Source organism: Watersipora subatra, chromosome 10 (genome assembly GCF_963576615.1).
Source record: "Watersipora subatra chromosome 10, tzWatSuba1.1, whole genome shotgun sequence".
Lineage (NCBI taxonomy): Eukaryota > Metazoa > Bryozoa > Gymnolaemata > Cheilostomatida > Watersiporidae > Watersipora > Watersipora subatra.
Genome location: NC_088717.1, coordinates 51,989,851 through 52,111,746, shown reverse-complemented (window position 1 = coordinate 52,111,746; position 121,896 = coordinate 51,989,851). Strand labels below are relative to the sequence as shown.

Genomic DNA, 121,896 nt, shown 5'->3' with positions numbered 1-121,896 from the left:
AAGATGGAAGGAAAATCTATGAAACTTTTCCAATTGGAAACTCAGAACAAATAGTGATAAACTTTAGTTTCTAGTATGATAGTAGTAATCTACTTACTGTAGGTGAAAGATTGCAAGGATGTCTTCCAAAACAAAATTTCTCACTCATGACATTATATGTTCTTTATGATATGGAAGCAAACAACCTTAATACAATAATTGTTTTTAAAATACTGGATGGTTCATAGTGCCTCTATGACAATGATGTAGTGTTCCTGTTACCACTAGTATGTTTATGACAAATTCACATCATTTTAACTAAGAAACTGTTTGCCTCTTTAAACTTTTTCAGTCTTCAAATTTTATGGCGTGTAATACTTTTGTTATACAATATGGAGATATTAAATTTATCGCTAACTTTGTTTTTATATCATTGCGGAACTACAGCACTCAGCCGTACAAAAAACTTTTTATTATCTCTTTTGGTGACAACTTCAGACTTCAAATTCTAGCACATTTGGCAATGCTATTTTTTAATAATTTTTTAATTAGAGGATTGCGACATAAATTTACATGTAGATCTTGCATAATTTTTGTTTAAATACAGTCGGACTTATTCCTTACCTCGGTGGTATCAAAACTATATTGTTTTATTCATTGTAAATTACCTTTAAAGGTCTATATTTGTTAACAACATTTATCAAATGAGATTTGTTCCGATAAAATTTAAGTATGTTAGCAAAAAAGATGATACAGCTATTTTTATAAGAAGCAAATGTAGTTAGCAATTGAGTGAGCCCAAGTGAAATACCTCAAATTGTGTGGATGCACATAAGGGAGCTACAAAAGTCTCTAGCTATATTTATGAACCTTTTTTAGGTGATAAACCACTTTTGATTTTTGAAAAGAAACATATCCGTTTTGGATTTTAATACATATATATTATATATATAATTGTTATATATGATTTATGGTATGGAGTTTTGATTTGCATCAAAACTTTATACCATAACCAGAAATTTAGAGAGGTCATTAAATTTTTTCTCGCACCAACTCTTGTCATGTGTAAAATAATCAATTGATGTCTTTTAGCTTTGCTGAGTAAATGTCAGATATTTCCAGTGATTTGGTTCACTCAATTTATGTTGCTAGTATTCTTGTATTCATAGATAAATATCATTAAGCGCAGCCTTACAGTTTTTCAAATTTTTTATCAAACAGCCTGCAGCCAGCTTAGCTTTTAAATGCAAATTGCTAGACTGCTTCCACAGTAACAAGCGATGAACACGTTCTTTGAGAGCAAATGTTCTTAATGCAAATGAAAATGCATTTTTGAGTTTTTAATCGAATGGGTGTTTAAGAAGCTGGTTCTCAGAAACCAGACGGAATTTATATGCAAAACATTTTTGATGACTAGTTAAAAGGCGTGTAAGGTTGGAGCAAAATTGACAAAAAAATGTAGAATAGCATAGATTAACAGATATACAAACTAGACATGCATACATACACGGACTCACACAGGCACACACAGGCCCATATGCATGCAGGCACGTGCACACACGCACGCATGCACGCACGCGCTCGCACAAAAACACAAATTAAACTTAACAGAGCACTCTAACAAACACTTCTTTCATAAATCTATACAATGAACTACATGCTTTAAGCAAAGTTCCTAAGGCTTTAATCCACTCTTTAAGAGATTCATGTTTGCAAGATACAAAAGATCGCTGCAGCATTTTTTCATGGGATGTCACTAAATCACTGGCCACCAGAGAACTGAGATTTTTAACTCTGCATTTCTTTATTGAGGGAAAATACAAAGTCCCCAATGATAAAATGTTGCACTTTTAGCTTTTAAAACCTTTATATTTCAACAAAATATTGTTCTCAATCTTTATACAACATTTTGTACTTAATCTCTATACAAGTTGTACTTAATCTCTATACAAGTTGTACTTAACCTCTATACATGTTGTACTTAATCTCTATACAAGTTGTACTTAACCTCTATACATGTTGTACTTAATCTCTATACAAGTTGTACTTAATCTCTATACATGTTGTACTTAATCTCTATACATGTTGTACTTAATCTCTATACAAGTTGTACTTAATCTCTATACAAGTTGCGCTTAATCTCTATACAAGTTGTACTTAATCTCTATACAAGTTGTACTTAATTTTTATACAAGTTGTACTTAATCTCCATACAAGTTGTACTTAATCTCTATACAAGTTGTACTTAATCTCTATACAAGTTGTACTTAATTTCTCTAGAACAAGTCCTGTAACAGCTCTTATTTAACAGAAGTTTGATTACTCATATTATCGGTTATCAAAGTAAACTGTAAGTGCAAACATGCACGCACACATGTGCACACACATGCACGCATGCACACACACATGAGCACGCACACATGCACACACATACTTGCGGGCACGCATGCAGGTATGCATACATGCACCAAAATTAAAACCAGCTGGCCAATTAACAAACATTTTTTTGTAAGTCTACACAATAAGGGTGCATCTTAGGTTGGTACAACGCGCATACAACGCATGCGCAACAAACATACAAGGCACGTGCAATGCACAAACATTGTGGATACAACGCCGACACAAGTAATTACCAACGCATGCACCACAACGTGACACTGTTAACACATTAATATTATTAATAATATTAATGTGTAATAATAATAATAGTAGTAATAATATTATATTATTATTCAATATTCTATTTATAGTCTGTTAATAAAACAGGTCTAAAATGTTACACAAAGTATTCTATTTATTTTCTATTGACCGTTGTATGTGTGTTTGATGATAGTGTATGCGCATTGTATCCACAATGTTTGTGAGCTGCAAGTGCCTTGTATGTTCATTACGCATGCGTTGTAGGCATGCTGCACCAACCTAAGATGCACCTTTACCGTCTATACAAGGAACTGCATACTTTGAGCAGAGCTCTTACGTTTGGTATTTTTGTAAACATATTAAATTCGGAGAATATCACAACTAAACAAAACTTGGTGTAACTTAAACATTCAAAAGAACTGCATTTAGGCCTTTACATACAGATGAAAGTTTAATTTGTAACTAAATACAGTTTATTTAACTTAATGACAAAACTAAAGCTTGTTGAAAATAGTGCTGCTGAGTAGTTTTGTAACAAAAATCGTCAGTTTTATACTGTTCACAACGTGAAAGTCTTTTTATGCTGAATGTAAGGCTAGATTCAAATTTTAAAAATTCAATTATTTTTATTATGCAAAGATTATTCAATATTCAAAAATATAATTTAAATTTTTTGAAATTTGCACTTCGTAATCTGCTCGCAGTGAAAAAAGTTTCTGGCGTTCTTGCAGAACATACATGTAGTTAAATGCTTGGCCTTGCATGGGTAGTCAAAGGTTTTTGCACAAAAAATTATTTTTCTCTCAATATATGAAACATTTACTATTTTAGCTTTTAAACTAAGGTGTTTATTTATTTTTGTGTACTGTTTTTATTTTTGCATAATTCATACTGTACCATCTGCAGTGCCTGCTACAAATCTAAACTAATTGCGATAGCTTGTTGACAATTTATTGCTCAAAGTAATTTTCTTAACTTATGGGCACCCATTTTACTTCTGATATGGCTTCACATATGCATGTGTAACAAATATGTGCCCAATTCATTTTATGGTATAGCCAGTTGAACAGTTTAGTGTACTAAATAATTACCTGTCTGCAAAACAAGAGGTTCTGAGTTCAAATCCACTTCACAGCAGATTATCCATTCCTAAAACTTTACCATTATAATTAGACACATAGACAAATGTGCAGACAGGCATCTCTTTCTACATATTCTATGCACACATACGTGTTTATGTGTAAAATGTGCGTGTGTAAAATAATGTGTGTGCATGTGCAAACGTACCCATACGCGTATCCCTATGCGCACACTTGCACGTGCACATGCGCATGTACGCACACGCATGCACTTTTTTCTTTAAGGGATTCATCTTTGTAAAAAACAAATTATCACAGCAGCGTTTTTTCATGAAATCTCACTAAATCACTGGCTACCATAGAATTGGGAACATTTTCGATACTGTATTTCCTTAAGCGAGGGAAACTACAGCCTCCCCAATAATGAAAACCGCATATTCAATGAGCCGTGTCAATTCACATTCAGTCACGCGTGGTGTATGTAGGTGCTCACTCGCATTTACTTGGTACTACAGTTTGAATCCCTTTACAACCTAGAGGTTATAAAAGCAAGCAAAAAAGGTACGTACTTTTTGTGCATATACAAGATTTAACAGTTATAATTAAAAATGGCTTAAATTGACTAAATCATGTAGTTTTTTGCTATTACATCAAAATATTGTATCGCCAGTTTACAAGAACACCATTATTGTATTAAAAGTTTTTTGAGTACATTATGCTGAATATGCTCTGTCGCTTTATAAAACCAGTTGGCTATATACTCTTTTATACATACGGCTTTTTCCCCAACTTCAAACCTAAAAACAAGGGCAGTCAGTTTGTGACAACTCCCATTTGACTGATTTGAAGCTTTGTTTCTAATTGGGTGAGTTTAACAGAAATATCATTTTTACATTAGCTTAGTAATACAAAACTCATTTACTAACATTTCCTTATGTTATCAACTTGACTACAAACAATCTACTTCTTGTTTTCAGACATTGCCCTTTTGGCTGCTAGAAAAATGCAACTATTCCTTGGTGAAACGAACCATTATGGCCGGAGCAGATAGACAAATCCAGACCGGAGCAGATAGACAAATCCATCTCGAGTTACTATGGCAGGTTTATACAAATGTGAGTAACTACCTGAATATACAACAAAAGTTGAAGTAGGAAAAACATTGCCTCATCTTTTTATACAAGCATGACGAGACTTATTCAAGCTACAATCATGGCCACAGTAATGACAGAGAGCTTTTAGCATTCTTTTTAGAGTAAGTATTTGGAAATGTTGAAAACTGAGTGAAACAGATTTTCCGCTCTTTGATTACATTAAGACACCTAGTGAGTGTAACCTGAAAATGTGCATTAATATACCTATGTACATGTATGATTCACGCGAGCGTGACATCACCCTCCTTCATGCTTGAAATTCTTGTACACTTATGAATTGATGTTGATCTATCAATTAAATGTATCTACCCTGAGTTTGTAGCTGATTGACTATTTTAATTGCTATTTGTAATTAGCAATTGCTATTTGTAATTTGCAAGTGCTATTTTTAATTAGCAATTGCTATTTGTAATTAGCAATTGCTATTTGTAATTAGCATTTGCTAATTGTAATTAGCAATTGCTTTTTTCAATTACCAATTGCTATGTGTAATTAGCAATAGCTATTTGTAGTTAGCAATTGCTAATTGTAATTAGCAATTGATATTTTTAATTAGCAATTGCTATTTGTAATTAGCAATTGCTATTTGTAATTAGCAATTGCTATTTGTAATTAGCAATTGCTGTTTGTAATTAGCAATTGCTGTTTTTAATTAGCAATTGCTATTTGTAATTTGCAAGTGCTATTTTTAATTAGCAATTGCTATTTGTAATTAGCATTTGCTAATTGTAATTAGCACTTGCTGGTTTAGGCCTCTCTGCTCTTCTTGTGGCATGCATATAAGATACAAGCTGGATAAATCGCTAACACAGAATTTATCCAACTAGCAGATGACTTATATTTAAACCTTCTCAAAAATATGTAACGTAACACAAAGCTAAGGAGTAATGTTTATCTTTGTTTTTGGTAAGATAATAAACAGATATAATTATATCTGTTTATTATCTTTGTTTAATGGTATTAAATTTTTGCATGTGAATGAGCAAGTTTTATGAGCACATACGTATTCGCTACATGTAACTACTATAAAAGAAAAACATTGTTGTTGAGGTGTTTCATAGACCCTTAAGTTCCTGTTGGGTTGATCTTAAAAAGTTGCATTAGATTAGTTTAATTTCTTGCTGACTCCTTTTAAGAAAATTAGCAGGCTAGTTTAATGTATTGGAGAAATTGCTTCAAAGATTACAGTTCAATACTTTGATGAGCATCTATAAAGAGAACATAACACGCTATCTAAAGTGTGATTGGCTACTTTTAAAGAGAACGCTATGCACAAGTTGAGTTTTACCTTCAAAACATGCATAGGGCACTACTTCACTGTTTTGTTGAATGTGTATAAAAATGGTGGAGCTCACTAGTCAAATGTTTCACAAAATAGTACATAACTACTGTTTGACTTTGTAAAAACTGTCCAAAGTTTGCATTAGATTAGAGTTGGTCGTCTAGGCAAAACAAAGCTTCTTACCTGGTAGACTCTGCCACCACCTGCTTTAAATGAGAACCAGATGTGATACAAGTAGCCAAATTCACTAACTGTTTTATATCAACTGAATACATTAAGTGGTACTACTGCAGCGACTAGTGATATTACCAAGGGATGTTGCAACACCCGGAAATATTAGCAGTCATTGCTACCACAACTCACTGCACTATAACACTGTGTGTGCACATGCATGATCCCTCAGACATTGTGTGTTATGTCTGCTTACACTACTGTAAGAAGAGGCTGTTGGTGTGTGCTTTTAAAACATTGTTGCACAAGCAACAGTTGCGATCCTTGCTGGACATGTCTGAGTTTAGGGCAAAAAAACTTCAAGGGCCAACGACATACCCGGTTGAGAAAAGTAATTTAATGTTGGTTATCAGCCTTTCTTCACCTATGGCTTTTTTTAGGAACTGAATCCTGACCTGTTGTTTGCAGGTCAGGTTTTTCAGACCACTAGGCCACACCTGCTACAAAATAGCACTACAATAAATGGAACCATAACAGAGTTTTGTAACAGCACCTGTGTTACATTGACAAGCTGTTTGCTTAACAGCTGAAAACACTAGTTGATGCTAAAAATACTGACTTTTGGCAATCTTTCATGAAATGTGTTTTTTCTGTAATAAACAACAAAAGACAAGACTGATAAATATTTATGCAAATATTATAAGTTGTAAGAGAGGTCTTTGTGATAGCCTGGGCTGATTTGCGTACCTTTGTACAAGTACTGTAATTTAGGATTGTTTTCCTAGTGCTTGAAAAATGGCATCAGCTACATGAAATAATACCGCTGTGTACACACAAACAGGAAACAGAAGTAATGCTTCTAAATTCTTCTTTAAGTAAAGCAATAAAAAACCTCATAATATTCCTACATGGCTAAAATATCGAGGAGACAAATCATTCATTTGAAATTACATTGCTGGTCTATTCTGAAAAGCATTATTTTAATTTGTAGTCATTAATTCTAATTTATGTTGCCAAATCAAATATGTAGTGCTTACCTGCCACCTGCTTTGCAAAACTTGTTTACTAATGCTAAGTGTGATAAAATTTATGCACAAACTAAATAGGCAGATCAGCTTACAACTCTTTCAATCTCCAACAACAAGTTGTTTTAGTCTCTGAACAACATGTTGTACTTAATCTCTCTACAGCAATTTGTACTTAATCTCTCTACAGCAATTTGTACTTAAATTCTCTACAACAAGTTGCACTTAATATCCACGTCAAATTGTACCTAATCTTTCTACAGCAAGTTGTACTTGCTGTAGAGAGAACAAGTACTAGGTTAGAAAACTGAGAGAAATTATTACAGTGTAAACGAAACTGCCGGTTCCCTTCACTCTTCCTAAGAATAAATACACTGTGTGTATCACTGCCTGTATTTAGGTAATAAATATTTTTGTACAGGTGGATATTTATATAAGTTCTTGCTACGCAATTGTATCACTTAACTATTTTGCTTTTGGCTTTTATACCCCCATCATCAGCTTATCTAACTCTGTATAACAGCATATTACTGGTGTATGAAATTCATTTTAGACATTGTAGCTGAGGAGTGTGATACTTATTGTACCACATGAAACTATTAGTAATAAAATGTTCAACTTATAGAGTTAAGCTCCACTTTGACATATTTTATATACATGCATACATATATATATATATACATATATATATATACATATATATATACATATATATATACAAACATGGATAACTTGAACTTCACGGGACCGAGCGAAAGTGTTCGAGTTATCAGAGCGTTCAAGTTATTAGAGCACTCTCACAAGTCCATGTATTTATTTATTTATTAGTAGATACATGTACATATACAAACTATAATATAAATCAAAAGCATAAATGGCTTGTTTCAAATTAAATGCTTCTAATGTAAAGTTTAAAACTTTTTTATCAAATAGTATAGGAGATTTTTATCTCACTTGAGATTGGTTTGTTGTTTGAGGTTATGTTATTGCCAGGACGTTTTTTAGATTAAAATTAGCTAAGCTTGATTGTGGTTGAAATGCTCAGAAGGAAAGACATATTTTTCTTTTGAGCGTTTTAACCAAGATCAATTTTGCTGATTTTTTTTGAAGTTCATGCGAAGGTCACCTCACTTTTCCATGCTTCTGAAAGATGATTGCTAAGCGGATGTTTGATAAAAATCAAATTTCAGCAAACCCTTAGAAAAGTCGTTGACAAAAATATTTTGCCGATGGTGATAATAACGACGCTTATGAGTTACGAAAAGTTGAGGTTTACCTCTATGACTTGTAATAAAGTTATTTTCTAAAACGATAAAAATCGTCTCGGTGGCCGTTGGGCCAAAAACTGTTCGAGTTAACAGAGTTGAGGTTGAGTTATCTAAAGCAATTTATCATTACTTGGGAACGGACCAAAGAAACCATTCGAGTAAACCATGTGTTTGAGCTATCCGAGGGCGAGTTATTCATGTTTGACTGATATATATATCAAAAAAAAAAAAATTTCTTCCTCACCCCGAATACCCCGTATGGGTGGTAAATTCTGCTCTAACTCGGGTCTCCTACCAGAAACCTGGGAGTTTGAGCACTCGCCTCAAGATCTTAGCTGTTCCCAATAGCGCACTTTTCTGCAACTCACCTGAGTTGATTGTTGTTGGTATTTGGGCAAGCCACATTTTATGCGCTGGTGCTATTGCGCCTAGTGGCCCAATGACTACTGGAATTACAGTTGTTCTTACATTCCAGTATTTTTCAATTTCTTCTCCAAGAGGGAGATATTTCTCTACCTTTTTTTTTCTTTGCTGGCTATATTGTAGTCATTGGGTATTGCTATATCTATTATAGTAGCTCTCTTGTTCTCCTTGTCTACCACCACTATATCTGGTTGGTTTGCTAGGACATGCTTTTCAGTTTGGATGTAGAAGTCCCAGAGGATCTTAGCGCGGTCATTTTCATTGACTTTACCAGGAGCTTCCCACCAGTGTTGTGGTTTATTAAGGCCATACTCATCACATAGACTTCTATACACAACACCTGCGACATGATTATGTCGCTCAGTGTATGCGTTCCCTGCTAGCTGCTTGCATCCACTGACGATGTGTTGGATGGTCTCAGGTGCATCTTTGCACAGCCTGCACCTAGGATCGTCTCTAGTGTGATAGATTTTCATTTGGAGTTGCCTTGTTGGGAGCACTTGCTCCTGGGCTGCCATGATTAGGGACTCTGTATTGGCCGTTAGGTTTCCTTTGTTCAGCCACATATATGTCTGGTGAAGATCGCCAACCTTAGATATTTGTTGGTGGTAAGCACCATGAAGAGGTTTCGTGTGCCAGTCAATTTCCTCATCATCAGGGCGTAGGTCCATTGTAAGAGCAGCCGATTGAAATTCAGATACATATATTCAAATATATATTCAATATATATCAATTCAAATATATATATATATATATATATATATATATATATATATATATATATATATATATATATATATACAGTCAAACATGGATAACTCGACCTCGGATAGCTCGAACACACTCAGATATAGATATCCAGTCAATGTGTGTGCATAAAGGAAGCTACATGTAGAGAGATTGTTGCTATCTCTGCTTGGCTCTTCTCTTCGGGCTACTTATATGGCTGTTTAGGCATGTAGGCTCCACCCTCTTTCTTAAGCTTGGGTGACTGGTTCTTCGTTTACCGAGTTCGGCATGCCAAGCTGACCTATCAAACACTTAGTCTCTTGTTGAGTTCTTTCTGGTGAGTTCCTCTGAGTTTTCAAGTTCTTGATGTTTATTAAACTTGGCATAGTGAGCTGGCTCATCGAGAGCCGAGTTCTCTGCTGAAATGAGACTCGGTCCGGTTGTGATGTCGATCTGACTCGGCAGTCGACCGAGTCAGTCGTGCCAAAGTCCAGGCCGTGCCACAATCCAGGCCGTGCCACAATCCAGGCCGTGCCACAATCCAGGCCGTGCCACAGTCCAGGCCGTGCCACAGTCCAGGCCGTGCCACAGTCCAGGCCGTGCCATAGTCCAGGCCGTGCCACAGTCCAGGCCGTGCCACAGTCTAGGCCCTGCCACAGTCCAGGCTGTGCCACAGTCCAGGCCGTGCCACAGTTCAGGCCGTGCCACAGTCCAGGCCGTGCCACAGTCCAGGCCATGCCACAGTTGGTCTCAGCTTTCTGCTATTACACAGAGCCATTAGTAAGGCTGGAGTTCGCTCAAAACACTTGACTACATCTAACTCATAATTTGTCATGGAATCCCCTTTTGATGCAATCTTCACTCAAGCCTAAATCCATTAGACCATCACCGTTTACATCATTGAGTTTTAATCTATGGCCTTTCTTCCACACTCTATTATTCCATCAAAATTTTCAACATGTGAGACTGCATGCATTTGATGAGCGAGCTTTTAATTTCACATAGCAATCTCTAGCCTTTCTGCCACTCACATCATCTACCAAGTTACCAAACAACAAATATTGGTCAAGATTCTAATATCTACATTAGTTAGAATTAGGACAGAAATCCAATGTCAAACATATTTTTGTGTAAATAGTGTACAAGAACTAACACAAATTAGCTTAAAATAACGCATCAATTTTAAAATATATATTAGAGTAATTTTTGTCGACAGTTACTAGAGAAGACAACGTCATCAATTTTACGTTAACAGGCTTGATTGATGGTAAGCTGTTACTGTTTAACTTGCCTAGATCATCCACGTCATCATATGGACAATCTATTTGTAACAAAGAGTTGGTTTTTCACTGTTACCAAACACAACTAAATACTTTACAAACAATAAACAGGCATTCTTACATGTTCCAAAACAGGTACAACCAAAGCTGTTACTACTGTAAGCTTGCTATTGAAAGGATTTTGCATCTACATTAAAACTCTAATTAGGAAATGAGTAAGAGCTGCAAAACTTTCATGTTTTCTTCCGAGTGCTCACATAGCCAATGTTTTCTCTTGTAGGTAAATTCTCAACATTCAGTGTTTGATTGCATCGTAATTGATTAATTGAAAATCTTTAATAAAACTGTGACATCTAGTTGGTAGAATGGTTTCAGAAGTATCTTTTGATATTTGCTTTTTTATGCACATTGCCGTATGAATCAAATGTGTTGTTTCTCTCTGAGCAACTTTACCTAGACTGTTATGAGACACGAAAGCTTATAATAATACTTAAGACTATAGTTGGCGTTACAGTTAATCATTCTAGTGCCAACTACGCAAGTCTGTAGAATAATAAATGGCAAACCTGAATTCCTAAAGGAATATATCATGGTATCACCATTTCATCCATCAATTGTCATCTAAACATTCTATTGACAACTTTCAGGGTAGCTACTACAATTTTCAGAATAGGTTCACTAGTTATTTTCTGTTTTATCAAGTTTTGTGCAAATCTTCTTAAATTGTAATATTTGATAGATTAACTGCACAATAGTTGCCCCATTTTTTATACGAGAAGCTTTTTAACGGTTAAAACAATAGGCTGCTTTGAAATGCGCATACCTTTTCTTTTAATGAATATTAGTTTACAATATATTACTGATTTTTAGATAATGTACATTTAGACAGATCTAACTTTATGCCAATATACCCATACCAACTTTGATTAACATAAAAGCTTACTTTTTGTGGATATCACCCTCTATAATTATTTTTGTTGAACTCTATTGAGCATCAGCTTTTACCTCCTCAGCTTTTACCTCTATCAGCTTTTACCTCCTCAGCTTTTACTTCCTCAGCTTTTACCTCTATCAGCTTTTACCTCTATCAGCTTTTACCTCTATCAGCTTTTACCTCTATCAGCTTTTACCGCAGTTCTTGACAGAATATCACCTTCAGCTAGCATTAGTTTTGCTGATAATCCCATGACGGTAAGCAGTCATGACAACATCCGTTACTCCTGTCTGGCAGCAGCCATAGAAACCTTTATTAAACAGTTTCTTACATCAAATTTTCATTTTATATTTTGTATCTGTTGTAATTTCTTGAATAGACAGCTGCAAATATCTTTTACACGGTCTCATATTCTAAGGCTATTTTTGCGATAGCTAATTTAGGTGCAGTGCTTCTTCATTTATTCACTCAGCCATTCAAATCCAAATTACAGAACCTAGAAATCCTTTTGGATTGATTGCCATGATTTTATTGATATATCGATCCTGCCTTGTGACCTTAGGGTTACTACTTGTGACCTCAGGGTTACTACTTGCAAGCTGATTTAAAAGTGAAGCAAACTAGTAAATTTATGAAGTTCCTTGTGTTAGCATTCTAGGTCAAATAGTTTTGCAATAGCGGTAACTATGGTAACATAATATTTTGTAAGCTGATGATCTGCTGTAGTCGGTAAATATTTGGTACTGGTTAACGTAACTATGCATAGCACTTGCTCATATAGCTACTACCATTGGTATGTGATGAGTAGGCAAAATTGTGTTCTGCTGTAACTTGTACTAACCCACTATCATTCAATGCATTCTTTCCAGTTAATTCTGTAAAGCTGTTTAGAATCCTATACAATACGAAGGTTGTGTAGGCATACACAGACATTTTCTCTTATGTAGAGAAACGTAGAATGTTTATGCTATGCTGAAAATAAGACTCACAGAAACTGAGATACAGTGTGTACACTGTGCTCATGTTTGTATTCCACTCCATGGATAGCTTTTCATACATCCATTTTTTAAACATTCGGCTAAATGACAAATGCGCTTACTTTTGCTTTTCTCATGTAGCAACAGTTTATTTTGTTCCCTCTTAGTTGCAAGCTAACTAGATTAACTAACAATCTGTGACCACTTTACACATGACAGCCTTCAGCTACAAAAATAACTTGGGTGCTAGTGAGAGGCTGTACTGTAACTGCTAGCCCTTAGCTTTGATTAATGCGCTGGTAAAGCAACTGTGTGTCCAAACCTTGTAGTTGTGTCACATTAATCAACTTACTTTAGTTGCACCAATTGCATTATGAAACTTTCTGCTGCTGTAAAACGCAGCTGTTTAAGAATGATTAAATTAGTGATATGCATTCATGAAAATTTTACAGCTAACATGTGCAACTATTTAAAAAAGGTCTATTAGCGATAGGGTCCTTAACTACTACATGTGTTCATAGCATGAAATCTATGATTGTTCATATGAAAGGATGTACTCATGCAATCATACATATACATATTTGCCTAAGTCTATTGCTGGTTTCATAAGTTTTACATAAAGAGATTTATGACATATTAAAGTTGTACTTGTTTCAATTCTTCCTTCTGAACACACAAACATGCTTTGGTATTGATTAATCAAGCAGAATATTATGTTTGTTGCACATGCTACTTGCTTATTTTCTATATTATAACACTATATAGTGTACTATAAAACTGTATATACATGTATTATATATAAAACTATTTGTGCTAACCGGCGTTGCCTGGTAATAAAAAAGGCTTTGGTCAAAAAATTGATTGGTATTTAACATATAACATTTACCATTCTAACTTTCAAACTACATATTATGAGAAAAATGTTTTGTGTAATTGAAATAAATTAAGAGAAAAAATAAAAACTGTAAAGGTTTTCAAACTTTATCCAACAACTTTTAAACTTCATATCATTAGGAAAATATTTCTTGCAGGTCAAATAGTTGAAAAAAAATAAAACGATTATGAAAAAGTGATTTACATGATGCACTATAAAACTGTATATATTATATAATAAACATTATAAAATCATATACGACTTGCATCCCTGTAGTCCCGTGTCTTGTTAGAGGTCTTCGACTGTATAACTAACAGCATAAATATTTCAAATTGCACAAAACAAGTTGAGTGGTGTAGGTGATAGAGTGTCGAGCTACCAAACTCAAAGTTCAAATCTTGTTGCAAGCAATGTTTTTTTCATAATTTGTAAGTGTGTTTTCACACAGATGAACAGAGATGGCCTTCATTATAGTAATAGTGAAGATTTTATATATATAAAAAATAAAGCATTACATTATTTTATTATGTAATATATGTATAACATAAAATTAAATTATACACATTAAAGAGGTTTGTTATTATGAGTTAGTCTAAAACTTTAGCATGGTAACATGTGCTCAGTGCCAACATTACTCTTACAAAGCAAAAAACCTATGCTCTCTGCGTTCTACAGCAATCATGCCACACATAGTAAGAGTATACCACGGTGAGACAGCAGGTTTCTCTTTTTTGCAAAATAGAATGATCCTAAGCAAGTAAAAGTTTTAATCAAAACAGACAATACTTTACTTTTGTACTTCTTTGTGCTGGCGAGTAATAATATTGGTCACCCTTATCAGTTATCATATCTGTAAATGTAACCCATTAATTAATTGTTTTAGGAAAAGAATGATACAAATTTTGATGCAATTGTGCAGCACTTCTTGGAACCGCATTTAGAACACTTGGAGTTGTCTGACCTCAAAGAATTTCCAAAAGAGATAGTTAAACGGTTGTTAATTTTCAAAAGATGCAGACACAGTGGGTTGCAAGAAAGCCATAGCAGAAGGGTGCTTAATCTCACGAAATGTCTTTCTACCTTGGCCAGGTAAGCTGCACTCCAAGCTTTAACAGTCAATGTTGTGTTTCTATGTGCCACTTGAAAGCAGGCAGGTAGATATGAACTTCCATAAAGATTTAGTAAATTTTATCAGAATTTTTTGACAATTTTCTATTACTTGCTGTTGTTTTATTTTTGAGGTGATCTTACTGCCAGGTTTTTCAAGACTAAAATAAAAACAACTTGATCTGGACTCAAACGCCCAAAACGATAGCAAGTGCCAAAATGGGGTCACTAATTGCTATCGTTGTTATAGTTGATATCGGCTATTGCATTCAAATAGCAGCATTATGCGTCTCTTTTCTTTCTGTCTTTTTTATATTGTTTCTTACAACAACAGCAAAAAAACAATTTCAAAAGGGTAAATCGAGGTATGCAAGTTATTAAATATGTTTCGGTTACCCGACTATTTGAAATTAGCCGCTTAGGGAAACAGATTGCAAAATGCGTATTGATGAGTTCTTTACACAATTTTTTCTGATGCAATCTGACCAATCCTTAGCTGGTAACAGAAAAGCTCACAACCATGTGCGGTAACCACTACATTTACATGCGTACGTAGTTGAGCTGCTGAATCGTATAGTTGTATATTTATGCGTAGTACAGTTTTTATAGGTGCATTAGTTAGTTGTACAATATTTTACAACTAATGTAAGGGTGTAAGAATAAAATACAGCATAGGTAAGTAATTGTTACTACGTACATGTATATTTTTCATATGCTCTCATGTTTTTTCTAATATTTACTGTTATAAAATTTCAGATTTTACACAGTGAAATTAAAAGTTAGTTTTTCATCAACACTTACTTAATATATGGTTTGCAGAAGTTTAATATTTTTACAGGCTACTGGCACATTTTGTAGACTAAACAGCATGTAGATTTAACATGTTTTTTTGCAGAAATGATGAGAACCTGAGTTTGGTGTTTCCTGAAATCAGAGAATTGTGCATTTTCTTCAGCAAGAAGGTAATTTCAGAAATAATTTAAATACATTCTAGGTTATCACCAGTTTATAAAGCAAACAGTATAAGAGAAACAGTAAAACTCTTCTTGAAATTTATGATGTTGCAAATTAAATATTTTTGACCATGAAGTTAGCATGAAAGTTAAATAAGAGAATATGGCTGATTCTGCATTTTTGGTATTCAAATAATATTCACTCTGATCGGGGCATATCTTTAAGTTAACAAGTCTTTTGAATTACTTGATTGTAGTAAAAAGAAAGTTTTTATGAGTATACATCTTACAGGCTAAAGGTAAGGCCACACGAGACAAAATTCTCACGAAATCGGCAAAATTTGGACGAAACGATTCGTACGAATTGACATTTGGACGAATTCGTCCATTGTTGGTTGCACACGATGAACGAATCCTGAATTGGACGAAACGTCAGAAATTCCTACGAATCGTTGTTTGATTGGTCGGTTGAAAAGGTTAGTTGAATGTTGAAGGTCGTTTTCTTTGGCGCATGTTTGTACTGAAGCAAATGATTGAAACGGAATCAGCTTTAATTTATCATCGCGTTCTGATTGGCTAGTTGAAAGCTAGTTTCGTGCAAATTCGTGGTGGGGAAACTCCAAGTGGCAGGTCAGAAATTTCGTACGAATGGAATTTCCAAGATTAGTCAAAATTACACGATACGCGTGGCCTTACCTTAAAGCATTTGAGCACAATTTTATTTTGTAGAAAGTGATTACACAAATTATAAGAGCGGAGTTTGTCGTGTTTCTGAAAAGATTGCTTGATATAAACAGACCATTCTACACCAAGTCGGAAGCCAAGTAAGAACACATAAGTCTCATCTCTTTTAATGAATTTTAATAATGAATTCAGACATAACTACGTACAAGTAAGTAGAGAAAATCTCTGAAATCCTTTTTATTTTATGTTGCAGTTCATCATTTGCAGCTGAATGTATAACGAAACATGTCATCGCCTTCATATCTGGTAAGATCGTTTTTATTATTATTTTTAGTAAAACATATAGGCCCTATATAACAATAAGATATGCTGCAGCTCTACTAAAAATGTGTAGTATTGTGACATGTGCTAAATCCTAGTCTAGCCAAACTAATTAAAAACTGTGTATGTCAGAAGTCTGGCTAGCCCCCATGTGCGATGTATGTTTACCATGAAGACATTGTTTCACATATTGTATTTATTATACTTTCATAGATCAGAACAATTTTTTATAATTTAAGTATGCCTAATGAAAGTGTTCCAGGTGTTTTTAATGTAATGTTCAACTATTAAGACATATATAATAAAACCAGGTATATGGGTTTGTGGTGTATCTTAAATAAAAACAAGAATGTTTTTATTTAAGGTATACTATAAAATTCATAAACTTGACATCAAGCTTTAAGTTCAAAAGCCATTTTTTAAGATTAACAACAAAAAAAAGATCCAAGATTAAAGATTACTTTATTACAGAGACTGCTGTTTGGTGTTGTTGTATTCATGAACTGTATTGTAGATAACCTTAAAGACAGCCAATTTGAGGATGACCTTGGGAAAAATGTCTTGTCTTGCTTTTCATTCATAGTTCACCTGCTACACCGAAGTTCTTCTAAACCGGTTTGTACTTGGAGATTAAATTCTTCACATTTTTTGTGAAATTGAATAAGACCATGAGTGACACAAGAGTAAGACCACCCGCTTCAATTGTATACAGCCCTTTCTGTAAGAGGGTTTAAATGAGACTGATCGATTGTCGGGATTTCTAAACTGCATCTATTAAATCAGTAAGCAGATATCAAACAACAACTAGAGTAGTCTAAGCGTGCACATACATTAAGCTGCAACAGATAGATTATCTGTCATCAGGCTGTCATCTGATAGATGACTGATAGGCAAAAAATGTGATCGCACAAGCTAAATAGAGCTACCCTGTGGTGAGAGCTTAATAATTGGATGAACTTTTGCATAGAGCTACCCTGTGGTGAGAGCTTAATGGATGAACCTTTGCTACAGCCGTTGCTTTGTACTCTGTACTTTCAGGCAACAGAGAGTATAGTCGCTGGTGTAGGACATCTAAACAATGAAATTGTACGCTGTCTACAAACGTGCATGAACAAATCAGAGATAGCTCATCAGGGCGTCACAGAAGGCACTCGCTATAATGGCTTGTTAACATTTTTTCGACGTCTTCAGCCAGACCAAGGACTACTCTCTCTTGTCATTTTAATGGTACTTCCAAGAATTCAATAAGTATTACATTTCAGACCAACTCACTAACATTGCTAGCATTTTGTCTTATATAAAAATATTTTTGGTAACTTGTAACAATTGGTGAAAGAAATATCAACTAATGGATTGTTTTGCTTTTTATTACACTCTCTATTGTATTATTCGTATAGTTTTATTTAGATCATGTGCTAAAAATTCTTATTTAAATCTTTGTTAAAGGTGATAGACAAGAATTTCGAGCACTGTGAGAAGGATTGCAAAGAGGCAAACATTGAAGATATGGACTTGCTGAAGGTGCTTATTCTCTGGCTGCCAGATATAGAGCACATTTCTGAGCAGCTCTGGCTTGCCAACAGATTATATGAGATGACATGTAGCTCAGGGAAGAATCGCATGTTATGTTGCAACAATGGTATAGTGCTGACTGTTATTCAGTCCATGTGCCGAGCAGTGAGATCAGCTACTTTCTCTAAAATCACTGGTGAGTAAAATCATTGGTTAACTGTTCATTTACACAAAATTTAGACCTTTTAGGCCTATATCAAATCAAGTTTTAAATTATTGCATTTTGTAATAGTTAAAACTTATTATCTGATAGCTATTTTCTCTGCATACATGGGGTTACTTGTGCATGATTACTGGGTTTCCATGCTTCAAATGAATTCGGAGTTGACGTCTGCCTGCGAACTCGTACCCATACACTTATTGGACTAACTCAGAACACCCAATCAGAATTTTTTTTTCGTATTAATAGTATTGATAATAAAGAATTAATACCAAGTATTAATGCTATTACCACTAAACTATTAATATTATTACTAATTAGTAATTAAAATCTCTCTGCATATATTATAGAAATGATAAACAACAATGCGAAATGAACTTATATAAATATGTTATCAATATTATTATTATTGTTATTTACATGTTAGAACATATAATTTTATTGCATTTTACAACTAAACAAACATATCCAAATCATAAAACTGTTATATCAAAACATTTTTTCAAAACATTCCAAACAGTTTCTGCGAGTTGATAACTAAAAGCCAGTAATGTTGGTTCATTACAGCAGGTATACTGATTGGTTCATTACAGCAGGTATATTGATGAACGTAATAGAACAGCTTGGAGTATTGTCTATTACACCTTCAGAAATAAAAGCTTTGGTTGAGATCTCTCAGCTTGAACACGTCGCGTTCAGCTTGGTAAGCACTACTTTTACTGGTTTACTGTGTTTGATGTGTTTATTATGACATTCGTTACACTGAATCAACTCAACAAGCTGATAAACTAACTCTCATTACAGGAGGTTTTTAAGAAGAGGCTTTTTAAGGCTTTCACATACATCACAAAACAGCAGATACCTGGTCGAGCTTTCTGCTATTTCTCCTCGCTATCAACTAAACCTGTAAGTCATCAACCAGTATGTGTTACAATTCATATTAGGCACATAATATGTATGGGCAGTGATGAAACATTGATTTTGTTATTATTAGTTTGTGTAAGAATATCAATATTTGAACGTTTTATTAGTTATTAGAAGAATCATGAAATATAACTATTACAGATCTCAGGTGAAAAACCGAATTCAGGTTTTACAGTTCACACATGGCTCTGTGTAAGGACGAGTCAACGCAGCACTCGCAGGGTCCTCTACAGGTCGGTGCAAAATAATGCTTTTAACAAAAACTTAAATGATGTGTATAGGCTAACTTATTTTAGAATAATTTGAAAGATTGGCTCAACATATTTCGTTTTAATTGGGATTAAATTTTTAGAAAACTTTGAAATTTTGTATCTTTAACTTTGATTAAATAAAATTATGTTGAATTGTAAATAATAATCTCTACCAGTTGCTATTATTGAGGAAAGACTGTCACAAGAACGTCACGAAGAGCAGTAGCATAATTTGATGCATGCTTCACCGTGAAAGCAAGCAGTTAGCTCTTATTAGTAAGCTTACTTGAATTAGCCATTGGCAATGAGTCAGGCTAATAGCAAGTGGCAGGCAGTTACATTACCCTGCATTGTTTCTAAACTGATTTTTAATACCCGTGCAACGCCAGAAGTTTTGCCAGTTGCTTTTATATAACATTCATATTGTGGCTTCTGAATCCTATGCAACTCTAAAATGTATTTAATTTACATAAAATTTTATTTAGAAGTATTGAATCTTATGTAACTCTAATCTACTGTACCAACACAAAATCCAGTTAGTCTTTCATACAGTTATCTTAGCTTATACAGCTATTATATATACTAATAGGCTGGCAGTCCCGCAGGCCGTGAAAGACCCCCATACATAATAAGTATGTGCGCAATTATTCTTAGGTGCGTAAGGGTGGTCGAGGGGTGCAGATGGTAGCCTGCCTAACTGATGATCGGAATATCTGGTTTGATTCTTGTTTGGTGCAATATTTTTCCTGTTGCTTTTGGCATGGCTTAGAGTAGTTTTGGAAAGACGGACAGGTGACACAGCTCATACTATAGTAACGATTAGCCAAATGCTTGGCATTGCACAGGTATTAAAAACAGCTTACAAACAATGGCAGGTAATGTAGTTGACCTTGGCCTATTTGAGTAAGCTAGTATCCGTATTGCTAAAGCTTCAATGCTGTTGTGTAGTGCAGGGTGCTATGCATATTTCAACCCCAGATAACAACTCATATTGTCATATGAATTCATTACATCTTGTGTAGCTTTGCTGATTAGGCTATCGCCTGGTGAACAGGAGATGTTGAAATCAAATCTTCTGCAGTACACATTTTTCATCACTAGATTTTAACCGCTATAGCTGAACAGACACCGAATGATTACAGACAATAACGACAACTGGCGATGACCAACTTTGATATTTATATATAGATTATTTTCTTATCTTAGACCATCTAGTTTATTTAGCTTGTAAAATTAGTAACCTACATTAACAAACGCTTCTTTGCTATTGTGTGCATGTGTCTGTGTCTGTTAATTTACATACTTGTAGATTTATCGGTGTAATATCTGTAACAATAAATTTCTCTTTGTCATCGTGTCTGTCTATTATTCTGGTTTAAACGCTGCACTTTTACACATTTTTGTCCAATTTTATTCGAACATTATACACATACCTTTTATGCCTTCTTCTAGGCTTTTAAAAATATTCGATTTCAAAACTTTTTCTGGTTTTTGAAGACTTTTCTTGAAAACTTTTTTGAGAATCTTTTAAGAACTAGTCTCTTATATAATCAGCTGAGAAAAATCTGACTGAAAATAAAAGGAATCAACTCATCGCTGGGCTTAATAATAGTTAATACTAGCTTCTTATCTAACTCGTACACACAACTCTCATTTTCTTTTCAACTTTTACATGAAACAATATGTTTTTATGTCTCATTTGCAAGTATTTACATTTTATATAAGATCTAAATATCTAATCACAAATTACTTTGCCGCGAAGCAATATACTTTTACCAAACTCTTAGATATAGATACCTAATCCTATTCAACAGTCATATTGGGGTACCTAAACCCATGTTACTGTTATGTATACAAATTTACTTTTATAAAACCTTTGTATATAATCATCTAGTCTCATGCGATTCATATTTGCAGTTATCTTCTACAGGAGTAGATAATTACGCAAAATTCTCCCAATCATGTAGTTCTACGTAACTCTATCAACTATGTATCTAATTTTATCATTATTCATTTGTATAGATATAGTTTAGTTATTTTTTCACACAGAACTACTTCATTTTATGTAGCTCTCACATATTAGTGACATAATTATTTTTGACTAACAACCTTAAAATCAGCAAATCTTCTCAAACCCAGTTATCGATCTAAAATAAATTAGTGTAGAAATGTATACATCTGTTGTCAAAATTCAAAGTGGTAGCTAGTAAATAACAATATCTTGAGGATGCATGTCTCTGCATTCTGGTCTATCACTTGACTGTTTTTCGATGTATTTGAAGTAGCTATGAATTGGAGGAGCTATTCAAATACGTTAACTATTTACTGCAGCGTACAGTCAGATTCTGGTGGAGGGTTCGAGGCCTTTGTGGACAATACAGGCTCTCTATATGTGACTCTCCGAGCTGATAGTTACCGACATTTCTTACATAAAGTACCAGTTGAGCTCGCTGATAACCAATGGGTAAGATTAAAAGTCGCTAACAGTATTGGCAATAACAGGCTGGTATAAGGCTAGTAACCAGAGGAACTTTTCAATAAATTACCATCAAACGACTTTGCTGAACCCACTTTTGTATGCAACCAGTTTGTTTGCAAGCAAAATTCAAATATTTTCCTGCAAATGTATTTACTAAATGTAACTGCTTTTGTAATAACACTTTCGTACTCAACGGTGTTAATATTTTTTCTCAGCTATATTATAGTATTGTTTTAGCACATGCTGGATGTAGTGCACAAACAGAAGGACGGATGGAAAGTTGCAGTGTATGTTGACGGTGAACCTTTGAGTTGTTCAACTTCTGTTCAACTTTCTCTACAAGGAGTATGTTTATTATCTCTTTGCCTTTTGACTTCATACGGTTGGGAGGTATCTAATGATTGAATAAATTACATGTCATTGGCTATACAATGCATTTCTTTACAGAAATTCTCATTTTCAATTGGAACTTTCTGTGATGACCAACCCACTAGAAATTTAGTTCCTCCTCGAAAGCACGCAGCGAGCTCTGTGAAATCACTCGTCAAGAGGCTCTCATCCACGTTGCTTTGGACTTCCTCAGTATGTTGGCATTAGAATGAGCTTTGTTAGGCTTTGAAACTTGTGGTTAAACTTTCCATAAATTAACTACTCAATGTGCGTTTACACTAGGATGGTTTGTCGTAGTTGTGTTTCCACACTGAGAGTCAGAGTTGGAATAGTTTCTAGCCAGTTTACGATTTGATATACACTTTTGAAAAACTTTATCCCATACCAACTCAAACTATGAACTTAAAAACGGGTCATCTTTTTAGTCAATGAAAAACAACATCGATATCCATTTCATTTGTTTGTATTGTTGGTACTGTTAACATTGCGCCAATTCCATGGCGCACTCCGTCAATGCAAACTATTCAAAAATGGACTAACTTAGTATACAGTATTTTACTAATCTTTTGTCGGCAACTGGGACAAAGCCGTTTTTACAACTGTTTTTGGTTTAACACCAAACAGGCTTTGTTGTCACTAAAGCAATTTTGGCCAATCTTGCTGGTGTAAGGGCACCTTCCGTTCCTTCACAATATATAGTCGCCTAAACAGACTCCTTAGTCAAATGTTATAAGTTTGACAAGTAGAGAACTGTATGTGATTTAAAGACTGCAACACACCATGGTCCTTATTAGAGCATGAATACACAGACTAGCTAATTGATTTGCAGGTTTCCTCTGCTGAGGAATGTCTAACTGAAACCAGTTCAGCTGACCTCCAAGAGCTATTTGGTGACCTTTCTCCATTTGATGGAGAGATGAGTTCAATTGCATTATTTAAGAAACCGCTTGAAAATTGCCATGTTACCCAGATGCACAGAGAAGGTAAGTTTTGTGAGAGCATAGCCTTTATTACATAAACATGTGTTGTTTGGCCACAATCTTGGACAAAATTCAACATGTGTTCAGGTGCATGATTATGTTCTCTAGCCTTTTGCACACATAACCTTATACCTTAGACAATTGCATATCGACTGTAAAAAATTGGCTTCTAGTTTGACTAAGAAAGCCTACTAATAGTCACTAAAGCAAAAGCAAGTTTGTATTTCAGGATAATAACTAATAAAGCCTAACAGCACTGGTACAAGTACGTTAAAGGCAGCACAACTTTTTCAAGGTACTTATATTTTAAAAGCAGGAGAACAAAAATTAAGCTTTACTTTGAAAGAAAATTGCAGCAGTTCAAACTTATAGCAGTTTAGAAAAAAACTTGCAATGTTAAAGTGTGTTCCATTCTACAATGATTGTTTGTTGTCAAACTTTTTTGGATAATGCGTATAATTTTTCTACAGCTGTGTTATTCAGTTTGAAGCAACATAATCCCACTGCAACTAAAGATTTTACAGATAATCAACTATTTATTTGATAAACTGTATGAAGTTAGGCATGCAGGTGATTTAAGATAGGATTCATAAATCGAATACAAAAAATACTTTGTGCATTAAACATTAAAACTTAAAGAAGAAAATGCATTGCTAGATTTCTTTGTCAACTAATACAGGTTCTTGCTTACTCTCCTCATATAGGGTGCATGCAGTTGACTAGTGGTGCAGCTTCTTGCCAACTCTGTACTTACAGGGTACAAGCAATTGATTAGTATTGCAGGTTCTTGGGGACACTGTCCATACAGGCTACACACAGTTGACTAGTAGGGCAGGTTCTTGCCAACTCTGTTTATATAGGGTACTTGCAATTGACTAGAATAGAAAGACTCACCGCTGTCTTAATTGACACTTAACAAGTGTGTGACAAACATTGCTGCCAGCTGTGCAAGCTCGCAGTGAGTTAGAGGTTACAATTTCTTAAGAAAATATAACTATTGGGAGCGCACAAATCTGACCATGTAGCTTAATAGTTTATTTAATTTAGATATTTTCCATTCGAGTGGCCTTTTTTGATTTGATCGACCTATTTTTCTTTTTTATTCAAAACCTTTGTCTTTAGGTTTTAAGAAGTTTTCGATAACGATAAAGATATATTTTGCAGGTGCTAACCACATAGAAGTATTCTGTGACCGTGACGTTAAATCTAAGCTTGTTTTTTTTCTCCATCCAAAGGTAAGAGATCCTTCAATCAAAGCCGTCTGTAAGTGCACATTTATTGATTGATCAAATTGTTGATTTACCTAACTTTTTGTTTGCATAATAAAAAAGTGTTAGACTAACTGACTATACCATTGCTACGCTTTGAAGCACCCATCAAGAACTACATATGCATGTTTTAAACCCAGAGCTGTACCTTGGCAGATGTGCAGAAGTGAAAGTGGATGGAAGATAAGCAAATCAAACATGGATAGCATCATCGCTGAAACACAAACATGCCTCAACTGGGGTATAACGGTAAGTCTTACTATGCTCGCCACCCTAGCCAAACTAATGTTTACACTTCAATTAGACATTGTAGCTACGAGGTTCCTCATCTGAATGCGACATCGTAAAAAAGTGTATACACGCAGTATCGCAAACCTTCATAGACAAAGAAAGAAATTAGTTGTATCTTGAAATAATTGTTTAAAGAGACTGACTATTTAGTTTTCCATGATTCACTAAATGAAAAAGTCCTTGCGAGAGGTTTTTAGAGCTTGCCCGCTGACAAATGGTGTTGAGGCTTATTTATTTCTGGACCACTTCTCGGTTTAACTTATAGTATTTAAATAATATTAAATTAGTACTTTGGTGCACTTCGGGGCACTGGGTATCGAGAACATGGGACTGACATGAAAGACCATCAAGTGTAATACTTACCTGCTCAATAATTACTAAATGTGAAAAGGTGGTTGTTTGCCATGGCTAGTAGAGTATCAGCCTGCTACCCCAAAAGTTGTGAGTTCGAATCTCCTTAAAAGAAGTTTTTTTAACATGTAAGCGTTGCTAAGCATAGCAGAGATATATTTTAGTATAACAGAGATTGCGTTAAAGTTGTTATTTTAGTCAAAATTTATAATTAAAAACTCTAAATTTCCAACATCAAGAAAGGTTTTTGACCTTAATTATTAGTATTTAGTTGATGAATGACTTGTTGATTGTCTGAAGATTTTATCGCTCAAATCTTTGCTTTAAAAACTCTAGCAAAGATTGTTTTACTCTAGTAAATAATAAAAACAAATCAAACAGATTACATAAAAAACACAGCTTCTGTGATTAAGATGGAAAAAACAGGAAAAGGCTAAAAAGATTACGAATAAGCAACAAATTATTTTCAGGCTTCAGGGATAAGCGAGATGAAAAATTTTGAGTTTTGTTTCCTGAAGAGAAATGTTTTCTAAAGAAGGTGAACCGCGTGTAGCTTTTCAATTCCGCTGAGAGCAATATATAAAAGTGGTTTGAGCAACTCTGTGGCTCGTGAACATGTACAGCCCTGCGACTTGATGTTACAATATTTGTTTCTAATTACATGTGGATCTATAGCATGAATGTAATGTAAAATAAGTCAATCGACCCATTTACTGCACCACGAAAATTCCAGAATAACTTGCAATGAAAGCTAAAGATAAACTTGCTCAAAATTTCAGTATATTTAATCAGAATGTATTGATATTTTTCTATCATATGCGATTGCTTGAGATGTTTGAGATGATTGGCCTGACATAATATTTATAGATTTATACTATATTTGACAAAACTTGATTGCGGTTAAAATGATCAGATCAAACAAAAGTCTGATTATGGTGTCTATAGCTGTAAAGAGACTGACAGACGAGAGGCGCGTAACGCAGCTACTTGTCTGCAAAATTCTATGTCAGCTGTTTCACCAGTAACAACTAGCATTGTCACTTTACACAAATTTTTCTTCTTAGTGCTTTAATCGTGATCAAGTTTTGTTCATTTCAATCTTAAAACTTTCTGACAGTCAGATTACTTGAAAAATCAGAAAAATTGGAAATAGTAGCAAAATAACAGTGCTTTTTGATAAAATCTACTAATTTAGTTTAAGTTCATTTTAAATAAATGCATATTTGTATACATGAAAGCCACAGCCAAATATATATAAAAGCATAAAGATGTTTCTTCTTGATTGCGGTTCTCCCTGTCATACCTTGTTGTCGGAGTAGACTCTGACACTTTTGTCGAATATCGAGTTGATCCTTTTTTCCTTTATTCGGTGCAACTTTATCCGCCGAGCCGCATAGCTGGCCTAAACACAGGCAGCTGGCTCTCACCACATCACATTGTAAGTAAAGACATTATCACCTCGTTTTTTTCTTATTTATGACAAAGGAAATCACGCACAGATTTTGCCAACAAAAGATTGTTTTTACAAAGCGAAAGTTACAAAACATTGTGCCAATGATTAGCTCTGCATTTTATATTTAGTCACAGCGTCGGTTTCTTAAAAATTTGTTTGCAAATTTCTAACTTCTACTTGAAAAATTTTTGTGCTAGAATCCATCTTGCTTTTTCAAAAAAACTAAATAAAGTTGACTGCTAAAGTTACGATGAGTCAATTCACGAATCTAAAATTATAGAATTATCATGAGTTGATAATAGTAATATACATATAGCTTCTTCCACTAAATTGGCAGTAGGTGTAGAATTATTCAGCCCATAGTTCTAAATCTAGGATGGAGCTTCAATGTTGAAGTGTATATGTTAGAGTGAATATTCACCTAAAATATTAAATTGATATATTAGGTGAATATTAACTCTGAGTATGTATTAATATAATACATTAATATTCCTATTAATATGAAATACTCCTATTAAATATTTATAATATATTATATCATAAATATTTAATAGGAATATTCTATCTAGTGATGTTTAAGTTATGAGTCTAAAGTTTCTGGCTTGTAATAGTAAAGTTATTCCTATAGATTTTAATAAGTGTTTAAGTTAAAGATCACATTATCTTGAAACTGTAAAGTTTCTTTGCAAAATAGTATAAAGTACAAACGCACCTTAATCTACAATTAACCAAGTTACCAGCTCCATCTCACTCTGCTATCTGCATATAGCCCGTTGCTAGAAATATTGTCTACTGTCAAATTTTTGAGTACAATATTTCAATTATGGAGTATAGCATAACAGTTTTTTGTGAGCGTATTAATTTTGATTATAGCTTAAATAAAAGTTTTTGGTTACAGGCGCTTGCAATGCTGCTTTGCAAGTCAATGTTATAGAGACATAAAACAAAAAGATATAACGACAAGCAGCAAGCGGTGTTACTGATGCAATAAATACTATACAGTAGTTGCGTTACATGAACCTTTAGTTATTTGGTATTTTTATTTTATTATTTGTATTGAATTGATTTTGTCAGCACAAAGTTTTATGCTTACAAACACGTCTGCTTGAAGTCTGCTGGCAACTTAAGCCTGGTCCCCATATACGCCGTGAGCACCAGCGACAGCCCTGCAGGGCTATCAGCAGTGAAATGTAAACCAATGCGCCGATTGCCGACGGTAGCTGCCGGCGATCAACGCAAGATTTCAGCGCTGTTCAACACTCGCGAAGAACCAAAAACAAAACCTTAAAATTCACCGTACAAGGTGAAAGTCAGCATTTTCAAAGTCGCATGGTGAGCAAGCACTTTTTATTCGATTATTACCGATGCAGTTTATGTGAACAGAAGTCGCCGTAGCCCAGCGTTGTAAGTGTTTTGATGCCCAAAATTACAGTCGTGGTCTCGCAGCCAATAACAACCGTGGCAATATGGCAACCAGGTTTTACCCTCCCTCCTCTCTATTACAGTAAGCCAATAGAGCTGGTATTTAACAATATTTTACCTCTTTCACTTTGTCACTCTGTTTCATTGTCAACAGAAATGGTATCCTATAATTTTACAGGAAGCTTTTCAGTGCATCGGAGGATTTCAAGTACTGATTCCATTGCTTGAGGACCTTTCTTGGGAAGATGGAGGTAAGACAAGTCTTCATATCTTCTAAATATTGCGACTTTCAACTGTTTACAAAAAAGGTTTACCTACCTGTAAAGGCTTATTCTGACAAATGTCTTGATATATATTTTTATTAAAGTGATAAAGAGAATGCTGCCTTTGGGTTACTTAAAAATGAACTTTCACAGAAACTTAGTATATTTTATCAGAAAGTATTCGTACTTTTCTATTATTTGCAATTTTTGTATGTTTGAGGTGATTTAATTGCCAAGATGTTTCAAGACTAAAATTGAAAAAAACTTGAACAAGGTTAAAAAGCTCACAAAAAATATGTTGAAATGACATCACTAGCTGAAATCACTGCGATAGTTGACATCTACTATTACGTTCAAGTTACAGCGTTACTCATCTCTATTCTATTAGTCTCTTTGTAACTTTGGGTTTAATAATCGCACTTTCATTTGATATGAACATTGCAATTTCAATCAAGTATTATCAATTTTAATCTTGAATGATATTGGCAGTCAAAGCACTTCAAGCATCTAGTCAACTGCAAAAGATAAAAAATACCGGTATTTTTTAATAAACATAAAAAAGATTTTGTTCAAGTTCATCATCAATTATATAGACTAATAGCTGGCAGTCCTGTGTGCTATAAGAGACTATCATATGTAATAACTATGTGCACAAGTATTCTTAGATATAACAAAGGAGGTTGAATGATGCATACGGTAGTGTGCTTAGTTGAATATTCAAATATTCATGTTCGGTTCCTGTTAGCTGCGATCTTTTTTCCTAATGCTCTTAGTGTGGTTTCAGTCAGACAGATGGGCACCGCTCTTATTATAGTAAAGATTTGGAAAGCATTCTAACAACAAACGAGATAGGTCACACATAAGGTTTCATATAATTTAACAAAAGTTAATGCATTATTTAGCCTAACTTGACCGCAAACGATAATATAATATTTGAAGTGTTTTTGAAATTCATTATTATAATAGAATTTTTAATTTACCTATAAAGTTAATTTACAGCAAATTTTTTGAAGCTATAGAAGGGTCAACAGCCGCAGGAGTATAGTTGCATCAGACTGCCGATTCAAGTTCTTTTCAAACTGATGTTCCGATGTAACGCTTAAAAAATACATTAAAATTCGCATGGCCTCACAGATATGGACATAGTCATGATTGGTTGAATAATAACACCGCCTAAAGTTGTGTTGGCACACACATTAAATCAAACTAAATTCAAATATATATTCATAGTTTGTAACAGACAATATTATGAAAATTTTAGTTTGTCCTGAGGATGTTCAGATTTCAAATTTTGGTTCAAGCTAGTACTATAATAATAGTGATGAAAGTGATGCACCGAATAATATGCTTTAAATAGCATAAGGCCTGAATTTCACACCTATTTAATCCCATCCACTATCTCAAAGGTATTTTATATCTGCAGAAAACTGTTTGTCAAGATTTGTCGAGTTCCTTGGGAGCTACATAGAAAACTCAGAAGAGAATGCAAGACAGTTGCTGGCGACCAACTCAATACCAACTATCGGTGCTCTCCTACAAAAGGTGAGTTTTGTAAAACAAGTAAGGAAAAACAAAAAGCGAGTTTGTCATAAAAAGTAAGGTGGAAAGGAGGGTTCATTTCTGTTCTTATAAATAGCCTATACAATTGTGGTTTGTCATCAGAAGTAAGGCAGGAATGTGAGCTCATTTTTGCCTATAAATAGCCTATATCCCTGGAGTGATTTTGTCATGAAAAGTAAGGTAGAAAGGTAAAAACGGTTGTACTATAACAATATTTTGTAAACTAGTAGTGTTCATGGACAACAATGTATTATTATCTGTAAAAAGTGGGATTAGAGCTAGTTAGATTATGGTTAAAACTTGAAAATATGTTGCTAAAGAAAAACAAAAAAGGTATCTACACTACGATTCTCTGCAATATTTTGTTTAGTTACTTAAAGGTTGACTTGCAACAAAATTCACATTGCAGTTATTTGGTGTCAAAAGATTCATCATGTTTTACTCTGCTGTAGGTAAAAGTTATGTGGAAATGAGATTACAAGCTCTTAAAAGCTCAAAAACAAACAGTTAATCGCCGCCATCACAAACCCGCTGTAGATAGGAATCAATTTATTTATCTGACAGACTCAAACGATTTGGTTACTGTTATGACACGTGATGTTCTCACGTGAATTGAAAGGCCAATAAAAGGCTCAATATAAAACTTCTGGTAGCCCCAGTTTATGACAAACATTTCGGGTTTTACCAAAGACCCCGTATCAAATATAGATGCTCGCTACTCTACAGTTTTGTTTCGGCTTGGTCTAATCATCTAGTGGTAATCTGGTCATGTGACTTTCAACCATCACAGGTGAACAACAGGTTCATCATGTTCATCCGAAGATGATATGCACTCCTTCGAGCTAAGGTTAAAAAAGTTAAACGGATTTTTGCGGTGGGTTTTGAGATATCAGTGCTCAAACTGACAGCATTACAATGATGATGAAATAGATGCGTAAGAACAATAGGCATGGTTGTATTGAATGTGTGAACTATATTTGTAAAAATATTTCGACGAATGGGGTTGCATGAAAATGTAAACAGAAACCATCTTGTTCAGCTACGCCCTATTTGAGCCGTTTTGGAAAGGGATTCCAATCTACAACAGTTTCGTGATGGCAGCAATGAACTGTTTGGTTTTGAGCTTTTAGAAGCTCGCAGTCACATTTTCACATAGTTTGCACCTACAACACAGCAGAGTAAGATATGGTGAATATTTTTATACCAAATAACTGTTATGCAAATTTTGTTGCAAGTCAACCTTTAAAGGTTTTGTTAAAAGACTTTTTGCAACACCCCTATCACAGTACATGTACATAATTTTTTCAAAAAAATTGTTAGTTATGAACATAACTTGTATTCAACATTCTTGGGTACAGGTGGATGGGCAGCTAATTGATAAATTTACGCTGAAAGCAGTGCAGTATGCACTAAACGTATCATTCCAGCAAAACACTGCCCTCTATGACTCCATTCTTCAGCATGTTCTTATGGACTTCAGCATATGGAATGCCTCTCAAAGTTGGGAAGTCAAATTTGGTGAGTTAGAAGTTCAGCAAATATCATATCTTAAACATTCAGTAGCGCAAGCTGTCACAAGCTATTGTAAGTTATTGTAACTTACTGTAAGCTATTGCGAGTTATTGTAAGTTGTTATAATTATTGTAAGTTAATATAAGTTATCGTAGGTTGTTATAAGTTATTGTAAGTTACTGTAAGTTATCCTAAATTGTTGCAAATTATTGTAAGTTGTTGCAAGTTATTATAAATTATTGTAAGTTATTGCAAGTTGTTGTAAGTTATTGCAAGTTATTGTAAGTTGTTATAAGTTGCTGTAAGTTATTGTAAATTATTGTACGTTATTGTAACTTATTGTAAGTTATAATAAGTCTTTGTCAGTTATCGTAAGTTAATTTAAAATATTACAGGTTGTTGTGAGTTATTGTACGTTTGCAAAAACATATTTTTCAAGATTTTCAAATGGACAAACATCAAAATCTAAATTTGACGAGTTTGTGATTAACATAAAGGATTATATTACTATATCAATTTTTAAAGCTAATAAGCCTGGCATATGGGTTCCTAATTGTATTTTGTTATCAACTTACAATATACATAAATCAACAAAATTATATGAAGAATTATTACTGAACAATATAATATATAATATAATATACAAGTGAATGATTTTTACAATTACTAACAACAAAGGGTAAGCTTTGGTTTAGATATAAATGATATGCTCCGGTCTTAAAAAATCAAAAATATCTTTAAAAGATCGGAATGCACTCTACATGTATCTTAAACCAATAAGGCACAGTTCAGAAAAAAGTTGTAACTTATTGTAAAGAAAACTGCCAGTTCCCATTACTCTTTATTTGAAGAGAGTAAAGGAAACCAACACCATTCGTCAAACTATATATTTGATTTTAGTAGTTAACTGTTGACCTTTTTTTTTTTTTTGTTGTTGTTTCACTATTGTTGTATTGCATAAGTTGAAAACAACATTTGTTTTTAAAATGAAATTATTGCCAATAAAGTAATATAAATATATATATAATACCCACAAGACATTCATACAATAAACACATCCAGTGTTAGCCACCAGTATATATTTTTATAATATATATATATATATATGTATATATATATTAAATATACATGAGTGTCAAGTCATAAACTATGAACATACATGCAGAGAGCGGGTGCGCAATACAACTCACCAAAAGGATGGCATCTTGCTTCTTTTATACGATTCTTCTTTTATTAGGCTTTGTCCAGTTTTCTATTTATTTACGCTACGTTTTCTGTTCATGTTACTGGATCGTCCGAGTGTTCTCATTGGTGACCAAGCCTTATCCGATGGCAGGAAGGCTTGATCTGGTGACCAGGAAGTTGATCTCTACGGCCCTGGTCATGGCGTTTTACCGTAAAATTATCCTGTAACTCTACCTGGCACATTCACTCATAGTGCAGCACACATTGTGACTCACCACAACCCACGTGACTCAGCCCTGCGCACAGATGATTGGATCAATAAAAACGTCTAGTTGACACTCAAATAGACACAATGTACCTCATCACCACTTTTTCGCTTTATATATTTCAGTAATGGGCCCATAGCGGTTAATTATGTTTCGACTTCTTATGCAGATCACGCGCAGTATGTCAACAGTGTCATCAAGATGGGGAGTACTCATACACGGCCAGACTTCAAAAGCAGATTTGGAGTTCAATTCATTTTGGATGTAATCAGACAATTCTACTGGTAAGAAACTCGGCATGTTAATCTAAAATTTTAGCAGATTCAAAAGAAACTGCAATGACAAACTGATAGTGTATTACTAATGTCCAGCTGTACTGCATAATTACTAGCTTAAAAATATTTTTATGAAGTTCCAATTATTAAAAATTTTATGCCTCAAATGTCATGCGTGTATACAATGCAATAAATCAAAGTTTTATGAAAATTTACAACTGGAAAATATTCATATCAACGATTTTTAAAATTAACAATATGAAAAGGTAAATCTTTACACTTTTTTATTGTTTTACTCTTTTTAACTCAGCATAATTGTTGCTAAGTTCTTCCTTTACAGTCAAGATGGATATGAAAATCCAGCTAAATCCATCAGAGATGAACTGTTCGACATCATCAAGTTTTATCTGCAAGTCAATATAGTGAAGGAAGAAGTGCAGTCAATTCTCTTTTTCATTCATTCAACTCCTGATAATGTGGTAAGTGTCTATGTAAGTAACCTTAATGTAAATATTAGCATCGCTTTAACATGAACTTGCACAAAATGTTAGTAAACTATCAGAAAGTATTAGTATTGTTTTATCATTTGTGATTTTTTATGTTTGAGGTAATCAGGCTGCAGGCATGTTTCAAGAAGAAAGTTGACTAAATTTGCTTAAGGTTAAAATGATCAAGACCCATTCCAAACTGTCAAATTTTATCAGTCAGATCAACTCAAACATAAGTGAAATTGTAAATGATAGAAAAATACCGATACTTTCTGAAACAACCTGCTAACATTTTGTGTAAGGTTTTCTTTATTCTCATTTATGATGTGACAGGTATTATATAGGCTTTCTTCAAGGTATTTTAAAAAGTTTTACAAATGGTAGCCAGTAAAGGCATTTTATAACATGATTTATTATTATTTGTATTATATTTTATTATCCTTCTTATGAAAAAATTTCAATTGTTTTTCTTATAATTTTGTGAAGATGCTGAAAGCCCTTGAGTTGCTGCAGGAGTTGCTCACCCTTGACCAAAATGGCAGCCTGCATATCAGCTTGTCGGAGAGCGACAACTCCTGTTTTCTATATCCCATACTGGCAGGCAGCAGCACTACTCTGGAAAAAGCGCAATTACTAGTAGGAGAGGTATGTGTCTAGAATTGAGCATATTGTTTCTTGTGATGACCATTGTCAGAATCCTCAACTGCATAGAAACAAAAGTATAAACTTCTTTTTAAAATATTCGAGTTGATTTTTGGGTGCCACAAGTTACCTTTTGCAAAAATAACATATGAATGATTTCTACTTAATTCATCTATTAGTTGGCTCAAAAGTAGTGCTACCCAAATTATTCTTAACCTGATATATTAGAGCTTTAATAGGCGCTTAACCTGATGTAAAAATCTTTTTAGTAGCAGTCAAATGAAGTGTGATATCTCTACCTACATCGTTTAAAAATCACGTATATTTGCTTGTCTATCGCTTACCTAACCTTTGTAATTCTGCAATGCAAATCTTTAAAAGTGGACTCAATTGATTTGGTAATTGTCAGTAAGAGCAATTATCAAATATTAATTACTCATAACGCAAAGAAAAGGAACTAAAATGAGGGAAAAAGGCAGGCGAATATAGAAATATATTAGCATACTGTAGGCTTAAGTTTAAAGCTCAAACATTGCACGAAGTAATGCTGGCTGTTTTTAAGTAGAAACAAGTAGAATTTTGCTCTACATAAACTTCTCCTTTGCTGTAACACCGTTGTATAGCAGTATACCGTTGTATAGCTGGGTGAAATTTACCTTTGCGCTCGATATATGGATAGTCTCTTCGTTGTCTGTTTCCTCCTGCTGGTGTCTAATAATATCTCTGAGGCTCTATTAGTCTCTATAAGGTTTGGTAAATTTGTTTAACTGTTGTCATTCCTCTCACCTTAAAAGCAACCTAATCCTCAATTTCGTTACAACAGAACATTTAAAAGATTAAGTTGATAATTAAAAAAATATTTGTTGAAATTTGTATGAAGTATATTTTAGAGTATTTTTTTTACTCTGAAACTGATTATCAATAAAAGAAAAAAAAATATATATATATATATTTATATATATATTTATATATATTTATTTATATATATATTTATATATATGTCTATATATACACATTATATATATACACATTATATACACATTATATACACATTATATACCTGTATATATACCTGTATATATACCTGTATATATACCTGTATATATACTTGTATATATACCTGTATATATACCTGTATATATACCTGTATATATACCTGTATATATACCTATATATATACCTGCATATATACCTGCATATATACCTGCATATATACCTGTATATATACCTGTATATATACCTGTATATATACCTGTATATATACCTGTATATATACCTGTATATATACCTGTATATATACCTGTATATATACCTGTATATATACCTGTATATATACCTGTATATATACCTGTATATATACCTGTATATATACCTGTATATATACCTGTATATATACCTGTATATATACCTGTATATATACCTGTATATATACCTGTATATATACCTGTATATATACCTGTATATATACCTGTATATATACCTGTATATATACCTGTATATATACCTGTATATAGTGTTTAGGAATTTAGTTTGCAGCATCATTGCTGTCGTGTCTAATAAAAAATATATATTGCTGGTTTTATATTTTACACTTTTAGATGCTTATTAAAGTGGCTGACTGTCCAATTTAAAAAATGGCTTACTGTGTGCACATATTTTGTTCAAAACCTGTTCTCACTTTTTTATAGGGAAAGTGAGTTAAGCTTATTTTCTAGCCAGTTACTGATAGTAGACTTTCTTTCCTAGTTGTTTTTTCAAAAGGCCATGATATATCAAATGGTAAGTTGACGTTTTTTAAGTTTTTAGATAGATTAAAAATTTTTGCTGTATTTTATAACTAGAACTTTAGCTTACATTGGTTAGTTTTAAGTTGTGAGCGAGAATTTTTTTCAATGCTCAGAATTTCTTTTTCTGACAGATTATTAGAATGTTGCTTGTCAGCACACAGTCTAGCAAAAAGGGAGAGAACTATTGGATTATGAAAGGCCTTATTGGTCAGCTCCGGTCTCCCAGTGAACGGCTCACACGAGCTGTCTTTGACATCATAGAAGAGAGTGGAGAGCAAGGTGGATTACCTTTTTTATCTATGTTTACAGATGCTTAAGATCAAGCTAAATTAAGATTCATGAGAAGATAAGATTCCATTTTATGCAACATATACTGCTATGCATTTTATCTTTATAAAGTCTTGTTTTACTTATGCAGACTACTTGTTATTCAACAGGTTACCATGACCATTAGATGTTCTTAACGTTGCATGCAAGGAGGCAAAACGTCATTAAAAATTATCAGCTAACTTGATGCCTAAGTGCGGGATAGTTATATATTTGGTTTCCATAAACTAAGACAACATTTATGTTGTATAATCAAACAGTTTTTTACTAAAGCTTTATTTTGTCTGTATGGCTATCTCATAAGAAATCTTGTCACTTGATCTAAAACTCTGTAAAGATTTGCTTGTTTAAACATTTACAGAAGCGGTTTCAAATTTCCCATGATCTCATGAGAAATATTTTCACTTGATCAAAAACTCTGTAAAGCGTTGCTGGTTTAAACATTTACAGAAGCGGTTTCAAACTTCCTGTTGATGGGGGCTCTTGCTGGTCAGGCTTCTCTCGACTCCAAGCTATACATTTCGTTTAAGGTTGGTATCTAAACATTTGTTAAATTATGTCTGTGTGAGGAATCACTCGAGGACTGAATATAGTGTCTTCTTTGTTTACTGTAAGCAGACGCTGTGCGTGTTTTTAAGAGCATTGTTGCTCTATCATCTTGGCTGGTCATGCCTGAGTCTAATGGTGAAGTTGCCTTGATTGTCTTTAAGTGGAAATAATGACTATAAACATGCCCAGTGAAAGAGCGTAAAATATTTAATTATTCAAGTCTCGATGCCATACTTGTCGCCATCAGCGGCCTTTTTTGGGAATTGAACCATCAACTTGTTGTTTCTGGGTACAGTGTTTTAGACCACCAAACCACTGCGGCTTTCTTAAAGTGACCACCTTAAGAGAGGTTTGTTTATTGAGGAGCGCAAACTATTCCAAGTCTAGTTTGCGCTCATCGATAAATGATAATTTAAACCCACAGCGGCCAAACCCTTTTGCAAGCGAACCTAATTTTAGAAATCAAGCAATCCGATAGGCCAAAGGTTTTTTATTTTCACACCTGCATATATGTTCACATAAACCAATAGTGACACATAAAATGAACACAAGCAATGGACAAAATTTATTCTACTTTCACACAGATTATACTAAATGATGCATATACACTAAAGTACACCAAAATATGTAATTTTACTTACACTAATGTAGGGTTCACAGAGTACAGACTTACACCAAAATTCTGACTAAAATGTGATTTGGTTTTAGCACTCAAAGTGTTTTTGTAATCTGGTTACATCTACATGTAGATCCATGCAAATTTCATCGATTGATGAAAGTGGTCTTGTATACGGACAAATCTTTGCTTAGACTTGATAAGGTTTATGTTAAAAATTTCAGACTGTCATAAATATGTTGATCAGAATTTTGTACCCTTTCAAAGTGCTAATTGAGTCATGTTAGGACACAATGCCTTTGTTGCAGCTTTGGTCCAAAACTTTAGAGTCAAAAAGTTCTCTGTAGCTTGCAGGTTACATTCTCACATCTGCATAGCAGCTATTGACGAGTCGATAGACACTTCACCAATGGCCAATGCCTAATTGCCATCTATTCTAGCAATAAAAGGTGCTTTTATGAGCCAAGTTCACCTCTTTATTTTGTCAAAGTCACTAAAACACTTTGAAAGCTCCTGACTCAGGTTATTGATATGGTCACAGTAGTGCTGGATATCAATGTTCTTCATTTTATCTCACAATAACTTGAGGCAAGAAAAGTGCAGCATGTCCAAATGATTTCCCTAACTATTGATTTGTCCTTTCTTTATCGTTTAAAATTGAGTGCGTTGAGGTGCCCGCAGATGTCAACCAGAAAAGCCATATCAGCTATGCGCTCTTCAATTTTTAGCATGTCAACAAATGTCTCAGAGCTGGAGCCACATGTTACAAGAAACACAAACAAGTATTGTCGTAACTCCCATATTTTGCTGAGAGCATTTTATTTACTGAGCCAACGAGCATTGTTGTGAATGAGAAGCTCATTACACTAGGCATCAATACTTTTAGAAGCTGTTTTAGTTTCCTGTGAAAGAGTGCTGATTTGCATTTGAGGTACAGTAGTTGCTCATCTTCATTACATCTGTCGTCAACATGAAGAAATCACTATTGAGCTTGCCACTCAGCAATGTTTGATGAATAATGCAATGAAATGATACCAGAAATGTATATTTGATATATACATGTACAATATATACCACAATTACACATATATTATGTATATATCACATCATATACATCATAATATTCATAATATATATCATAACATATATCTTTGTTAATACTATGAGTTCATTGAATCACAGTAAAGATACTGCAACAAACAGCCTTGTATATGGCTGGTAAAATATTCATATGGTGCTCAATGATATACTGCCGTAAAAGAATAGTGCAAAAGTTCATACAAAGCTACAGTAGATTGTAAAGTTAGTATTTCCAAACACGCAATTAACAAAGCTTTGAATAATATAAATAATATGGTTTAGCATGGCATAATGAAATTTACATTTGATGTAAATAACTGCTGTTATTGCAGTTTGCTGAAAATTATTTGTTCATTCAATTTGTACAATTTTCTTTTGGATTTTTTTATCTTTTTTGTTAAAATTTTAGCTTCTTCAAAAGCTACAAAGCTCGATAAACTTTGCTGCAAAACTGGTTCAAGCTGGAGGGTGGCAAAAATGTTTGAGTCACTTTTTTACAGAGACAATGGGAGATTTTCAACGACCTGAACCTAAGCTTGGAGAGGTGGGTGCATATTTTATCACCTAACTTACCTATCTTGCACAGTTAATTATTTACAATTACTTGTATATTACTGATATATACAAGTATATATACATTACTATATGTAATACGTTGTGTAATACGTATATATATACATATATATATATATTTTTATAACTAGTTTTTATAACGCTCACCGCTCTTACCATATACTGTACAAGTATATTTTTTTACGATTGCAAACAATAAATTATTAATTAATACAGTGTGCTTTTTGGGTTTTGATGCCACCTTTAAAAAACTTTTTTTGCTTTAGTACATGGAATGGAAAACAATGTTTTTTTGTCCTCGCTATTGCAAAAAAAAAATTTTCTTCACTTTTTGCATCAACAAAAATTTGTCTCAAAAATAAAATTTGGCAGTAGGTATGCTGATTGCGTTGAAACATCAAAAATGCCAATTTGTTGTTTGTCAAAATCCCTTCCCATAACGTCTAAAAGAGACACAACTCCTGAAAGAGACACAACTCCTGAAGGAGACACAACTCCTGAAAGTGACACAACTCCTGAAAGAGACACGATGCTAGCTATCTCTGGCCAGCGTTTTTTGTTATAAGTTATCGAAAAAACGAAACCAAAAGCAAAGAAGTGATAAAATATTTGCCTATCATAAGGTTGAAGTTTAGTAAAATACATATTAAAACTGTATGTGTATTTAAGTATGTGTTTAGTAAACTAAATTTATTTAGGTTATGTTTAAAATTTATGTTATAGACCGGTCTCGTAGTTAAGAACTTCTTGCACTTCGTACTGCGCACCGTTATATTCTTTTTTCAAATCATAACCACTTAATATGATAAAGTTACTGTAAATAACTATAGTGACTGAGGTTATTATATTGTTTTGTTACTAATTTTCAATATGTGTAGTATGTACATGAAAGTTCAATGAATTTTACCAAGAGCTGTTTGCATTAAACATTTACTGTGGGTTTTAAACCACTCTATATAAAATTTTTGCTTTACGATGCTAACCAAAAGCAAATTGAAATCATATAATTGTATACCGAATAAATCTTTATTGTAATCATAGCAAAGGCGAAATTTTTTAGCGATTAATTGCTAATTATATCACATGTACATTTAAACACCTTTACAGTTGTTTTATTTTTTCTCTTGATTTATTTTAACTACACAAAAACGTTTTTATGAAATTTAAAAGTTACAATGGTTTGAAAAAGTTTAAAAACCTTTAAAGTTGTGTTATTTTTTCTCCTAATTTATTGAACTGCACAACACACTATTCTCATGATATGAAGTTTGAGAGTTAGAACAGTAACTGTTATATGTTGAATAAAAATAATTTTTATGTGCAAATACTTTTTTATTTAAATTTTTATTGGTATATGCAAATCTCAAAGTTTGTCCGTTTGTCTGTCCGTGTGTCCAGTCATTGTGATAAAGTTTTTGGAAGGAAAAACACACTTTGCTCTGAATTTTGCCAGTTTTGCAGACAGACATTTGTCTAGCGCACTATGCTGTGCAACTGGCTGTACTATGGAATAAACTGAGCATTGTGTTGGATCCTGCGACCAACACGTAGAGGCGACCTGGGTCGGCTTACTCTACCGGTCTGCATTCACTCTCCACAGGGGCCGTGTAAGTGTTGCCCGTTGACCAACACGCGGAGGCGACTAGGTCGGCTTACACCACCGGTCTACTACAACCACCTTACACGGGGAATTGCTCCCTGAGTGATATTATGCTCGTTCGACAAGGTCGACCTGAGGTCGACCGGGGTCGACAGTGTTTCTATACTCTACTCCCAAAGCACAGTCCGTAGACTGAGGCTTGGAGTAAATAAGTGCTCAGTGTGATTCTGTTATTGCGCAAGGTAACAGAAGAGTGTGGGTCCAAATGCAAAGCATGTATTGAACGATTTAACTGAGCCGAAGCTCGGCCTTAAATACAATCAAATATGTAAATGAGGTGGTAAGGGCCAGCCCCCTCTAGGGGCGTGACTACACAAAGGAAAAAGAGAACACAACTCTAACGACAATCAAAAAAAAGGAGATGGTAACGCATGTTTCCATCACACACGCCGCCCCTATAGACGACTACCGGCTATACATAAATCAAAAGAAAAGAACAGAAAAGAAAAAAAAGATACAAGAAATGTAAGAAACCACCAACTAGCTACAACACACAAAAACAAGAAGATATAATAATATGAGAGACACCAATTAATAAAACGTACCAAGAGAAATAATGATAAACAATGTCGATCGTGTCCTTTATGCGGTCGACATGCGGTTCGCCAGGTCCTCCAGACGACGAGCTGCCCATCGGAGGTTGGAGGCCTCTTCCCGCAAGGCGTCCACCGTGACCCGGGGTCGAATGTCCCCCAGTCGACTCTGGATACTGCCTATCGTAGTCAATTTTCTGGGAGCTGAAACCGGTCGTTCCAGCTTGGGCGGACTGCACCACTTCTTCTTCGGGGGAGAAGGGAGAGGTGCCTGGGGTCCTCTTCGCGTAGGCGGCTTGGCTTTAATTGGCCCATAAGGTGTGGGTTTTTCGAAGGTTGGAGGATTAATTAGCCGGACCTTCTGGCTCCATGCTGGGTAGCTAGCACGGTCGACTTCGTAGATGGTAATACCTTTTCCGCCGTGAGCCTTCCGTACTTCTGCGTCTTTAATTCGAGCCTGATGTTTTGAAATGGTATCTCTGGATGTGGAGTTTCTCCCACACTTACAGAAGAAGCGTGTGAAATGTTGGGCTATATGGATTCTGCGCCGTCGAGGCGTAGATAATAGTTGTTGGCATAATGGGCAGCTAGCACCCTTCTCCCGACATAATTTCGAGATCGTCTTAGCTGTATCCTCCGATATCCATTTTGTCGGTAGTGGGGAGTGTGGAGCGTGGTTCTCCTTCAACGAATCCGTCTCCGAGTCATCCAGGGTCTCGCCAGGCGCTGGGTGGAGCTCCAGTGGCGGGGTCGTCACTTCAGACAATAAGGGTAATGCTCCGATGACCGGTGAAGCCTTCTTCACTGTTTCTTTAGTAATTTCCATATTTAGAAGAGATATAGGTGCGTGCGCTTCGAGTTGATAACAGGTAATGAGCGCGCTCTGTCTGGGGCCCAAGATGGCCGCCTTCTGACCTTGAACTCTGATGGCTTCTCCCGATTGGACGGCGCTAGTGTCGTAATCGGCCAAATACGCGGGAGGCCTCCTTATTCGTTGGGGCCGTGACGCATTCCCAGCCCCGGTATTACTAGCCTGGGCTCCCGTATTTTCCGTGGTTCTTTCCTCTTCGGTTGTTAATTCGCCGCCAGGGTCGGGGTCAGCCGTCGAGTTAGGGTTGCGTTCCCCTGGGGGGACCAAGGAATTTTCGCTGGGAAATCGAAGTGCTCCTGACCTTCCTGGCGACTGGGGTATTCGTAACTCCGTTAGACGGCTAGGCAGGAGTGGTTCCGGAATAGCGGCCTCTGGATTATGGTTTCCTCGTGAGATTCGTCTTCGGGGTTGACCCCTCATGTTAGGACGTCGAGCAGGCTCGACTTCAACTGGGGCTCGTCCTTGTTGCACCGGACTGGGGCGACAGAGTCTTAACCTTCCCTCAGCTTGAATGGATCGCTGTCCATACCTCTCTATTTCGTAAGTATGATTTTCTTGACTCTTTAATACGCGATAGGGTCCCACGTATTTGGCCGCTAGCTTCGGGTTTTCCCCTCTTCTCCGCCGCTTGCTTAGTAACCACACGAGGTCACCCTCATTGAATAGTGGAGGTTCTCTCACATCAGTCGACACAATTTCCTTCTGTCTATCTCGGAGGAGAGTGTGGGCTTGCATCAACCGGTCGTGGACAGTCTGAACATACTCATGTATGCTTGTAAATGATTCCAGCCTGTTTCCGTACAGCAACTGGTCAGGAAGACATAGCTCTCGACCCAACATCAGATAATTGGGTGTTTCTTTAGTGGCGGAGTGCGGTAACCCTCGCAGCGTCCGCATGATTTGTGGCAGTAACTGATCCCAATCTTCCTGTCCTCTGCCCAGTAAGAGGGCTCGTAGGGAGTCACCCAATACACGATTGTTTCTCTCAACCACACCATTCCCTTCGGGGTGGTACGGAGTGGTCCGAGATTTATCGACTCCCCACAAGTCACATAACTCCTGGAATAAAGAGGACTCGAATTGGCTCCCCTGGTCGGTGTGGATAACTTCGGGTAGACCGAAGTAGCTGAATACCCTCTCGTCCAGGACCTGAGCTACCGTTGGGGCCGTAGCGTCGGGGACGGCTAAAGCATCTGACCACCGAGTGAAATGATCAGTGAGCACCAACACCCAGCTATTTCCTCGAGGGGTCTGAGGTAGGGGTCCCACTAAGTCTACGGCTAGTCGTTGCCATGGCCTCCCGGCGTACAGCCGTTGTCTGTTCCCGGAGGTCCGGCCCTTTCCTGTTTTGGCCCTCTGGCAAACTTCGCAAGAGAGAACTGCCCTCCGGATATCTCCAGCCATACCCGGCCAATACCAGTCCAATTGGACGCGTTTCAAGGTCTTCTCCACACCGCAGTGCGTTTGCTCGTGGGCTTTCCACAGGATTTCCTGTCTCAGCGTTTTCGGGCATACCACCACCACCCTTTCTCGCCCATTCTGGGTGAGATGAAGGGTCAATACACCCGACTCGTCAAGCTGGAGCTGGTGGAACATCCGGGCCAATCGCTGCAGCTCGGGGCTGCCTACTTGCAGCACGGCCTCTTCCACTCTCCTCCGGTTCCTGACGGCCTGGTAAATGACCCCTAGGTCGGTAGCGGCTCTCTGTTGTAATGCCCGCACTTCATCCAGTGAAGTCTGCACCACCGTCAATCGTTCTGGAACCTTTGGGACCGTGCTTTTACCAATTCCCTCAACGATTCCGGTTTCGCCTGTTACCTTGATGGCCTGTAACCGAGGATCCTGAAGCATTCTGGGAGGGTCGTCCGACACTCCGGGTGACCCCGCACCGCCCGGCAGCCGTACTGAGACTGGACTGGCTGGTGTGGGAGTCGGGAGGTCGGGCCCTAAGGCAGGTCCGCTGCCAGGTAGTCGAGGCCATTCATCTTCATCCAACTGGCGGAAGTTGGGACTGGATGCTCCCGTGCCTCTTGGTGGCTGTACCGGAACCTGGTCCACTGGCACAGCAGTTTCCCAATTTGCTCCTGGGGTTACTAAAGAGTCACACACTTGTGACCTCGTTGGCCCCTGATCCCGCTTCTCAATGGCAGCACACTGCCGGCAGTCGACGCACTGTCGTCGACTCAATCCATCGGCGTTCCCATGCTTATCGCCTTTTCGATGGATAATTCGGTACTTGTGCTCGGCCAGACTCTCCAGCCACCGGGCCACCTGGCAAGAGGGTTCCTTCCTCCGGTGCAACCAAACCAAGGAGGCATGATCGGTCCGGATGGTAAACTCTCTGCCATATAGGTAGGGCCGGAAATGCCGGACAGCCAGCACAACTGCCAGCAACTCTCTCCTGGTTACGCAGTAATTGCGTTCGGCGGAGGAGAGGGTCTTGCTGTAGTAGGCTATGGGTCGCTCCTTGCCCTGCTGGACCTGGGATAACACAGCCCCGGTCCCTACGTTACTAGCGTCGGTATCTAGCACGTAGGGCAAGGAAGGATCGGGATATGCCAGTACTGGAGCGTGTGTCAGCGACCATTTGAGCCTAAGGAAAGCTTCTTGTTCCTCTTCTCCCCATTTCCAGGAGACCCCTTCGCTCGTCAACAAGGTGAGAGGTTTGGCGATCGAGGCGTAGTCAGGCACGTATCTGTGATAGTACCCAGTGGTACCCAAGTATGACCTTAACTGCGTCACATCCTGGGGTGCTGCCCATCCGCTTATGGCCTGAATCTTCTCAGGGTCGGTAGCCACTCCCGTGTCGCTGACTATGTAGCCCAGGTACTTGACTTGGGTCTGGAACAAACTGCATTTAGAGGGCTTTAGCTTCAGCCCGGCCTGTCTCAATCGCTCTAACACCTCTGCCAGCCTAGTGACATGACTAGAGAAGTCGGCTGACATGACGATGATGTCGTCTAGGTACAGCAGCAAGGTTTTCCAATGTAGCCCTTGGAGGACGCGCTCCATCAGCCGCTGGAAGGTAGCCGGGGCGGAGGTCAGTCCAAAGGGGAGCACCTTCCACCTCCACAACCCGCTGCGTGTGGCGAACGCCGACCGCTCCTGGGCCTCGGCGGAGAGGGGTACCTGCCAGTATCCGCTCATCATGTCCAAGGTACTGAAGAACCTACTGCCAGACAAGGCGTCCAAGCTCTCGTCAATCCGGGGGAGGGGGTAGGCGTCCTGGCGAGTGACACTATTAAGTTTTCTATAGTCTACACACAATCGCCACGCCCCGTCCTTCTTCCTCACCAAGACCACTGGAGAGCTCCAGGCCCCGTGAGCGGGCTCAATCATGCCTTGCTTTTCCAGGGCCGAAACCTGTCGTTCGATTTCGGCTTCTTTCTCGTGTCCTACACGGTACGGGTGTTGACGGATGGGTTGTGCCTCTGGGAGGAGGGGGATCTCGTGTTGTACCAGGGTGGTACGCCCCATGTCTTCACTTCCTTGGCTGAATACATCCGCATAACGGATCAAAAGGTCTTCCATCCTTCGGTGCTCGGTAGGGGACGAGCAATGTGGTGCCGCCTGTTGGAGCAAGTCCAGCATGTGGGGAGGTATGTTGGAAACAGGAGGGGGAGTTTCTTTGGAAATCTCGGCTTCTCCCTTCGCTGTCCAGGGGACCCCTATTTCGTCCGGCCCGACTCCAGTGTATTGTCCCACGACCGTCCCTGCCGTCACGCTGACGGGATGGTCGGTGGGGTTCATACATCGGATGGCCACTCTCCCCTTCTCACCGGGTTGGTGTAAGCTGGCGGCCACCATATATCCGTTTTTTGTTCCCTCGATTAACCCGACTGGTTGATAGGATGAGGACGTGAGACGTCCGGCAACCAGGACCTCGGTTCGAGGGGGAAGCGTTGTGGCTCGCATTATTTGAACGCTGCTTGTCAGAGGTCGACCCTCTCGGTCAGTGCAAGTCAACTTCTGTCCATTTAACACCAACGTGGGTTGCTGAAAGTTCATCTCACAGTGGTGGTCGACCAAGAAGGGCATGCCCAGGATGGCGTCCTCCTTCAGGGCACACACCACGAGAGATACAGTAACCTGGACACTCCTGACTCTGACCGGGAGAGTGATGAGTCCGTGAAACTGCAGCCGGGTACCATCTGCCATTTGTCCATAGTCCTCCCGAACCTCTAATTTGCTTTTGACATCTTTAGGTAATCGCTCAAAGACATGTCGTCCCAACAAATTAGAGGTGCATCCGGTGTCCACGAGGAATTGGACGGGCTGACCTCCGATGCGACCTGGCAAGAAATAGCTGCTATTATGCGGCTTCCATGATTCGTCTCCGTGAGTCTGTCTGGCTTTGCTCGTCCTCTGGGGGCCTTTTTTGGAAGGCCGAGACGGCTTTGGCCAGACGTACGTTTCGTCCTTGGCTTCTGAGGGTGGGAGACCTGCACACTCAGGTAAGGGTTGATATGGGTTATGCAAGGGGACCGGTGGCGAGCAGGGGGGGAGCCTGTGTCGCCTAGTCCGTCGTGGCCGTTGCCACTGGCCTTGCAAGGGTATATTTGATCCACAGTCAGTACTTCCCCCTACTGCTGTGGATGGTAACCGTTTCCCGACCTCGAGACTTGAGGCGGTTGTCCTTGGGAGGCTTGGGGGCACCGGCGTTGGGTGTGCCCTGTCTGGCCGCAACCCCAACAATTTGGTCCCCTTTTTTCCACTCCCCGTTGTCCCAACAGCTTTCCTTCCCTCAGTCCATCCGCTAATCCCTTTATAGCCATCAGGACGTCGTTCAAGGTGGCTGATGGGGGATCCGAATGGACGGGGGCGACTGTAGCGGGGGTAACCTCCTCCTCCTCCACCGTCATTATTAGGGGTCGGGCACCAGGCCGAGGAAGAGTGGGCTGGATTTGCAGGAACTCATTCCCCGCCTGCACTGCTTCCTCCAAGCTCTGGGCCTTCATTGCTAACAGGTGGCGTTGGAGGGGCGTATTTCCCAGAGTCAGAGAAAACGCATCCATGGCCATACTGGACTGGTAGGAGTCTGGAAGGTCAGCGTACGCTATCTTCACCAGACGCTCCATCTCTGTGGCATGTTCTTGGAGGCTCGTCTTTGGTTCCCTCTTGAGGTGGAGCCTACTCTTAGCCTCTCTCGGGGAGAGTCCGTACTTCATGCGTAAAGCCGAGAAGATGGAGGCAGGTGAGTCCCCTCGACTACAGCTTCTGGCTCCCTCCTTCAGGGTCTCCCGCAGGTGGAGGAGCGTGGCCTTCTCACTCCACTCATTAGCTTCCGCAACCTCTTCGAACTGGGAGATGAATAACTCTACATCTTCACTCCCATCGAACTTCGGAGGCTTGAAGCTAGCTTCCCCTCTGGGTATTTGTAAGGCTCTAGTGATAGCCTCTGTTAGTTGACCAATCTGGTCGACCTGGTGTAACTCTGCCTCAGCCAGATCTCTGGTAGCACTCCGTCGGCTGCTTGGCATGGTTACTAGGTTTATCTTGGAAGTCCGTGGTCAAATCCCACTGCTGCCACCAGTGTGTTGGATCCTGCGACCAACACGTAGAGGCGACCTGGGTCGGCTTACTCTACCGGTCTGCATTCACTCTCCACAGGGGCCGTGTAAGTGTTGCCCGTTGACCAACACGCGGAGGCGACTAGGTCGGCTTACACCACCGGTCTACTACAACCACCTTACACGGGGAATTGCTCCCTGAGTGATATTATGCTCGTTCGACAAGGTCAACCTGAGGTCGACCGGGGTCGACCTGAGGTCGACCGGGGTCGACAGTGTTTCTATACTCTACTCCCAAAGCACAGTCCGTAGACTGAGGCTTGGAGTAAATAAGTGCTCAGTGTGATTCTGTTATTGCGCAAGGTAACAGAAGAGTGTGGGTCCAAATGCAAAGCATGTATTGAACGATTTAACTGAGCCGAAGCTCGGCCTTAAATACAATCAAATATGTAAATGAGGTGGTAAGGGCCAGCCCCCTCTAGGGGCGTGACTACACAAAGGAAAAAGAGAACACAACTCTAACGACAATCAAAAAAAAGGAGATGGTAACGCATGTTTCCATCACAGCATGTACTTATTACACATACCAATTTTTTGGGACTTCACACTTAATACTGCAGCTAGCGTTATGCGTTAAGCTTTACCAAAAGAAAGGTGTGCTGATATGTGAACAAAACTATTTAAAAAAACTACAACAAAACTATTGCAGTCAGTGTAGATCTGTAGTAGGAAAACGGTCGGTGCAATATGAATTATACCAAAATTAACACAGTACACGAAGTAAACCCAGTAAATTTCACAACTTTCTGCTGCTGAAGTTTTAAAACTTCATGTTGTGATTTTATACCGACTGTGTCAGTAGCAACGAGTCACGGAGCTGAGCTGTTAAAATCGTAATGAGTACTATCTCTTTGCTGATATAGTTGATACATGTGGAGCAGATTACTAACTAGATAGGAGCTTCTATCTAGCTCCTATCACTATGCTCCTTTGCATAGTGATACGTTACCTGCTTGTTAAAATTGCACTTATAGTTTACTTTTGACTAATTTATCTTTAACTAAGTTCTTATATTTAGAGGCCATTTTGCACTTTGAATAGACTCTGAAAATGAATGCATTTTTTGCATAAAGCTAGGTGTACTAGTTTTAGTGTCAGGGTGTCAGGCTGGCTTAGTGGTATCATCTTTGACTATCAACCATGGGGTTTGTGGTTCGAGCCCTGCTTAATGCCAATCTGACAAAAAGCTCTCAGCAAGCTTTCAACCCTAAATTGCTAGGTCTTTTGGATCTAGACCTTAACTTGGAGGCCCCGTGCACCACACTGACAACGTGGGCACATTAAAAGATCCACCTCTGTACTTCGCACATGGGACAAGTGGACTGGATCAGACTGGATGTGTTGCAAAATGTATCCCTTCAGGTTAATCTAACAGTTCCGGAAGAAGCCCTAGATAAGTATTAGGACTACCCAAGGTAGCTTATAAAAACCTAGTCCTGGTGGTGTGTTTCTCTACTAGAGAACACTACTAAGCATCACAGAAGCATGCCATTATTATTATACTAGTTTTAGTAGATGTGCATTACCACTCAGTACAATTGTAAACATTATGTTTTAGAATCTAGAAGATATATACCGCGTGTTAATGTGGAAAGATGTAGGTGGCACTTTCAAAGAGAATTGGAAGGTAGGTTTTTGTGAAGAACTGCAATAAATACCAATTTTGTTTATGACTTTAAGGTATATAACTTGATTCACTAATTTGATACCAAAACATTGAAAAGCTAGGTAGGTGTGATCATTTTTTCAAAGGTCTGTGTTTTTTAATTACACATCAATTTAAGTTTATTTCTTGTTTATAACTGTCTCTAACTTTAGCGGGTCTCATTCTATCTGTAAATGATTGTTATAAAAATATATATGCTCTATTATAGCCTATACATATACAACATGCTAGCGTCACATCACTTTTTTTAAGTGTGGTGAGCTAATTCAAATGTAGTTTAGTTTATTGTTGTCAAATAATTAGGATCCATCTTGCTAAGTTTATCAGCATGCTGGATCAAAAGCACAAATCACCAATCTATTCTACGTGTAATTTATGTACAGGAAAGGCTGATGGTATTCCATAGCCTCAAGCAGAATCAAGGACTGCAGCACATGTATGTACGGCCAATAGAATACAGCAGATGGCTGTTGGAGTCCATGCTCAAGAAGTGCTCTACAGTGCTTCTAGACTCTGGTAAAATTAAAGCTTTATAACATTTTTCTAAAATTTAAATCAATCAAAAATCACTGAAAATGATGCTTAGAAAAAACTTTGAAGCCAAGTTTAGTATGTTTTGAACATACGGTTTTTATTTAAGTTCTATCTCGATTAGAGGTTAACTCATACGTCGCTAAACACTCTAATGTTTAGAAATTTTATTAAAAATTATGCAGTAAGTACTCTTTATCATATTTTATGTATGGTTTATGATTAAATTAATAATAATAATAAATAATAATAAAATTAAAAAGTTAATGAGTTTGAAAAACACCTCATGCTAAGGACAAATGCGAAGTTAATTTTTATGTAAAACAAAATAAAGTTGAGGGATGAACTCCCCAAGCAGTAGGCCAACAAATAACTACTGCAGTTTTTTATGTATATAGCTACTGAAATGTTTGTTACAAACTAAGCCGATGATTTTTCTGCAGATACTAGCATGCTATACGCTAGTAGCTAGTTATACATATGTTAACAACATTCTATATATTAGCAGCGAGCCATATGTTGGCTACATGGTATATGTTAGCGACGTAAATGTTATCGACATATATGTTAAAATTTTTCTATGTTAGTCGCAAACTATATGTTAGTAGTGAGCTGTATTTTAGTAGCAAGCTATGCGTTAACAACATGCTATATGTTAATAACATGCTATATGCTAGTAGCAAGCTACAATATGTTAGCTACATGTTATATTTTACAGCGACAGAGGATTTAGTTGCTCTTCAAAATGCTCGACAGCTTATTGAGCTTGTCTTTGACTTCATACAGACTTATGAGTCTAACAGAGACAATTGCTTCAGTCCGCAGGTACTGCTTGAGTTGCCTTATATTTATTTACTATTGTGATATGCTAGCAACGGATACTTGTGCTTTGCTGTAATTCCTGACCTTCATAATATTTGCAGTTATTTCTGATTCGTCTAGTGGGCGATTTTTTTACTTACCCCAATGACTCATTGAGTCAATAGTTCTGGTAATTTGTAAATTACCACTCTATTATATCATTCTAATGCTAGCATATAGATTTTACTGCCCACCTCACATTTTGCCATAAGGCTAGCAAGTACATGTTACTTTCCATTCTGCAAATTGTTATATGTCGCCCTAAATAACTCTTACGCTACTAGCAGGTACTTTTTACTAGCCGCTATGCATTGTTGTGACAATGCTAGCAAGTACTTGTTACTACATACAATGCATTGCTGCAACAATGTTAGCAGGTGCTTGTTAGTTGTCACTGTGCATCACTGCAATAATGTTAGCAGGTGCTTGGTTTTTTGCTTAAAAGTGACAGTTTTGTTGGTCATCAAATGTGTGTGACTTACTGAAGCATATTAATAACATAATTTGCTTACTCTGGCATGTATTTCCATTTATTTTTTGTCATTAAACCTAATTTATATATTATTATATATATAAAAAACTTACAACCCATATTGAGTTTTAATGAGAAAAAAGATATTTAGAGATGCTCATGAGTAAAGCTTCTAAAATGACACTGGGGTAACCGAAGAACAGCAGGTGTAATTTTTTGCTAAATGAATGTTATTATTTGTTGAATATCATTTTATAGCTGCCTCTCACTCTAACTAGCCTTATATATGTTTCTAGCTTCTTCACCTAGTCACCGACTTACTCAACCAAATGTCCATTTGGAAGAACTGCAACAGCTGCCCAGGTCTGTCAAAGGTTGGACTTTTCATCCTGCTCAAGTTTGTCTGCAATGGCAATGAAAGGGTAAGTTCAATGCATGGATGTCGACAATTACATAAACTTGTTGCTGCATATATATCACTGACATGACCAAAGAAATAACTGAAATAATGACTTATGCAACAATTGATCGGTAATATGTATTATAAAAACTATCACTTAGCTTTTAAAAGATAGTACATACTTTAAAATATTAATTGAACAATTCAATCTTCACATCTCTAATTCTTCAATTCTCCGTTGGCCCCGAGTAACATTACCAGTTTTTCCAAGGAACAGAGGCAGTGGTGCTACTGGCAGCTGACACTACTGTTGCAGCCCTTTGTCTTTTTACTGCACTGGCTTTTTCTAGTTAGGGCGGTCTCACGCAGAGGGTGTGTCTCAGCTGTGTAGCCTCTTTGGGAAGACCGGGTTGCTCCCGGAGTCTTCAACTCTCTGTGATAAAATAATTGCAGACAGGTCTTTATAGAGCCAGAACAAATTACATACAATCATGTTATGCAAAATAAAGTTTATTACACTGTTCAACACTGTTCATACATAATCACAATCTGTGCTATAATAAGATCTGTGTCTGTCTGTTTGTCCAAAGCCTTGATTTGAGGTTTAACATTGCTGAATAACTGCACAAGCATTTATTATTTTTGCTCTATCAGCTCAACTGATGATCTCTTGCAGTACACAAAAGTTCTAGGGTCCTAGTTTACATGTATAGGTATGTTAGCGAACTCTGGTTATCTATCGCATTTCGTTTACAATATCAGTGTTTTTTAAAGTTTTTTTCAAATAAAATTTTTTAATTAGCAAGCTATTTTAGTTAAATTGAATTTAAAGTAAAATTACTTTTGAAACACAAGAATGCTGAATCAAAAAGTGAGAGACTTATTGACTTGTTAAGTTGAAAGTTTTATTAAACTGAAGACTAATGAAACTCATTTGGTATTAAAAAAAATTATGATCCTATTATTTGACATCATGTGATAGTACATTACTTCAAATAAATTTCATGCTTGAGTTATTTGTGTATCTTACTGATTGTAGGCAAGTTCACAGGCATCTAAAATACTCATTCAGTTGGTGACATGCCACCAGCTTGAAGTGGATGACGAAATAAACTATTGCATCTTCAACCTGCAAAAAGCTTTTCAGACACCTTGTAAGCCTCATCATTTTATCCAAGCTTAACTCAGCTTGTAAAATAACTCTTAGACACAGTCATTGAACTTCATTTTATGTGTAGCATTCAGTGCTGTTGTCATTGGCCATGGTCATGGACATTATCTAAATAAACATACATGTTTGAAAACACATACATGTACGCGAATGCATACATGTATGCATTCGGGTACAGATATGCATAGGGATACTCATACTGGTGTGCATATGGATACGCATCGGATATGTTATAGATATGTGTATAGATACGTGTATATAAATCTAGATATAAAATTGCATACACATATTTATATACATTCGGATACATGTATAAATAAGTGTGTGCACTTTTGTTCAGATGATCACGGGATTACCTGTTCTTTAGCTACTAGTCTATGATGTAAAAGGAGTGTTAAGTACATCAGCATTGCACTGCACTGAATTGTCTCAAAAGAACTAGACAAAATATTATGTTAGTTTTAGGAACAAAAATTCAAAAGTTATGTGAATAATTTAGCTTTGAGAGAGAACCATCCACAGATCATTGCTGTCTTGAAAGTGATACTTGAGCACAACAGAGATCTTTTGGAACTTGGAAAGGTTTTCAAGCATCAGAGGGCATCATTGAATGTTGACTCAGATTTCCTTAACAGCTGTGTATGGATCAACTACGTGGAAGGAACCGTGAGGGGTTATTCTAATATAATATACATAAAGTTAAATAAACAAACTTAAGGATAGTTTCAATAATAAAAAATCCTCTCTGACTGCAAAGATAAATGTTTGTAAGTTATCTAGTATCAATGGTAACCCTATCTAACCCTATGTAAGTTAGATACTTCTGCTTACCTTTAAAAGTTGCGCAGTTTTTTAGCAACTGTCACTTCACTGCGTTGTCAATTGGCCCAATCTTTTGTTATAAAATTAATGTTTACCATTTATTTGATAAAGTGCAAATTGAAAATCTTTAGTCCGCAGTTTTGTAGGCCTTGAATATTGAAGGTGCACTCAGTTTGTATGCTAGTGCTAATCCCTTTTTTCTAGGGTTCAATAAAAAAGCTTAAGTTAGTTTCTGCTTTTATTTGAGGCCTGTTTTAAAGTCGATCATTTTAAAAATACTGTTTATAATACATTCATCATCATTAGGACGGTTGTGAAATATATTGCAATTTATTTTGATGTATTTTCAAAAATGCAACTTTTTTCTGTCTATACTGAACATACAATAAACATCTGTTTAGCAAGTATTATTTGTATCTGCTGAGTAAAACATAATACCAATAGCACACGTATAAGCCTCAGCTTTCAAGTGAAATATAATATTACTAAGAGAGGGCATCTGTCTATCGTACAGGTAATATTTGTTTAATGTTTAATATAACACTTAATAAAAGCCCTTATAACGACTCGCTCTTGTACCTATAAAAAGCAATGATCACGTATTGCAATGTTGTCAGATCTACCCAAAACTATGCTGCAATATATTTAGGAAGTTATGTTATCATTGTGATAAAAACCAATCAGTTGCATAGTTTTTCCTTTACTCACAAAACCTCATAAAATCGCAGTTCCAACTTTTTTAAATTTCCGGTTTAAAATGAATGAATAAAAGAAATATTGTTAACGGCAATTTAAATGTATTTTGGAAAGTGAAATTTTTCAACTTTTAGACCAATAATATTTTTGACTTTTACCTTTTTATACTAAATAATGTGTTGTCTGCGTTTTGGTCAAACTGCAAAAATGATATCGTTTTTCTTTTGCAGCTGGTTTCCCTCAACAGCAAAATATTAAACACTCCTTTTGTTCGTCAAATGCATTGATTATTGTGCAGAACTTTTTTCTGAAGTTAAAAAACTTTAAATCGAAATTATGGGACAGAAAATCTGCTTTTACAGTAAAAATATCAAGTGTATGCCAGCAACAAATAGTAGGGATAACTTAATTCCACCCGAAAAAGCAATGAAATCTCTAGTAAAATAGCTTATATGTGCTATTTAAACGGTCAATAGACTGAGCTAATGCGTGTAGCTAAATTAGCAATTGTGAGTTATTGTCAATTTAATATATTTTCATAGGGCCATTTTTGTAAGAATTGATGGATAATTAGTTTATTTGGGAGATAGTTGAATTGAATCGAGTCATTGAAGTTAAGATAGCTAAAGAATTAAAAATTGAGTTGGGATGTTTTTGCAATAAATTGTGAATTGAGTCAATTTCGTCAATTGAGTCAAGAATTAAGAATTGACTTGTATCTGTATAATTGAACTTTGAATTGAATTGAATTGAATTGTATTTTTTAAATGAGAATAGAAATGAATGGAGTCATTTTTCTAATCCTTATAAACATTTCTACAAAATCCTGCAACTTGTGCATAATAGAAAAATATTGCATAATATTCAAACCAGAACTAGCAACCCTGAACAAAAAGAATAAATTGACATCAGTGTGCAACCATGTAAAGGGTTATCTTCTTGGGAATTTTATGAACACCCCACACCGCGCCATCTTGCCAAAACCATCAGTTTAAAAAGCGCCAAGTGAGAAATAATGCTGTAACAGCCACAAGAAAGTTTTAGTCAAAAATCATCTTATTTTATACACATGTATATATACACGTATACATACTATATATATATTTAAATATTATATATAATATATACCATATTAATAAAAAAGAAGTTTGCAGTTCACTAAAAGAAAGTGCTCAATATTAAAATAGAGCATTTATATAAAATATATTACGAACTGAAAACTTTAAAAACTGTTTATTACTTAAAGTTTAATGGTTGTTACCAATCATCAGATAATACTAAAATTAGTTTCAGTTTTACCTGATGAATGGTAACAACTATGACACATTAGGTAGGAAACAGTTTTTAAAGTTTTCAGTTCTTAATATATTTAATACATAATATATTTATATATATATATATACTTGACAATCACTAACTGTTACATTTCTTTTGAGGCTAATTAGTTCTACCATGCACAACAATTATTAATACAAATTTGCAGGCTTTTAACCAGCTGTGAAGTTGTCTTCAATACCAGAAAAGAAATATTGGAGGTGATTTGATTAGACGTAAAATTGTTCCGCATTCAGTTTTACTGAGCCCAATACGAAAAAATGGCTTATAATCTCTTCTATAGAAAACTGTTGCAAACTAGTCAACCTGCAGATTACTGTAGCCATTGAAACTTTTCTGTAAATTACCTTTGTATAGGTTCCTCTAAATACAGCTGTTAATTATTTGTAATTACTGTTAATTAATTTTACAAGTCAAAGACATATATAAATCAATTAAAGGTGAACGAACGTCAAAGATTTTGTGTGCGGAAACTTAAAGAGCTAAAAGAGGAACTGCAAGATCTTTGGAATGAAGTCAATATGGACTACAGCAGCAACTCTCAAAAGTATTTGCGACAGACAGAACTGAGCATAATGCGTTTTGACGTAAGTGAACTTATGCATATTCAATAGGTTTGCAAGTAATTAGCACACCAAATTTTATTGGTTTTTGTAAATACTTTGCTGCATCATTGAGCTTTTTAGATAGCTTGTTAAACGGTGTTCCTGCAAAACACCAATTTTTCAAGTGACTGCTGAGCAGAGACAACTCAGAAAGATGAAGTTCCATGCAACCTAACGTTTATTATTAGTGTTTAGTGGTTCAACTTTAGCTCAACACTAGTATTTTGCTATCAGCTACTTCTCTTTTTGATGACAGGCAGAGATTATAGCTATACTGAACAAAAAGAAAGAGGCCGAGATGCAAAGGTTCAGTACTACCAAAAACCTACATGCTATCTCAAGTGAAGACACGCTTGAAGAATGGTCATGCAGAAAACGGTTTCTATCAAGATTGGGTAAAAGTTCACAAGAAAATCAGGATGGTGCAAATACAGGTCTAACACAAAATGGCCAAAGGTAAGCAACAAGGCCTAGAAAAGGAACTAGAACAGAACCAAATGGCTCACTGTAAGTTTTATACTTTTCTAAAATAAGTTTGAAAATAGTCTTAAAAATTTTAATGTTTAAAAATAATTTTTCAATAACACATCAACTTATTACAACCAATTTAGCTTAGATTAGAAATGCTTAGAAATAAAGAAATCTACAGAAATGAACATACGAGCATTATAATTGTCTGCACCCGGAGTGCTTGGGATAGTTGAATGCTCAGTATAATGTTTTTAATTATTAAATAGAGACGAGACTTATTTTTAATAATATAACATTTTTCCTGTACTAACTCACTATTAGCAGAGCTAGTAAAAATTTCATCGCAGTGAATCTTTTTTTTCATAGTTACCACACTTCAACACAAACAAACATCTTAGCTTTTAGTTGACTATTAACTAAGCCAAGAAAAACTCATGTTGGCCTTTTTCCTATTTTTATTCTTTAACATGGTTCCTTTTCTCTATTTTCACTATTGCTGAGTTCATTTCTGGCCTTGCTTGCTTTCCCTCATTTATTTACTTTGTAGATTACACTCAACAAATTTAATATAATGTTTTCAATTATAATATAAAATAATTCAATAAAGATAAGAGTTTTTCTTGTTAATAAAACAATTCTGTTGTAGTAAGTCTATAAAACTTCACGTTGGTAATAATCAGGTGTATGGTTCATATACACCTGATTATCATTAATATTAATTAATGTTGAATAATTACAGTTATTTGACACTTAATAATTAGCTTTCTAATTGGAACAGTAGTAATACGAAATGAAGTAATGCGAAAAAGTTAAGAAGAGCAGTTTTTTACAAGCTTTGCAAAAATTTTCTCGAGTTGGTTATATACTTACAGCGAGTTAAAGTTAACACTTTGTTCTCAAGTTACATAGAGCGCATATCTCTAACGAAATATCGATTTTCTATTTTCAAATTAATCATAAGATATAATATTATAACGAATGTGGTAAAATTAATGAAACTTTTTCCGTTGTTTGTCTAGCCAGTGAATCTACAGTTATCTTTGGTATTTTTACGGAAATTCTACCAAAAAAGACAATAGACATTGGTCTGAGCAGTGTACGTGTGAAGTTTTCATTTAGTACTTACTCTTTCATGTAGGTATCAATCAAATTCAAAGACTCAGATTTATGTGTGGATATCACTGGTATATGAACTTTTATGAAGGTCACTTTGTTGCAAGTTTAGAATCGTATCGCAAATGAATGCGATATAGGTGTGTAGGATAATTCAATTAGCATGATAGCTGAAGAATTTGTGTAAGAACCAGCCTTGTATGATATATTATGTTTTAGTATATACTTGTAAACTAACAAAAGTAGGTCAATATTATTGGATTTTTTAAAGAGGCAGTGAATAAATATGAACTATACATATAATGATGCAGTAACTCCTTTTTGTAGCTCAAACCATGAGATTGTAGACTGGAAGTTGTCTCCACTAGAGAATTACAAGAGAATGAGAATAAAGGTCGTCCCCAGCGACTGCTGCAACGGTGTGCTTGATTATGACCGGACCTCTGGACTGCCTGATGACCATTTTACCCAAGGTAAATTACCTTTATTGTTCTTTATGACATACTTAATAATGTTATCACTCACTACGATTACTTTTCTTTGATACCAGTATCTAAAACAGCTTTTAAAGAAGCAGTTGGTTTTTAATTTGTGTCTTTGCTCGACTTAATCGGCTTATCCTTAAAAATAATTGCGTTCTTATTTTTAATAACCTAATGCACTTCTTGCCTAAAATATCTATCTCTAGTTTTGGTTTAAGATTTTTTTGCTCAACAGTTAGAGAGCAACTATCTTGTGTCAAAAAGTTTCTGATGATCCATTCTCTTGGTGATATATATTGTCGTGGTCTGTCTACTTATAGCGGTTGGTGTCTAGCAATGACAAATCTGTACCGCAGAAAATTTGATCATGGAATTTTTCATTCACCAGGTGATAACCAAACCAATTAAGCTAAGTGAGATATGTGTTAAAATCCGCATAACACTCTGATTTACGCAAACTCACTAAAGCTTGCTCTCACGGCTCTTATTAGTAAGTTAAGCAATGCAGATACTAGCTTAATCAAATTAGTCATTGGCAATGTGCCAGGCTAATGACGAGTGGCAGACAACTGCATTACCTGCCACTGTTTATAAGCTGTTTTAATACCCATGCAACGCTCCGCACGCGGCTAGTACATAAATATACGCTAGCATATATATACTAAATACTATATATATATATATATAATCATGCTACAGACAGTACTGTTTTGGCTATTGAAGCCTCATCAGTGCAGCTCAGAGCTTAGGCAAGGGACAAAAATCCCATTGCTAATGAGAGTTGACTTCCTGCCATGAAACAACTAGGTTGCCTCACATTTTCGTACTATAATATATATATATATATATATATATATATATATATATATATATATATTATATACTAGCCAAATGCCCTCCTTGCATGAGTAATACAATAGTTACCCAAATAAATTTGAGTAACTTACCTGGTAAGCTAGTAAGCTAGTAGTCGAACACTTGGCTACAGCAATAGTTGCATTTGATGCCAGCTCAATAATCGTCATGCGTAATTATCAATGGTGCTAGTAATAACCAGTAGGAATTTCCCAAAAGCTTCAAGTGTAAGTATTTAACTAATGTGATGAAGATGAGGACGATTAATAACATGTATCAGTATTAGCCTGTGTGGGTTAATGGGTAAGCTAGCCTCCTCCAGAACAGGAAATGCTGAGTTCAAATCTAGTATGAGGCACATATTTTGTTCCTAAAACTAAATTGCTATAACTGGGCAGATAAATGACAGACACCCACATTTTTATATAGATATATTTGTGCGCGTGTGTATATAAGTATGCATATCTTATATACATGTTGTATTGATGTTCATTGTATAAAACTGGTTTGCATGATAGATAATGTGAAAGGGTTTTTTCTAGATGGGCTGAAGTTAGACACATCTCCTACTGCAGCAACAGGGGAAGAAGAATCGAGCTGGTACACAGTTACTGACATGTAAGAAAGCAAGCTATCAGCTTTACTAAAGCTATTTTTGCCTATGCCATTTTGATTATGGTGGTTCTGGTGCCACCATGATATAACTATAATATATGCGAGTTCAACTAAACTTTGGTAATCTCTGTAAAATGTTATTGAAATGATGGAAGCTTAATTCAAAAGTCTCTTAATAATTTTTATCTTCTAAAATTTGTTTGATTCTTCAGATTTAAATTACTAAAGTGTCAATAAAATTTCCTTTATATGTTTAAAGGAAGTAGTAGTTTTTCTTTTGATTTTCTAGCCCTAAAACCGCTCCTGCTCGTGCCAATTCCGTCAAGGAAGAGCTGCCGTATCAGATGTCCTGTGAGCGGGTCTTCATATGGAGTTCATGGCCTGGACAACTTGAGATTTCTATAAACAGTCTGTCCTTTTGGGTGAATGATACAGAAAATCAAAAAGGTTTGAAAAAGATTTTGACATCACCTACTCGCTATGAATTATGCAAACAAAAAGTGATTCAATAATTGTTGTTATCAGTTATTAAAGTCCCAGGTAGTAGACTCTTTGTGAAATGTTGATATTTCTGTACAACTTTAAAACAGATGAAGCACATTAATTTTCTATATTGCTTTTCTGTTACCCGCTATCGTCTTTATTTAAACTTTAAGTAAGTTTTGATTAACCTGACCAGAATAAAGAGCCTCTCAAGGAAAGCGGATGTCTTCCGATTGGTGCTTTTAAAGGAGTAATATAATATAGTGGAAAGTGTACACAAAAAACTGATGTTTTTTGTCTCATATTTTGGTACTGCACGTTAGGTGTAGTTTTTGACTTACTGCCAGAGCTAGCGCATTCTGGCTGAACTTACATTCAACTTCTCATCTGTGTCAAAGCTTCATTTTAACAGTTTTAGACTATGTAGTTTATTTTGATTTAGCTTATGTCTTACCTCAATTCTTCATAACTTCAAAAACTTATAATGCGACAGACATTATGTACTAACAATAAAAGTGTTTGAGCTGTTAAAAACTACAAATTAAGAGACAATCATTGAAGACTCTGCAATGAAAAGTTTATAAATTTGTAAGAATACATAAAGAAACATCATTAATATACATTATTATTCTAAATATAATTTAGAATAATGACTAATAATTATTAATCTAAATTATATTTATATTAGTTAAATAATAACATAATTTAATTAAATATAATATTCATTTATATTAATGGTTAATATGGTTTGGGACATGGTTTTTGGGTCACATAAATCATTAACAGCATCAAGATATAGCATTAATATATTTATTGCTTGTTTTATTAAATTTCATTGCTGAATGTTTCAATTCACCAATAAGTAGGTGAATTTGGAGTTTTACGAAGTAGGTTGAAGTAGTTTAAAACATGAAAGAATCCAGTTTTAATTTTTTTGGGAAATTTTCAGAATGCGTCATGCATGTTGGGTCAGATGGCCAGCTTAATCAATCGGATAGCATTTCCTAAAAATTCACAAATTGTGTGATCCCAACTTCTTTGTGTCTAGAAATAAAAACAGTATGATAAATGTTTTTAGCAGAGAAGTTTACCGAACTTTGCACTTATAGATCTTTGAGTAAAACTAAAAGCAATGCAGTTTGTATAATTGGTTCAGCAATCTCCATCAAGCGTCAGGTTTTTTACAAAAAAATTGTTTTGCAAACAAATATAGTTTTGCAAGATTACCTTGTTAATTTTTTTCTCTACATTTTAGGCATTTTTTCTGTTGTGTACCACATTATGTCTTACTGCTTCATTTCTAAAAAAGGATGGATGACGAACAGCTAAAGATTGAGGCTTAAACCTGATTGGTGTTAACAGTTTTATTTGCATTCACATATCAACTAGCTGAGGTTTTCATGAACAAAATGTTTTAGACCTACATGTACCTTAGTTATGTGCATGCTGCATCTAGCTGTGACCTATCTTTTTGGTTTACATGTGTTTGGTAGCTAGTACTTACTGTTAGACCTGAGATGTTCGCAAAAGACATGTTTTATTAAAAACTTTTATTTGATGGACATTGTCAAATCAGTCGTGCAAACTGCCTTGCCTCCAGTTTAACCATTGAATCTATAAAGCTATACTTTTGTGGTACATTCTGGTAAATATGCGATCATCTGTTTTCATTGTGAAGAAAAAGTGTTTTGTTGTTAACTGGAAGCAATCGGGTGAGCTAATTACCTGATACAAGAAATTTTGATCAGGTAATTGGCTTGATACAATAAATTACCTGATAGTAAGATGTGTCTTGCATGACACATCTTACTATTGTTTCCAAAAAGTAAAACTGGAGATTTTCTGTGTGCTATAGTCGACTTCAAGTCATAACATTCACAAATACGTTTTGATAAAAAAAACAATAAGTATGCATTTGAAGTGTATTTTGCTACACTTTCTCACAAATGTATAACTAATTTGTGATGAATCCAAAGTGACCATCTCTGAGTGTGTAGCAATAAATAATGGTTTTATAAAATCATGGACACATTTTCTGCTTTGTTGTCCAGGCAAGAATTTTACAATGCCTCTTAGGATGCTTCGAAACATTCACTGTAGAATGAGAAATCATCAGCCGATAGCAGTCGAAATATTTTTACGAGATCGCACCAACTGCTTTATCAGCTTTGATTCTGAGGTAAGTCCACTTTTTGTCTTGTGCCTTGATGTTTGTATTACAGTGCCAACCTATTTTGTTAAATATTTATGTATCTAACACACATTTCATTCGACAAATCTTTATAGTCCAGGATTTTGCTTGAACGTACTTTTAGGGTTTTATTGGGCTTGAAGTTTGAAACTTTTAGCTATTTTATGTTCAGCGAGTGCTCTAACTCGTGTTTTGGAATTCCTAATATCTGCCAAATCAGCCCTATCAACCAAATGTTTTGCCTATATCAATTAGCATCTGCCATTTCTATAGTATATAAGGAAGGTCTAATTTTAGACGAGGACAATATTGTTAGTGGAGACAGTCAGAGATTCGGATCTGATACATGTAAAATTATATTGCTGTACTCCATGGCTTGAAAACTATTTTATTTTACTATCAATAAATAACTTGTGCAAGTGTACAGCTGACTAGAAGAAGTCAAGCAGTGCTGTCTTCAATATGGAAACATACAAAAGGCCAATACTCTTTCCCTATCGAATTTTAAAAGTACAGGAACAAACCAACTTATTTTTGTTGTTAGCCTGAGAAAGAGAACTTCATTTTAATGTAATAAGTGTTATTGAGCAGGGATAAAAAAACAGGTTTATCTTCTATGGTATGTCTAGCTGAGCCCAACCTAAAATCTTTTGAAAAGATTTATTTATCTAATTCCTACAAAATAAACTAAATTGAAGATAAAACAAAGCTACTGTATCTAGGCATAGTCTTAATTGAATTGATGCTATTGGATAGAAGTGGAACCAAGCTTTAACATATTGTCGCTTCATTGGCTAGTTTTTCCAAATGCACGATCTATATATAAGAAATGGCTGGTTTGCAGATGATAGCTAAATTATTATATTACAATGACAAAAACTTGCATTTTAGCAAGTAAAAACAGGTAAACAAGCTGGTATTCGAGTCCTGCTTTGTTTCTTATTGATTATGACCAATTAACAGTTGATTTCATGCTGCAGAAAAAGTTGAAAAATTAAATTTAACTTGGAGGTAAATTTTAAAAAAATTTTCATTAGCGTATTAATTTGTTTTCTACATAAGCCTTAATTGAATAAAATCTACCTTTAATATGTAACACTATTGAACTTCTCTTTTAGTTATTTGTTTAAAGAAAATTGCGTTTGTAGCATATTTAATAGCTCAGCTACAAACTTGTAACTTTGATTTTATGTAAAAAAAGTCCACAAAAATAAGAAATGTTGCTTCTATCACAGAAGAGGCAGCTTTAATAAGATAATAAATGCGTCAACAGTCTTCAAAGGTGTTCTGGAGAATAACTCTTCACTCGGATGTAATTCTTCAAATACTAGACACTGAATAAAACTAATGTGCTGCAGATGTTTCATAATAAATTTTTGAACTTTCTAAAACATGTATGTTCTTTTTGACAGATAGCTTGTTCCTTTATCCGCTTTTTAAGAGATATTTTTGGTCAAAAGCAAACATGCCTTGTCTCACACTTTTGACTCGCTTTTCAGACAATGAGAGAACGATTCTTGAGAGAAGTTGAACGAGTCAAAGGAACAGACTCAAACTTCAAAATATTCTCATCACCTCCTGCAGTTTTTACTGACTCTAACTGCATGACGGTAAATCACAGATATTTAGATATTTATCTTATTGTAATCAGATTTTAATTTAGTCGGTTTTAATATTCTAGCTTCATTTCTCTAGTCATCTACATGTACTTCTTTATCTTTCTCTAATCATCTGTTTCTCTTCTCTCTAGTTTTCTCATTTTTCTTTGTTCTTTTCTGGTCATCTTCTAGATTCTTTTATTTTAATTTTTAATTTATCATTTGTGCCTTAACAGTCTATTATACATTTTTCTGTCCTTAGTCCATTATCTTCGACTTAGCGCATATGTTCACTCATTATTTTGGTTGTTCTTACTGCAGCTTAATCATCTAGAATTTTTTTCACATGAATACTAGTTACCCTACATCGTGGTAATAAAACAGCTTTGTGATATTGTTTTTGCATCACGTAACGCTCCTAACATTGCTAAACCAAGGAACTATGTTTAATATTTGGTATTGATGGAGAAGGAGTTTGTTGCTTAATCCTGTATGTTCATTTGGCAGCAATGGCAAACAAGAGAGATCAGCAACTTTGACTACCTCATGCAACTGAATACTATAGCTGGTAGAACTTACAACGACAGCAGCCAGTACCCCATTGTATGTAAAACCATTTATTTTACTTTATATCATAGTAAAGACAACAATTGACTTTACCAGTAGGTAGGCTTAGTGAACTAGTCCAACAGTTAAATTTCTTAAGGTTTGTTTTGCTTTCAAGTGCTGCCGAGTAAATTAGAGCTTTTATTGAACTGCTTATTCAACTTATAGATTCCTCAATCAATTTAGTTCTTAATTAGAACGCATTTCACTGCCATGTCACAACTTCTTCAATATTACACATTTCATCTTGGTTTAGACTTCACTTGATCTTAACTTTATTTCACCAGTCAATGCAGACAAAAACTAATCAAGTCGTATAGAAAAAACAAATAATGAAAAAAATGAAAAGCAAACTAATAACATAAAAATTCAACAGTATTTAAAAAATATTTTGATTATATATATCATAGTAAGTTCTAGCTCACCAGTTTTAAAAACTCTCAGAGCATTAAAACTCTGCAAGTCAAAACTAAAAAGCTGATGAAATTTTAAAAAAATTTAGAAAACTAGAAATAATAAAAATATATACAATACTAGCTGTGCTACCCGGCGTTGCCTGAAGGAATAAAAAGTCTTCAGACAGAAAATTGGTTTGTATTTAACATATAACAACATTTGCCATTCTAACTTTCAAACTACAGATCATGAGAGAAATGTTTTGTTTAGTTGAAATAAATTAAGTGAGACCATAAAAGCAACTGTGAAAGCTTTCAAATTTTGTCAAACAACTGTAACTTTCAAACTTCATACCATGGGGAAAAAGCATTGTGCAGAACAACTAAATTAAAAATAAATAAAACAACTGAAAAGGTTTTTAAAAAACTGAAAATTTAAAATTTCATAACTTGAAAGAAGTGTTTCGTTGAAATAAATTAGAAGGAAAAAAATGTAAAGGTGTTTTAATGTAAATGTGAAATCATTAGCAAGTAATGGCTAGATATAGTCTATTTCTCAACGGCTACAATCAAAAATTATTTGGTACACAATTATATGATTTCAGTTTGTTTCAGTGCTGGTATGCAAAATTTGGCATGTAGGCTAGTATCTTAGGCTATAGGTACTAATCATCATCATCATAGAAATAGTGCTAAAATACTATGTTAACCTTAGTAACTATAGGTACCTACAATGACTAGTGCATTTTGTGGTTATGATCTGCGTGCCCAAGATAATATAACATTACAATGTACTATGTTGAGAGTTCTTACCTTCGAGACAGATGCATAACACAAATGCTGAGTCTAACTTAAATGAATTTAGTTTACTAAACACATACTTGAAGGAAGTTTAAGTAAGTATTTTAGTAAACTTCAAACTTTTAACATTGGTTTTATCATTACGAAGTGCTTTTATTTTAACAGATACCAGATATACTATATAACGGATACATATAACTTGTCGTGACAAGTTCAGCAACGTATATCTTTTAATAACGTATATAATCAGTATACAAATCTCTAAATTTCAAATTCGAGATAAGTTATTGTCGATGTCACGGGGCAAAATTAATTTATCCCTAACGAAAAAAGACGAATAAGCATCGTATTGCATATACTTACGTCTCAAAATATTTCTGAACAGAAGCATCGCAACTCGTCGATGCTACAGGTTAAAGTAAAAAGCAAGCGCATGGTGTATTCGCCATATTAAAACATCTCCGACCACTATGGCAATCTAGCTCAGTGGTAGAGTGCTCGGATTGGGAACTTTTCAATGAATTCGTCGTGAGTTCAAATCCATCAGAATGTAGAATTTAATTATCAAGATTTTAAGTTCTATAGCAGGAACGCAGGTGACTGATGACAGACAACAGGCGACAACGAATAACAGACGTTGTCACAGCGACAATAATAGTGTGGTGACAATAATAATGCGGCGACAACAGACTTTAGGATATATATATAGATATATATCCTAACTTAGGATATATATATATATATATAGATGATATATATACATCTATATATATATATAGATGCAATCATATAAGGGTGTTCTTGATAGGCTATATGTGGGCAGTGAAAGTTTTTTATGTCTGCGTGCTCAGCTGTAAAATGCTGATAGTTGGTAGTCAATGACTCATTTCATAAACATAGAATTCAAACTGCTTTTACAGTTTCCGAGAGTTTTCAAGGACTATGCTGACTGCTCCACTAAAACACTAAATCTCGCTGACCCAACTATCTATCGTAGTTTCACTCAAAGGGCTGAGAATGCTCGGTGGGTATTATCACTTGTTTCCTTTTATTGTAGTGTTTGTTGATACTTATTGCTGAAAGCAATTTTATTTTGAAGTAAACAACTTTATTGTGATGGAGCTCAGCAGAAGACATTATGGGCGCCAATTATGGTGCTTTGCATTAGTAGTGTAAAGAGAGTCAGAGCAGGTGTTGAGAACAGGGTTGGAAATTGGACAGCCTAATTTAAATTATAATGCATAAAAACAGCAACTAATGCAACATATTTAATATGCTTTTTATAGTTCCTTATTATTGTGTCAAGTTTAAAAATAAACTTTCACAAAATTTAGTAGATTCTAATAGAAGGTAGCAGAATTTTTTTATCATGAGTGATTGTTTTTATGTTTGAGTTGATCTGACTGCCAGAATGTTTCAGGGTTAAAATCTACAAAACTTGATGGTGGTTAAAACTTTGAGATCAAGTGAAAGAGCGGTTACAACATTTATAGTTGCAAGGACACCAACACAATAGAGACTCTTTATAGTGTATGCTTCTAAAAGGCGGATTTTAGAATGTTCGCTTATACAAAGTGATCTGCAGACTGTACATTTTACAAGGTGCTCATTAGAGTGCTGGATTATAAAGGGTGGTCTTTATCATATAGGCTTCTATACAGTGACCTTTAGAGTGTTTGTTTCTAGGCAGTGGTCTTTAGAGTGTTTGCTTTTAAAAATTGTTTTAGAGTGTTTGTTTCTATAAACGGTTTTAGAGTGTATTTGTATAGAAGGTGATCTTTAGAATGTATGTTTCTAGAAGGTGGTATTCATAGTGTATGCTTCTAAAAAGTAGCGCTTTAAAATGTTTGTTTTTAGAAAGTGATCAGTAGTTTTTAGAGTGTGTTTATTTCATGGTTGTTTCTTAAGTATCTGTAGCTTGCTAGCAGTTTTCAGAGACCTCTTTTCTGGTCATAGTTGTTAAGGAAACTTTTGCTTTCTGTACACTTAAGAGCACATGCCTACTGCTGATCACCTGGGATTACATGTCTGCTGCCGGTTACTATGAGAATATCTGTTGATTAGTTTCTATTATTATTGTTGTTTGTTTCTAACGGTAATGGCCAAAGAATCTGTCTAGCATTTATAGCTTTTAGAGTGTATTCTTATTTGTGTTTATCAGAATATTGAAATGCTGTGACTAACACTAGTCAACGAATGTTGCAGATATGATGGTGTTTACTGGACAGAGTTTACCATGGAGCAGGCATTCAGCTCTACTCGCACGAGCAGTTGCAATGAGCTCGCTCCTGACTTCTTTTGTAATCCAGACTTTTTTGTCAACAATGGCCGTAAATATATACTTTTTGTTACTAATCAGTTATTTCTTGAGATGTAGCTTTTATTGTAATTGTACATTTGATACTAGTATGGTTTGGCTGTTTACAAAGTTTAACATTTTTGCCAATAGCAGGAAATTGATCAATATTTTATTTTTTTGTATATTCAGTAAACAATGTTTTTAATAACTGCTCTATAGCTTATGAAAGTGTTTAGAGTTAACACTTGACTTGATATTTTTGAAAACTTGAAAAAGTGAGTGCGCCTTCAATTATTTATAAATTTCCTGTCAAAAATCCGCTGTAACATTTTTGTTTTAAGTAACTGGTCATAGATGTATAGATCATTATGATTCATATTGACTGTACATTTACATACACACTCTTATTTTATGTCTATCTCTACATTGATCTCCTTGCCCTCATTACCTTTCAAGTCTATATATCTATCTACAGCTCCTTACATTCTAGAAGTTTATAGAACTGCATGACCACTTTTGTAGTTTAAAGTATCGATAAACCTATCTACATTATATTGCAATTTAGAATTTTAAATATTTTGATGCAATAACCAAAATGTACATTTTCTTAAAGAAACAGGTTTTTGCCTTATATTTTAAGATCTCTTAATTAGCTTATGAATCATATATGAGCTCTAGTAACCCTGAAAGCACGTCTCTGTTAGTGTATTATAATAGGTTTAATTTTAAAACCCTGGAATATGTCAAATACATTTATTTATACTTCTATTTTAATGTATGCGCTATCTTTTTGCGATGATAAACTTTTGACATCTTGACCTTTTGAAAAACAAGGCGTTTTAGTAAATGCACGTTCTTTCTATTCTCAGGTGTGAACTTAGGGAGACCAAGAGGTAGAGTATTTTTTCCAGCGTGGACTGAACAGTTTCCCGACAAGGAAGCTGATGAAGAGTTCCTCAGGGCAAATGATTTTGTTTGGAAACATCGAATGGCTCTAGAATCTGACTTTGTGTCAAGTCAACTGCATCATTGGATAGACCTCATCTTTGGCTGCAACCAACAAGGTAGCTCATGATTTTATATAATAAACTAATATTATTCCTCATCAGTATTATGAAACTGCAGCTCTGGTGTTCTCTGTCATAAAACCAAAGCTATATACCTTATGTCTATATTGCGTTAACACTTGCTAATATTTTGTTTGAAAAACTAAACAAGATGAATATGTCATGAAAAATATATAATATACCATTAATGTACAACAAATAAAAACTATAACAATCGGTACATTGATGAAGAGGTATTTGCAACAACAAACATGACGACAGATTTCTGTAAAAAAAATCTAACAAAAATTGAAAATGAGCATTTCCAAATCTTCGAAGCAATGAAAACAGTATTGTAAAACTAAAGCTAAGTCATAATAGGTTAGCTTGAATCATGACATAGCATGGCAAATGATCTATAAAAAGGTATGGTCATGATACGAGAGGAGCATAGGTTTGAGAGGAAATGAACACATAATTATATTGTCATGGTTTATTGTAGCAGTGAAATACAGTTACAGTATGTAAAAACCAAATAAGATATACCTAACCAGAGAGTCGGTTACTGGAGAAAAATATATAGAGATGGCATAGCAGAGGTAGTGGTAGGGTATATACAGACTTATTGACTTACCTCTGTTCACCCAAATAAGTAGCAATGTTTACCAAAACTTTCAGGTATCCTACCAGAGACCTGGAGACCTGGAAGAATCCATTAGTAAAGAAATAGATAGAGTACTTATATTGGTTAGCTACTGCCAATTTATGCTTGTGCAATCATCAGGCTGTTATAGTAGATCTCAACTGAAACAAGAGGGTGATTTGAAAAGCCATTATCTTGTTCCTTTTTAATTCTTTACTGATTTATTTACATATATATTTTTGCATGAATTAAATGTGCGCTCTGGCTATACAGACAAAATTTGGAAATTTGTACCAACTTTACACTACAATACATAAAATGATTTTTCATGTAATATAAAACCAAAACCTTTAAATATATTATCTATTTATTAAATGAAATTTACATGAAAGAGGTTCAAGAATATAAGAGTGTTATGTTTACCTAAAAAAACTCATCGTGCTTAGTAAATTTGTTACCATATAACTATAAAACACATGTAATTATGTAATATTTAGATGTTGTGTGAGATTATGTGAGCAGAAATTTACATTTTGCTGAAAAATTCTAATATATTCAGCGTAATTATATGCTAACCATCAAAATTCCTTTGACTTTAGGGTCTTGTATTTTATGCAACTTCTATTATTTTATCTAACAGAAATTTTAGAAAGACCTGGTGAAAAGAACAGACTGCAGTTACCCGCCAAGTTGCTAACTAGGGTATGTGTTTGTTCTCTTTGTATTTTAGATTACTTATAAAATACATCGAGAGCTTATCATAGATGTTGGACTTAAGACGTATCTTTCTTGTCACACCAGGCTACCAGTGTAGTCGTGTGATTATCTATAAAAGCCACTGCTTGTTGAGATTTGTATGCACAGATACACTTTACTCAGAGTTTACCAAGAGACGAAACTAAAAGATTTTATGAATACATGAACAGCTGAGAAGGGCAGAAAATGTTTCCTTAAAACTATTTTAAAGTTATAATTTTGTGCTGCTTCTTCTTTGTTGACATCACTGTTATTTTATTAGTACATAGCAGACTCTTAATGTGTAAAACATGCACATTCTATAATTTGTATAATGTACATGTTTTAGATACATGTACATTCATTAAGGTGTATTATGTACATGTTTTAGACACATGTACATTCATTAAGGTGTATAATGTACATGTTTTAGACACATTTACATTCTATAATGTGTATAATGTACATGTTTTAGACACATCTACATTCTATAATGTGTATAATTTACATGTTTTAGACACATGTACATTCTATAATGTGTGTAATGTACATGTTTTAGATGCATGTACATTCTATAATGTGTATAATGTACATATTTTAACACATGTACATTCTATAATGTGTATAATGTACATGTTTTAGACTATCTAAATCGAGTGACAAAGTCTATTCTTAGCTTTTATATGCTTTTTACATTCTGTATCTGCATGAGTATTTTATGTAGCCACACCCAGTTAGATGGACAAAAGAAATTTGCCATGCTAGGCAGATTTTAAGAGGAAAACCTCTTAGCATCTTGGACTACTTTGGAGATTTGACGAACGCAAAAGTCGACAGCATAATAGTAAGCAATTGCTAAAAATTACTGGATGTATATTTTGTTTTTACAAATTGTATTTTATGTTAAATCAAATTGGAAATTTTTGCTTTGTAGGTTTATGAAAAACCAAATTCTGGCAATCTAATATCTGTTAATATTGCTTCTCTCTTCTTCACCATTGTTGGTTTTGACAACCTGGTAAGTGAATACATGATTATAATTGATTATAATTATTTTAACTATAATTAGCAAACTATAATTAAACAATTTAGCAAAAGGCGTGCAAAACAAAGTGCTTGCTGCATTCAAATTATTCATTTTAGGTTTGCATAGTGTAACAATTAAGAAATTTGTAAATTTAGTTTGATAAGATGGAACCTAGTGAAATTTGCAGTATAAAATCAAAAAGGCAACAAGATATAAAATTTAATTCAAAAATGTGGTGTAGGCCTATTGCATAAAGATGGTTACTGTGTTCAAGGTGGCAAGACCAATCATGACTCAATGCATTTTTTTTGCAAAAAGTACAACTTTGGCACATTTTTTATGCAATAACAAAGCATTTTACTTGTTATGTTGTTCATCTATGATATCTATGCTTTCCTCATTGTGCATTGGTTCTCTCTCACAGGTGACTATTACCGATGAGGGATTTGTCGGACTGCACAAATGGCAGGGAGTGAAGAATGGAAATGTGTTCGATTTTCGATTTGAGTGTGGATATCCTCCAGACTCATCGTGAGTTAGGCTTTACACTTTCAAAGCCTGTACTGAGTGTACTTGAGTTTTACTAATAGCAAGAGATTTTATGGCAACTGTGAGTATAAGAAGAAACCTCACAGCCAACCAACCAAACCCAACAACTAACAAGAGCACCAATATGGCTCCAGTGAAACAACATTCTGACATGAATATAATAACATTCTGACATCGATGCAAGAAGATTGTGACACAAAATTTCTAACAGTTTGCTACCTACATGATAAAATTTTCACACTAGTTCAACAGTCTTTGAACACATATTGAGTGAAGAGCTCATGTGCATGCATGGCTTTAGTGATATTTTGGCACTTGAATGCATGTTTACAAATACGGTGAGTCTATAAACACTAGTTAACATAATTTATACATTGCACAGGCGTTGCAAGCTAATTGAACCACTGTGTGACAATGAAAAGCTGCAGAACTCCCTTGTGGCAGTCAGTGCTGATGCAGAAAAAGTTTTTGTCGGAGGCTACTGGGATGGTACTCTGAGAATCCATCAAATAAACCCTGCTGTTGGCCACACAAGAATTAGACGGTTGCAAGCTCACCACGGTAAGCCATTTATAATGGTCTATTCATTTGTGATGTGATGGTTTGTAGAGACAATTTTTCTGAACCAACCCTACATAAGCATTCAGTAGACGCTCTTACAGCGTAAGTAATCTATTCTAGTAACATTTACGTTATAGGGATTGTACTTCATACAAACAGTAACATACATGTAACTGGCCTAATCTGTTCCAAGATCTGTTCCAACTCACCCTGTTGGCATTACAGAAAGGAAAGCCTAGGCCTAGCTTTTTAATTTGTTAGCTGTGCTGTAACAATAGTATTTTTAGTTGGCATTGATAACGTTTCTCTTTTTTCTGATCAATTTCACTGGTTTCATAGACTATGAGTGCAGAAGTTTTACAACAAGTTGATAGGAATGCACAACTTTGATGTTCACTTACAACGATTTGTTTTTTATTCTAGACAGCAAAGTTTATTCTGGAAAATAACGCTGTTAGCAATTATTTTATACATCTACAATAAAGCAAAAGATAAATACATTTCACTATAAAAAGATTGGTGCCTACCTGTTCACAGTCTATCTGTATCTGGGGGTCAAAGTTAGAATAAAAAGTTACCTTCGACGATACTCCAACTTAAAACTTTTGTGTAGTTGCTACTAGTTAGATAGTAGGAGATTATTTATTCTGCACATGAACACTGATAATAAAGAAGTAGCCATTGCCGTTGTAACGAGCGCAACTGTCTATATTTATTTGACGTCCTTTAACACAAAACCCGGAGGTACGCAACTCCTAGTATTTTACAATGCAGTGTAACATAACACAAATATAGCACATCTCCTTTTCTAAGTATGTTTGAAGCAATGAGTAAAACAGATAATGCCTTTGAAATGAGTAAAACCAAACATGAGTAACAAAGTGATATGACTAACATGACTAGCAAGGGAAATGCACTGAGTACTGTAAGCAACTAGCTACAAAATGAATAACATATAAAAGCTATAATCTGACTGACTGGCGATGCCTAGCATTCTTCAATCAGTCGACGTGGCGGTCTGATTGTACGACGAGGTCTCGAAGTCGTAGGCGTGCTATCCATACTTTGGGCACAACTTGACAGAGAACTATGTGAATCCGGATTGTCAGGTATTGAATTGTCAGTATTGGGCGGAGAGTCAATAAGTGCTGTTCGGTTTCGGCGAATCTCGCTATCTGCAGATACTATGTACGTGCGGTTAGGTAACACCTCTTTCACTTGTCCATATCATTGTAAATCAGGTACAAATACGGAGCTACCTTTTCGTAGGATAGGCAACTCTTTAAACTGTTGTGATCGGTCATGTCGCTCTTTAACTTTCACCTTGTGTTCCTCATTGACAGACTGGAACGCTTTGTGATCTACCTGGCTGGTTGTGTGATAGTAAATTTGAGCAACCTGTGTACGAAGACTAAGGTTCATTAGCAACTCAGCGGGCGATCTTCCTCCATGTATCGGCGATGTACGATACGCTAGAAGTCCTAGGTACAAATCTCCAGATTTCTGAAGTATGGACTTTATAGTCTTAACCATTCGTTCTGCAGCACCGTTGGCTCTGGGATACATAGGCGATGAAGTCACACTTTGAAACTTGTAGGTTTTTGCAAAGTCTCTAAAATCTTGTGAAGAATATTGTGGTCCATTATCAGACAACCATTTTGGGTACTCCGTGCCTGGCAAAAATGCTTTTCATCTGGTTGATTACACTTTTGCTGCTTTCATTGGGTAGTAGGGCTACCTCTGGGTATCGAGAGTAGTAGTCAGTCATGAGTAGATAAGGCTTTCTATTGCGATAAAATAAGTCGGTGCCTACTATCTGCCATAGTCGGCTAGGAGTGGCTGTAGGTAGTAAAGGTTCTTTAGTGACAGGAGCAGTCTCTTTACATACCCTGCAGTTTTTAATCATTTCCTCTATCTCTTGTGACATGTTTGGCCACCAAACGCATCGACATGCTCTCTCGGTACATTTATTTAATCTTAAATGCCCTTCATGCAGGTTGGCTAAAGTTTCCAGACGTTCTGTTTGTGGAATAATTATGCGGTTTTGATAGGTCAACAAATCATTGCACAGCGTAATATACCCTCTGCTTTCAAAGTATGGTTTGATTATGGAATCGATAGTGGACAAATAGTGTGGTCACCCAGAGTTTACATACTTCTTGACCTGGCACATCACTTCGTCCGATTCTTGAGACAGCCTAAGCTTTTCGACATGCATATCTGTGTTTGGCATGAGCATAGCTTGACGAGAATACGTGTCTACTTTTTCTACAAATAGAGTATCATTCTCTGTGGGAATGGCACACGGGTATCTCAACACTGCATCAGCAGAAACATTCTCCTTACCGGGAATATGCTTTATTTGGTATTTGAAACGTATTAGTCTTAGCCTGAATCGTTGTATTCGAGCTGGCAGTTTACTGATTTCCTGATCTCCAAGCAGTGACACTAAAGGTTTGTGGTCGGTCTCTATAGTAAGGTCAAGTATACCAATGATATATCGAGCAAACCTTTCTGCGGCCCAAGTAACTCCCAATGTCTCCTTCTCTATTACGGCATATTTACGTTCAGTTTCGGACAGAGATCGGCTTGCCGCAGCTGCTAGTCGACGGGTGCCATCTGACTGTTTCTGACTCAAGACAGCTCCTAACCCATAGTCGGACGCATTCGTTGACAAATATGTCTCTTTATTTGGGTCAAATGGGGCAAGAATCGGTGTAGATTTAAACTCCTCTTTGAGACGATCAAACGCTTTTTGCTGGGAATCATTCCATATCCAACAACTCTTTTTGCACAAGAGCTCTCGGAGTGGTTGGCTGATATGCGCTACAGCAGAACTAAATTTGCCATATTGGTTGACTATGCCTAGGAAGCTCCTAAAATCACGTACACACGTTGGTGTCGGAAAGTCAAGCAATGCAGATATTCTTTCACTTGCGTGTATACCACTAGCGTCAATGCGATACCCTAAATACTCTACTGACGTTTTCTTTAGAGCACACTTGGCATGATTTAACGTTAGACCAGCGTCGTGCATGCGGCGTAGCACTTGCGATAAACGGGAGTTATGCTCTCTTTCGTCATTACCCATCACTAATACATCATCCATATGTACTATGACACCTGCGATACCTTCTAATATTTTTGTCATTTCTCTGCAGAATATCTTTGGAGCTGATTTTAGTCCAAATGACAATTTATGGTAGTAGAAACATCCAAATGGTGTCAAGAAAGTGGTGAGATGTTGGGATTTGGCAGACAATGGTATTTGCCAAAATCCGCAGTTGGCATCTAGTTTTGAAAATATGTGACCACCATTAAGTTTTGACAGACTGTCCTCGACGGTTGCCATGGGAAAAACTTCACGTCGTACGTACTTATTTAGCTGTGTAAAGTCTGTAAAGATACGAACACTGTCCTGTTTAGGTACAATGACCATCGGTGCACACCATTCCGTAGGCTGTTTCGCTTCTACAATAACGCCTAAAGATTTCATACGCTCCAACTTAGTTTTGTCAAGTAATGGAAAGGGTACGGCTCGTGGCATGAATATACTGTACAGCTTGGCATCATCAGTCAGTCTGATCTCACATTCAGTCTTTACAGCTCCTAGACCCTGAAAAAGTCTTTTATCAACAAAATTATCAACACCATTCGCAAAATCATCAACATTATCAACATTACAGGCAAGCAAACCAAGACTTTGACATGCAAATTTGCTCAATAGGTTCACATCTTGATTACGCACAACGTAAATTGTTTCTAATATAGATTTGTTACTATGTGTAAGAATTGCATCAGTTTGACCAATACAAGGTATTTCTAAGTTACCAGGACCTTTTAGTCTCTTAGTACCAGGCTGAATGGAGCGGATATAGCATTTGATCCACACACAGTTGCTGCAGCACCAGAATCTAGTTTAAATGTTGCTGTATTGGTATGTCCCTGTATGTCAATGGCTAGTTTGACCATCCATGGTTTGCTACCATTTCTATCGCTGTTCTTGATTTCTCCAGTAAACAGATCGACTTCAGTCACAGATAATCCAGAGAAGCACATTTGCTTCCAATGGCCTTTCTTGCCACATGCAGTACAAGTAGATCTCAATGCTGGGCAGGAGTCTCTAGAATGTGGGGCTTTTCCACAGCGTTTACATCGGTCTTTAGGGATAGATGAGGCAACCCTATTATTTGCAGAAGTGTTGTCAAAGCTATTGGTGTGTCCTTGGGTTGTCGGCCTGTGTCTAACATTACCAGTATTTGATGATTTGTGTCCTTTTAAGTACGAGTTTCGGTTTGAGCTAGATGTGTCATTCTTTCGGCTATGTTGTGGCTGTCGTGAACTGAATCTGTTGGCATGTACATTTACAGCTGATCCCCTGACTACTGACTGTGCTTGTTTAGCTGATTCGAAGCGTCTAGCTATCATCACTGTGTCATCTAGCGTCAGATCTACATCGACTTGTAGTTTTTCACTCAACTTGTCTTCAGTAACGCCCACTACTAATCTGTCACGTATTAGCTCTTCCTGTAGATCTCTATAGTCACAAAACTCTTCTTGGCGATACATATTGTAAATAAACACATCTATAGAATCACTACCTTGTGTCAGTTTGTTGAATTTAGCTCTCTCAACAATGAGATTTCTCTTAACTCCAAAGTATTCATTGAATGCATTGATCACAGAATTGTAGTCAGTTTCTTCTATTTCACGGCTAAGCACTACATTCTCTGCTTGCTCCCCTAACATATAAATAAGAGTGTTAATCTGTTCACGCTGAGGTCTTGTATTCAAACCGCTCGCTTCTCTATACCTCCTCCATCTACTATACCATCTCGTCCAACCGGCAGGTTCGTCAAAGTCAAATTTGTCAGGTGGGTACAGCTTGGGTGCGGAATAATGCACTCTTAATGGCTCCACCGTTTGTTCATCGGCATCACCGGCTTCCCCTCTTTGTCAGACATGATACAAACACCGCTGCCACCATGTGTAGTTGTTACTAGTTAGATGGTAGGAGATTATTTATTCTGCTCGTGAACACTGATAATAAAGAAGTAGCCATTGCCGTTGTAACGAGCGCAACTGTCTATATTTATTTGACGTCTTTTAACACAAAACCCGGCGGTACACAACTCCTAGTATTTTACAATGCAGTGTAACATAACACGAATATAGCACAACTTTCAGATTGAAAGATCGACTTTGTAGCACATGCGTCAATCGATCGCCTTTAAATATTTATGACTAATCACCCCACTACCTATTTTCTGTTTTGTTGACATATTTGAGGATCTACATGTATCACGACAATCTAAAATTTCCTGGAAGTTGTATGTGTAATAGATAAAATGATAAACGTACGTCATTTTTTGCTCACAAGTGTGGCGAGATATGTTACCATTCAAATCAATTTGAAAACTTGCTCCGGCTTGACACTGTACGTCATATGAAATTTTTGATGTAGTACAGTACTGATATGTCTGTATTATGTTTAATAGCAAGAATCAATATATTATTTGATTTAGCCATAACAGCGGGTATTTTATTTTAGTCAAAATGGTCAAAGGCCGGATACAGAAAACAGGAAAAATGATTATTATAATATGTTTGCCGTAACTGTTGTAATATACAATGAAATAGTGATTATCACACACAATAACAATTGTTCACATAACAAGTATACAAAGCAAAACCCTTGCAAAATTCTTTTTATATTATCTGGAATTTATTTTATGGGAGGCATATGTTATATGAGTGTCTACTGCACATGTATACTCAAAATATTTAAATGGGGCACTTTTTTTGTTGTTCAGCTTCAAGTATACACAATTATATTTGCATGCCACACGTACTTACCACAAGCTAGTTCTTTTTAACCAGAAAGGCTCTTAGTCCCAAGTTACTGATAGTCCCAATTACTGTACGTTTAAACAGTAAAACTTATAACTTTGATACATTATTGGCGTTTTGAAAAGAAAAGATTTGCCACATTGCTAAACGCTAACTTTTTTCATAAACAAACATCACTTTTTTTATAAGTCCACTGCATAAAGTTTACAAGTCTATATTCCTGGATAATATGCAATAACCAGTGAACAAAAATAGCTAAAGTGTTCTATTGAATTCAATTTTAAAAAATTGTACCTAGAAAGTATTTTCTTTGTTTGGTCTTTGTAGGAGTTGTCTCATGCTTACATCTGGATGCAAGTGGAGATCTTCTAATGACAGGGTCTGCTGACACATCTTGCAAAATTTGGCGGACTGCAGACCTGAATGACAGGAGTAAACCATTCCAGTGCCTTTACAGACATGATGATGAAGTGACATGTGTGTCAATCAGCACCGAGTATGACATGGCAATTTCCGGATCCAAGGTTTTCATTTACTACACTTGTAAAATATTATTTTCTAAAATGAACTTTTGCATTGCAGATATTTACAAAAATGATTTCCAAAAATAAAGGGAATTATATACATAGGGCAGATGGTGGTTCGCTCTTTTTAAAGTACATCGAATATGATTTATTGATTTATTAAGCAGAAGCTGTTTTTAAGACTTGAAGCAAACCAACTAAATAGCTATTTTAAAATCACACACACAGTGTTGCGAGTTTAAAATAGGTATACTTCAAGTCTGTCAGAGGCAAAAATCTTTTTGCATCTGACAGCCTTGTAGTAGAAGTTTTTCTACTCTCAAAAGTTAGATCTGAATTTAATGAGTGCTATAATAATCAGCATATGTAATGCACTTGTGGAACAAATCAATATGAGTGCAGTGCTCTATGCACTATGCGTATTCTAATAGTGTATTGGTAGCAGTGCATTACTTTCAGGGTAATATAATTGATACAATACTCTTAATGTATTGGTATCAGTGCATTACTTTCAGAGTAATACAATTGATACAATGCTGCCAATGTATTGGTATCAGTGCATTAGTATCAGTATAATATGATCAATGCAATAATATCAGTGCGGTGGTATTAGTGGTCTGGCATCAGTGCAGTGCTTTTATTGTAACACAATCAATGCACCGCTTTCAGCGGATTGATATATGTGGCTCAATGCCGTACTCTCAGCGTATTGGTATTGGTGCATTGCTTAATTATAATACAATCACTGCGATACTATCTGTGTTTTAGTATCAGTGCAGTTTTCTCAGTGTAGTGTGATCAGTGTGGTACTCACTGTGTATTGACATCATTACATTACTCTCAGTGTGTTAAAATTAATGCAATACTATCAGTGCATTGGTATCAGTAGATTGATTTTAGTGTAATAAAAATCATGCAGTAGAATACCTGTACTGATAACAGTGCATTGATTGCAGTGTAACGCAATCAACGCAATCAACGCAATACTCTCAGTGCATTGACATCAATGCATTGCTGATTTTATTGTAATATTATCAATGTAATAATCTTCTTGCAGTGTTGGCACTGTATTATTATCAATAGAATATTATCACAGCATATGGTAGCCAGCAAAATTGTTTAAATGCACTACTGTCAGTGCAATATTACCTGTGCAATACTATAAAAGCAATACAGAGAGGGCAAAGCAATCTCTACTTTACTATCAGTGTAATGTCTTTAGTAAAACACCATCTGGGCTAAATAATCACTTACAATGCTATCTTCTCAAGGTTATCAGCACAATGCAGTCAGGGGCAAAGCAATCAAGTCAATATTATCAGTGCAAGACAATTAGTGCAATAAAATCAGTGCCAAATAATTACTTACAATATTATCAGCAGGAATACTGTTAGCATTACTGCGACTCAAGTAACAATGTACTAGCTGTGGCCCAATATCTTATCCAATAATCTTACCTCTTTTTTCAGTTTGTTGATAAAAACAAGTACACTGGGCTAGAGATATAGGATGTAAATTGGTTTTTGATGTGAAACTGTGATATTTTCATGTTTGCCAGGATGGGACTGTAAACATTCATACAATTGGAAAAGGCCTGCTTCTGAGGAGAATATCTGTTAACAGAGAGTTGGAGCACTCCCAACTAGTAGTTAGACAGATATCCACGTCCAGCTTCGGAGATATTTTGTTCTACACTGAGGAAACAAGTGTTAGCTCTATTGAGAATGTAAGTCAAAGCAGTTACCAATCCTGATCTGCTTAACAAAAATATCAGTAAATATCAAACAAATAACTCGAATCCAAAAAGGAGTTGCAATAAAAATTAGAAAAGTTTGTGGCTATATAGTTACACCTGCTGTTCCTGGCAGCTCATTATTTTTATTAGTATGCTGGCAGCCTTGTGCGCTAAGAGATTATCATATGTAATAGTTGTGTGCACAATTATTCCATGACATAGTCTGATGGAGCATTTGGTACTGTGTTTTGCTGCAAATCTGAGATATTCAAATTGAAACCCTGTGCAAGGCAATTGTTTTTTTCCAAAAGCTCTTATCGTAGCTTCCAACGGATGCGTATCTTATTATAGTAAAATTTGCAAGTTACCAACTGAAGTTCATGAAATTCATTTTAGTTTTTCTCGCTTTATAGTCAATCATATTAGTCCTTATTCATAGCAAAGTTATTCAAACTTGAAAGTTATTTAAAATTGTGATATCATTTTAGTCAGGTGTAAAATTGGGCCTTTATTGCAAAAGTACATTTAATTTTTACTATTATAAAAATTTGTGTACCTGTCTGTCTGTCCAAGTACATGCTAAAAAGGTGGCAAAAAATTACCTCACCCTGGAATTTAACTCAGCTACTCCCCATTACAGACTGGAACACTAACCAATATACCTTTCAGTCACCTTGTCAAACCACGAATTAATTATGCACCTACTAATTTCTCATTACAATCTCTCACAGTGCATAGGACGACCAAGCCTACTGGTCTATGCATAAATTTAATTGTTTGTGTCTAGGTTTCTGTCCTCGTAAGCCCAGTTATAGCAATAACGATATAGCAACAAAAGCTGCTTCTAGTGTTGAACTCAGAGACGCTAGCTCTGAAAACAGATATGCTAACCACTACGTCATGCAATCACCTTGCCATACTATGAAATAATTAACTTTGACACTAAAAATAGCCCTCTTAAAAATCATGGCCATGTGAAAAATCGTGATTCGTAACTATTATAAGAACAATTGTTTTAAGCTGTAGCAAGTGGCCTGCTAGGCTTACTGCTATAGTAGGCTTGGCTTCACACCTGTGCTTTCACTAAATTTACAGGTTTGATTTGTGTAAGATGCAATCTTATTTCTCACCAGAAGGATAAACATGGCTTCTATGATAGTAAAGATCTAGACTAGCTTAAATTACTAGCTTAAGTTACTCAAATCCATTGTGTAAAAAACTTAGCCAATGGCAACTACATTAACTGCCACTGTTTATAAGCTGTTTTAAATATAAAACAAATTTTCAACATAAAAATTAAAGTTTTTCAACAATCCGTTCTAGCTATGCTTCAAGATTTTAAATATTATAATTATAAGTTTGCCAAACATACACAGCAATAAACAAACACCTTTATTTAAAAGTTGAAACGGTAGATGCTGCATATATTGATTGAAAATAATTTTTTGTGCAAGAAAAAAAGTTTTATGATCCCTAAAACTTTACTAGGCATTCAGCTCATTTGTATGATATTGAAAGCTGCGTTTGTTTGTCTATCCGAAGCCAAGAGTAGATGTTGTGAGAAAAGATTGTTACATACAATAATCAAACTCGTTGTTATTGGCTTGGACATCCAACACACTAACCCCTACACAAATCATTTGCCTCTTGTGTTTTATAAATATCATGAGTAGACTTATTCTCTGTGTTTTATTTACACAACTACGGATCTCTCCTGACACCCTGGACTGCCAAGTTACCATTTCAGAAATTAATATCATAAAGTTATTTATTTCCAGGTCGTCAGGTATCTTTGGCGATATTCGATAAATGGCCAGCTTCTAGACCAACTTCAAATAGGCACTCCAAATGACCCTTATCAGATTACAACTCAACTTCTTCCACTGCAAGACTACCTGTTATACGGCACGTCTCAAGGAAATCTTTATGTCAGAAAAATACACAGGTACCCAAACAGACAAATTTTAGAATAATTTAACCATATAATTCATTGTGTGCATAAGTCCCAAATTCAAATAAAAACCTTTGTGGCACACAATACGTCTTACTAGTTTTACCTTGCAATTGCATGCATGTGCACACATTTGCTTTAAGTGTAGAAGTTGGCTGAGTTGGCATTTCTTAAAAAGAAAAAAAACATTTCAGTAAAAAATGCGCTGGCGTGTGCATGGTTGTGTGTGTTTTTGAGTGTGTGTATTGTTGCATGGGTGGCTGTTAGTCAGTGTACATGCAACATATTTAGACATTCTTTTGCCCATTTTGATCTAAACTTTGTACGCATGTGCTCAAATTTCCACCAGGTCACCAAAAACATTTGGTTTTAAAACTGTTTCTCGTTCCTGAAACCGGTCTCTCAAACATCTACCTGTCAGATATTTGATTGAAAAGAAATCAAATTTCTGATAACACAGGGCTTAATGCTAATTGATATCATTTCGGTGTAATTACTGCTTTGTTAGTTTATTCTATTTACTTGTATGTTGAAAACTATTTCAGTTCCTTGCAGCTTCTACCATTTCAACTCATAATTTATTCATATATGTTTGCCCAAAGCCTGCTTTTTGTCGAGCTATAGAAATGACTGAGCTGTAATCATAATTTATAATTTTATTAAAAGAGAAAGTGATAGCAAACCAAGGTATGCAAAAAAAAATTAAAAAAACCAATAGGCGTTGATTCTTTTTTACTTTAATATTAAATTAAAAATGTATTTTTAAATGAATCCATTGAGAAAGTTTACATATTCTAAACAGTATAAACATCATTTTCCTAATTTGGATTTGAAAATACCATATGTTAGTCAGGCTGTCATCTAATCAGTATGTGTAATTGTATTTACTATTATATGCTTTCTGTAAAGTCGACTTAGAAGTAAAGAGGTAGAAACAGTAAAATTTATTTCATTGCCATACCAACGCGTATAATAAAATATTTATATGGTTATCAGTATTGAAACAGTTGAGCTCACTCACTAAATTATGTATAGATGTTGCCATTGTTAAAAAATTCATTAAAAACCTGAGAAAGCCCCTAATTTCTTCTGAGAATGTGTCATCTCAGGGTGGTGAATGGGGTATGTACCTGTTACGTAGGAAGACCTCTTCAGATTATTAAAAACAATTATGTGATTCAGCAGATGGTCAGGATTACTATTAAGACGTTCAAAATGATTTGCACAAACACCAAAAATAAAATTGTTCAACAGTGGTAGTGATAGCAAAGCTAGTCTATCCTCTTTCATAGTTATTAAAAATATTAGAGTTATATTTGTATTAACTTACTTCAAATTGTTTTAAAGGCTGAGGACGATAGATAAACGACGAATGAACTGGCCAATTCAATGCCTGACCGCAGCATACACAGCCTCCCAAAGACAATATTCACACATTCTCGTTGGTTTGGAAGGTACCCCAGGTCTAATAGTTGTCTTTGGTCCTTCTCTTTTGGAAGAGAGAACCTAATTTCTTCTCACACAGGTTATATACAAGAAATGCATAAAAATGTTTTATCTACTAAAGAGATTATTATATTACCTCATGATTAACTCTGTTTGCAAAACAATAACATGTTTCTGGCTTCATACTTTACACAATAGGATGTATTTATTACTTTTATTACTAATATTTATTTTACTCATTATAGTTCTTTATTCTGTCTATTTGTTAAGTGTTTATATGTTTTAACCGACAGCAACTGTTTAACCATTGATAATATCTATTGCTTAGCACGTATGCTCATGCTTATATTTTATATGACTATATAAAGCGTTTTTGTATTGATTTAAAATTTGCTTATATATCTTCCATATAATTTTAGGCTTTTCTGCATTTTTATAGTTAAGGCACTCTTTCAGTAAATATGAACTCTAGCGTGTGCCATCACCTCTGTCCTAGTGATAGATTGAGCATGTGTTTTGGCCTTTATCTTATTCATGACAGAATATTCTACTCAGCCTTTGTTATGGAATCTCTTACTACATGTCATAGACTTACATATATTAAACATTTTCATTGTTTTCTCTTTTATCATATGCTACAGTATTATATACGAAATGTCTAATAAACTCTTTCTAAGTTCATCTCATAGCTTTTCATTTTACCTGAGTCATACAGAGTATGTCTGCCAATACTGTGACAGCATCATATACACAGTGTAAATTACTACATATACATAGACATCACATAAAATAATAAATACACAGATATAAGACTTTTCTACCGACTTCCTATATAGCAAAAGTCGTAGATTCAACTAATTCAACATCTAAAACATGCACATATAAGAAGTTTCAGTTGTATTCAAAATTTGCGTTACCATAATAGTTTCAAAGTTATTTTTAGAAATTTTGCAACTTTAAGAAATTTTCTAGACACTGAATAATTCAATGGAAAACACGTCAACAAATGGAATTACTTTGAGCAAGTTGTTTTATTGTGAACTTAGAAATATTAGGCTACTTTAAATTTTTGCATCTTTATTAAATATAAAAATAACTGCCATAATATGCATCACCTTGCTAAATGATTTTAATTTATTTCATAAAATTTATTTATGACTAAATTATAATTGCTTATTCCATCCCTGTTTGGAAGACTTGGCATTCTTTAACAACAAACTTATCCAAACCTTTTGTAGATTTCGTCAGAAAGTTTCGGTATTTTTTATCATTTGGAATTGTTTTTTATGTTTGAGGTGGTCTAACTGCCAAGATGTTTCAAGATTAAAATCAACAAAACTCGATGGCAATTAAAACACTCACTTCTCAGTCAGATCAAAATACCGACAATTTCTGATAAAATCTACTAGAATGCTGTGTAAGTTCACCTTTAAGGCACCATCTATTGTTACCAGCGCCTTTAAGAGCCTGATGTGTAGGAGATCAGCTACTCTACATGTAAACTGTATAAATATTAGTTTTCATCAAAAATATCTTCACAAGAATAGAACACTGCTAAATTTTTTTTAAAGTGACAAAGTGAATTATAGGAGAGGATATAACAACTGTTCAAGTTCAGAAAACCATATCTGGTCTGACATGCCTCTTTACTCTGAGAGCAACCTTGCATTATCGCTTAACTTAGGTTTGCTGTACTTGAAATAAAAAAGTGGTAATTTTGCAAAATCACTTTCCATGCATCAATTAGCAAAACCATAGAAAGTTACTGGCTTCAATATATCATTGATCAAAGTTTTTAATGAGTTGTCTTCTTCTGGAGAGTTTATAATTGCATAAGACTATGACTAATTTAAACAAACTGCGTTGCAAACAGCTGCACAAATTTTATGTGCAAGCCATTGCTGACAACAAAAAGCCGGTAATTTTATTATAAGATTATTTTCCTATTCTAGCATGCCTAAGTGAAGGCAGAGGGGGTGGTATTTGCTGATTGTACCTTTGACCGTATATACCGCCTTATTATTGCTAAACAACCTCTAAGTTAGTGTAAGTTAGTATCAGGTTGTGACAACTCTAGTCTACAGTTAATACCAAGCAATAAAAAATAGTGTATCAAATAAATATCAGACAGTAAAAACTTTGTTCAGTAGTTATAAAAAACTTTTGAGCAACTTTATATTATTGGTAAGTTTGACACTTCCAAATGCGTAAACCTTCAGCAAGTGTTTATTTTTGTAAAGACAAATTTTTTTAGGCTGCGTTGCGAAGTAAACCTTATAGTTATTAAATGAACTTCTCAGCCAACTTTAAATTTAAACTAGTTTGCTAAACTTTTAGTACTGAAGACCACATAAATATGTTTAATCAAGTGTACATCTATATATATATATATATCTCAAAGTATGTTCGTATGTGCATTTTAGGTTTGATTGTCTGGCTATAGCAATTATTAGAATAGTTGTAGTTGGACAACAATGCAGACGCAAAGTCATGGCTTACCGTCATTTGAAGCCTACCTTATTAAGCAGCTTACTAGAATATTCCATTGGCAATGTGTCTGACTAACAGCTTGAAAGTTACAGTTGTTTGACAAAGTTTAAAACCTTAACAGTTGTTTTTATTTTTCTCCTCATCTATTTCAACTGCACAAAACACTTCTCTCATGATAGGTAATTTGAAAGTTAGAATGGGAAATGCTGTTATATGTTAAACACAAATCAATTTCTGTCCAAAGACTTTTTATTACCCAGGCAACGCCGGGTAGCACAGCAAGTATCATTATAGTATTTTGCGCTAATGTAGCATCGCCATCAAAAAATTAACTCTGTTGCTACTACCAAGATCTAAACTCTAATCTTTCTGATGTTTATTTACTTCAGTTTGAGTGAGCCATTGATTATAGAACATTGAGCATAAAGTAGCTATCAATGTTTTTATTTAATTCAGTATCTACCAATAAGAATCATTCGCTCTCATATATTATTAACTTGTTTATTGATAGTAATGCAATGTTTGTTTGCTGAGTAGGTGGTTATTTATATTGATTTACTAAGCAGGTGATTTATCATGAAGAAATATCAAATGAATTGTGTGTATAGCATAAGTATAGCGAGTAGCAGGGATTGTCCAAAACTTTTATTGGGTGATTGTCGAGATGACTTGTAGAAAATATTTGCTGAGGAGAGAAATTTATGTTTTAAAAGTGTGTTTATAGAATAAGCTATAAAGGTTTGGGTGCCAGTCAATGATGATAGAGCCAAGTTAGAGACATTGTTGAAGGCTATTAGACACATGGGTAGGGCTTGATTTAGATGATGTAGGTTTTACCAATCAACAAGCAATGAATGTTTTAAAAATTCATTATGATAGAAAAGCAAGTGTGTTTTTAAAAGGATACAAATTGTTTAATGTAAAGTAGGTGGCATTTGAAATTGATAAAGAATGTTGGCAAAATTGTGAAACTTTGAGTAGAAAAGCTGAAGTTGAAAATAATGGAGATAAATGAGATTTGCTTTAGTTATGCCAGTTAATATTTTGAGAGATGGAGAAGTGATTAGAGTATTTAAACTGGAACATGTGAACTCTGATGTCGAAAGCCGATGATATGGCAATAAAGTTAATAAGAATTTTAGGAGCAAAAAAAATGGAGATTCATCTAGAAAAGAAATCAAAATGGAGTTAGTTAGTTGACTAAAAAGTAGCAATGCACAATGATAAAAAAAACAGTGGTAATGAGTCTGATTTAAAAATGAGTATTTTCTAAAGAAAGAGTAGTACAAATTATATTGAGGATAAATATAAAGGAAATGGTCCTTAGGAAAACTTTTAGGAGTGGGGTAGAGACAACGCTTACTTCTAAAGTATCTACGCTGAACCGAAAGCTACCGGCGATACAGAGAAGAAAACTTAAGCGTGGAGTAGAAACAACTCTTACTTCTAACATATCTGCGCTGAACCAAAAGCTGCTGACGATACAGCCTGCTGAACCCAACAGGGAGAAGCTGAAACCAACTCACTTATTATCTAATTATTGGCTGTAATATTGTCTGAGCCTGCTGATAAGTTTTCTAATAACCATCAGAAATTATATCATTTGTTGTAATCTTGTCTGAGCTTGCTGTTAGTCTTTTAATAACGAGAAAATAATGATATTGATCCAACGAATAAATGATTATGTCTCTTTTAAGAGCAAAACACCAGCTGACTGTCTCAAACCAAAATCTAACAGTCCACCTTTTTAGCGGAATGGCTTGACATTACGTTCTTATTCAAACTCGGCAATCACATCGGTTGATGTGTAAACTAGTATTGATGAAAAACTGGCCATTGCAGTTCAATAATCTAAACTCTGATGAAATTCTACATACACTAATTAGTAAATAACATTCTTGGTAAAGAGTAAGACGCATCTTAATAAAGAAAAAGACTGAATACAAAATTTTATCACGAGAAAAAGTAACAACAACAAAATTGGAAAAATATTACTTAAATGACTTTAGTAACTAGTGCTTGATTGGAACAGATAGATTATTCTGATAAACAATTATGAACATAAATAAATCCTTCGAACATGTGAGCAGTAGAAATTAAATTTGTTAAATGTTCATTGCGTACAAATTTTATACAAATCCCGTTAATGACGTCTATCATCTTTTCTTCAGTCTATTTTAAACAAAGGCTTATAGAGTTGCTCTCTCACGGCTCTTTGTAAGATCATCACCCATTTTATAATTTGCTCAGTAAAATAGTTAGCGATTCTTTTAGGTTTACTACAGTCATATATATGGGACAAGGAGTAGAGAATATAGCAGAAAGAGTCTGTTACTATTGTAAGCATGTTGGTCATAAGATGAAGAATTGTATTCTGAGATGGCAGAGATTGGTATGAACGCGTATGTCATAGCTGAGACATTAGAAATAACAATGACATTTATATTATATGATGGAGAAGTAGTATAGGAGCAATCAAGGTAGTAGCCCTTGGGATATAAGATAAAGGTTTAGTAGAATACAAGATAACAGTTTAGAGAAGTTCAAGATCAGGGACAGTCTTAATAGTATAAAAGAAAGGTGTAGTAGATCAGGATATCATAGCATAGACAGATATAAGAGTAGATGGTATCCTAATGATAAAAAAAAAATTTGCTACAAGAAGAGAGATATAAGCAGATGTAGTGACAATACTGTTACTATGGAAAGGATAACAGTGCACTTTTTAGGTACCAAAACTGTAGTGATGGTGAAGATAGTAACATGATTAGAAGAGCTAGGTTTTTAGCTCCAGCAAAAAGTATGATGAAGACCTATAATTAGGCTGGAAAATTGTGCACGGCTTGGCAGTTTGTTGGGAAGATAGTGAATTTATGTTGATGCTAGAGATGAGGTATACCCAAAGCTGAAAAAAGATCATCGTTAATAGCATGGATTTTTAATTTGAGAAATGATCAGCAGTTTTAAAAAGTTTTGATAGTATTGAGGTAATGTTAATTAGAATAACAGCTGTTTAATTGAAAAATAAATACAGAACTATCGAAGCCGAGGTTTAGGTGGTAATGGATTTAAAGACTAACCTTTTAAGCAGAACTAAGTTGAAGCTGCTCAAATTGTTGGCTTTTGTAAATGTATAATGCAAGGGCACACTTGAGCTTGTTAAGGAGTTTAAGAATGGATTTGATACCCCAGTAGCTGAGCTAAATTTTTTCTTAGATGAGTTAAAAAAGGCGTTAGGTCAATTGAGTTGTTTTCATTAGTGTAAAGGTAAATTGTTATATTCCAGATTATGGAAAGTTGAAAAACCTAAAAAATACATTTGATGTAGAAATATATAGTAAAAAAAGCAGTTTAGGTTAAAAGTTGCAAACCGGCAGAACAAATAGAAATAGAGCGAGAATCGAAAAAGTCGAAGAGATGGGAAGATTGAGCAGAAATTCTTGAAATGATAATGATGAAAAACGAAAGGGCAAGGCATGAGATATGAATACAAAAGTAGTAAAATAAAAAATGCGAAGAGTATGAAAAGAATATTGTCATTTACAAGTACATGTAGCAGCAAAACCGGATACTGAAAAAGAGACCACAAAGTATTTTTTGGCCTAGCTTATCATGCAGTGGGCAGTGCTCTATACAGGAGCAAAAAAAGGTGGCAATTCAAAGTTAAGTAAAGAAAAGGGTGAGATTTGGTGAGTTTGAGCGGTGATATGAAAGGAGTTTTTAAAAAATATTGAAAGAATTAAAATGAGGAAGCTGGAGCATGAAGGAAGAAGATGTTTGTAAGAAGTAAGACAACTGGTAACCAAGAAATAATCGTTAGTGAATAAGTCAGATACATGTAATTTTGTGGCATTTAGGACAGTTAAAAGATATGCAGAGAAATATTTCAGGCAGTAAGCTGGTACTTTCTATGAGGCAGAACATTATGAGGTCTGGGCCTATACCAACCCCCAAATCTGTGACAACACCCGTTGTGCAGTCATTTATGACCAAGGAGGTGTTATACTCAAAATACCCTCTCATCTGCATAAACTAGTAAAAATGAGAAATGGAAGAGACACCAGCAGTGGTTGAAAAGTCATCATTAATACAAAATTTAAAATTTGAGCTAGGCAGTGGTAATAGTCATCTTAGTGGCAGTGGTAGTATTAGTAGCAGTAACAGCAGTAGTGGTGGTAGAAGAAAAGAGTGCACTGGTCGGTGTTTTGCAACTGCGTGTGAACTAGCAAAGTGACTGCATATTCAATGATGAGTTGAAGTGACTGGCCACAAGTCCTACAATATTTGCTATCAGACAGATCAGGCAGCTATTTTAAATCAATAAAATGCATGAAAAAAGCAAGTGTTTTGCTATTTTTTAGGGGAACTGATCTTATGTATTAACTTGAGCTGTTAGATAGATCTTGTGTTGCCTAGTTGAAAATGAACAAGTGCATGTATGTTATACGGTCATAGTCCTTGAACAATGGTAGGTACTATGAGTTCTTGAAAGTCATCGAAGTTACGGGACGCTATAAAAATTTATAGAAAAGCTGTAAAGAAAGAAGTGTTGGGGAGATGCACAGATGCTCTATTTGACTTTTCTGACATTACAACTACTCAAGTAATTTGACTTCATCAGAAAAGATATTCTAAGGCAAGTTCCAACACATTTATGTCTACTTTATAATTTCAATAAATACGTACGTATATATCAACTACAACACTATAAGTATACAATTGTTGAATGGTACTGATATATGCTGTAAATATTCCACTGGATAAATGCAATTTTAATATAATTTATTATATATATCTTCTTTTTTCAGTTGGTCATTTCGACAATGACCGTCTTATGGTTTAGGCTTTTTCACTGACCTCCATGCAGCTCTGTTTTCCATCTTCTGTGTGTGTCTAGTTTCCACAACTTCATGTTATGCTTAGCTGCATCTTTGTGTCTCAGTTTGGGTTTGCCCTGATTCCACTTTCCTTCGTAATGTATTAATTGTGAATGTGAATATAATAATTGTCTTGGCAATTACTCAAGACCCACCCTGTGCCCATGTCTCAGCCGTCTTAGATTTTTTTTCAACAGATCTGCGCTAGGTGGGAAGCCAGTTTTTCTTAGAATTTAGATGTTATTGACTTTATCTTTCCAGGTGAGATTCACAATGACCTGTAGTTCTTTCATCAGACGGGTTCCAGTCTCTTCATGCGCATTTGGTACACTGTCCTCATTTTAGCTCTATAAAAATAGAGTTGTTAGGAATACAGCTCTGTATACCTTGTGTTTAGCTTGAATGATTACATGCTTGCTTCACCACGAATGGTTCTGCAGTTTTCCAAAGTAAACATGAACAGTTTTGAGTCTGTGGCTAAGTTCTTTATCTTTCTATACTGAATATGGTACTACTGGGTATCTACAATCCATACAGAGAGTAAATGACTTAAACACGTAAGTGATCTGGTAGTGGATGGAGAAGCTTTACTGATTGATGCATAAATGCTTTCTTTTTTATGATTAACCTTGGGCTGAACTGTGATGCTGCTCTTACAAGTCTATCTGTCAGCAGTCACATGTTTTCAGCTGAGTGGGCAACCAGAGCACTTACTTGATTGCGTTTAATAATTTACAAGATAAGGACTTATAATTTATAAGGACAACAATATCACTGTCATTCGCAAACAACAACTCCTTCACAAAAAGTTTGGTTGTGCGTGATTTGGAAGACTCGAAAGAGATTGGCATTGTATTCTGTTTGAATGTGGAGTTTTTTTGTGGTCTTTGGAAGCAACCTCAGGCATAGCACAAAGTTACAGTGAGTAAAGAGTTGGTGCCAAGACATTGTCCTGGTTGATACCATTGTCTATTAAAAAATATCTGAAGCGTGATGCGCCTGGATGACTTGAGTCTGCATTCCGTTACGCAAGGATCTTATCACATTATCATTTTGTCAGTGTAGCCTAACTTCTTCAGAACTATCCAAAGCAATATCTTGAGACCGAATCAAAAGCCTTGGTAAAATCAATGAGAATGGTGTATAAAGGCCATTTTCTAGACATTTGCTCTGTACTTGATAGAGGCTAAACACCATATCCATTGTACTACGTCGCGAAATCTACATTGCGGCTCAAGCAGTACATTTAGTGATATCATTTTATTGATCCTGTTATGTAGTAAATGGGCGATAATTTTTCCAGCCATTGACAGAAGAGGGATGCCTCGATAGTACCATTAAATATAAATTTATATACATAAATAAATTTGTATAATAAGCAGGTATGAAAATATTTTTATATATAATATATAATAATTGTATATATAAAATTTAATTGTAAAATAAGGTTGCATATATCTATTATATATAATATACGAAATAACGTATACATGATAAGTAAATATTGTAAAGGATCTGACTCCGGTAGCTGAGTCAGCTTTACCTCCTAACAAGGGAGTCGCAACCTGGGCTACTGGCTGACCTTGTCCGAGGCCTGATTGACCTGCCTGTGGCGGTCAAGTCAGTCCAAGACAAGAATTTAGTAGTCAGGCTTGCTCCGAAACCAAACCCCCGGCCTGCCTCTGGATATCTATCCCAGGCTAGTCTGGATCCACTAATGGCTGGTCTTAAGACTGGATCTCTAGTGCCATGGCACACCCGATCGAGTCTAGACAAGGCCGTGGATCGCCTCCTAGCCTTCTTAGAGTCACCCTGGCAGTTCCGTCTGTTGGTTGCACTGAGCCTGCTTGTACAATCGGTGAGCCAACCAGGCAGGCGTCAATAGAAGCAGTTCGTATGAGTATATAGCAGTTTATTATCGATATCTTCAATACAAGTGTGCACAAGTATGAGTGAAATCAAGCACAACTCTGCCTGTCTACCGCGCTGGCTTATATAGCCAGCGCCTATCGTTTAACTCCGCCTACTGATCTATTTATATCACAAAGGATATGCCAGATATAACAGGATGGTTATGTAACAAAAAGGCAGTTCAGTGATACAGTTATATAATAAAAAGGCAGTTCAGTAATACAAGGGCAGTTCAGTAATACAGTTATATAATAATAAAAAGGCAGTTCAGTAATACAAGGGCAGTTCAGTAATACAGTTATATAATAATAAAAAGGCAGTTCAAGTATGCAATAAGGGAAGTTCGAGAGGTTCGGTTAAATGATAGTGCGGATATATATATGAGTGCAGTAAATAGTACACAGGCATGTCCCAGTCCTCCACAATATTTATATTTATTATACTACTACATATGAATAATTACCTTGTCTACTTTTACCCAATTTATATTTGTGAGGATCAGTTTTAAATAATGCATTTTTGTACATTTAAAATCAACTGAAAGTTTAAAATCAGATTGCTAAAAAATATAAAACTATTTATAACGCATTTATGAATTATTGTATAATAATTGAGTGTAAAGTAGATAAAACTTGCCAGAACAACCTCTTTTTGTAAAATTATGCGGTAGATTTTTTATAGATTGTAGAAAATTGTAAGGTAACCATTTTGAAATCAATTTGTATAAAAAATATTAAAGAGACTGTTCTAAAAATAATAAGAATTCACAATGTTGAAAATGAGGAAATGCAATAGTAAAGTTTGTTTGATTTGGAAACAAAACCATACAACACATTTGGTTCCGAAAAAAGATAAGAAATCTATTTTTATTTGCACTTTTGATTAGATAGGAACACTGAGAGTATAATTCAAAGTATGTGACATAGAAACCTTATACTCTGTACTCATTAAAATCTAACATCTCATTAAGCTGATTTGAATAGCTAACAAGGCCAGTGTTATGCAAGCTTGTAATTCCAAGTGTGTAAAAAGTGTCGCTATGGATACAGAACAGACATATTTATGTAACAAGAAAATTGCAAACTAATCAAAAACTTACTGCATAGTTAATCATTGAGGACCTGTTAGTTGTGAAATTTACTCATTAGTCTTTTAGTTATTAGCCACTCACTGATTGGCTGATTAACATTTGTCTGCTTACTTATTGGCTGCTCATCAGTTTACTCTGCACTGATTGGCTGCTCTGGATTGGCTTTGCAATCTAAAATACTATAAAATGAGCTGATTAAGAAGGTTTTTTGATTGCAGGTATTATCAAAAGATTGTCACAATTTAGTCTAGCCATATTATAAGGAGATTTAAGCAGACGATCATCGTGGTTCATTGGTTAGTATGTCGATTTATGATCTATAGGCGGATGGTTTGAATCACAGAAGGGTCATTGGTGGTGTTGGTAAGGGCATCGATCTAAAATTGCTCCGGTGCTGCAACTACCTATCATGTCAACATTAGTATGAGATGCTGCTGACAGCAGTCACTCCACAATGGAAAAGAAAAAGCTAGTAGAGGCAAATAAGGTTTTTTTTAATGTTTAATCGGCTTCTGTTCTCAATGTAAATAACAGTATACTTGATAAATTTTAGTTAGCAGTTTTGGTTCTTACCAAACTTGCTTTTACTCATATATTGTAATTAGCACATTGTTATTCTAACAATCACAATAAATAAAATTACTTTTTTAATTAAACTATTGCAATGTTAGTTTTTCTTCTATTTCACAGCTTCACAGATTATCCAGAGGCACTCTCCGCAGAAATGAAATTCGTGTTACCATCTCTCATCATTGTATTCCTTATAACTCTTTCTTGTAAGTAAAGCAATATATACATTATACTAGTACTCCAGTAGTCTTGTGAGAGATCATTATGTGTAATAACTATGTGCACAATTATTCTTGCACATGGAAATTAGGTTGAATGGCACAGTTAGTAGCGTGCCTGTCTGCAAAATGGAATATCTGGTTTAGATTCCTGGAGTCCATTCTTTTTTCTTAACACTCCTAGCATGGCTTTAAAAGACAGACAGACGATTCCGGCTCTTATTATAGTAAAGATCATTATTAAACTTTGGACTCACCAATATGTTAACATTATTAGTTTTTTGCAAATACACGTTTTCATATGTTTGATATAAAAGCTGCTGGTTTTCAAGCAATCTGAACATTTCCTAGCTTATTTTAAGATAGAGAAGAAACTTAGTAGTCGAGATAAGTGCAGTAAATTAGAACTGTTCATTTATTCTAATTAATAGAACTAAACAAATTAAAAATATCTTATTTTAATTTTAGTGGTTGAGCAGTCTAAATCTCAATCTTGTGAAGAACATAGCGACTGCACTGGTGATTGTGGAGACTGTGGACACCTAAAATGCAGCAACGGTTCCTGTAAATGCGTGTTATGTACTTCGCTGTGTTCAAGTCTAGGTTGTGAGAAAGCCAAGTGCCCAATATCTAATAATAAACTATGCAAGTGTAAAAATTGCCCTTTTACCTGTGCGGTGTGCAATGCCCAATGTCAGGCAAATGGTTGCAAAACAGGTGTCTGTATTTTTGGTAAATGTAACTGCAAAAAGTGCACATAGAGTTTTAGCATCAAGTACTGAAGACATGCAGCCTATTCTTTGCTTCTCAAACAATTATATTTTCTAACCCGTATTAGATTGTTAAAATGTTTGAAACTCGAGTAAAATAACCTTTATTCAAATTTTCCCAATGTCTTATATTCATGTATGTTAATTTTATTTGAGTTTAATTTTATAAAATTACAAGTATCTTAATAAACACTAATTTTATTAAGTATTTTAATTGATTGTATAATCATTCATAACATGAGATTTACTTTTCAAATGTTTCCATATTTTACAATATAGTATAAAGTATTAAAATTATACTATAAACATTTAAAGAATTTTACCAACCAAGACTCATTTCCAGAACTGATACTCAACAACATAGGTTTGTGCTTACTACATATGTATATGTGTGTATGTATTTTTGTAAACTGCTGAAGTAGTTTTGAGTTAGCTGTCTCTTTCTATCCATAACAAAAAATACAGTAATACTTTGCTCGGGTATTGAATACAACTCAAAAACATGTACGACGTGCAGACAAACTCCCTCAAGCTCAACCTATTGCTATATGAAACAAGATGCAAATTACAATCCATCAATTTGAAGTAACAATGGAATGCCTACGAACGTATATACTATCTACTGTAAATACTCTCTTGTCATGAAATGCATGTATTACTTTACACATGCTAGTAACTGAGTCTATCTAAAAACTATGAAACTTGTTGAGTTAATAAAAAGTAAGAATAAAAGCTGCTAGCAAGCACATATCAAATTTTAACCTGATAGAATAATTATGGTATGATTTAAATTCGCCTATATGCAGTTTCACAACAAATTCAAAATAAGAAGATTCGATCTGGTCTGTTTAATTTTTATTGTTTCAAAATTTAACTTTTAATATATCTTTAAAATAGTCACATTTAATGATTGTATTTTTAGGTGTATTTAAAAATATTCTCACCCAAACAATTTTTGAAAGTTTCGATCAAAATTATAAAGAATAAACAGAAAAGTGACATATTATGAGTCATACCAATTCAAACATATGCTGCACTTACACATAGCACGACTACATGTGTTTAGGTCAGCGTAAAATGCAATAGATGTTTGCTTATTCACTACTCACATACTTCTTCGTTCTTGCACTCACTTATTTTACAAAATTGTTCAAAATTAAATCTTAGTCTATATTTTTTCTAGCTTTGCACAGAACTAAAATAAAAAAACAGTAAAATTTCAGTTTATTTTATGGATTCTACAAAGTCTAAGCTCCTATGACTAGGACCAGACTAGCTAGGCTACAGACATGATGTTTGAACAGCTAATACAAAGGCATTAAACAGCCAATTAGTATACCCTGTATGATTGCATCTGCATGTCGGAGTCAATCCGCTGACCTTCGTCATTCTTCGCAATCTTTGTGTCTATAATTGGATATAAATGATTAGATATAATTTCATTAATTAATTAATTAATTAAATATAATTTCAACTCTGTTTTAGGTGTTTTAGCTCAGCTTGTTCATAAATATAATTCACTCGCGAGTGAAAGTAAATTTTTCAATACTTCTAACTTCATCCCTTTGTATTAAAAAGTGACAAAGTGTTTGTGTAAACTCTACCTTTATTCAAGACTGCTCAGTTTAAAAAAAAAATATATAAAACATGTCATGTGAACCAATGATGATGCTGTTGATATAAACTATTTAGTAAATCCAGCATAAGCAACATCGAGTTCCATTTATAAGATAAGGTTTTCATTAGTAAATTGAACTGAGTCAGGAAATCCGAGCCTTTGCTTACTCTATGTTTGTTAGTTGTTAGTTTAGGATTTTGTTTTGATCTTGCGTTTTGTATATAGGCTTTAAATTTGCTAGAAACTAGTGCCAGAATGATTGCATTGTTAGGTAATTTTGTTAATTGTTGATTGTGTTCTGCTTTGAAAACAGTGAATAAACTGGCGTTTTGTGTATTTTGGTGAAAAGTATTTGACAGAAAGTGATATAATTAGTGACCTTTGCTATGCAAATTATTTCTCTAGTTAACTAACGCAAAGTTCTTTCTATTTTCTATGACTGTTCAGTTAATAGCTAAGAATATCTTATTTGGTTATTGGAAATTCCTGGACATAGTTTTATTGAGTGACTAGCTGTGCTACCCGGCGTTGCCCGGGTAATAAAAAGTATTTGGAAAGAAAGTTGATTTGTGTTTAACATATAACAAAACATTTCTCATTCTAACTTTCAAACTATATATCATGAAAGAAGTGTTTTGTGTAGCTGATATAAATTAAGAGAAAAATAAAAACACCGGTATAGGTTTTAAAACTTTGTCAAACAACATTAACTTTCAAGCTATTAGCCTGGCACATTGCCAATGAAAGATTCCAGTAAACTAGGCTTCTAATGACGGTAAGCCATGGCGTTGGGTCAGCATTGTTGTTCAGCTACAGCTATTCTAATAATAGCTATAGCTAGAATGCAGACAGACAGATGGACATACTTTGAGAAATATATATATATAGATTGATCACTTCAGTTGTTAAAAGTGTAATACAAATTTATAATAACAGCCTTATAGACGAGCGATACATAACAATTCAGTTTAAAGATAAAGATGACGGCTTCATTCAATGATGTCTAAAGTATTTTTCATGCTGTGTTAGAGTTTAAAAGATAAATAATTTTAATTCTCAAATAAATCAAGACTTTTGACATAAAAATACTCTTTCAATGGTTATAATAGTTATGTTGAAGATATAAATTTATATCATAAAGTGAACTTTTTGTTGTTTTCATTACAATTAAAAAAGATTTAATGATCAACTTTAGAAAGTTTGATGATAAAGATATTATAAAAAAAATGTTTTAAAAAAGTACTTTGCTGAGATCTGATCTCTTTAAAATTTTGATGGAAGCACACTTGAACCGATCCACCCCTAATTGGTTTGTAATTGATTAATTACAAGCATATTAAGTTCTACTATAGTAAGTGACATCTGATTTTGAGTATCATACTTGTTACTTTGTATTAAATTATTTCAATTCAATACATTTCTACTAGTTTTAAAATAAGTAAACCATGCATAAGTCAACAATATTACCTGCTGGCAATTCAAACTAAACTAACTGCCACTTATAATGTAAGCACTCAAGCTTGGTTTAGGAACCAACTACAATTCAAAGCCAAAATAGTTTAGCTTTCCCAAATGGTGTAATAAACTGAGCAAATAAAAGGTAATAAATCTATAGAACAGATTATATACAAAAATAGTATTCTTGCCTGTTAAGGTTAAACAGGAAGTAGATTTGAACTAAAATACTGAGAACTGGAAATAGTACCTCTGCTAAAATACATGTAATTCTGACTTGACTTCCACAACTAATCAGATTATTGGATGTGTTCAATAAGGTATTATTATCATCTAATACACAAGTTGACTATGAGGTAAGATTCAGATAGATGCATCATGAGATTCTGAAGAGTTGCTGGTATCTTGCCTATAAATTACCAGCTGTAAGTACCTACATATATGTATGGTTGTATACTTATAATGTAAAAATTGATTCAATTCGCTATTTAAGCAAAACAACTACAATTCAACTTCTAATTCATTAGCTATCCTAACTTCAATAAATGGTTTCATTTCAATTTAGCCAAGTTGACAAAATAGCATCATTTATTTGTTATTTTGAAGTCAGTTCTAGTAAGCCAAGGTACACGAACGCTATTTGTTTTTACCCAACATAAATAATTGCTCTCTTAACTGTAATAAACTGGTTAATCATTAAGATTATTCATAGGGAAAAGTGCTTTTTAAGATTTTGAGTGAGGGTATTTGGACCTTTTTCTAATTTCTTTTTGAGTTTCACTAGTCATTACATATTATGTTTCAAGATTAAAATTGACAAAACTTGTTCGCAGTTAAATTGTTAAGATCAAGCAAGAGTACAATTATAATCTCTATAGTTGCAAAGAGACAGACATAATAAATACACGTAATGCTGTAACTTCAACGTCATAGCTGATATAAACTACAGCAATGACCGCAACTAGTTACATCCCTTTGCACGCATTCATCTTCTGAGTGTTTTATTCGCAATCAAGTTCTATCAATTTTAATCTTGAAACATCCTGGCAGTCAAATTATGTCAAAAATAAAAAACAATAGCAAATGAAGGAAAATATTGATACTTTATGACAAAATCTACAAAAATGTTGTGAAAGTTTATTTTAGCAAGTGGCTCTTGACATCTTTTTTAAAATTACAATATATTGAAATTTTTGTAATAGAACTCTGTATTAAATTGTTTTTTTTACTAGGAGCTGTATAAAATATTGGTATTGGTGAACTGCTTTGCAAAAAGCTAGTATTATAGAAATAATATTTTTTGGTACAATCATTTGAAAAAACTTTTGATTGTGTTATCAAGAGAAATGTGCACAAGTAAAGTTTACAAATTTGTTTCTGATCTGCTTATTAAAGCACGAAGGAAACACCATTAAGTCTCCTTGCATAGACACAGCACTGTACGTTTCATTGCTCATTCAATGAGGTATGCAGGTTTAATGAAAACCATCCAGCCTTTTACTTTGGCAATCCTCTATCCTCCATTTCCTCTGCTACGTTAGTCCTTTTAAGGTAATTTGACTGCACTGTAACTTGCTGTTACAGTCTTACCTAATTAACTATCAGGTATTTAGGGTGGAGCAGAGGAAGTAGCAAAGAAAAACCATATCACGCAGTTTAGTGAGCACTTAGCAAGGTTGGCGTCAGTTAGACTGGGAATTTGGTTACTAATTTAGCTCTAACTCTTCTGATTGGTGAATCACATCTGTCTAATACAAACATAGATTCCTATCGACATTGCAATTGATGCAATGTTCATAAATGTGCTTGATCTAGTGCATATAGAATACATCACTTATGCTTTGAGCAGCTGCACACTGCATTTTCTTTTTAAAACATGAATCTGTTCTTGTAGTACAGTTACTAGAGCAAAAGCAGATATCACTTTGTTTAAACATTTTACAAGTTTCTAGATTTACAATTTATTTCTTTAGTCAAGTTTTTTGCATTATGTTTAGAGTGATCAAGCTCAGTTTGACATGCCAAAATAACTATATGAGCATATGCACAGCTGCTAATGCAGCTGTGCATGCCTGGAGCACAGGCAAATTAAAAGTTAATGCTAAAACCAATCAACATAAGTTCCTTTCTAGAGCTTTTTAGAATACCAATCTCAAAGATTGTCATTTAGGCTGATATATGCGCATTTATTTTAGTTTTATTGCAGGAGGTTGTGATGTACTATCAGCTCAGCCACTTACATAATCAGCGTTGAAAAGAACTGGATTGGTTAGTTTCAAGCGAATCATGAACTCTATATTTGCAAAAAATGTATTTGATAGTTTATAAGGTAATATATTAGATGAATTTGTTAATAAATTACATACTGGTATCAGTTGAGGTAATTACTTCTTCCACAAAAATGTCAAAGAGCTAAAGTTAGATTAAAATAATTTTAGTGTGGTTCAGCGTTTTATTAGATGTGCCAAATGTGAGTTACTGTAACTTTTGCTTCTCTATGATGACAGGTAGAGGTGGTTATAAATATGGTTGTGTTTGTTTCAAATAAAATAACACAATGAACTGTTGCGCTGTCATTGTGCTGCTTTTTGTTTTTTTTTAAAGAGTGGTAAAGTGAACTAGTGCAAATATGGGAACTTTGGCGGATGCAAAACCAATCAAAATTATGTTTGATGTTCTTTACAAATTCATAAAACCAACATATAAGGTATGACGGAACTACCATGAAGAGCTGTTTCAGATAGTTTGAATAAATGGCAGAACTACTGCACAACCTTACTTCTACTTCATCTACTACTTCACAATTTATAAAAAACACAAATGCTGCTAAAAAGTTCACTTGGCATTAAATCTTTTTTTGTAAAAATTGATCTGTTCTTTAGATTTTAATCAAGATATTTGTGCAGTCGGACTTTAAAATATAAACGTTTGAAAAAATTATTTTGTACATGAAGGAAAAGAACTGCTATGGGTAAACTGAGCAGCTGGTAGTTGTAGCAGAATTCAAAGAATGCAGCAGAGAAGGGATTTGCATTTTGGGTGCAAAAAGTTTAAAAATTTAATTTTTTCAAGTTTCTTACGTTTTTAAACCAATTGCGTTTGAGAGAATTTCTTTTGAGGTATGTTTAGTCAATTGCTGAATGCTTTGAATAAAAAATATTTTCTAATTACATGTATTTTACCAAACTACATGGTTTGTACAATTTTGTAGTTCGGTCAACTCCTATGTTTTCAGCACTTAAAAGGGTGTTTCTGGAGTAATCTGCACATGTATTAAATATATGAACAAAATATTTATGCTCGGGTACGCTGTAGCTAAGGAGAGTTTTGAACCCAATTCAGCTGACGAATTGATGTTGTTCTTAGATGCACAGTTTCTATTTAACTAGTATTTTGTGTTCAGTGACTATACCACTTACCACCGTTAATTATCAGTGCTAAATCAATGCATGTGGCAGGGCGCACAGGTGCTAAAAACATGAGTAAAATTAAAAGTTGTTATAATTCTCTATTGTTCTTCTCTACTGTTGCTCTCAACAATTATCACCATCAGAAAATTATGAAAGTCTGCTAAAACTTTCCCCATTTTCTTTAACCGTAAAATCCAAGACTCAACAACAAAAGATACAATAATTACACAAAAGAGTATCTTGTTGATTTCTCCAGAATATTTATCTTTTTGTTCAAATTTAGCTTTCAACTAGCTATCTATAAATAAACTGAAGGAGAGGTATTGCTAATATAGTTTATATTTGACTTTTGCTAGCTACATACTGATTGGTTAACTTCTGAATACTATACTACTGTTTGGCTACCTGTTTTTAGTAAACTGCTAATACGTATTTACTGGTTAGAGATCCACTTTCATAAACCATCGTATGGCTATTTATTAATGAATCACTGATTGGCTACATTGACTTCTTCTTGTTGAGATTTAATTGGCTAGCAAACCTGGAGAAAACTACTGGTTGGCCACTCACTACCTAGCTAACTGCTGATTGACTAGCTGCGTAAAATGATGCATTTTTTATTACATTAAAAAATCTATAAAAATTCTGCTTAGCGGAGGAATGGTTATTATTTACTGAAACACTATTCAGGTTTGTTGGTAAATTTAAGTTTTAATTGCATTGCATCTGTATTGTTGCTAAGTAACAGGTATTTTTTTCTGAAGTGCAAGTCTTTTCTGTATTGTTTATTTTAAAGTTATACAAATTTTTTTAAAGTATTTTGAGTATGCAAAGTATAATTTACAAGTTTTGTTTAATAATTTAATGGTTATTTTTTAATCAATGCTACAAAATATAATTAATTGATTTATAATGGACTGAATATATTCTCAGATTCTGACAAAGCTTTTATCAACTTCTTAAATATTGACAGTTTGAAAAGTTACTCTGAGGCAGCAAGTAGCACAGATATGAAAGTCACCATTCCATTTCTTGTTCTTGTATCTCTAATGGTCCTCTGTTGTAAGTATACCATATATTTATACTATTCTCTATCTAATGTTTATTAGCTTGTGTGTGAATTCTTTTATAGCTGTTTTAGCATGATCAGTTTGACCATTTGTATATCATATGATAAAATTTACCAAGTAAGAATTTTGGTAAAACTTAAATGAACATCACAGAGATCTTTTGAAAAAAGATATCAAAATAACCTATTACATTTTAATAATTAATTGTTATAAAAATTTTAGCTTCTTTTGCTTTTATGCTTATATATGTACTTTCTAACATTCATTTTATTTGCTTTATTCTTGTCAAAGTTCAGACGAAACTAATAATAACAATTTAAACTCCAATAGCTCTCTGTGTGCAAACATATATTGTTTATATGGTCTAGATAATCTTTTGTTTTAATAATAGTTAGTTGGTTTAAACTGCATTGTTGCGTAGCAGGAGAAAATAATTTTTTTAAAAGTTTTTTAAGTTAAAAGTTTAAAAAAAATAAGTTTTTTTCAAATATATTTTAAAGTTTTAAATCAAAATCAACCATAAAAAAATTTCAGAATATTCATAATTTTGGTATTCTTTATAAAATATTACAAAATAGTAATATTCTATAATGAATACAATTATAAAACTTGTTGCATAGCAGGAGAAAATAATTTTTCAAATTCTTTCCAAATATATTTTCAAAATTTTAAATCAAGATCAACTATAAAAAATTAAAGAATAACCATCATGATTTTGGTTTTCGTTATAAAATATTACAAAATAGTAACATTTTATAATGAATACAGTTTTATAAAACTTGTACAAATTGTTAAAATTTCTAATAAATTAATTATACACTGTTTTATGCTTTTCACTTGACAAAAAAACAGTTATAATTGCAATAGGCAAACAAAAAAAATACCTTTTTTGTCAGGGATTGAGGAGTCGAAGGCACTGAGCTGCAGCACGGATGCTGATTGTGCTACAATCGCATGCATAGACTGCGGACACAAGCAATGCATCGGCGGAAACTGTCGGTGCGTTTCGTGTCGGCGACTATGCGTCGGTCTGCTAGGGTGTGAGAAGGCTAAGTGTCCAATCAGCCCAAACAAGCTGTGCAAATGCAAGGATTGCCCCTTCGGCTGTACAAATTGCAACGCGCAATGTCAAGCAAATGGCTGTCAGAGTGGAGTCTGCATTGCATCCAAATGCAACTGCAAAAAGTGCTCTTAAGCTTGTAGAAATATTTTGCTGCTGCCTGTCTGCTATCTAATAAAAATAAAGTTTTTATGCAGTCCTTGATGTGGGATACTAAATAATGTAATGTTGTTGTTCATGGGAAAAGCTTCTACAAGAGCTTCAATGTGTTTTAACTTTTAAATAATGAGTTGCGTTTTTTTGTGTGTTGGTCATTCTTGTTCGATGTGTACACTTTTTATAGCAATATTAATGATTGGAGCTTATCTAATCCAATTGTTAAAAAACATTTATATACAAATTGTATTTTGTTATATATAATAAATTGGTATGCAGTCTACGAATCGAGTTTTGTCAAGAATTTGGAGTTTAATTGGCATTCGTTTTATTTTACTTCTTACGGCAATGGCAAAGTACATTAAACATCTGCAATATTTTAACCTCATCTTGTTATGACTTGTGTTGGAAATTTTAGTATACTGCAATAACAATGGTAAACGGTAAATTTAAAATGATTGCAATTCGTATTCTAACCTTATTTTAGTCTGCAAAGTTTTTTTCACCCTGTATTTAATGAGTAACATGCAGAATGTGGTCATTAATAAAATCTACTTTTTCTACTCTACAAATTTCAAACCAGTCACACATGGTAAGCCAGAACAATCCAATCTTAACATCTTAGCAAAATCAATATAACAATATACATGTATATTTAATAATATAAGAAATCGTTATTCTATAATTATTTATCTCAGTGATATGAAACAGCAAGTAGTTAGACAATACGCATTACTGCTAAAATTACATGTTTGGAAAAACCTTTTTGTGTGCTGATTCATTAAGACAATAGCTATGGCCTTGTGGTCAAGTCACCTGATCTGCAAACAATGAGTTGAGGTTCAGTTTACAAAAAAGGCCATGGGTGGTGACATGAATGGCATCTCATTTTATATTGCTCCTTGCAATGACATGTCTTCATTCATCCAGGTTCCCGTACTACTGAACACAGACATGTCCAACCAAGATCACAAAGCCATTGTTTGTACAATAATGCTGTTAAAAACACACATAGCTTTCACTAAGCAGACATCATACTTGATCTATGAGCGATTGCTCAAACGATAAAACAATAAAACCCACAATGATACAACACAAAGTTGTACAAAACTTGTCTTTACCAAATTTTTAAACTCTAGATTTGGAGATCATTAGCTTCCAATGATAGATTTGACAACTCCATCAAGAACACGTGTACACATTATTTAATTTGATGACAGATGTCCTACCTATTAAACAGTAAATATAAAAAAATTATCAAGGTTTAGCTGCATTAAAATAAGAAAAGCTTTCAGTATGCAAGTGTTCATGATAATGTTGTCAAAACCAATTTTAAGCTTTCATGGGTTAACCTGGTAAATTTTTGAATACATAAATTTTACCTCAGAGGCTGTCTCTTTGGCTCATCAAAATGAGTTTAAGTTAAAGGTAACCTTATTTCATAGCTACTAACTAGAGAGTCGAATAAACTATAAAGGTAGTAAACTGTGACATTGTTTAATCTTTTTATGTTAACATTGAGACTTTGCATCAGAAAACACTTACCAAAGTTTCATCAACAAAAAATAGGTCAATGAGATAACTCAACATTTTCAAAAGGCGAATATAACATTATTATATTGTCAGAGACATGAAGCTGCTCAAAATAGTCGATGGTGCTAGACAATGGAAGCCCTAGTAATATTTGCAGGCCTGTATTCCCTGGTTGCAAGTTGGGGGGGCTAAGCAAGTTGGGGCGGCTAAGCAAGTTGGGGCGGCTAATGTTAGGCGATGAGTTATGAGCATCTGGGGATTTGGAGGGGCCGTGTCAGCACCCCTCAACAGTTTCTTTTATGTAGGGCCTCAACAGGGCATCTCATGTAAAGTTTTGAAAAATTTTATCGGAAAGTATAAACATTTTTTCTATTATTTGAGATTTGTTTGTTTTAGGTGATGTGACTGCCAGGACGTTTTCAGATTAAAATAGGCTAAAATCGATCGCAGTTGAAACGCTAAAAAAAAAGACATCTTTTTCTTTGGAGCGTTTCAACAAAGATCAATTTTGCCGATTTTATTTTAAGTTCATCCTAAAGTTTCTACGCTTTCGTGGGCTATTGCCAAGTGAGTGTTTGTTAAAACTTGACCTTTTGCAAACCTTTATAAAAGTCGTTAACAAGAATATTTTGCCGATTATGATAATAATGACGCCCAATAACTATTAAAAGTTGAGGTTAATCTATATGGCTTGGAATAAAGTGATACTCTACAGTGATGAAAATGGTTCCCGTAGCCGTTGGGCAAATAGCTGTTCGAGTTAATGCTGTTGTGGTCGAGTTATCTAAAGCAATTTATCATTGCGTGGAAACGGACCATACAAATCCGTTCGAGTTAACAAAGTGTTCGTGATAAAATTTTACATTTTATCCGAGGGCGAGTTATCCTAGCTTGAATGTACTTAGCCGCCAAAAATTCCTAAAAAGTTGGGGCGGCTCAGCCGGCCAGCCACCCCAGGAAATATGGGCCTGAATATTTGTGAACAGTGTTGTTTAGCCAACTGTTTTTGCAGCACTTTATAAAATAATTTTGGCAAACCCTCTCTTGCTTGTATAACTTGGGAAGGTTTGTAAAGTATTTCATCACCAGGTGCTAGATGAAGCGACAACTTTACGGTAGAGCCTAAGAAGATAAAAGGAACCATTAAAAATAATATATGGCGTTCTGCTTCGAAGCCTAATGTAGCATAATGTTTACATCACAGCTCAGAAGGTCACTGTAGAATGTCAAGTGGTACGAGTACATATAGAACTAATGGTATTTATTAAAATGAATAAAAAAATTCCTGGCAGAAACATGAATCGAGTGATCTAGCAGAAGATTGAAACTTACATAGGCTAAGCATAGCTCAAACTGTTAGAGAGGTAAAAACACCAGATTTGATAGATAGCCACTCATAGCTAGAAGGTCAAGCATTTGTACGAGGTTATATTTGTCCTAAAATCACTGCATTAAGCCTTTATTAAAGATGAGCGTGCAAAAATTTTTGTAGATTTTATCTGAGAGTGTCAGTATTTTTCTATCACTTGCGATTGTTTTTTATGTTTGAAGGGATCTGACTGCCAAGATGTTTCACAATTAAAATTGTCAAAACTGGATTGCGGTTTAAACTCTCAGAAAAAATGTACGTGCAAAAAGGTCTCACTAGTTGCTATCATTGCTAAAGTAACTGTTGATATCAGCTCTTGCATTAAAGTTGCATCGTTACTCGTCTTTATTCTGTCTGTTTCTTTCCAGACATCATAACAGCACTTTCACTTGATCTGAGCATTTCCACTGTGACCAGGTTTTGTAGATTTTAATCTTGAAACACCTTGACAGTCAGATCACCTCAGACATCAAAACAATCCTAAATGATAAAAAATACCAACACTTTTTAATAAAATCTACTAAGATTTTGTGTAAGGTCATTTTTAAGCCTGGTTTCAAATATTCTTCAAAAAGTCATTTCTCCTGAATTTATTGTAAAGGAAGTCAGAGACCTCCTTTACCTCACACCACACCAATATTAAATCAACTACATAAAGGCAATTAAAAATATATGAATGTATTTTTGTATTAGCGTAACAAATTATTCATATATATTAAGAATGTGAAAAGATGCTCTGCTTCTGTCTTGTTAGTTTTCTTATATAGGCGCTCTAGCAGAGCGAGCTCCGACCCTCTTGGCTGAGTGCCAAGTCGGTTTGTTGAGTAGCTTGGCTGAGTCATCCGAGTCAGCTCAAACCAAGTCAAGAGCCAACTCGGACACTGTGCTGTCTGGCTCCTACCTCGGTATATGAGTATATGCTACAGCCAAATTGTAGAATCAGTTAATTTGTAAAATGACTGAAATTTTCAGGCAGTTTAAAAATTGACTAAGAAATCAGTCCATTTATTTGACAGATTGTCTGAAACATTGATATGAAGCAAGACAAGTCATTTACGTAAAGTAGAGCATCAACTATCACATATATGCATTCTTACAGTGTACTTGTTACTATTTAGTAAGTTAAAAAACTTTTTTTAATAAGTACAACTTATGATGTGTAATATTTTATTTAGGATATGAAGATTGTTTACAGTTAAACAGATGTTAATATGAAATACATGAGCCAGATGCTTGAACGCTAAAATGCTTGGATGACTTGCAAAATGTAGTTGTTTAGCACAGTTACTGCTTTGCCTTCGCAGATCCAAATACACAGAACAAAATCACCAATCAGAAAAGTTACAATAATCAGAGAATAATTAGTCATAAACTCACCAGCCTAACTGGATACCTTAGGTATGTGCTTGTGCAACCGTGTGATACAATAAAACCACCAATAGTGTCACAACATGTAAAGATGTAAAAACTTGTCCAATTCCAAATTCTGTTGTCTAAATCTTTTAGGTCACAAGATTTAGAGATATTACAAATTATGGTAGTTTTGAAAAATTTTTATTTAGTCTGATGACACATTTTCTCGCTATTGAGTTGTCATTCTGGTTTCACCTAAAATAATTGATAGTGAATTAACTTATAACAAGCTACAGTGAGTTTGAGAAACCTTGAACAGAACTGAGTTGATAATGGCAGGAAGAACGGATGGAGTGTTGTTAGCATGAATTGCTAACAAACTCATGAAACTCACAAATCTCTTGCAATGACCTTTGCAGTTTTTCATAGCAAGAGGGGTAAACCGAAGGATAATTCAACATTGCCTTTGTGTCTGATTAACATGCTCTCAAAGCCTAAAATGGCATCATGGAAAAACCACCAACAAAGAAAAATTGATTACGAGCCGAGTTTTGCTAGATGAAGTGTGAAGAAGAATCAAGATTTATACTTATTGTTCTAAACAGTCAGTTAAAACGCGAACTTACTGGTTAGAGTAATTTTCAACTGACTTCTAAAGTGTGAGTTATCAAATACTAGTAGATTTTAAGACAGCCAGACAGCCAAAGCAGCCGATTAATTCCAAACTTATTTACAGCAGCAAAACTGACGTAAAGAAGTTTGGAATTATCTGACAACCTGTTTTGTTGAGATCAACAAACCTTGTATAAAATATATTATTTGACCCAAACTGGTAGAACTGGGTCATAGAACAGCTCTTGCAAAAATACTACGGATTGCTACTAGCCCGCTTGAAGATTATGATTGCATGAGAGATCTTGATGCATAATGCAATAATTGTAAGCATAATTATAAGCAAAAGCTGGTTTCAGACAAACAGACATGGCTCTAATTATAGTAAATATTTAGACCCACTTAAGTTACTAGGTTAAGCTAGTCAAATTTATTGGGTAAAGAAACTTAGCCAATGGCAACTACATTACCTGCCACTGTTTAAAAGCTGTTTTAAGTTTCGAATGAATGCGCAGCATAAGAATCAAGAAAGGTTTTTTTAGCAATCTATTTTAGCTATGCTTTGAGCTTTCAAATATTAGTATCAGTATTAATATTTTTTCCATAGCTTAATTTGCTTTAAACTTTAAGCGAAAATGCATTGGAATAAAAAAGTTTATGTCTTTCTACTACCATCATAGACTTATTAACTATACTTACATCATAAAATTATTAACTATAAGTATAGTTAATAGGTCTATGACTATCATTAATGTTTCACACAAACTGGCATATAATTTCTTCAATAGTTTTTTGGTTAATAGATTCTTTATTTAATAAAACTGTCAGTTGGCAGCAAGATGTTATTCTTTGAATTAAATTATTTCTGCTGAGAGTATGCCAAAAAATTGAAGTTAGCAAAGCGTGAACTCTATGTATTTCTAAGTCAACTTGGCAATAGATAAAAAACCCATTGTACAGAAAATGGGATAACGTCTAACACTTTTTGTTTTTCCTCTATATGAACAAGTGTGCAATGTTTTTTTAACTAAACTTTGCCGCAAGTATTATAATCACCCAATTAACTCTGTCACCAAAATCAATAAGATGAAAAAGGTTAATCTGTCATTAAATTATAACTAAATTTAATTATGTAGAGTGCCATAGAAAAGTTTGAGGTAGCCTTATGGAACTACTTCTGACTCACAATTGATTTTTACCACAGAGTACTGTCCGCTTACAGTATTCTGTAGTAAGTGCTTACAATAATCCAGTGTTCATACGGCATTTATGCGGCATTCACGCGGCGTTCATTCGGCAATCATGAGGCGATCATACGGCGATCTTGCAGCGCTCATCCGGTGGTAATGCGGCGGTCATGCGGCAGTCTTGTACAGAGCACAATCAAATAAGCTATGTAGTAGTCAGAGTCGACTATGCCATATATCCGCAAACAACACAAATTGCAAACTACATTCAATAAAATTATCAGAAACAAAAACTAAGATGAATAATAATAAAACTGAATATAAATCTATAGCTACAGTGATGAATGGCAGCCAGCCAGCCTCATGTCTGAGTCAGCACCTCAGCAAACTGACTTGAAACTGTTTGGCCCAGTTTGTGCAGTCAAAAAACCTTAGTGTGGTGCTAGAATAGTTACACTTCTGTTGGTGTAAACTGTACATAAAAAATAATTTTAAACAAAATAGATTTAAGTAGGTTGGAAAACTTTCTATCTTTGATGGACCTAATAAACGAGCTATATCCAAATATAAAGGTAAGTTAAGAAATATGCCATGTGTAGTTCTCAAACTGTATTCTTTTGCATTGTGATTGATCTGAACTACTGTAAAAAAAAACTAATTTAGCATTATAAACTGGTTGGGAACATGTTGAGGTATGCATATTCATAAAAGGTACTTGTATAAAAATATACAACCTGTGTTTTATGGTTTTATGTGTTCCTCCAGTCATACTAAAAGCCTCTAGAAATTTCATAAAATTCTACTTAGCAATAATATTGCTGTAGTCAATAGAGACGCTTGCATTCAGCCCTGTTTAGATCAATTTTTTGATGAAACAAGTCTTTTATTTATTGCCTCTCCGCCATACAGAGCGAAAAATGATCAGTTCATTTACTATTTCCTATATTTAAATTTCTTATATTTTATATATAACCTGAATCTAGCAATATATTATCAGAGTAGCCATCTAGATGTTGATAGTTGAAAATTTAGTAGCTGAACTTGATTGCTCAGTTTTCAACAAATCATAGGCTAAGCTCTTCAGAGAAGTTCTTGGTAAGTCACTTTAGTTAACGAGTTATTTATTCAATAGAATTCGCACAATTGATGTGATGCTATTTATAGATGCAAATTAATTATGCAGTAGAAATGCCAAAAAAATGTATTTTGAAATACATGATTTAATTTTTCGTTGTTTGCATTGAAAAGAAAACTGAAAAGACATACGTATCACTTATGCGAAGAGTCTTGTGTTGTTGGCTTAGTTTATCAGAGTTTACATTGAGGCAGCCAAGATTCACTCAGCAAATTTACATTGTGACCTGACTTTCTCTTCTGTCTGCTGCCAGATTTTCTGCCACTATATATTTGCTATGCAGAGCTAAGTTGGACAATGATCATGTTCTGCAGAATGCATATTTTAGTGAAGTTATAAATTTGATTGTTACAAAGATTCACAAAAATAACTTGGTGTGACCTATGAAAAGATGGTTTGCAAGACCACTTTAAAACAACAGCCATATGAGCTTATGTGCTCATTGTGGTGTCCAAGAAAACAGGGCTATAGCACAACATCACAAAAACAAAAGGAAAGCAAAAAACAGCTAATTACTGCAAGCAAACTATTGATAGTAAACCAACCATCAGCTCAAACTGGATTTTACCTTCTGCCTTCTGTTTTGTTTCATCAACATTTTTTTATTTACATTTTGTGTTTAATGCTCTCACACATTACATGATACAAATAGTCATGCTCTGTTTGGTTATATAATTTGGGTATAATGAGTGTATTCTAATTACAGATCAACTTACATTTAATTTAGTCCATGTAGATATAGACACTTATTAGTTTTTGACCTCTATTTGAAATAACTTTCATATAGTTGTATTTGCTGCCTATTTTGTTAAACTAGTAATACGGGTTATCTGTTTTAGCTAAGAGTCAGAATGTGTTTGCAATAAGTTACCTTTAGATTTGGCTTACAGCGGTATTAGTGTATATGTAAAGAACTACAAACAATTTGTAATATATGTTATCACCACTTGTTTCAAACCAAGCCACTGCTAGCGCTATTGTTCATTATCTTTTCTTTCACTATTTTATATTTATCACAATCTAAGCCTATGCTTGTCAGTACTATGATAACCTATTGTTAAAGGTTAAACCTAAACATTGGTTAAGCTAAATGAGTTAATAACTAACAAGCTATTTACATGAGACATCATATTCACAAACATTTCATATTAATATCTACTAGCAAGGTTGTAAAAAGACCATATGGATCTGTTTCATATTTCAGATTGGCCTCAAGTTCTTTAACTTGCTAAGATGTTGGGATCCTCAAAATCGCTTCGTGTAACTATGCATTTTACCAGATTTGCAGTTATACAAAACAAGATGCATTTAAATAAACACTTTCTTGCTTTATTTAGTGTTCAAGCCATTTTAGTACAAATATTTTTCAGTAGTAACCTAGATGTACATGTAAGTACAATGTATTTTCAACAAATTTTATAGCTTGAGAGTATAAAATGTGTTACTGCTGTATGACATACTTCCATTTTTTCCTTTCACATTAGCATATTGAGTATAATAAAAATAGTTTAAGTATGATTAAAGACAAGAGACAGTCCACTAAAATTCACTAGCTTTACTTTTAGTTTAAATTTGTCTCTTTGCTAAGTTTAAACAATTTGATAACATAACTGTTTGATACAGTTACCATATTTACGAACAAATTTGCACTCAGTAAGCAGCATTAGCAAACTGGATGTTTTTGTTAGCTGGCGGAAAGTTTAAGCTTTAAACTATCTGTAATATATTGCAGGTATGAATGATACTCTATGATAGTATCGGTGTCTCAAATGTATCAGTGTATACAGCATATTTTACTATGTACTTGCATAATTTAGATTGCAGAAAGTTTGATAAAAATCATGCTAGTTTGATTGTTGTTATAGAGTGGAATATTGATAACAACGTTGTTACTGTTCTTTTGTTTTTCTCTGGCAAGTTTGTAATTAGATAGAAGGATCTAAGACTGTAGTCAGCCAACCAGAAAAAGACAAATCTGATTTAGTAACTAAGTAGTTTGAAACTCTAGCTACTGCAGATTTATGAATTAAAGGCTAAAAAGTTCCTTAGCTTCTGTATTTAAACTGTGAGTATAATTTCATCCTACAACTTCCCAAAAAATTTTCTGTCTTTGATTGTTTAGAATCTTTAAACTTTCTGAACTTTTTGTAGATTTGTATGGTCTACCATAAAATGAACTGTACTTTGTATTTTTAATTTAGATTTTCCTCATTAGTTGTTATCCGCTGTACCAAGTCTGTATGTCTCTCTGTAGTTGTACCAAGTCTGTATACAGACTTGGTACAACTACAGAGAGTTACATACAGACTTGGTACAACTACAGAGAGTTACATATATGTAACTCTCTGTAGTTGTACCAAGTCTGTATGTAACTCTCTGTAGTTGTACCAAATCTGTATGTAATTCTCTGTAGTTGTACCAAGTCTGTATGTAACTCTCTGTAGTTGTACCAAGTCTGTATGTAACTCTCTGTAGTTGTACCAAGTCTGTATATAACTCTCTGTAGTTGTACCAAGTCTGTATGTAACTCTCTGTAGTTGTACCAAGTCTGTATGTAACTCTCTGTAGTTGTACCAAGTCTGTATGTAACTCTCTGTAGTTGTACCAAGTCTGTATATAACTCTTTGTAGTTGTACCAAGTCTGTATGTAACTCTCTGTGGTTGTACCAAGTCTGTATGTAACTCTCTGTAGTTGTACCAAGTCTGTATGTAACTCTCTGTAGTTGTACCAAGTCTGTATGTAACTCTCTGTAGTTGTACCAAGTCTGTATATAACTCTTTGTAGTTGTACCAAGTCTGTATGTAACTCTCTGTGGTTGTACCAAGTCTGTATGTAACTCTCTGTAGTTGTACCAAGTCTGTATGTAACTCTTGCTAGAAAAATATTCATACAATTTAGTTGAGTTTGTTGCTTTTAGAAAAAATATCAACACCATAAGTAAGTCTAATGTACCAGTAGAAAACAGCATCTGCTGCTCTATTCAAAAACAAAGGATATAGTTATAATATTTCTGTCTAGTTTTGTTTGTATCTATAAGTGTTTCAGTGATTACACATATCATTGGATTTTATTAAAAATACGCTGGTTTACTTGAACTGAGTTGGCAAGAAGGAGAATATCTTACGATCGGCTAATATGCCACAATATCATGTATTTTTTCTCATGCAGACCTTTTGGGTTAATCCATACAAAACTATAAACCATCTTATATGACGGCTTACTTGCCATTTATGCTAGCTTTTGAATATAACTAGCATGCAGGTACTATCAGATTGTAAACACCATTAGCGTATCATATTGATAATGCTAGATTGTAGACAACAATAGTGTGGAGGTGGTGGTTATTACTAGTTTTTAAGTACAACTAGCATGTAGATACTGCCAAAGTGTAGATACTAATAGTGTCTACAATTATAATGCTAATACTCTATTAGCAAATCAATAATCCTACATGTAGACTGTAGACACTAATAAAGTGTAGATACTGTTAATTTCAGACACTACTAGAGTGTAGATAGTACTAAGTTGTAAATACTATTAGCTTGTAGATTCTACTAGCTTCTAAACATTATTATGTTATGGATTTTACTAGTTTGCTGGTAGTATTATCCTGTAAACAATATTAGATAAAATAGAATGATACTGCTGGTTTGTAAATGGCACTATGCGGATAAGTTAAAAACTGCTAGTTTTTAAATTCTACTAGTTTGTGATTACTCCTAACTTGTAGCTATTGGTAATCTTTAGACCATACTCTCCATATTAGATCAACAGAGTAGATACTAATAGTATGTAGAAGTTACTAGCCTGTAGATATGAGTAGCTAGTGAATACTACTAGCCTGCTATCACTACTAAGTGAATAGAGGAATAAGGATTGGCTATTGATGCTGCAGAACAAAATGTTTCTGTTTTATACAGCAAGTTTCTTCTTTTTATCGCAGTGTTTAAAATATTTTAACAATATGAGGCGCATGTCTATGTTGATATTATATTTGTTTAAATTTATACATGTAAATTCTTCATCAATAATTTCTTTTTGTAAAAGCTATCCTGGCATGCATTAACTTTGACATGAATAAAGAGCAAAATTATGGTGATAGCTGGTCATTATACATTTTTATGCAAAACAAAACTTAAAAGTGACTGAGTTTCTATCTCCAACTTTACAAGTTTTCCCATATTTTATGGTTAGTTTTGTTTCATAGATCTTATGGCTAGTTACTTCCTACCAAAAAATACATTACGTTTATATTTTTGTTTATTATACTTTTATACATACACTTATATTTAGCTTAACACAATTATTAAGCTTTTGTTATAGAGTACAAAAATCTTGTTAGTTTTGCCTGTTTTTATATTCATTTAGAATTTCAGATAGTATATCAATAGTATCTAATGTTCTGAGGGGAGCCATCTTTCGTTTATTAGACACAGTCCTTTTTTAATAGGACCGTCAATATTTCAGCAATATCTCAAAAACTAATAATTCAATCAACTTCAAACAAACCTGGTATTTATACCACTAGATATTCCACTGTCATACAGCCCACGACCAAAGTGATATTGGAAAAAGCAAGGGTACTGATGGTTGAGAAATGCAATATTAGCAGTCAAATGACATTGCAGTGCAATAGGATAACTGCAATGGTAGTTGTAATGTACTGGGTGTGGGTGTTATTATATACAACAAACAGCAATAATGAAAGGAAAGTTATATGTTTATATCTCTCCTCCTGCAATAGGAGAAATGCAATATTGGCCAATATTAGAAGTCGAATTCATTGATATAACCAAAATTATTAGATTCGATTAGAATAACCAAGATTATTAATATAGTAATAATATAAAACCAATGCACAATTTTGTTTACATTTCAAAACGTCATAGCTAACAATATCACAAAGTGATATTTATTATATAGATTTTTAGAAAATTTATTTAAAAAAGTGTTTGGTCATGACAAACAGCAATAATGAAAGGAAAATATTATATGTTTATATTTCTCTCCCTGCAATAGGAGAAGTGCAATATTAGAAGTAAAATGCACTGATATTATTAGAATAACCAATATTATTAATATAGTAATACAGTAATAATAGAAAACTAATGAACAATTTTGTTTACATTTAAAAAGGTCATAGCTAACAATATCAAGAAGTATCAAGAAGAATATCCAAACTTATAATTAAATATCGTAATCTCATAAAAATCATTAGAAAAAAATATTATCGTCATATCCTTTACTTACACTGCGTTGGACAGCAGTTAGAATACCAAAGTACTCAAATGTGTCTGAAACGTCAGTTAATTTGAAATCGGCAAAAATGAAACGATTTCAGTACTCCTACGTTAATCACCGAAACCTTCGACAATGCTATAGACTGATGAAAGTTGCACGTTATTTTTTCGTGAAATGCGCACGACTTAATCGTTCTATTCTTTTTTGCTCGGCGTTTCAATTTTCGGTCTTAACTTTTATAAAAGTGAGGCTTGCCAAGTTTTAATAACGATTTTCGTCCAAATAAATCTATCTATTTGTGTATAATCCGATTAGATGGGTAAGTTTTAAGATAATAACGACGGTTAAAAAGACTTGGTAACATATTTAAATAGGTTTGTATGTGTTTTGTATTGTTATTATACTTTAATGACTCTACAAAACGATGGTTAAGTTTGTTGATGAAATTTTGATTCAAGGGTTCGTCTCAGTGTTGATGAATAATTTTCGGGAGTTGTGTGCACATGTGCATTTATCATAAATCTCCCAACCAATCGCTTTGCTCTGTTTGGTCGTGGGAAAAACATTAATTGCAAAAAGCCATTAAAGTTTTGTGCAAACATACTTCCATACTACATAAGCTGGAAGTATGAAAATAACTAATATTTTATCAACAGCCATTTTTTTGTTCTGGTAAAACTGTCCTCAGTATTTTAAATGCATTTTCAAAGCTGATAGTTGAATTGATCTGAAACTTTGGAATTACATTAAGAAGGCATAATAATCAAATGGACTAAAATTGTGTAATTTTATGTAATTTGAAAGTACAAAAGAAACAAATTGAAATGACGAACTCGAGTTTGCTCAGGAGGATAATGAGATGGAATAACATTTCTCCAAATTATCTCAAGTCTATTCTTAAAAAAGTTAGGTTTGGTAATGTATTCAGTTGTCACATTTGGCTAGCCTCAAGTCTTCATTAGCCTCTCATGCAGAGTCAGCACTGCAAGAGAGCACTTTGCTTCAATTGCCAAAGACATGAGAACTGACACCTGTGAGATATCTATGGAGCATCTGCTGTCTGTCAATTTCTTCACTCAGCCTCTTTCTGCTGAGCAATGAAGTGCCTCATTCTCGTGAGTTCTCAAATTAATATATAATTGTAATTTGCTAATTTTTAAAATTTTTCAATTTTCGCAGCCTCACACTCACATTTGTATGCTAGCTTTGTGCAATTTATTGTATTAACAGGTGTTTATAAATAGCTGCCAATAATACATTTTTTGTAATATATACTGTTGCTTCAATCTCTATCACCTTTAGCTGTAATGCTCACCAATTGTAGGTAGTGCTGCTGGCAGCAACCACTGCAACAGATTGGCCAGATGACTCTATCAAAAGCTCTATCATATCATCTATTGATGCTGGTGAGCTGGACCCCTTAACAGCTGCCATGCTGGAAAACATGGAGAAGCGTAAGTAAAATAATAAATACACTGATAAGTAGGGATTTACAATTTGTTAAGAAATATGATTAAAAAAATTTGTAAAAAATGTTAGGTTTTTTATAATGCCGGCCTATTTATGCACTATTGCAAATATGTACTAAAGCTAAAGATTTGCCTACATTGGATGAAAGTTTTACAAATAGTAACCACAGAGCAAAGTTTTAGCATGGTTTGTATTTTTTTATGAGCCTATCAGGGTTTCAAAAGATGAACTACTACAAAGTTTTTGTAGATTTTATCAGAAATTTTTGGTATTTTTCTATCATTTGTGATTGCTTCTGATGTTTGAGTCAATTTGACTACCACAATGTTTATAGGTTAAAGGTGACCAAACTTGTCCGGGGTTAAAATGCTATTATTTTTTATTTTATGAACCATTATTAAAAAATATTATTTTTTATTCTTATGAAAATTATTAATTTTAATAATAATAGAAAAATAAGACGCCTGCTTTTACTCATTTTGTTAGATAGGTTAAACTTTGTCGGGCAAATAAAAAGATGAGGTCAAAATAAAAGACCTCTCGACTTAGACTGGAATTATAATAGAGGGGGACTGGCTACTCCATTTACAGATTTACTATCTACAGATTTACTATCTACCGCTGGTAGAATAAAAAAAATGTTAAATATGAATTTAAGTAACAAAATAGTGTTGCCGGTAAAGTTCAATGAGTCAATTGAGAGTTGTCCACCTAAAAATAGTTAACAACTACCTCTCACAATTAATTATTTCTTGTAATTTGCTTTTATGCTTAATATTTTCTTTTCAATCTGTAGATAAAGTAGTGAGTTCTTTTTATTATTGTCCCAAACTTAGATAATTAATAAAACAAAATTAAATAATTAATTCTCATGCGGCCCAGTACTGATTGATCTTCGGACTAACACCGATCAGCGGCCCGGGTGTTGGGGACCGCTTCGGCAAGCAGCCTGATCAAAACTTAAGCCTTAAATCTTTGACATTCAAGTCACACCTCTAAGGTTTCATTCACTAAATTTACATGTTTATTATTTAAAATATTAGTAGCTTCTATAATTGATATAATTCAAAATGGATTCTGCAACAGCTCTTACCTCTCCATACTAAAAAAAAACAGCCACTTCGAGCTCGCTACTAGTGCATATTTTAACAACCAGATATCACCGGGATTATCTTTTACCAGCGCTCAGTGTATTCTAAGAATGTATTGTTATCTTGAATTGATTTTTTGGAGTAATAAATTACAAAGATCAACGAAGTGCTTCTGAGATTTCTAATCTTTGTTTATCAGCATCTGATGAAGACGACAATGAAACTGGTGAAGACCCTTTAGCAGTAGAGGAAGATGAAGATGAGGAAGATGAAGAGGCAGATGGTTAGGTGCATGAATTATATTTGTTTGATCAGATGTATAGAGTTTATTTTAAATTACAAAGATAATTTGAGAAATGCTGGTTTAAGCCACATTGAATGACTTTAGTAAAAGTTGGCTGGAAGGTGCTCAATTAGAACTTTTGTAGGAGCTGGCGTTATAAAAAAATATGCTAGATGCATGAACTTCTAAAAATTCATAATTATTATTACACTCTGCTTTTTGGTGTTTGTTTCAAGCTTACCAAATATACATATATAGTGTTTACTTTATTTGAGTAGCAGATGAAGTTTTGAATTCAATTAAATAAATATATATTAAATTTTTTCAGCTTTAAAACTCCCGAATGTGTTTTTTATTAACCTCAGTGTTAAATAATATAGCTAAGATGGTAGAAACCTTTACAGTTGAGCCAGAAAATGAGGTCATCTACGCTAGCGTAACTGAAGATGGGATGATTGCTGTTGAGGATATGATAGTGTCACTTGATATGTTTGACGTCTTGTTTCCTTCAGTCCCAGAGCATCCTGGGTAAGTCCTTACCATATGTTTTACTTCTCATAGCTCATCCACTTGTCTTAATTTAGGTTATGCAAAAAGTTGCTTATCTTTTCAGCAACGGAGAGACTCAAACCATCCACAGACGGGCAGCCCTTTCATCCGCTTCTAAATTCTGGCCAGGAGGCAAAGTGATCTATGCATACAGTGCAAAATTATGTGAGTACATTAACTGAGGTCCTAACAATATGGTTTGCAAAGGTAACGTCATCTCAAAATCAAAGGTGAATAGACCATACAATGCAAATTTTGACTTCTGTGTAAGCAGTTATGGTCAGACATCTACTTAATTGTTTTTAAAAAATAAACTTAGGCCTACACAAAACTTTATTAAGTTTCAGCATAAAGTATTGGTATTTTGCTATCATTTGTGATTGTTTTTTCATGTCTGAGCTGATTTGATTGTCAGAATGTTTCAAGATTAAAATCAACAAAGCTTGATAATAGTTAAAACTCTGAGATTCAAACGAAACTGCAATTATGCCATCTATAGATGCACCTCAGCAAAGAAACCAGCATAACAAACAAGGGTAATACATAAACTTGAACACAATGGTCAATATTAATAATTAGAGAGACAGGCTGCCGAGCAACTAGTGACATTATTTAGGCATGTATTTTTCTTGTGAGCCTTTTAACCATGATCAAGTTTTGTTTA

General features: G+C 34.7%; 1 protein-coding gene across 1 annotated transcript; it reads left to right on the top strand.

Moving 5' to 3' along the window:
- Window positions 1-4,702: 4,702 nt before the first annotated feature.
- On the top strand, window positions 4,703-85,394 carry LOC137407192 (neurobeachin-like protein 1). Its single transcript, XM_068093794.1, has 52 exons — window positions 4,703-4,813; window positions 14,699-14,904; window positions 15,818-15,884; window positions 16,605-16,699; window positions 16,813-16,865; window positions 17,395-17,495; window positions 17,919-18,107; window positions 18,327-18,588; window positions 19,206-19,315; window positions 19,417-19,518; window positions 19,678-19,769; window positions 22,119-22,251; window positions 22,504-22,611; window positions 22,714-22,848; window positions 23,486-23,639; window positions 24,801-24,871; window positions 25,061-25,153; window positions 28,600-28,672; window positions 30,108-30,226; window positions 31,603-31,762; window positions 33,377-33,491; window positions 33,823-33,961; window positions 34,457-34,615; window positions 36,531-36,678; window positions 37,177-37,256; window positions 39,381-39,515; window positions 49,737-49,805; window positions 50,228-50,360; window positions 51,094-51,200; window positions 52,005-52,130; window positions 53,148-53,262; window positions 53,779-53,945; window positions 56,573-56,719; window positions 56,994-57,193; window positions 58,649-58,794; window positions 60,201-60,276; window positions 60,563-60,720; window positions 62,808-62,935; window positions 64,447-64,557; window positions 65,053-65,148; window positions 67,268-67,371; window positions 68,553-68,677; window positions 69,516-69,710; window positions 70,976-71,037; window positions 71,795-71,914; window positions 72,005-72,088; window positions 72,522-72,628; window positions 73,029-73,207; window positions 79,385-79,581; window positions 81,140-81,307; window positions 83,095-83,261; window positions 84,615-85,394. Exons 1-52 carry the CDS (start codon window positions 4,733-4,735, stop codon window positions 84,775-84,777), a joined length of 6,630 nt encoding a protein of 2,209 aa, XP_067949895.1. The 5' UTR covers window positions 4,703-4,732; the 3' UTR covers window positions 84,778-85,394.
- The last annotated feature ends 36,502 nt before the right edge of the window (window positions 85,395-121,896 follow it).

What these genes read in the sequence shown, in the direction of transcription:
- LOC137407192 (XM_068093794.1), top strand. Translation starts at nt 4,733, where the DNA reads ATGGCCGGAGCAGATAGACAAATCCAGACCGGAGCAGATAGACAAATC. An exon ending in CCTCGCTATCAACTAAACCT is followed by an intron (nt 19,519 to 19,677) that starts GTAAGTCATCAA and finishes TAACTATTACAG; the next exon opens with ATCTCAGGTGAAAAACCGAA. An exon ending in TCAACTACGTGGAAGGAACC is followed by an intron (nt 53,946 to 56,572) that starts GTGAGGGGTTAT and finishes AATCAATTAAAG; the next exon opens with GTGAACGAACGTCAAAGATT.